Source organism: Spermophilus citellus (assembly GCF_964194105.1).
Source record: "Spermophilus citellus genome assembly, chromosome: 15".
Classification (NCBI taxonomy): domain Eukaryota; kingdom Metazoa; phylum Chordata; class Mammalia; order Rodentia; family Sciuridae; genus Spermophilus; species Spermophilus citellus.
Window position 1 is genome coordinate 17,381,119 of NC_138195.1, and position 144,179 is coordinate 17,525,297.

The 144,179-nt window shown below is 41.4% G+C and overlaps 1 pseudogene across 1 annotated transcript; it reads right to left on the reverse strand.

Annotated features, from left to right (window-relative positions):
* Positions 1–12,845: 12,845 nt before the first annotated feature.
* On the reverse strand, positions 12,846–75,698 carry LOC308634078 (signal peptidase complex subunit 2-like; annotated as a pseudogene). Its single transcript has 3 exons — positions 75,477–75,698; positions 13,516–13,788; positions 12,846–13,323 (listed from the first exon to the last, which is right to left on the reverse strand). The product of its transcript is annotated as a signal peptidase complex subunit 2-like (transcript).
* Between the last annotated feature and the right edge of the window lie 68,481 nt (positions 75,699–144,179).

Below are 144,179 nucleotides of genomic sequence, written 5' to 3' on the forward strand. Positions count from 1 at the left end.
GTCCCCACTCATCTTACAGGAAATGTAAGAGACAATTAGCTTCCAATATCACAAAAAGCACAATCTGTGAGACGGTACAGCTGGGTCCTAGGTTTAGCAGTGAGAAAGCAGTCACTAGCCCTGGAGCTCTTAGCCAGGAATGTTGTCCCTGGGCTCCAAGCCTGTGCCTTCTTGCTTAGGGAGGCTGGGGACATGGAGCTTTTGCCAACCTTTGAGCCTGTTGTGAATGATAGAGTTTAATATTCTGCCTGATTAATACCCTGCTTCTCCCTTGCACTTCCTCTAAAGCAGTCTAGAGGTCTTCCTACTTCATAAGTGGATATGTAGGACTCCTCAGGGATGCTGTTCTGGCCTTATTTGACCTTCCCCAAAGAAAATGCCCACCCATGGCTGACCTTTCCTTCTGTCTCACCCAGTGAGCATGCAAACAGTCCTTGGTGAAGGGTGCAGATATGTGCAAATGTGGGTAGTGACCTTGGCTATCTCCTGATGGCTCTCTCTCTTCTTTCTTCTCCCAAAGGTAGGATCACAGAGAACAGGAAGGGAAGAAGGACACCTTAGCAGAGCTAAGGCAGATCTTCTGTTTTCAGTCTTGAAGAAGAAATCCCCTGACATCTCTTTAGGTAGCACATGGATAATGAGGACATTATCCATGTACTTCTATGGGAATGGGATTCAAACTAAGGACATAAGAGATCCCCTCTTCCACCCTGACCCCCTCGCCTTTGGCAACTCAGCCCCAAACCAAATGAGCTTTGAGACAGGGCCATTTTCATAAAAATCGTGGCTTTTCTGTACTTAGAGAATTCAGCCCATGTCTGGGGATACAGAGCTGGCTGGTGCTGGGTGAGTAGGTCATTACTCTGGGGGGCTCTGGGAGGGCTGGAGCAAGGCCTAGAAAGAGGGCCTTTTTTATTAACTTGTCTGTGAACAACTTTATCTTGACCATGAGTTCTCCACTCTAAGTGAGCATCTCCACTCCAAGAAGGGCAGCCCTCCTCATGGAGTGTTCCCATGGTACCTAGCTGGGGGACTTCATGGCAGAAAAAAGGCCCACCCACCCATCAATAGTAATAGTGTTTGTGGTGCAATGATGTGGGCCCTGGGGAAAATGAGACAGAGAATGAGTTAAAGTCAGGTGGTAGAAAAGAGGGAAGAGGCACCAGCAGATGAGAAGAAATGGGATAACCCCATCATTACATGCAACCTCCTCCACACCTCTGTTAGTCCAAGGTAGGTGGCTGCTTACCAAGAAGGTACTACAGAAGTTGGAGCCACTAAAAAATGAGTCAAAGGTGCATGTGAGAGGGGGAGAGAAGATGGCGGCGATGGGAGTGCATCACCCCAGTGCACCGTGTCACTGTGCGGGAGAAAGACGAGGTGAAACGGCTGAAGGCTACCTTGTTGGGAATTTCCAGTGAAATCGAGGTGCTCCAGAATCTAAAGGATGGATTTCCAGTGTGCGGGATTCGACTGCGGGGGCTCGGTTGCAGGCAATTTCTCCGCACGGAGGGTAGCAGAACCTGCTCGGTGGACCGCCCTGCGGATGGAGTCTGGGGCGCACGCTGAGTAGCGGCGAGGTACCGAAGCGGGAGTACAGCGAAGCGGATTCTGGGGGCTCCTGCCAGCGGTGCACTGGCCGTGCTTAGTGCTGAGTTCCGGCTTTGAGACAGAGGAGAGAAGCGGTCCAGTTCGATTCTCGACACTATTGGACCACGGAGGAGGTCAGCAGCCGCCATCTTGGAGAGCTGATGTAATGATCCCTGTTTTCTACTGATCTCAGCTCATTCAACTACGGAACAGGTGATTCCAGGCTGGTATTTGCCTGCGTCTTGCAGACAGATCGCGCAGGCTCAGGACAGGACCCTGAGGAGAATACTCTTCGGGGCTCGCTCTTGGCAAGGCGGGCACCAGACTTTGAGCGGCCGGATTCTGGTTCCCTGGGCTGCTTTAGCCCAGGGCGGGGGAACCTGCAGGGACTGCGTGCTGACGCCAGCTCCAAGTGGAACATGCGCTGAGGGGTGGCGGGGCTCTGACTCCCGGAACAGTTTTGGCCCGGGGCTGGGGAGCCCGCGGGAACTGCATCTTTGACCCTGCTCCTAGCGGAGTGTGCACCGAGCTGGGAGAGTTTGGAGTGGCCAGGCTCGGTCTCCCGGGTCTGCTTTGGCCTGGGGCTTGGGAATCCGCGGCGGTTGCTCTGTGGAGCCTATTCCTAGCAGAGCATGGCTGGGGTCGGAGAGGCCGGGTTCTGGCTCCCGAAGCTGCTTTGGCCCAGGGCTGGGGAACCTACAGGGTCTGCTTCTCGGTCCGGGTCCTGCTGGGTGCTGTGGGGGCCTGGGGGGCAGTGTGGAACTGCCACCTGTGCCCAGAGCAGAACAAGTGACCCGCCGGCGTGGTATCATGACACCCCAACTGCAGCTGGGGCCGAGGAGAGTAGCCGCCCACGCCTGGAACAGGACCAGCGACCCGACTGCGCGGTAGCCAAGTCACCCCATTTGGAGTGGGGGCTGTGAAGAGCCACCATCTGAGCCTGCAAGGTAAGCAGACCTGCGACCCACTGGCAGGACAGGCCCGGCAGCCTGCCAGTGTGGTGGACAAGTAGCATCGAGGCAGTCACGTCACACTGGTTGGAGTGGGAGTTGAGCAGAGCCGCCGCCCGTATCCGGAAAAGGCCCAGCGACCCGTTGGAGAGGCAGTTAGGTACCCCCACTGGCAGTGGGGGTTGAGCAGAACTGCTGCCCAAGCCCGCAAGGTAGGCAGATCTGCGACCCACTGGCAGAACAGGCTTAGAGGCCAACCAGCGTGGTAGACACGTCACACCAATTGGAGTAGGGGCGGAGCAGAGCTGCCGCCCACATCCGGATCAGGTCCAACGACCCGAGGGCGTAGTAGTTACGTCACCACAATTGGAGTGGGGGCAGAGCAGAGCCGCCACCCGCGCCCGCAGGGTGGGCAGACCTGCGACCATCCAGCGTGGTAGATAGATCACCCTAATTAGAGGAGGAGCATAGCCACTACCCGCCCTGCAAGAGAGATCTCCCAACTATACAAGAGCAATATAAATAGGGGGAAAATTTCAAAAACACAACAGTTTCACCAAGCAGAAAGAAACGCGAGCAGTATGAAACGACAAGGAAAGAAAGGACCACAAGCAATGCAGGTCAACTCAACTCTAGAAGAGGTAATAGCTGCAACAGATGTAATGTCTGATAAAGAGTTCAGGATATACATGCTTCAGATGATCTGGAGTCTCAAGGAAGACATGAGACAGCAAAACCAGACAATGAAAGATCACTTTGACAAGGAACTACATAAACAAATCCAGGAAGTGAAAGACCAATTTCACAGGGAGATAGAGGTAATAAAAAACAAACAAATAGAAATCCTAGAAATGCAGGAAGCAATAAACCAACTTAAAACCTCAATTGACAATACTACCAGCAGAGTAGATCACTTAGAAGATAGAACATCAGACAATGAAGACAAAGTATTTCAACTTGAAAAGAACATAGACAGCTCAGCAAGTCTGCTAAGAAACCATGAACAGAACATCCAAGAAATATGGGATAACATTAAAAGACCAAACTTAAGAGTCATTGGGATTCAGGAAGGCACAGAGCTCCAAACCAAAGGAATAAACAATCTATTCAATGAAATAATATGAGAAAACTTCCCAGACTTGAAGAATGAAACAGAATCCCAAATCCTAGAAGCCTACAGGACGCCGAATGTGCATAATCATAAGAGATCCACACCTAGACACATTATAATGAAGATGCCCAACATACAGAATAAGCAGAGAATTTTAAAAGCTACAAGAGAAAGAAAGCAGATTACATTTAGGGGTAAACCAATCAGGATAACAGCTGATCTCTCAACACAGACTCTGAAAGCTAGAAGACCCTGGAATAACATATTTCAAACACTGAAAGAAAATGGGTTCCAACCAAGAATCGTGTATCCGGTGAAATTAAGCTTCAGGATGGAAGATGAAATTAAAACCTTCCACGATAATCAAAAGTTAAAAGAATTCGCAGCTAGAAAACCATCTCTTCAAAAATCCTTGGCAAAACATTACAGGAAGAGGAAATCGAAAACAACATTGAAAACCATCAGTGGGAAGTAGGACAGTAAAGGGGGGAAAGTAATCAAAGAGGAAAACAAATCAGGTTTAGTAACATTAATAAACAAATATGGCTGGAGGAACAAACCGTATCTCAATAATAACCCTAAATATTAATGGCTTAAACTCACCAATTAAGAGACACAGGCTAGTAGAATGGATCACAAAACAAGACCCAACAATATGTTGCCTACAGGAGACACATTTGATAGGAAAAGATATACATAGACTGAAGGTGAAAGGCTGGGAAAAATCATTCCACTCATATGGACTGCGGAAACAAGCAGGAGTGTCCATACTCATATCAAACAAAATAGATTTCAAGCCAAAGTTAATCAAAAGGGATAAAGAAGGACACTGCATACTGCTCAAGGGAACCATACACCAACAAGACATAACAATCATAAATATATATGCCCCAAACAATGGTGCAGCTATGTTCATCAAGCAAACTCTTCTCAAGTTCAAGAGTCTAATAGACCACCATACAATAATCATGGGAGACTTCAATACACCTCTCTCACCACTGGACAGATCTTCCAAACAAAAGTTAAATAAGGAAACTATAGAACTCAATAACACAATTAACAACCTAGACTTAATTGACATATATAGAATATACCACTCAACATCAAGTAGTTACACTTTTTTCTCAGCAGCACATGGATCCTTCTCAAAAATAGATCATATATTATGTCACAGGGCAACTCTTAGACAATATAAAGGAGTAGAGATAATACCATGCATCTTATCTGATCATAATGGAATGAAACTGAAAATCAACGATAAAAGAAGGAAGGAAAAATCATGCATCACTTGGAGAATGAACAATAGGTTACTGAATGATCAATGGGTTATAGAAGACATTAAGGAGGAAATTAAAAACTTCTTAGAGTTAAATGAAAACACAGACACAACATATCGGAATCTATGGGACACATTGAAAGCAGTTCTAAGAGGAAAATTCATTGCTTGGAACTCATTCCTTAAAAAAAGAAAAAACCAACAAATAAATGATCTCATATTTCATCTCAAAATCCTAGAAAAAGAAGAGCAAAACAATAGCAAAAGAAGTAGAAAGCAAGAAATAATTAAAATCAGAGCGGAAATTAATGAAATCAAAACAAAAGAAACAATTGAAAAAATTGACAAAACCAAAAGTTGGTTCTTTGAAAAAATAAATAAAATCGACAGACCCTTAGCCATGCTAACGAAGAGAAGAAGAGAGAGAACCCAAATTACTAGCATACGGGATGAAAAAGGCAATATAACAACAGACACTTCAGAAATACAGAAGATAATAAGAAATTATTTTGAATCCTTATACTCCAATAAAATAGAAGATAGTGAAGGCATCGACAAATTTCTTAAGTCATATGATCTGCCCAGATTGAGTCAGGAAGATATAGATGACCTAAACAGACCAATAACAATAGAGGAAATAGAAGAAACCATCAAAAGACTACCAACTAAGAAAAGCCCAGGACCAGATAGGTATACAGCAGAGTTTTACAAAACCTTAAAAGAGGAACTAACACCAATACTTTTCAAGCTATTCCAGGAAGTAGAAAAAGAGGGAGAACTTCCAAATACATTCTACAAGGCCAACATCACCCTGATGCCTAAACCAGACAGAGACACTTCAAAGAAAGAGAACTACAGACCAATATCTCTAATGAACCTAGATGCAAAAATCCTCAATAAAATTCTGGCGAATCGGATTCAAAATCATATCAAAAAAATTATACATCATGATCAAGTAGGATTCATCCCTGGGATGCAAGGCTGGTTCAATATACGGAAATCAATAAATGTTATTCACCACATCATTAGACTTAAAAATAAGAACCATATGATCATCTCGATAGATGCAGAAAAAGCATTTGACAAAGTACAGCGTCCCTTTATGTTCAAAACTCTAGAAAAATTAGGGATAACAGGATCATACCTCAACATTGTAAAAGCAATCTATGATAAGCCACAGGCCAGCATCATTCTGAGTGGAGAAAAATTGAAGGCATTCCCTCTAAGATCTGGTACAAGACAGGGATGCCCTCTCTCACCACTTCTGTTCAACATAGTCCTCGAAATACTGGCCAGAGCAATTAGACAGATGAAAGAAATTAAAGGCATAAATATAGGAAAAGAAGAACTTAAATTATCACTATTTGTAGATGACATGATTCTATACCTAACAGACCCAAAAGGGTCTACAAAGAAACTATTAGAGCTAGTAAATGAATTCAGCAAAGTGGCAGGATATAAAATCAACACGCATAAATCAAATGCATTCTTGTATATCAGTGACAAATCCTCTGAAACGGAAATGAGGACAACTACTCCATTCACAGTATCCCCCCAAAAAATAAAATACTTGGGAATTAACCTAACAAAAGTGGTGAAAACCCTATACAATGAAAACTACAGAACCCTAAAGAGAGATATAGAAGAAGACCTCAGAAGATGGAAAAATATACCCTGCTCGTGGATAGGCAGAACTAACATCATCAAAATGGCGATATTACCAAAAGGTCTCTATAAGTTCAATGCTATCCCAATCAAAATCCCAACAGCATTTCTTGTAGAAATAGATAAAACAATCATGAAATTCATATGGAATAATAAAAGACCCAGAATAGCAAAAACAATGCTAAGCAGGAAGTGTGAATCAGGCGGTATAGCGATACCAGACTTCAAACTATACTACAGAGCAATAGTAACAAAAACAGCATGGTACTGGTACCAAAACAGGCGGGTGGACCAGTGGTAGAGAATAGAGGACACAGTAACCAATCCACAAAACTACAACTATCTTATATTTGATAAAGGGGCTAAAAGCATGCAATGGAGGAAGGATAGCATCTTCAACAAATGGTGCTGGGAAAACTGGAAATCCATTTGCATCAAAATGAAACTGAATCCCTTTCTCTCGCCATGCACAAAAGTTAACTCAAAATGGATTAAGGAGCTCGATATTAAATCAGAGACACGGCGTCTGATAGAAGAAAAAGTTGGCTATGATCTACATACTGTGGGGTCGGGCCCCAAATTCCTCAATAGGACACCCATAGCGCAAGAGTTAACAACTAGAATCAACAAATGGGACTTACTCAAACTAAAAAGTTTTTTCTCAGCAAAAGAAACAATAAGAGAGATAAACAGGGATCCTACATCCTGGGAACAAATCTTTACTCCACACACTTCAGATAGAGCCCTAATATCCAGAGTATACAAGGAACTCAAAAAATTAGATAATAAGATATCAAACAACCCAATCAACAAATGGGCCAAGGACCTGAACAGACACTTCTCAGAGGAGGACATACAATCAATTAACAAGTACATGAAAAAAATGCTCAGCATTGCTAGCAGTCAGAGAAATGCAAATCAAAACCACCCTAAGATACCATCTCACTCCAGTAAGATTGGCAGCCATTAGGCAGTCCAACAACAACAAGTGCTGGTGAGGATGCGGGGAAAAGGGTACACTTGTTCATTGTTGGTGGGACTGCAAATTGGTGCAGCCAATTTGGAAAGCAGTATGGAGATTTCTTGGAAAGCTGGGAATGGAACTACCATTTGACCTAGCTATTCCCCTTCTCGGTCTATTCCCTAAAGACCTAATAAGAGCATGCTACAGGGACACTGCTACATCGATGTTCATAGCAGCACAATTCACGATAGCAAGATTGTGGAACCAACCTAGATGCCCTTCAATAGATGAATGGATAAAAAATGTGGCATTTATACACAATGGAGTATTACTCTGCAATAAGAAATGACAAAATCATAGAATTTGGAGGGAAATGGATGGCATTAGAGCAGATTATGCTAAGTGAAGCTAGCCAATCCTTAAAAAACAAATGCCAAATGACTGCTTTGATATAAGGGGAGTAACCAAGGACAGGGTAGGGACGAAGAGCTTGAGAAGAAGATTAACATTAAACAGGGATGATAGGTGGGAGGGAAAGGGAGAGAGAAGGGAAATCGCATGGAATTGGAAGGTGAGCCTCAGGGTCATACTCAATTACATATAAGAGGAAAGGAGGGGTAAGAGAAAAATAATACAAGTGAAGAAATGATTTACAGTAGAGGGGGTAGAGAGAGAAAAGGGGAGGGGAGGGGAGGGGAGGGGAAGGGGGATAGTAGAGAATAGGATAAACAGCAGAATACATCAGTCACTAGAATGGCAATATGTAAATCAATGGAAGTGTAACTGATGTGATACAGCAATCGGTATACGGGGTAAAAATGGGAGTTCATAACCCACTTGAATCAAATTGTGAAATATGATATATTAAGAACTTTGTAATGTTTTGAACGACCAACAATAAATTAAAAAAAAAAAGAAAGAAACTACTCTAAATCCATATAAAAAAAAAAGGTGCATGTGAATTCCTCTGATGGGAACACAACCCTTGAACTGAATGCATTCATCCTCTTCTACTTGGTTCAAGGCAGTCAGTAGCTCTGCCAGAGTCAGGTGGGCTGATACAGTGAGAAAAACCTGCAGTTCACAGAAGGAGTTCTGTTCTTCATCATCTAATCCTACGACACATCCATGTATAACATAAGTTGTGTTTTCCCAAAATGAAGTTTAGAGGAATCTAGTCAATCAGTAGGTTAAAAAAAAAATCAGGGTTTGAGATGTTGGAAGATGCAATTCTCAGAATTCATCAATTCTCAGTGATGTTTTCTTCTGAGACTCAAGACTTCACATTATGAATAGATGATGGCTGCAAAGGGTGGAGGGGCTTGAGTCACAGAAAAAAGTCATTCCTGGATTTTAGGTTTTGCTTATTTCCAGAGACCTAGAGCCTGAGGCAATGAAACAGGATTAACACACAAGGGCAATATTAAGGGTGACATTGAATCCTCCCTCCAAATTTATGTCAAATTCTAATCCCCACTACTTCAGAAGACAGGGTCTTTACAGAAGCAATTAAGTCAAAATGAGGTAATTAGGGTGTACCCTAATTCAATATGACTCTTCATAAACAGGTGAGCTGTGGACATAGAGAAAGATGTACACAGAGGGAAGACATCTCCAGTTCTTAAATGGCTTTTAGCAAATAGCCTTTATTATTGTTATTTGAATCCCCCTCTCGTAGAACTGAGTAGTTCACAAGGTTCAGGACAATATGCGTAGAGTCCATCAGAATGATCTGGAAAACAGCTCTCTCTGCCACGCTGGATCATATCCTTCCTCCAAGTTGTCATGGTCCACTCACCATTCACATGAAATGGAAATAAACCTGCAGATGCAGTCATTTAAGGGTGAATCAAAAAACGTTTTAAACAGGCTTAGCCTACCAAGTTGGAGCTATTATTATTATCTCTATTGCAAAAATGGAATTCAATACCCACAATAAGAAGAAACAAAAAAAAATGTTGTTAGAAGTAGAATGTGTAGAGATGATAGGACTCAGTGCCCTTGGATAAGGAAAAAAGTGAAGGCTGAAGGTAAGACAAAGCAATTCCCAAACCTTGTGCATTTGTTTATTTCTTTGCACAAAAATAACCTTGTTTGGACTTTATGCAAAGTATACATGAATTGAAACATCACGTGTACCCCATAAATATGTATAATTTTTATGTATCAATTTTTTAAAAAAGTAACCACATAAAGAGATGGATGTGTTAATTAGCTCAATTTTGGTAATCACTTTCCAGTGTATGCATGTATCAAAATATCATGCTATATGCTGTAAACATGTACAATATTTATTTGTCCATTATACATTAATAAAGTCAGAAAATAAAATTTTAAAAATAGCAGTAACCATTTATTAGTTCTCATCCATGTGCCAGGCTCTCTCTTAGGAATTCCTCCATAGTTTATACTTAACCTTTATGTGATGCCAGAAGGAAAACGTTATTATTAACATCTTGCAAGTGAAGAAAAGCACAGCTTACAGAAGTCACAAGGTTTGTCCAAAGCCACAATTAGTAAGTTGTGGATCCTGGATTACTGTGGCCCTAAAACACATCTGTTTTTCTTCACACGCTTCAATAAATGCTTGCAGAACAAGTTCCCCTAATTCCAGATGGCAGAGTGAGAAACAATGGCCACTCTTGCTAGAATCTAAGAACTGCTACACAGGAGTTTTAGCTTGAGGAATCTGCAATTCAAGCAGAACCTGTGACCCTGTGGATTGTGACAGTGAAGACAGTTCAGCATAAAGTCAGGCAGAGAGCACAGAATTTACAGAAGAGGGTCACTGAAGCTCAAACAACACAAGACTTTGGGAGACTGCCACTTTGCTCAGAAACCTATCATGGTACCACTGCCTGAATTGCACAGAGCCAACAGGGACATCAGAAGGAGCCTGGCCAGCATAAGCAGCTCTTATTTCTCTAGTAGCTAATGTTTCAGTGGGTCTCAACAAATGTGATGAGCCTTGTGTGCAGTCCATACCTCTGTCCCTATATTTAAAGTGCTAGGTACTAGCCGGGTGCAGTGGTGCACATCTGTAATCCTAGCAGCTCGGGAGCCTAAGGAAGGAGGATTGTGACTTCAAAATTGGCCTCAGCAAAAGCCAGACACTAAGAAAATCAGTGAGACCCTGTCTCTAAATAAAATACAAAACAGGGCTGGGATGTGGCTCAGAGATCGGGTGCTCCTGAGTTCAATCTCAGGTACCCGGCCCAAAATAAAAATAAATAAATAAATAATAAAGTGCTAGGTACTTTAAAATATGGGAGGGAGAAAAGTTTGGGAGCCTGGAGTACTCAGGTCCCTGAAAAGATTTAATGCTGATACTGGAAAATTCAAAAAGGGTGCAGTTGGTGCTCTACAGTTAAAAAGAAAATCTCATGTCACATATTTCAGCACATAGCATCTTCAATCCCTGTTGAAATGCTGTATCACAAGCTGGAAGCTGAGACTCAGAGAGATTTCAGTAGTTCGCTCAAAGTTCCATGGGCTGTCCATGCCTGGTAGAGAATAGCGGTTTCTCAAAGATGATATCAAACTGTAAACTGGACACAGCTAAGGAATTTCTCCTGCCACTGGGGGGGGGGGTACCCCTCAGAACAAAACTAGCTATTGGAATGAACCAGTTAAGCTTGCTTTTTCTTACTTTGATTCATAAAAGGTGTAGTTAATCTGGGGTAGAAGACAGGACAAGCCCTGTGTCTGGGGCTCGGCATCAAAGATAATGGAGTCCTGTGAAACTCTGTGAAGAAGACTAGCAAACTGTGAGCCCGGGGTTGTTGTGAGGAGAGTAGGGCTTCTGCGATGGGCCAAAGGTGGGAATGTCAGCTCTGCAGTGTTCAGGCTGCAGGGGTAATAAAAGCAAATGCATGACCTCCAGCAAATTCTTAAACCTCTTTATGCTTCCATTTTCTTCTTGTAATTGAGAATTATTATTTATTCCTGATTTGTGTATGGGAAGATTTAAATGAATTACCTTATACTAATATAAGTATACTAATACAGTAACATGTATGTTTATATATGAGCTGACAACCCTAACTTTTAGGCCCTGCAGTGGTGAGAGGTGGTGGAGATGGGACTCGAACCCTGGAAGTTCAACTCCATAATCTGTGCTCTTTGCTTCTATTAGTTCTGCCCTAGGCCCAGGCTTTCCCTTTCTGTGTCAGAATGAGCCAAAGATGGGCAGAAGAAAGTGTCCCAGAGGCTTGCATTGCAGCTGACCATTGACCACAGATGGCATAGTTGAGGAATTGGGCAGTGTGGAATGGGGAAGGGAAGTTCATGTCCCTTGACCTACGTATGCAGCTAGAATTCTCATCTGCTGCTACCTAGCATAGAACTTGAGTGAGGGTGGAGTATCTCTGCAACTCAGTCTGCACCTGTCAAGCATGCTGATATCCAACCTAAAAGGTCCCTGATAAGATGAAGGGAATGTGTGTACAAAGTAGTAGTTACTCCTGACATGTGACAGGTGCTTGGTGAATTCCTAAGGAGCTAGCTGCCTCACTTCTTTTTTTTTCTTCCACATCTTTTTTCCTTTTATTTAAAAACAAAATTTTAGAAAATGGCAGTTAATAAAGGGTACAAACAAATCAACAGAGATATAGTAGTGGAAAATAGACAATATAAAACTCAAAATGCCACTGACTTCTTCAATTGGTTAAGAACCAAAAGTGTAACAGGCAGGTCTGCTTTAAACAAAGTTAAAAGCCATATATATATATATATATATATATATATATATATATATATATATATATATATATATTTGTGCGTGTGTGTGTGTATAACAGGAAGGTCTGATTTAAACAAATTTAAAAGCTGTATTGTGTGTGTGTGTGTGTGTGTGTGTGTGTGTATGTGTATGATTTCACCCAAGTCAGATATACACAAACCCACAACAATGGTGTGTGAAGGAAAGCTCTCATACACAAGAAGTTGTATCCTAAATTCTTCAGGGAAACAATTGTTGAAACATAAATTAACATAAAGTCAGCAACAGGTTACACAATTTTAAAAACTGAATTTTCAAATGCTGCATGGCACAAAGCTATACGACAGAAAGTACTACTAAGTACAAAAGAAAAAAAATCTTGTATAGCTTTAGCAAGAATGCTTTTCCAAAGCATGTTAAAACAACACAATCTGCAGACCAAGGAAGCTATAGCTAGACGAAAGAACTAGAATGTCTCATATCTGTGCTAGAAAATTCTATTTTTCCAGAATAGATGACAATTTCAGGCCATAAAAGGGAAATTTTAAACATTTCTTATTTTATTCATTTTAAGTTCTGTTTCTTTCCCCACCCATACAGTAATTCAGCATGATCCAGAAGAAAGAGACTACTTTTAGAATTGGCTGCTTTATTTTTCTTTCTGTGGCAAGACTGTCACGGAGCCTGGGTATTTTAGGCTTGTATGCATTCATGAACAGTGTCCCGCTGTGGTCAAAAAACTTAGCAGTGAACTTGGTGAATTCAGCTTCCTGCTGCTGCTTTGTTCTCCCACTGATGAAGGTCAGCTTCAGGGTATATCTGTCATCAAACCCTTTGAGACTGGAGCATAGTAGCCAAATATCATCAGGATCCATCCTAGTAGGATCTTTCCTGTGAGCCACAAGAAAAGTACTCTTCTCCTTATATGAGGTATAAATGGTCAGAATCCCCATTATCGCAAAATAGGATATGATTGCATAGAGCCAAACTGGCTTAGACTCAGAAAAGGGGTGCATATAATCTCCAGTCAAAACCACTATGGCAGGGCTGGGGATGTGGCTCAAGCGGTAGCGCGCTTGCCTGGCATGCGTGCGGCCCGGGTTCGATCCTCAGCACCACATACAAACAAAGATGTTGTGTCCGCCGAGAACTAAAAAATAAATATTAAAAAATTCTCTCTCTCTCTCTCTCTCTCTCTCTCTCTCTCTCTCTCTCTCTCTCTCTTTTAAAAAAAAAAACACTATGGCAAAGAAACAGGAGATGGTACAGATGACGAGGCCACTGTCAGTTAGCCCAAAATTCTCCATATACTTGTACCTTTTTGTAGAATCATCCAAAGAGTTTTCACAGCTGATGTACCCATTCGTCAAGTTTTTCAGGCTTATCATCAATCTTCCACTTATCTAACAAGCTGCTGCGGCTGCTGCCTGTTCTGCAGCTGGGGCCACCACCAGCCACACTACTATCTTCGCCACCACCCCTTCTCCCACCCTGTGCAGCCACCACCCCCTCCTATCTTCTGCATCTCCCTCCCTGCCTCACCGCTTCCCAGCATCCCTGCTCCCTATTCACTAGGAGCATGGGGTTTTCTGCCAATTATCTTTGCTCACTTCTGCCCAGGAAATTTCCTCAGTGTTCCCACCCCCTCATTTGCTCTCCTCATCCGCTCGCTTCTCTCATCTCTTTCTCAAGTGATGTTTGCAGGCTCTTTCTCTTCTGTTCATTCTGAACACTGGGGTTTCTCTGTGTTCCACCGTTGGCCATCTTCTCTAGTCCTGCCCTAAACACATTATGAGGGGTCACAATCTGCACATCAGTATCCTGGCGGCTCCTAATCCTACACGCTCAGCCTGATTGTCTTCCTGAATGCCTTACCCATATTTCCCATGGCCATTGCTACTCTGATATCCTCTTTGTTATGTCGGAATGGAGACCCTCTTTTTAAACCCCTGTATTAGCAAAGGTTCTCCAGGGATAGAACCATAAGAGGGGACAGACAGATGTATCAGGAGATAGATGGAAAATGAAAGGATATTTGTTAAAGGAATTGGTTCACTTGGTTAGGGAAGCTGGGGAATCTCACAGTACGTCACCTGAAAGCTGGAGAAACAGGGAAGGTGGTAGCCTGGCTCCATAATGGGAAGCAGACTGTAGAACTTTCAGGTCCAAACTGATGGCCTGAGAACCAAGACAGTGGTGCATGTCTCTGGTCTAAAGGTCAGAGAATCTGCAGTTCTTGTGTCTAAGAAAGGGAAGGCTCCAAGAGATAGCAGGCAGTGTGCACTGTGGGCCTGCTGGCCAGGCAGCTGGGGCCTCTGGAGGGCAGAGAAGCTCTGCACCAGGCAGAGTCTGGAGGCTTCCCTGGGCATTTCACTCTCTGATGAGATATTATCTCTATTACCTTATTACATTTTATGAGTAATAAAATGCTTTAAAGGAAAGTCTTTATAGAGTTTTGTTTTTTAACTGCATATCTTTTCCTGGTTTTTGGATAAGGGAGCCCTCCTTTTCATGTTGCTCTTGGCCCCACAAATAATGTAGATAACCTTACTGTCTAGACTTGAGAGAGTAATTTAAATTTAAAACAATTTTTAAAAAACCAGCAAAGAATTATAAAATAATATGAAAATGTGGAGTGACTTTGCAAAGGTTGAATAGAATAAAGGAAAATAAGTAAAAATTATACTGTGTGAGAAAGATAGGCTGTATCCATAAAATGGTTATTGATGAAATTTTAGCAGTAGTGATAAAGAAAGAGACAGTTTTTAGAACTGCAAGATCAGCAAAGAGCCTATGAAATAATAGAAGATACTGAGTTTAAAAACAGCCTAGTGTGTGACCTTGGATGTTGGAAAATAAATTTCTTAGTTGATTTCACCAAACTGAATGATACCTAAGAGATAGGAAGAATGAGTTGTTAATAGATTATTTCAAAAAGAGAGAAACTTGGGGAAGGAAGAAGTAAGGGGAGATACACACACACACACACACACACACATACACACATACACACACACACACACATACACACTGTACTCTGTACTGTATATACTGTATCAATCTGTACTCTGATTGCTTAAAAAGGGAAAAAGAAAAAGAAACTAGTATTTACTGCATAGTCAATATTTGATTGTGTATTTACTTAAGGCATTTAAATATATCTGTAAGGATTCAGATAGAAAAGATGCAAAAGATATTTATAAACATAAAGATATTTATGTGTGTGTGTGTGTGTGTGTGTATATATATATATATATCTTTATAAAGATCTTTATATATATAATGCATACTCATTTGTCCATGCACATACATGAATATATGACTCAAGATTAAATAAATAAGATATATTTAAAATTATAAAATTGAGAAATAAATGTGTGATCTATATATAAGCTCTATGAATCTATTTGAGAAATCTATGTAAATTTACCCATGTATAAATAATAAAATGGAACAAAAATTTATTATTTAATAAATTGCCCTATATGACCCATAGAACCTGAAGTTGAACTCATGATTCTCTGGTTCAGAATTCTGCAATTTCTGGTAATCTAGCTCCTTTGACTCTGCCACAGGAACTTGATAGTTTGACTTCATTGTTTTATTTTTTGTGTTCAAATAAAACTTTATTCTATCAATACTGAGCTCATATATTTTTTAGAAGAGATGATTTTAATATTTTGGAAAGTTTCAATAAACAGACGATTTTAAAAATCACCTAATTTACCTCAAGTAACCTGGAATATTAAAATACAATGCAATTTAGAATTTAAAACTGAGAACCCGAAAACAAAGATAATACTAGTTATACCTCCAGGCACAAGAAAAGGAGAGGAACTGCATGAATGAACAGCCAAAGGAAGGGCTCAGGGGAAAAGATGAAGCAAAGACACACTGTGACTGAGCCTGGGAGAGCTGGATGGTTAATGAACTGGAAAGGCCCAGGCCTCCAGAAGCACTCTGCTGAGACTTCCTAAGCACAGTCCCACTTCCTGCCCTCTCCACATGACTAAACTTGAAAAAGATTTCCGTCTTTCTTTTTTTTCTACTCTTCAGTTCCCCATTATTGGCCACACAAACCTGCTGAAACTGTCCTTGTCAATGGTTCCAGTGGTTTTCATATTCCCAAATCCAATGGTGAAGTTTTTTCACCCTCATCTTATTCTACGGCATAGCAGTATTTGACAGAGCTGGCTACCTCCACGTTCCAGAAATGCTCTCCTTTCACAGACTGTGTGATGCCACAGTACACATTTTTTCACCTGTTCTTGTTTGGAATCTTTTCTACTTAATCCCGTTTTCATAAAGGTTGCTATCCATTCCACCCATTTGCATGACCTTAACCAGTATGTGTATGTCAATTTTATAGCTGTAATTCCTTCATATTAATAATCATATTTTGTAGAATCACATTGGTTATGCAGTCACATGTACAATCAGAAAAATGAGAAATTATACCCCATCTATGTATGATATATCAAGTGCATAAATGCCATGTATAACTAATTAAAACAAATTTAAAATTTTTTTAAAAATCATATTTTCTAATTTGTTTGTTTATTCTTATGACTTAGCTTTTTCTCCATGAAAATATCAGCTCCAACAAAAATTTGACTGTAAACTTGGTCACTCAGAGGTAAAATAAACAGGTTCAAGTTCTTAAAATTAGTAAGTGGCTGAGCCAGAAATGGATCACAAATCTTCTTAATTCTAGGGTTTTTGCTGTATTTTACTCTGCCACTCATAAAACAAAAATTAGAGGGGATTTCTGTGTTTGACCATACAGAGTAGCTTAAAGTAGACCACTACTTCTGCCAAGAAAAATTTAAAAATCCAGATACAATGCAAAATAAGCAGCTGTTGAATGCATTGAAGGGATGCCAACATAGCAAAGAATTAAGTGGGAAAAATCCCTGAGAGAAGGAAACCACATAAAATAAGCTCAACACTTGGTGGTTTTCCCCTTAAGGTATCTGCTGAAATCTTAAGCTGTACAAGTCAAGAGAGTATGAAGCAAAGCAGAAACAATTGGATAACAGAGAAAAAAATGAGCACTGATATTGGACTAAGGAAACAAAAAAATGTAGTTCAGTACTCACTAAAGATGAGGAGCTCTGGAAACACCTAGTCTCTTTCTTGAGACAAATGGAAGGCTACCAAGGAGAGGTGGGAAAACAAATAGATTTGACAATGACTGCAACCCTGTCTCATGATAGCCACTCTATGGTTGAACTAAATTATTGTATCCTCCTCTAGTTGCCTGTCTGAGGAAAGGGTGATTCATTATCTCTGGGAGAAAATGGCACCATTCAGAATATCTTTAGTGTTTTATATTAAATTTTTTTTATTTAACCAGATTGTCAGAGATATCAAGAAATAAGACCAATGAAAAACACAATTAATACATTGGAGTTAACACAGATTTTAACATACTTGTGATTAGTACATTCTAAATAAATAGATAATAAGTTGGGAAATGCCATTAGACAACTGAAAGTTGTACTTAAAATGTGAAATGCATGTCAAAACAAGATAAAATTAAACACTTCATGGGATAAAAGCAGCTTTGACACAATTGAAGAAAATATTAGTGAACTGGAAGATAGATCAACAGAAAAATGCTGGTAGAGAGATCCTAAATTTAATAGAAGAAAAAAGTAGGCCCTAATCTCCATCATGTGGGATTAGGCTTAAACTTCCTTAAGAAGACTCTGTGGTGCAAGAATGAAAATAAAGAATCAATAAATGGGATGGACTCAAACTAAAAAGTTTCTTCTCAGCAAAAGAAAAAATCTGTGAGGTGAATAGAGAGCCTACATCTTGGAAGCACTATTTACCCCTCACACATAATCTCTAGGGTATATAAAGAACTAAAAAATCTAAGTACCCAAAAACCAAAAAACCCAATCAATAAATGGGCCAAGGACTTGAACAGACACCTCTCAAAAGATGATATACAATCAATCAACAAATATTTTTTAAAAATGTTCATCATTACTAGCAATTAGAGAAATGCAAATCAAAACTACTCTAAGATTTCATCTCACTCCAGTCAGAATGGCAGCTATCAAGAATACAAACAACAATAAATGTTGGCGAGGATGTGGAGAAAAAGACACACTCATACACTTCTGGTGGGGCTGCAAATTGGTGCAGCCGATAGGAAAGCAGTATGAAGAGATTTCTTGGAAAATTGAGAATGGCATCACCATTTGACTCAACTATCCTTCTCCTCTGTCTATACCTAAAGGACTTCAAAACAGCATACTACAGGGACAAAGCCACATTAATGTTTATAGGAGCACAACTCACAATAGCTAACCTGTGGAACCAAACTAGATGCCCTTCAAAAGATGAATAGATAAAAAAATTGGAAGGTGAGCCTCAGGGTTATACACAATTACATATAAGAGGAAAGGAGGGGTAGGAGAAAAATTATATAAGTGGAAGAAACGATTTATAGTAGAGGGGGTGGAGAGAGAGAAGGGGAGGGGAGGGGAGGGGAGGGGAGGGGGGATAGTGGAGAATGGGATAGATAGCAGAATACATCAGTCACTAGAAAGGCAATTTGTAAATCAATGGAAATGTAACTGATGTGACACAGCAATCTGTATACGGGGTAAAAATGGGAGTTCATAACCCACTTGAATCAATCTGTGAAATATGGTATATTAAGAACTATGTAATGTTTTGAACAACCAACAATAAAATAAAATAAAATAAAAATCAAAAAAATGTGGCATATATACACAATAGAATATTACTCAGCAATAAAAGAGAATAAAATTATGGCATTTGCAGGTAAATGGATGGAGTTAGAGAAGATAATGCTAAGTGAAGTTAGCCAAACCCCAAATGCCAAATGTTTTCTCTGATATAAGGAGGCTGATTCATATTGGAGTAGGGAGGGCAAGTGTGGGAGGAATAGATGAACTCTAAATAGGGCAAAGGGGTGGGAGGGGAAGGGAAGAGGTATGGGGTTAGAAATGATGGTTGAATGTAATAGACATTTTTATCCAAAGTACATGTATAAAGACACGAATTGGTGTGAATATACTTTATATACAATTAGAGATATGAAAAATTATGCTCTATATGTTTAATAAGAACTGTAATGCATTCTGTTACCATATATAACTTTAAAAAATAATTAAAAAGAGGAAAAAGTGCCTGTAGTACAAAGAAAAAACTAGATGTAAAACACAGAAAGACTCAAAATATACATGTGGACTCAATATAAAATTTGGACCAGTGGTGTGTTCACTGGCCCATACAAGCTGGTGAAAACCAACTAGTGATTTTTATGAATTTGGTGAGTATCTTATTAAATTGTTGATATCTTGAAATCAGAATGGAGTATATGTAGCCAATGTAACTAATTATAATCTTTTTTTTTTCTTTCAGAAAATCATCTGGGAATATTGCTTATTGGTAAAGCACTTGGCTAACATTCCAAGGTCCTCTAGCACTCCCCCCACCAAAAATGTAATGCCAAAAGCAGAAATAAAGTAAAATTATTTCATATGAAAACATATAAATAGAGGAAGGTATGAAAAGTAATGTAAGGGGTAGATGGATATATGGGCAAACACAAATGAAAATTGACTATATAAGACAACAAAATAAATAATGAAAACACAAAAAAGCAAGTAGAGTGCAAATGAAAAAAAGTGATATAAATTCTAGCATTGTTGGCAAGTGAAAAAATTTTGTTACATATATGAGAATCATGTTAAAGGTGTATGTGTTTTAATTTGTAGAATAATCACTAAAAATAATGAAAGAATGCATAGCAACAAAATTAATAGAAGGAAAAATATCCTGAGCATAAACTAAGTAGAATAAATAAAAATAGAAATAGACAATTGACACAAACCCAAATGTATTAGTAATGATGATTAATGTTAATAGTTTCAATAGTACATTTAAAAGACAAAGATTCACCCTGGTGTCATGCCATACACCTGTAATGCCAGCTATTTGGAAGGCTGAGGAAGGAGGATCAGAATTTTGAAGCCAGCCTGGGCAATTTAGTGAGATCCTGTCTCAAAATAAAATCACAAAGGACTAAGGTTGTATATCAGAGGCAGGGCACTTGCCTAGCATGTGCAAGGCTGACAGATGATAGGTTTAAAAAAAGCTGTGTGCTACAAAATTGAGATATATCATATAAAATAAAAAGAAAGTTTTAATCTTATTTTATGTATAGGAAGTCCATCAATGTTAGATTAGGTTGTAACTCTAAATCATTATAACTTCTAGAAGAAAATTAAATAAACTCTTCATAAAACTGGATTGAGAAGCATGTCCTAAAACAGTATACACTGGTGACCAAAAAAGTAAAAGTAAATTCTGAATTGATTTGTGAAATATGATTAAGAATTTATGACTAGAATATACCATTAGCCATGGGTATTTCTTTTTAGTTGGTTTGTTTGCCTGTTTTTGTGCTGGGGATTGAACCCAGAGTCTTGTGCATGTGAGGCAAGCACTCTACCAACTGAGCTATATCCCCAGCCCAAAGCCACAGTTTTAAGAACATTTTCACTATCTATATATGTATCTGACAAAACTCTCATATACAAAAATATATAAAGAACTCATATTTAAGTAAGAAAAAAGAATCTAAAATTTATAAAATTGTTTAAAGTCTTAAAAAGAAGAGCTTCACACACAACAATTAAATGGCCAAAAGACATATAAAAATGCACTTAGCTTTATTAAAATAATAATATCACTTCTAGGTGTAGCAGAATTACATATGCATGCATATATATCTTAAGGATATTTATTGCAACATAATTTGCAATAGTATGAAACTATAAACAAAACTAAAAACTAAAAAACTATAAAATAAACCATCAGTAGCAGAATAGATAAATAAAATGTGATAAAATCATACAAAGAAATACTAGGTAGCAATAAGAAAGACTGAAATATTGCTACATGCACCAATATGCTTGCATCTCAAAGACATAATGTTTAAGTGAAGCCAGCCATACCCCAAACAATATAACCAGTATGATTTCATTTTACATAGTGGAGAAGACAGTAACTGGAACTCACCCCAGGGCTTTTAGGGTCCTGGAAATGTTTTTTTTTATTTTTCCCTTTATCTTGGTAGTGGTTATATAAATGCATTCATTTTGTGAAAATTCAATGAGTTGAACATCTATGATTTATACATTTGTAATTGTGATATTCTTCAATGAAAATTATTTCTATAAGTTTAGAAAGAATTAGAAAAAATATGGAGTCACAACATTTTTTCCAAAATCTGGAATCCCGGTGGTAAAAGGTAAAATAATTCCATACAGATGCATACATTCAGCATATGCATTTCTCCATTTATAGAAGCAAAGACATAAATGATGAGCATCTCTGAAAACATGAGTTGAATTCTGCAAATGAGCATTTTGATCTTTAAGTTTTAGCTCTGCTGCATATTTCATATATGCCATGCCTTTGTCAGAGCAGGAAAAAACTCAGGCTTCATCAGGTAATCTTTTTTTCTTATCAACATCACAGAGAAGAACTGGTGCTCAATTACTTACTTGTCTTTTTTCTCCTCTTGAGATACACAGAGGGAGGGCAGGCTTTCTCCCTTTGGAGGCTATACTACCATTAACACCCACTAACACTACCAAGTGTGCAAATGAAAATGCTTATCTCACGTCAATTTTCTCAAAGTCTAAGTTAAAAACAATCTTTCTGGTAAGAAGTATTGGGGCTGAAAAGGTGAGAGGAAAAAGTTGGATAGAGGATGGTTAACAGGTAGGGGAGATGCAGTTATATTGAAGGAATAAACTCTAAGTTTCATAGTACAGTAACTCCGATTGACAACTTTTAATTATGTAATTCAAAATAGCTAGTTGTTATGGTTTGGATGTGAAGTATCCCCCCACACACACACCGAAAGACTCATGTGTAGAAGGCTTAGTCTCCAATGAGCAAAGTCCAGAGGTCAAGTTTTTGGGAAGTCATTAGATCAATAGGTCTCATCCACAGCCTTATCAGTGGATTAATGCATATAGCTGACTGCTGGGGGATGGTGGAGGCTGTGGGAGATGGAACCTGGCTGAGTCGGTCACTGGGGGGCATGCCCTGGAAAGGTATTTCTTGTCCCTGACCTCTTTATTTCTCTGCTTCGAGGTTGCCAGGAGAGAGTTTTCCTACATCATGCCTTTCCACCAAGATAGTCTGCCTCACCTTAGGTCCAAAGCAGTGGAGCCAGCCAAACATGGACTGAAACCTTTGAAACTGAGCCAAATAAATCTTTTCTTCTCTAAGTTGTTTTTCTCAGGTGTTTGTCACAGTGACAAACAGCTCACCAACACATGAATAAAAAGGAGTTTGAATGTCTCCAATATAAAGAAATGATACGTGTTTTGAGGTGACAGGAGTACCATTACCATAATGAGCTGATCATTGCACATTTCATACATGTATTAAAATATCACACCATACCACATCATGTACATGTTATGTAATTGCACATAATGTGTAATTGTTATATGTTAATTTTTAAAAAATTAAAAGAAAAAAAAAAACTTTTCCACCATTTGTTCTCATGGCCAGGGCCTTTGAGACAATCAGGTTAAACTACATGTCAAAATTCATGTGGGTTTTTGGGAGTTGGGGACAGTGCCAGACAAGAGGTCCTGCTGTCACTCAAGTGTTGGGTATTTGGCAGGACAGACCAAAGTTGAAGCTTTTGAGCCTCAAAAATGGTGAGGATGACCCTGGGGGGCGGGGGTGGGCATCTTTCACTCAGCTATTTCTCACGACATGTTGTAATAGTTCACGTGTTCAGGTCTGAAACCACCTGCAGTCCCGACTGTTTTGGACTGAGCAACTTTAGTTGGTCTGGTTAATGTGATGATCCATGTTTGGTCTGGTTTTGCTTGTGTGACTTCTATGTCATGTCTGAAACTTGCCGTCAAAAAAGGTCCTGGTATGACCCAGGTTGCTCTCAGATCTATTGTCAATGAAACTTTATCCTAATGTCTACTCCCCAGTTTGTATCTGGGTTCTTAACTGAAACTCATTGTCCTTATCCCAACTGGTAGATTTGGGTGCTCTTAATCTGGCAAGTTTAAATAATAGACTTTATGAAGGGGAAGAACTGGGGAGATCATCTATCTACCATATGCTGGGCGCTTTGTATAGGGATTGGCTATTTCAACAATTAGCATTTTCTGTATATAATACATGTTATTAGCCCCAAATTACAAAGAAGGAAAAACTTTACAGTGGATGAGTAGAATAGCTAGGAGGTGCTAGCTGGGATTTGAGCCCAGACCTGGGTAAATCTAAAGCCAGTTTCTCTACTGTACTGCCTTGCTAGGCCACTAAGAGGAAAATCTGCTGATAGTTGAGACCTTAGCTGAGGCTTCCTCTCCCTCCTTCCCATCATATTTTCTGCATTCCTTAGAAAGACTGCTCTGTGAAGAGAATTAAACTATCATGAAGATCTCATCTTTGCCTGACAAAACCTGTGGTGCTGCTTGGAAGATTCATAATGTTGCTGAGGTTTGAGAGTGGCCTCTCCTACGGCCGATAGGTAACTCTTAGGTCTGGCGTTAATAAGTACTGGGATTTAAAACACATGGTGAATGGGGTCAAGGCCACACCATCATCCCAGCCAGAAACATTGCAAAATGTTCTTCCAACAATCATGCTGACTCTGAGAAGTTGACAGCAAAATAGCTCTGGGAGTCTGCTCTACTTGGGGTGGTCAGTACCATCACTTTCGTGCTGTAAAAGCAAGCACAGCCTCGTTGCAGGACTTTCTCACCAGGACTAGGCAGAGAAGGATTGAGTCCCAGAGGAGGTTTGCCTGCCTCTATCCCAGATGATGACCCTGGGGAATCCACTCTGACAGTTGGGGGAATGCATCTCAGCCCAGATTCCTAACATCTGTCCAGCTGTGTGATCACAAGGGCCTTGAGCTGCCAGTCACATGGGAACTTCAAAGCCTGCGTGACCCTCAGATAAACAAAGCAAGAGTTGAGGTAAGAACAAAAATCAGGCAAATATTTGCCATAGGAACTGCTTCTGAACTTTGCCCTGTTGTGTAGGTCCTAGTTTGCCAGCACAACCTGACCTCAGCAACCTCGCTCTCTGCTCCGTATTTTGAGATAATTCCTATTATTGCAGAGGTTTTCCACAGGCTTAGTCTGAATCAACAAGTGATGTTTTGACCCTAAAACATGCCATTTGGAGATCCTCTACAGGGAGTACAGTAGCTCCTGAGCAGATTGGTAATTGTTTTGTCTTTTTTGCTAAAACTTGAGCTCTTATATGTTATGAAGGTTGTAATAAACTAGAAAATGCCCCAAGGAATTTTTTGAATGATAAAGTGGCTCAAATGAATAAACTAATATAAAATACAACCTATCTTCATTAATTCTTGGTTCTTACACTGTAGTTCTTAATTAATTAATGTCCTTGATTAATCAATTAGTTGATTAATGTCTAATAGAAAAGAACCTTGATCCTTAAAAGGTGTGAGTTTATTATGAATATTATCATTAAGAAGAAAGAGGGCTGGGAATGTAGCTCAGTGGTAGAGCACTTACTTAGTATGTGTGAGACCCTGGGTTCCATCCCCAGCACTGAAAAACCAAACCAAACCAAACAACAACAACAACAAACTAAAAGCAAAACAAATCTCAGAAGAAGAAGATTGGGAAGATGAAGAAAGAAGGGTGAGGAGGAGAGAAGGACATGAAAAAGGAGTAGGAGATGAAGACAGGAGGAAGGAAGTGGAAGAGGAGAATGGGAAGAAGACAACAGAAAGAGGAGGAGCAAGAGGAGGAGAGTTAGAAGAGGAAGGTGGGGAAGAAGAGAACAATTATTTACTGAGTGCTCAATCATCAAAACAATCTTATGAGTTAACACTAGTATTTCAGTTTTTCAAATGAGAAATTCTGTCCTAGAGAGGTTTGACAACTTCCCCAGGCCAGGCATGCAGGAGTGCTGGGTCCGGAGATGCAACAACAGGATGCTGTGACTCCAGAGCTGCACCCCTGCCCTGTGCTTTTCCTGGCATCTCCCTCTACACAGGATCGCACTGTAGGGGCAAGATTACCCTGAGAGGGAGAAATTAATAAAGGGGCACACAGATCCCCATAATTATTAGCTGGGTAAAAATGAAAAGTAGACCCACCAAGAGATGGAGGGGACCCACAGAGAAGTGGAAGGATGAGGAGATTGTGTTATTGCAGAGATAAGAAAGGATATTTCCCAAAGGCTGAAGGCAGGAGGGACATTTTACTAATCTAGGAACCAACAGCTATGAGGACCTCTCTCTCACATCCTTTCTCCTGAGTAAGGCCTACTGAGCTCTCAGTGACAAAGTTTGAATAGTTTCATTGAAATGGATCTGAAAAATACTATAAGAAATTGTTATGTGTGTTGAAACTACTCACCAGAGCCTTAGAGCCGGTTCTAGCATAAGTTTCTCTGCAGCCAGATAAGGTCTTCCAAGGCAGGCAGGGACTCCTTTTAGGTAGGAGGCTTTGGGGACCTTGGACTCCTGCTCTGTCCTCTACCTTGAGTATCCTTGAGGTCACCAGCTCTGACTTCCTGAAGGACCAGGGTTGCTGAACTTTAAGAAAAATTGAGGAAATAGAACAAAACAAAACAATGGATAAGAAGCCTTGTGAGATCATCAGGTTTATGATGACAATTACTTGTTGGCCATCCGTTTGGCACACTTTAGGTGCATAAGGTGGAGATTTCTACTTTTCAAAGGCAAGAACCCAAGTGATGGTGCTTGTGAGTGAAGTTAGAATCCAGGTGAAGTTGTCTGTATAATGGGCCCACCCTTCTGATCTACCATGCTGTGACTCAGAAGTGAATAAGCTGTGCTGAAAATCAAGCTGTGGTTCCTAAGTGATAGGTAAAGATATTGAGGTATGCCTAGGTCAAATCATTTCTAAAACCATGCCTTGAGCCCCTCTAGCCAGGCATGTTGACATATGATCAGCAATATGGACACAGAGGATAACTCAGGTGAGTCACCTTCCGGATGACAAAGACAGTAAGTTAATGGGCACATAATTTCAGAATGTGATAAGTGCTATGAAACAAATAAAGTGAGGTAATGCAAAGTGACCAGATCGAAGGGCTATTAAAGACTGAGCTGTTTAAGAAAGTCTCTTCTTGGACCTTAGCCAGAACAAGACATAAAAAATTTACCTGAAAGATAACCTTTTAGACTAAAGAGGCCCAAGTTCTAGGAATCGACCCTGATGCTCTAGCATCTTGGAGCTTCCTCCGGGCTGTTGACTTGTTCTGATTCATTAATGCCGCATTCTGATGCTAAGCCCTAGCAGGAGTGTTAATGCCTGGCCAGGGACCTGGGGTCTTCTCACCTGTAATGTTTACCACAGGGACTAAATGGATTTCATTTCTAAATCAAGGTAAATACTGCAACAGTCAAACAGAGCTGACCTATAATAAAGAAGAGGTAAATTTATAATAAAAACAATAGAATGTGTTGGCTTATCCTTAATGATTTCCAAGCTCTTTACACCAAGAGAACTTTCAAAAACATCTTACATCTAAGATATTGACTAGAACAAGACATTACACTTTTACTTTAAAGATAGTCTTGGAGACTAAAGAGACCCAGTGGCTATACAGTGCCTTTTAAGCAGAGATGGTACCTGTGAGAGAAACCGTTTCTCTGACAAAAATCCATATGCAGGGGCCAAAGCTGAGATGGTACCTCAGCTAAATCAAGAAAGCACAGTGGATTGGAGTCTCATGGGGTAGGAATGATGTGTAAGGAAAGAGGGGAGATAATGATTTCAGATAGCAGATCCTTCTGCAGAGCTCAGTGCAAATAGAGTATTTTCCCTCCTGAGTTTCATGGGGAAGAAAATATAAAGAAGGGAGATGAGAAGAGAGGAGATTAGAGGAGAGGAGAAGAGAGGAGAGGAGAGGTGAATGAATTCTCAGCAGGTCAGAGATGGCAGAATGGGGAAAATTCTGACTTTAATGGAATGAGCTCAGAGAACTGCAGTGATTACTGGGAGAGGCAGGGATTTGTGGGAAAGCCTTGTGCTTGCTGATGAGGAAATCGGGACTCACACACACTTGGCCCTTGAAGGAAGCTCAGCAGGTATCTCCTCTGTGGATGAGTCTCCTAGGCACTCAAGTCCCGGGAAAGAGCCTTCATTTCTTTGGGATTGGAGATGTCCTGGCAGGACTCAGGCCTGAGGTAGTGGGGCGGGAACTCTTGGTCCAGCCTGGCCAAGGGCAAGGGTCATCTGTGTGGAGGTGGAAGACACTGGATAGGCAGGATTTGAAGACCCAAGTTCAGGTCTCCTTATCCCCCTAAGAAAATCCCCTTCTAAAAGAATTGTCTCTCCTGAAGTGGAATTCTAGTCTTTCTTCAGATAGCATGTATCTGTCCTGGTAGAGGTGGAGAGATGTTTCCCAGGACTTGAGGGTGTAAGTCATTGCAGCTCGAGGAAGTGAACGGAGTGAGCAGGCTCTCAGTGCTGTGGGAATGCATGGAAAGATGATGTCCACTCTTCCCTTCCAGGCCTGGCAGGTTTCCTGGAAGAGGGGCAGGTAAAAACAGTGACAGGGACCCTGGACACTGCTCTTAGATCTGCTTTTCTGGGGACTGTATCTGGGGACTGTATCCACCTGTTGAGGGAGCACCTGGAAGGAACAGGTCCCACTGCCTCATGTGGACATTTCAGGCCTGGCACAGAGAGGTATGTTAAAGCAATCACAGGCTCAGAAAGTCCAGGGATGTCCTGATTCAGCCCCACGGGCTCAAGCAAGGTCTCACCTCGATCTCTCCATCTAGAGTTGGACTCATGGTTTTGTCATGGAGATAATTCATTGCTAAATGGACCTACCTATGCCTGACCCAGGAAGTGCTCACAAATGCAACATGTATAGCTGCATCCTCCCTGTCCCCACCTGGAAGTTTGGATGGAAAGTTGCGTGTTTCTCTGTGTCATCTGACTAGTGGTCTTGCTCACCTTTCCTCTCCCACGCTTTCTCCCTGACTCCTCAGACCCTTGTTCTCTAACCTCACTAACCTTGCAGGGGCCGCTCAGGTGTTCCACTGATGCCTCACAGCCTCCCAAGTATGCTCTTGGGTGTCAGCCAGTCTCCAATTTCTGAGGTCCTGACCACCATCTCTAGCTTTTTACCTCACAGTCCGCTTGCATTGGAAAAGGTCTTTTCCCCAATCGTGGTGGGTAACTGAATGTGCCCCTGCTGGCCTTCCTCCTGGTCGACTTCCCCCTGAGATCTTTCCTTGAAGTCTTACAGTTGGTTCTACTGGGTTATTAATTTAACACTTAACCGACACTGTCTTTTCTCCTTCCTTAAATAGAACCCTCTTGAGATTAGGGTCAATGATCTCATCTTTAAGTCATCAGCTGATTGCCCACAAGACACATCTATGGCATTATGTCAAGAGAAGGATCCCAATGAATGTGACAATCCCCAGGAGAAAGAAAACAATGTGTTCTAGAAAGTTTTAAGTTAACAAATGAAGATTCATATTAAGAAGTTAGGAATATTTGCAGAACAGAAGTTAATGAAATAGAAAAATATACCCTAGAGAAGATAAGTAGAACCAAGGTTGTTTTGAGAATACTAAGAAAAATGATGCATGCCCGCAAGATTGACCAAGGGATCAGTGAGCATCTATTGATGGTTCTTCAACCAAATGCCATCCAGATGCTGGGCTTAATTTGTCAAAACAAGTCTGAAATCCCTGAAAGACCTTCCAATGGGAACCTTCTGGTTCATTAACATTTACTTGGCACTCCTCTCCAAGCATCATCCTAGTGCCCCAGGGTCTCAGGCTCACAAATCCAGTGTGCTGAGGAGAAGGAGGGGTAGGAAAAGGAGGGGGGAGGAAGAGGAGAAGAAAGAAGGGGATGAGGAGGAGGGGAAGAAGAGGAACAACAGGCTGAGCTCTGGAGCCTATTAAGCTCTAGCCTTTCCTGGTTTCAGAGATCTTAAGCAACTTGGAAGATAGAAATCCATCTCCAAGTCCCTGAATGACTACAGGTCATGAGAGATCAGAGAGGAGCCAAACAACTTTCAAACAGAGAATGTAACTCAACCCCACACTTGAACACAAATGCATGCAGGCAGGCACATGAGGAGGTGATATGCTGAAATGCTCCTAGAAGACAACACTTCCTTGGAAAGAGGAAACCAAGATCAGAGTTCCAGCCTGAATAATGAGCTCCCACTGGCTGAGCTATGGAAGCAAAATTTCAAAGCTCTTCGTTCTAAACAGATAACTTGCATTAGAGAGACATTTGCAAATTTTGCTAAACATTTATTGACATACTGTGAGCATCTACTCCAGGACTAATGGAGATGTTTCTTAATTGGTTAAAAGTAAAATAAAGACTATCATCTGGAAAGAAAAACTCTAGTAAGCTTCTTGGAAATAGGTAATGTGAGAGTTAAACTTCAAATGGGGCCCTTCCCTTCCACTTGGGAAACTGTCTACCCAGTCAAAGAGACCTTGAAGTCCCTCTTCTCCCTACCATACACAGAAAGCACAGAGGAAAGGACTTTCTGAGTGTTCAACACTAATTCCTGACTTTCAGCTGAAACTAGAACACCTTGCAGTTCAGCTGGGGGCTGGGGACACGAGATGAAGCAGGTATAAGTCTTGCCCTTGAGCAACTATGGTCCATCTGGGAAAATAGTCATCTTAACACAAATGTAAGGGCTCAGGGTAGAAGAACACAGGTGTCCTTTATAAGTGAGTAAATGAAGGAATAAGTGGATGGATGAAGATTCTGGCACAATGTGCTTTTCAGTGCCAGAAGACAGGTTCTCTTCATGTCTTCTCCTACCAAGGCATATCGGATAAAGTGAGCATAAAAAATTAACTCCCACAACACTCTTAAGAGCAAATGGAGACCTGTAAATTATTTCCGAGGACAACAGGAGTGAAAGTGGAAATACAGAAATACAGGAGAGCATAACATAGAAAGATTCTCTCTCTCACTCTCTTTCTCTCTTCCCCACCCTGTCCCCTCTCTTTGAAGTGCTGAGGATCTAACCCAGGGCCTAAAGCATTCTAGGCAAGCATTTATACCACAGAGCTATACTTTTTTGAAAGTTTTAATTGGTAAAACATATATAATATAAAATTTACCAACATAACCATTGTTAAATGCATTCATTGTTCAGTTGTGCTAGGTACATTCACATTGTTGTACGTCCAGCCTCCAACTTGCAAAACTACACCTCTATATCCCCATTTCCTCCTCCTCCCAGACCCTGGCATTCACCATTCTATTTTGTTTCTATGACTTTGACTACTGTAGAAATCTCATGCCAATGTAATCATACAGTATTTTTGTGTGTATGTGTGTGTGTGTCTGGTTTATTTCACTTAGAGTCATGTCCTCAAGGTACTTCTACTGATTCTTGATAAGTATTAGCACAGCATCAAGTTCACAAATGCCATGACATCACTGAGAAATAAATACTGAAAGTCATTGCATCATTGTTATTCTCAACTGATTAGATTTGGTTTGGGCTTTCTTTACTTTTATTTGTTTCCAGTGGGCTATCTATGTTTCAGGAATTCCTAGACTCTTAGGGTACAAGTTCCATTATGGAAAAATTCAAGTTGTACAAAGCTCTAAATATCTCATTGTCTAGGAACTACTTAAAGAAAGACCAATCAATGTACTAGGCCTGACATGCTGGACCCATGGACATGCTCTGGTTTTGATGATAATTAGTATGTGGGAGATTTTGTTTGTTCTGAGACTCCTAAAATTTAGGGCTCATGGCTATTTTTATAAGTTTATGTAATCCTTTACTTTACTATGGATTGTATGACTCTGTTTTATTTGAAAGTATAATGTTTCAAAGAGCAAGTTACATAAATAGTATATAAAACATGTAGATAGATAAATAGTATGATTGAATATATATTTATAGGTCTGTAAAGTTACAATCTAAGCTATAATAGTACCTAACTCTAGGGAGTTGATGATTTTTTTTGAACTCCATATCATTTTATACTGTTTTATGAATAACTATATATTTTAAATGGAAAAGACTATACAAGGCAGTCATTTGGAACCCAGGATGCACTTACACTTGAAACCATTCACTCACTCATCCAATCAGCCAACAAATGCTATGTGCCAAAGTCTACTCCAGATATCAAAATGTGACAGCAGAAAAATAAACAAACAAACTTGCTATGGAAGAACTGACATTTAAAGGGTGGGATTAGATATAACATTTTCTTAAAAATCAATAATATTTTTTACTTAAAAAAAGTTTTTCACTTAAAAATAATAGCCAATGTTTTCTTCCAGAATATTGAAAAAATAAAATTAATTGGTAAGGATCCTTCATTAGAATTTTTATTACAAAAATAATAAAGTTTCAAAATCTGAATAGAAGAATAGTAAGTTAAATCTTTTGAGAAAATGGAGAAGATTTTTGAATTTATATTCTGTTGAGTAAATTGTAGTTAAGACCTGTACTTTTAACAAGTATTATATAGCAAATTTTAAAAAACAGAGCTGTCTTAATTTTGATAATAGTATTTAAAATTTCCTACCCCAATCAGTATAAAAAAGATTTCATAGTAAATTAATTCTGCACAGAATTATTAAGAAGAACTATATAATTATTGAAAAAAATCTTAATGAATACTGATTCATTCATGAACTGGTAAGTATTAATTGCCACACTTAGAAAAATTCTCATTAGCCACTATGTAATATTTTTATCAATCAGCATTTATTACACATTCCAAATTTTTATATATAACTAGTTTGTTTGAAGTAACACAGGGGATAGGTAATAAAGTAAAGCTACTTAAAAATATGTTTTAAAATTTAACTTATGAGAGTGATAAATGCTATTCAGACAATAAAACAATTTAATGTGGTGCAAAGTAGCTGGGAGTCGAATACAGGGAAAGAATCCTTTGGAGAGTGTTAGAAAAGAATTTTCTGAAGATGTGAATGCAGAAGAAGTTAGTATATATCATCATTATACAAAATACATGGAGATGTGAATTTGGTGTCAACATACTTTATATATAATCAGAGATATGATGAATTGTGGTATATGGTGTATTAAGAATTGTAATGCAAAAATAAATAAATAGAAGTTGGTATATATGAAGACCTAGATGAAGAACATTACAGGTAGGCAAAATGGTGTGCCTAATGTCGAAGTTAGAAAAAATTGGCCTGGGCTAGAACAAGTAGGGGAGAATCTGGTGAGTAATGAGTGGGTCCCTGAGGGAGATGGAGTTTGTCTGAGGGATTCTTAAGGAGGACAAGGACTAGGGATCGCAGAGAAGTGGTGGTTTAAGGATCCAAGTCAGTGGTGTCGTGGATGGTGCCTGAAATGGGATGGGGAGGCAAGAGCAGGACAACTTCATGGTCCTCCAGTAGCCAACACTGGAAACATCAGCAGTTTGTGCACTTTTCGTTTCCATGAGTATTTAGTTTCCAAGCTTGCTCTGTTGCTCTGTTATCTAGTTTTTTCTTTAACTTGAAGGTGCCCGTACATGAAGCACACCAGCTGCCCAGTCCTGGAAGGCATCCTGATTCCATTGAGCTGAGGATGTGATCTCCTGAGAGCTTGGGGCTTGGGAGGGGAGGTGGAAAGTGGATGTAATGGGAAGAATACTGGGCATGGGTTTGAATCCTGGCTTTGGGAAGTCACCAGTCATATCTGTTTTCTCATTTATGAAATGAGAGTGATCATTATGTACAATTTACAGGGTGATGGTGAGTTTTAAGTGAGCCAATGTGTCTGCAGTGCTCAGATCACACACTCAGCAACTAATTTCTGATGCTAAGGCTTATTTCTCAGGAGAATAACTGAGCTGTAGGTTCAGAGTGATGGTCAAACTGAGGAAGTTTGCTGAACAAATGTGAGGAGACTAAGCTGTTCTGTTCTGTTCATGTTGCTCTGTTCATATTTGTAAAACTTCAACAGGACTTCCCTGCCCTGGGAAATAAAACCAAATAGCCATATAGAGGTCACTAGAAACCTGGTACTGGAGAAATCTGGCTTGTAGCCATGAGTATTGCAGATTAACTAAAGTGATGGATTTGACTTCAAACTTCTATATTAATTTTGTTTTCTTAACATACATTCACCCTGGCTCCTATGTTGCCTCAGTATCTCTATATTCTGTCTGCATTTGGGATTATGAGAAAGCTGTCTGCTAAGAGAAAAAGAGACAGGGGTTCTGGTTGTCTTCTGTGTGCACGGAAAATAGGGGCAGGCAAAGGAAAAGTCCATGGATGAGTGAATATTCATAGAAGAGATGTGTTCATAGAGAGGTGACTGTCCACAGGAAAACATAACTAGGAATAAATTCAGTGCAGAAATTACATTCATAAGAACAATTATTTTGGCTCTTCTAACTTATTGGTTTGTGTCTTAATTGAGTTAATTAACAGCATGGGCCTTGGTTTCCGAATCTTTAAATGGATAGCACCTTAATATACTGTCATTGCGAGAGTTCCTGGATAATTATCTCACAGTTCTTATCAGAGTGCTGGCACTCCAGTAAAGTCTTGTTATCCATAACTCTGCCCATTTCATACCGCGGTTACATGGGCACTCTTATCTTTGCTCTAGATCGAGCAAAGAGAGGTAAGCGTAAGTAACTTTCTAGCATAGAAAGCTGCCAGGTGGCAGAAGAAGGTCTTTAGCCAGAACTGTCCCCAGTCCTATGTTCTTTATGTGGGTCATGTCTCTCAAACTTGAATTTAAGCACTAAAAGAGAGGGGAAAAAATGTGTTTTAAGGTTATATGAGTGAAAGTGCTTCAGATGTTGTGAAGCCCTATGCATAAGTAGGAGGTAGGCATTGCTTCTAATCCCTACCAGTACAAGGTTCTTCCTGCAAACAGAAGGACCTCCTGTTGATAGACGGACATGAAGTTTACATACAATCTCTAATGCTGCTTCATTGTGAAAAATACCAAGTGGGGAATTTTTCTCCGATCAGGTTGTCCTGACCTCACCAGTTTCCAGGACTGTGTGGATCAGGGGCTTGCTCTCTATATGGGTAACTATATGGGTTACTCTAATAGCCTCTGCTTCTCTATGACCTGACCCTGAAATCTTAATGCTGCTAACACAACTCAGTGTCTAACTCAGTAGCCAGCCATAGCTGATGGAACTTTGCTCTCCCCCAGGACCACCTCCCCAACCAGCACCCTCCCAACTGTCTAGCACACACATTCAATACTTCTTGTTCTCAGAGTGACTTGATTTTCCTACTTGTACTCTTTTAAAGCTAGACCTCAGTGCTTAAAAAGTTCTTCCCATCCAGTGGGTATGGGCTCTGTGGTTGGTTTGTTAATCAAATAATCAATTAAGAAAAAAAACCACAAAAATAGTATTTGGGTATCATAAATGTTTTATTTTACTTGAAAATATATACATGAACTTTTGTTCGGTGTTCCTTCGACATCAAGCCAAAGCCTCTTCTTAGTCTATGGTCCCTGGTGAGGATCCCAGGGTGTCCTTCTCACATAAATCGTATCTCTAATGTATCCTGTGCAAATTCTATTGTTGATTTCTTTAGAAAAGGCTTAGAGATTTAAAACTGGTGCAACATATTCTGATGTGGAATCTTAGAGGCTTTTTACTACTTTATTTTCTTAATAGTTTATAACCACTCCGAAACCATTCAATTCAGTAGCATTATTTTTTCACTGGTTCAACTTCAGTATCTCTTTGCAAAACTGACAAATGAATTTTCACAGAAATATCAACTCTTTTTGTGTCCATGATTCATCAGTTTGAATAAATCCACTTAAATAACTTTAATAACCAATATGACAGTTATAAACAGATTTGAGGAAATTGTAAGACTGGTCCTTGACAAGCATCCCGCTTAGATTAGGGAAGATGGGGTGAGTACTGCCTATGAGCAGTGGCTCTCCATATGCCTTCTTCATGTTTGCAGTGGGAGTGGGAGGGTGTCCATGAATCCACAGAACTGCTCAAGGGACAGGTAAGAAAAAAGCTACTAGTGTCCATGTTGATCCTTTTCTTAGAATATACCCCACATTGATGTTCTAATCTATTGTTCATTCTTTGGTTTATACAACATCTCCTCTGTTAAATATTTCCTCCTCTTCTGCAAGAACTGTTTGTTCTCGATACATCAATTGCACCCAGAACTTTCCATTATCATACAACTTAAGACACCATTTACAATTGTTTTTCCATTTGCTATCCCCACTACTAAATTAGAATTTTCTTCAAGTCATGCACTTAGAATATTTTTTATCATTTTTTTTACATGGAGTCTAGCACAGTGTCAATTTCCAGCAAATATAAAGGTTAATTGAAAGAATACACAAATCTAAAATAGTGGGGTCTTATTCAGCTCTGGGAACACACACACACACACACACACACACACACACACACACACACACCTTAGACTAAGCTCAAAAGATTGGTACATATGACTTGCCCAAATACATGTACTCTATATTCAATACAAGAAATGCTGCTTCACATTTTCAGAATCTTCTCACTGGAATCCAAAATAATTCCATCCAGTGAGTTTTCTCTTGACTGAAAGTCTTGGCTGCAAGTTGTGTTAATGAGCCCACCAGACCCTACCCTTTGACTGGTGCTGGGGTCTGCTGTGCCTGAGTGTCTGGATTGAATCTATGCTTCTGTATCTTCCCACTTGGGGAAGATTTAGGCAGGAGAGTGTCTGGCCTTGACCTCCTGACTCAAGCCCCACTTGTAGCTGACCCAGCTGATGTGGGTCTATGTGAAGACTGATGAAGGAAGGCTGGAGAGGTATTTCTGGTGATCTTACACAAGTATCCCTGAAGCAAGCCCATGTTTTGTGATATCTTTCCAAGGTGGGGCTGCTTAATAGAAGTTTCTCTTAATTCTGAAAACCAAAGTCCTAGAGGACCAAATAGGAGTTTCAAAATTTCCTATATCGAGTCTACAAAAAGATTGAAGAACTTGTTTGCTAAAAAGTCTTATCTCCTATCCTGTTATTTCAGGGTTCTTATGATGGAATTTCAGATCCTCATCGTAAGTGGACACTGCAGTTAATATTTTCCACAAATGGATCAATCAGGTAACTATGAATATATTGTGATCAGGTTATGCAGAAATAATTCCTTGTAGCAAATATCAAAGCCTAGGCAATCACATTGTGTACAATCCAGGTGTTTAAATTTGATGAACATAAACCACAATCTAATACCCCTCATATTCCCAATAGGCAACTTTCCTTCTAATTACCCACAGGCTTGTGTGTATTATTGAGTTCTCCATGTCCATCACATAGCATGTCTAATTTGTGTTACTCTTGATTTCTTAGATTGGTTGCTTTTGGTTAGGATGTTGGCCTTGAGGCAGTTACAAATGTCTTGTAATATAATCAGGTGTGAACATCTGGAAAATATTTTCCGTTTTTAATTGTCAGTGGTTATGCAAATAATTCTTGGTGAAAACACTCAAGCCAAGATTCCCATTCTCATTTGCATTCTGTTTATATTTCATAGCAACCTAGTAACACTCAATCTGAGAAGTCTTGCCCTGAGCAAGGGAGAAAGGACAACCCTCAGCAAAGGAATTAAGCCTGGGTACCTCTCCAAAAAGGAAAGCGTGTCTGATCTTCCAGATTTCTGCTTGACACATTTGTAATCCCAAACAAAAACAGAATGAAAATGAGCAACACACATGCGCACACACACAGAGACAACTGTAACAATAGCCTCCACGAGGGAAAGCCGTGCCTCAGTGAGCAGGTTTGTGAACCTTAGACTAGACAGAAGCCTGGTCTTCAGTCAATCATTGTCTCTCTTGTACCCTCAAGATAGCTGTGAGCAGAAAATTTCACTCACATGGCATCCACAGGCCCAGCACAGCTCCACTGTAACAATAAGGGCCCTGACACATGTGCACAACTACAGACCAATGACACCCGGGGAAGAACAGGTTTCCTTGAGTAGTGGAGAACTGGGGGTAACAGAGGGACTGGCACAGAGGCAGAAGCACCACTATGATCTACCCCTTCTGGAGATGTTGACTGGCCTAGGTCCATGAGCATCTCCTAGAGACCATGAGATCTGCTTCAAATTATTATACTGATAAAACAGGAATAAGGGTTAACAAGATAGGCCACAGACTTGCCTTAAAAGAGGAAAGATCGATTTTTAATTTTTTAAGTCTATAATAGAAAAAAAGCTTCCACATCAATAAACAGAAGATTTTTAATTTTTTTTAATTGCTTATATTATTTACTCATCTCTTCATGTTCCTGTCCATTATGAGAAGCAGTTACACTGGTTAAAGTCTACGCTACTTTTCCCTGTTGCTAGCTGGACAGATGGGTGTGGCCCTGGTCTACATCATCTCCCTCTGTGGGGCTGGAGCCAGGCCTCCTGCCCTGTGTGGATATTCCTCAGCCTCTGGAGAGCTGCTCCTGCAGATTTGGTCTCACTCCTCACTTTCCCAGCTCCCCCTCAGTAAACAATTCTCTTTTAAGACCCCCCAGCAATGTCAAGCCCAGCCCCTCCCCAGGTTTCCTGTGTTGAAATGCTAGACTCAGCATTCACCTGTGGCCACATGTGCTCATTGTTCACAGTTGGCCTCTCTCCTGGTCCCATAGAAGGAGGCTGGGTCTCAGCTCTGCAGCATGGAGTATTGAGAAGAAGGGCAGACAGGTAGGTTTAAATCCTGAGACCCCAGGATGGGACAGAGTGGAGATGAAAGAAGCTCTCATTTCCTGGGCTTCAGCTGCTCATTTATTAAATTAACTTAAATCAAGCACACTTCATACTGTAACACTTTTTAAACTTTTAATGTATTTGTAGGTTTACATGCAATCGTAAAAAATACAGAGAGATCCCTAATCACCCAAATGCTAACATCTTTCATAAGAATAGCGCACTGTTGCAACCAGAAAATTTACATTGATGTAATAATCATGGACCTTATTCTGATTTTACTATATTTCAGGGTGCGTGTGTGTGGTGTGTCTGTATGTGTGTGTTTATGCACTTCTTTTACATATGTTTTTTTTCTGTGACTACTACAAGTGGAGATGCAGAGCAGTTCCATTGCCACAAGGGCTCTTTGTGTCACTGTTTAAATAGGGCTTTTTTTCAGCCAGACACGGGTGGTGAGACCTGAGAAGTGCTGTGTGTCACAGTGTCATGGTAAAATGTCAGCTAATACATGGACCAAAAGTTTATGTCTCCTCAAAATTCATAGGTCCAAATTCTCACTTCCCCAAGGAGATGGTGTTAGGAAGTAGGGTCTTTGGTAAGTGATTAGGTCATGAGAATGGAGTCCTCGTGGATGGAATTAGTGTCCTTATAGAAAGAAACCCAGGTGAGAACACAGAGAAAATATACCATCTGTGAATCAGGAAGCAGGCCCTTGACAGCAAGTCTGCCAGTGCCTTTACCTTGGGCTTTCTAGCCTCCAGAATTGTGAAAAATAAGTGCCGGTTGTTTGTAAGCCACCCAATTTACTTTCTGTTACCACAGTCCAAGTGGACCAAGATAGCACATGATATTTCCTCTCTTCCTCTGAAGGAGCTTCCTCAGGGGCTGAGGAAGAAATCAAACAGTAACCCTTCCTTTCAATATTAGCCTACAAGAGGGCACAGTTGAAAGGCAAAATTGGCTGTCAGGATGTCAATTAGAGTCTTCCCTTTGCCACAATATGTCATTTGCTTATGGAAAGTCACAGAACTTCCCAGACTGTTTCCATACCTCTAAAACGGGCATAAGACCATACCCTATTGCAGAACATGGAGCTTCTGGGGATAGCTGGCACCGTGGGGCAAGCAGGGGAACTCATTCTACGTTCCAGAATGACCCATCCAGCCTCCCGAGAGGCCTCCTGTAGGTTCCCGGTTGCCTCTGCTTTCTTTCTGTGTCCTGATTGAGAACCAGAGTGCCTCAACCAGTCTGTAACCCAGTTATATGCAGATTTTTCCTTCAGGCTTGAGCTCAAACTAGGACCTTGAACACTCCTGAGGACTGATTAAAGTATTTAGATTGTTAATGAAAACACTGAAAGAAAACTGGAACCATCCCTAAGCCCCAATTCCACAAATCTTCCTATAAATTCCATACCCAAACCTCACTGGGGACATGCCTAGGTAGAACATCATTGTGAGGACGAGCTGCAGCACTCTATAGCTTCCTCTAATAAATTTCTTGGCATTTAGTGTTTCTTTGGAATCCCACCCAGCCCCGGCCTGAGACAGTTTGGGGTGTGCCCTTGTGGGAAGCCCCTGCTACCATTTTTTAGTTGATTGTAGCTCCAGTTTTGGCAGGATGAACCACATCTCTAGCAGATAGGCTTTGAGCCTCCAATCCATCACCACCATGCACTGGAGCATATTCACTTGGTAACAACCATGTACCATCCAACATGGAGACAGAGGGCTTTTCATGGAGGTTTTTTTATGTTAACCCAAGGCTTCCCCAAGACTTTCTGAGACCAGTTCTCAGAGACCTTGGAGAAGGAGGTGAGTGGGGCAGGTAGCCAGAAGGTTTTTCCCAAATGCAGGACCTCCCTAATATGAATTTTGTAGGAACTATTCTAAGAGGTCCCAGCCCATGATGCTGAGTGAGCTCCTGCTCACTGGTATATTGTGATCCCCACAATGACTGCATTACCATACCACAGGCTCAATGCTCTTTACAGCTGGAAGCAAGCAAACACCACCCCCTGGCATAAAGAGGTCAGATATTTAGTTTTTACAAATGCCTTACAAGGTTTGATCTTTCTAAACTTTGGGAAGGTGCCAAAAAGTGACATGGCTATCCACACTACAGGCTCAGATGGAAGTTATTTCAAAAACACACTGACTCCTGGTAAAGTAACCATGATTGTTCTTCACCTGGGCAAGTCCTTGCCAAGTCCCCAAACACTTTCCCATGGGGTATTTAATTGAGTCCAAGTTACATATTTTAGAGATGTTCATTCCTTTCTCAGAATTGTCTTTTAAAAAATCAGGTGCTTGGTTATACCCTTGAAGCTCTTTGGGGGAACAAACAAACCCAAACCTCTTTGGAGCCTGAGTCACACTCTTATGGGACCCCAAGAAGTTTTGGGTAGAGAAGATGCCATTAGCTCACATAGTTAAACAGTGGCAACCATCTCTTAATTCTGCCACCCATTCCCTCACAGCTTCTGTAGTTTTGCTCTGGCCACTTCTCTTAGTATTATATTCTGTTCACCCAGAATATCAGTAGCCTTCTGACACCCAAACTACACCTCGGGGTATTACCTATCTGAGCCTGCACAATGAGGATAATGCAGAGCTAGCTGTCTTCTTGCTTTGCTGGGATATAAAAATGTTGGGGAGCTGCCATGAGACCCAAGGTTCTTTTCCTTGTTATATTTTCGGGAGATAAGCTATCGCTATTTGAGGTACAGTATCCCACAAAGGTTCCTTGGATTACATTTCCTTTCTGTGTTGACTAATTTCCATACACAGCCTTTACATCCATTCTCTTCTGATATATTTATCTTTGTTAGATTTATTTGTGTGCTGGCCCAAAAGAAAAATACATGGTCAGAACAGCAGCCAAGGATGGTGTGAATGATCCCAACAAGGCAAGAAGCTGCCCAGACACCAGCTCTGAGCACATATGTGTTCATCCACTGGTATGTTCCACGTGTAGGTATATGAATGCACACATATGTGTGCACATACATCTTTGCATGTAGATGCAGGACTCAGTCATAATCAGTGTTAATTCTAAATCCAATCTGTAATCCACATTCCTCTAGAACTCCACTGTCCAATATGGTAGCTACATGTGACTACAAACATTTAACCCTGAACTAGTTAACAACAAAATTAAAAAATTTGGCTATACTATGAGAATTTCTAATCTTCTAGTCACACGTGGCTAGTGGCTATACATCAGGTACTGCAGGTTGAGAACAATACATCACTAAAGAAAGTGGTTTTTTGTATAGCGTTTTTTTGTGACCTTCTTGCCTTTAAACATTTTCATCTAAGGTCCATGAGAGAAAATTTGTGTGCTTATTGGCTTTTGAGTCTTGCTTTTTCTCTTAGTGTCTTTATTGTCAGTTTTCACTAATCCTTGAATCTATACTGTATAGTCTATGGTGTTGACATCCACTCACCTTGGTCACTCAGGTGATATTACAATTGCAGATGCTTAAGTTTATCCCTACCAAGCTGCATCTTTTAAGGAACTTTAGGGTATGAAGTGGCCAGCAGTGAACCCAGCTCTTGATTCAACATTAGGCTATGTAATCCCAAGAATAAAAAAAGAACAGACGGGAAATACATTTAGGCTTTAGGACAGCCTAAGTCCAAGTACAAAGTAAGCATCTCCTCTAGAAAAACCACTCCTAATTCTTGATGTTACTGCAGAGAACACCCTGTGGAGCCCCAGACCCCTGAGAATTTGGCCTCCTGAAATACTTGCAGCTGAGCTATGGGGGCCCAAAGAGCACCTCACCTTTTCTTTTCATATGGTTCCCAATCCTCTTTCTCAGTCTGGGGCTCACAGTGCCTTTGTGTGGCCTTGTCTCTGTAGTTTCTCCCTGTGACCACAATGCCAGAGTGGCTGGAGCATCTATTGACCCTCAGGCTGGGACCCGCAGAATGTTGCTGGCTCCGTGCTCTTTCGCCATCATTCCCTCCCCTGCCTTCGCCTAAGCCCAGAACCCCCAAGGCCAGCACTGCTCTTTTTTCTTGAAAACAATTCTGCTAGTTGGCACTATCTCCTGTTCTGGCATTTTAAATAATTGTCCTTCATCTCTGATTCAGCTCCATATAACCTGCCTCCTAGATTATTTATGTAGAACCAGACTGCCTTCTAAGCTGTGTCTGTGTATTCTCTCAAATCCTAACGAGTAGATGCTTTCATTATCCACATTGTGCAGATAGGGAACACTTAGGCACAGAGAAGTGAAGCAAGTGATCCTAATTATAGAACTAATTGTGAGTGGAGCCAGGATTCAAACCCAAAGAGTTTGACCCAAATTGTGTTGATCAGTTATGTTACAGCAATGGTTATTAGTTGCTTCAGATTCTCATTTAAAACTATGTGTAAGATACATGCTTTTTTCTTTCGCCCACTGACAACATCTTAGCCTATGTGTCACAATTTTGAGAGAAAACTAAATGAGCCAAAGGATTCTATCACCCTCCAACTGCACATCTCAGTACAGGGCAAGGCCCTGGAGGGCAGCCCCACACAGAATTCAGTGAAGAATCCTAAATGAGCATTCAGATTGCCCCCCGGAGTGTGTGTACTTAGCCCAGAAGCAAACAGACACGTGTTCTCATTGGAATTTCTGTACCTCCTTCCTAAAAACCCAAGCCAGGACTTGTAGCCTGCCCAGAGCCAAGCCTGCTCAAGCTGAGCTCTGAGATGGGTAGGGTTCTGCAGCTGCCTGAAGAGGAAGTACATGTTCATGTGAGACCTCAATCTGCTGCCCTGTAGCCAGGAGGTCTGCTCTGATTTTGCTCCTAACAGGGTATCTATCCATGCCCTGAGGAAAAGGCTCCCTGCTGCTGACAAGATGACTCAAAACCTCAAAACTGACACATCCAATAACACTGAGATGTGCTCAGAGGGGGGCTTCCATGGCCAGAGCTGATGAGCTCAGGTGGGTTGAATGGAGCAGTAATAGTCTGGGCTAAAAGTAGCCCTGAAGCAGGCAGACAGCCTTCAGGGGCAGAAGGAAGGTCATGGGGTAAGTTTGTGACTCTCTAAACAGGTCCAGAGTGTGTACACTGGTCAGAGAAAATTAAATGCGGGTGGGGAAAAAGTGGGGTGGCTCAAGCAGGGTCTCAGGTCTCTCCTAGTGACCTCTGTCAGTCTGCTTCCCTCTTTCTAGATGCCACAGAGGACTCCCGTTCTGCCTCAGAAATGTGGGAAGCAGCAGCTGTGTTGACTGTGCCTTGGAGCCTTCATCCTCTCACCCTCTTGGTGGGGTATTTTACCCCTCTCAGCACTCCACTTCTGCACCAGGGATGAGGTGAGTAATGAGTAGGGAAGTGCCTCATGAGCTGGAGAATCTGATTTCTGAGTTGTTCCCACAGACCCCAATAGGCACCAGGGAACACATGCATCTTGCTTGCCACACACCTGGGAGGGTAGGAAGAATAAGATCCCCAGCTACAAGGTTCAGACAATTTCAGAGCCTTCTTCTTTTAAGTGCTAGAACCTACGCAGAATTCCATTGGCTGAACCAAGTAATTGAGTTCAGGATAGATTAAATCCAGACACATGTCGTGTTTAGTGCCAATTATTCACCCAGGCAGGGGCGGGTCAGGGGTCTGGACTATGTCACATCATGCCTTCTAGCGACTGACAGGTCCTTTGAGCTCAAGGTGAGCTGACCTAAAATAATAATAGTCATGGTCTTAGCTTTGTTTCCCCTGGAGCTGGCACTTAGCTTGGATCTGCTACCGCTCAGGAGGACAGCTTCTCCTTACCTTGTTTACAATGGATGACAGAACATGCAGGACCATTTGTCCCTGCTTCTGTGCTCTGGTTCAGCAAGAGAAGTGGGAAGTAGGGAGTGGAGGAACTCTACCCCGTCCACCTCCTTCACCCAGGCACACAGCACAGGCTGGGTGTCTGGCCTCCTGTGTGCCCTTGGGATTCCCCATCACTGTCACTGTCTGGAGATGGCTGTGTGGATGTAAGCTTGGGAGGGCGGGAGGATGCAAAGATGCTGTGATTTGTCATCTAGTGCTGAGTTCAGAGCTTGGGAAGACAACAACCCAGGCTTAAAACCCTGCTTCCCACTGTGAAATGACTTAAATTAAGCCATGGCTTTCAGCCCAGGGCTGGGAAGCCCCAGCTGCACCCTCCTCAGGACCACCTGGCCTTAGTCTTCATATCAACCTCAATTCACATTCTTCACTCAAAAGCACAAGAAGGAACAAGGCCAGTGAGAAAAAAAGCAAGGAGTCCAGAAAGGAGCACTTGGGGTGGTGAGCTCGGTACTCAGAGTGGATCAAAACCCGAGTCAGAACCTGGAAAGGCATTGGGGAGAACCTCAGAATGAACCGGGAAGTGGAAGAGCCCCAGGCAATGAATCTGGCTGTTTGGAAACATGGCTTGTCACCCACAGAGAGGGAACAGATTCATTGGTGACCACAGGATAATTGAGACTGTGACAACGGACCAGATGAGAACCCCATCTTTGAGTACAGACAGGCAGGATAGCACTTTGGCTGGAATTTTTCTTCTGTTTCAATGCAGCATTTTCTTACTGTTATTAATTATTCTCTTAGCAAATAAGGGCTATGCGTTAATTATTTATTGCTGTATAACCAATTGCTGTAAACTAACTCAAACATCAATCAACAGACATTTATTGTATCACATAGATTTCCAGGGTTAGGGATCTGAAAGTAGCTTGGTTGTGTGGTGGTGGCTCAGGTTGGTGGAGAAGTTACAGAAAGAGGATGAAACCAGGGCTGCAGCGTCATTGGAAAGCTTGACTGGAACTAAAGGTCTTGCTCTCAGGAGGTTGTCTGCTTGGAAGCCTTGGGTCCTGGCTGACTGCTGACAAGAGACCTCATTACCACCCACGAGGACTTCCCCACAAGACTCCTTGAATGTTCTTGTTTTATGGGAACTGGCTTTCTCCAGAGTAGGAAGTCTTGATGACCAGGGTGATAAAAATTCTGAGATGATCTCCTTGATCCTAAGAGAGAGAGTATCCTTCTTGGTCCGCCCTATTCAGGTGATCTCTTAATATAGACTAGAGATATTTGAAACCATGAATGTTTTTGTTGGTCTTTAAGGAGAAAAGTACCATATTGTGGATGAAGCCCAGGTGTCAGACCCCAAGTACAGCCTCTTTGGTGGAGTTCAGATGACAGCCTCTAAAAGTTAAGAGTATCCACAGTCAACAGGCTAAAAGATCTCATCCCTATAACACTAGGACTTCAATTCTACCAAGAACCTGCATGACTTTGGAAGAGGACACCAAACTTCAGTTGAGATCTCAGTCCTGGCCAGTGCCTGCATTTCAGCCTTATGAGACTCTGAGAAGAAGACTCAGTCACACAATGCTTAGACTTCTGGCCCACAGAACCATGAGATAATCAATTTGTGTAATTTAGGATAAGTTCATGGTAATTCGTTATGCAGCAATAGAAAATTAATATGCTCAATTTCTGAAGTTGCACCCATCACTAATGCCTTTATTCTATTTGTCCAATGAGTCATTATGTTCACCCATACTTAAGGGGAGGGGTTCACTTTTAAAGGGAGTGTTTAAGAATTTTCAGACTTATTTTGACCTGGCACAGACTAGTAATGTGTGCCACAGGGCCATGTCAATACACCCATCACAGAGAAGAAGCCTATGCTTCTAACATCCAAAGCGAATTCACACAAATTGACTTAACAGGCTTAGGTAAGGCAAGGGAGAGTTTTCTTTAAGGGAGTGACAATCCCAGCTAAAGTGTGGGAGGTTGGTGCTCATTTCCCCCCTTTTTGATGTTCCCTTGTGAGCAATCTACAGAGTAATTGTGTAGAAGCAGGATGAGGATGAAGCATTCCTGTCTTTAATTTGAAAGTTACAACGTGTTAATCAGCCCCAGTCTGAACCTTGCAGGAGTGCTAAATTTGGGAATTATTAGTATCTTCCAGATGGGATGGTGTAAGGGGGGACTAGGGTGGAGTTCAGATGACAGGCCACAGACAAAATATTTTAGGACATTTTTAGCAGGACAAAGCTCACTGTCCTCAAAGCTACATTCTATTTCTTTGCTCTAAAACAACTTTTGTCTTTTTGACAACCCAATCTCTAATGGTTGTTATCAAGTCAGTCCTTGAAGCAACTGGGTGTTTTCTGAATCAGCATGGACCACGAGAGATCATCCTGGAAAAGCACAAATGCTACTAGGAAATTCCTTTAATTTCCACAAAATTTTCTATTTTATAGCTACACTCTGCTCTGTTTTCTGTGCTCCTACAGGCTAAATACGTCTGAGGGCTGAATTGAGATGTTCACTGTGGTGAGTGATAGTGGCCTAGAAAAGCCATTACCTTGTGAACAGACAGGGTCCACAAGCCTGAGGCTTTATCTTCCCAAGCAGCAGAGAAGGAAAGCAAAACTGAATAATTTAAGAATGTGTCAGCAATTTGGCAAGTCAGAGAAGTCAAAAAGCCATATGAGTTCATAAATAAGCCACAGACCCTGGCTGGAGTTAGTCAAAATCCCCAAAGTCTTTGCCTATTGACACCAGTTTAGTTTGGTTTTATTTCATTTTTAGCTGTGGCTGGCAGCCTGCATAGAACTGTGGGGGTAGAAGGGTGAATTCATGCAGACTGCTGTAGGCAGGGGGTAAGAATGGAGACCCCCAAATGGCCTCAGATCTGTAGGTGGGAGTCAAGAGGAACTAGACCACCTCTTGGGGCTGGGCCTGGCCTGGAGTCTTAATGAGGCTGCATTATTGTTGATGGTGATGGTGATGGAGCAAAACAAAGAGGCCCAGGGGCCAGGGCATGGGCTTTATTTAATTATTTGATCCAAGCCCCACAAAAAGCCATTCCTACTGGTATACCTATCCTTCAGATCTTGGTACAGAACAGAGTGCTGATGCCCCCACAGTGCCCTGCTCTGGTCTATTCTTGCACATGTCTTAGTATCTTCGTTGATTACAGATACAGGAAACATGGAGAGGAAATCATCTTGCACCATAAGGCATCTATCTATCTGTCAGAGGCAAGTTTCTTGATATCAGCATAGAGAGACCTCTGATTTTTGCCACTTTCTCAAATTGGGCAGGGGAAGGTAGGTGGTGCCAGTTGAGTTGTCCCCAGAACTTCCTGAACCAAGTTGGAAAACAGTGGAGAGCTGAGGCTTGACCTAGACTACTCTATTGACAGTAGGTGTCAGGATAACCAGCAGCCTGTCCTTCTCCTGTACCCTGACCTGAGCCATTAATTCTCAGCCAGGGCTGGTGTACTAAAAAGTCGAGGTATTACATACATGCATTTTATTGTTTAATCCTTGAAACAATCTCACAAGCTAAAGGTTCTTCTGTCCCCTTAGCAGGTTAGAATTCCAAGCAGTGAAAGTCTTGTCCAAGGAAGGAGGTCTAATAAATAGCTGAAGCAGGACTTGAGCCAACCACATCTCACACAATAGCACCTTCATATCTATCCACTTTCCACAATAGGAGTATAGACCATTGCCTGTGGAATCTCTGGGATGAAACCTGGCACACAGATTTCAAATTGGTCTAGCAGGCACCTATAGGAGCCAGAGCAGCATGGAAGAATTGAGTCTATGTGACAGAGAAATAGCTAATCTAGCTGCTGGTTCACTGCTGGACTTGCTTATCTTTAGAGAATTTGTATAGGTTGTATTTCTGCCCCCACCCTTTTTGAGCTACACCCCAGCCTGTGGATTGTATTTTTGACACCCTTTCAAAACTTGATATTTAACACTTGTCCTTCACTACATCAATACCATATGTGGTGCAGTGGGGCAAACAGAACTCCCCTCCAAAGATATATCTGTGTCTAATTCCCCAAAACCTGTGAATATCGCATTATATGGCTAAAGACAAGATTATATTAAGGACCTTGTGATGAGGAGCCTGTTCTGGGTCATCCAGGTGCCTAATGCTATCACGGGTGTTCTTGGAAGAGAGAAGCAGAGGAAGTTTTGTCTCAGGTCTACACAGGGAGAAACCCTTATGAAGATGGAGGAAGAACATTGGTGTGATGGGGCCACAGCCCAGGAATGCTACAGCAGCTGCTGAACATGGAAGAGGAAGGATTCTTCCCAAGAGTCTCCTGAGGGAGTATGGCCTTGCTAACACCTTGAGAGAATAAATGTCTGCTGTCCAAAGCTTCTGAGCTTGTGGTCATTTATTATAGCTATTCATAGAGCTGGCAAAACCCACTTATCTACTGAACACCCACCTGCTTTTAACTTGACCCAAGAAGGGAGATATGCTGGCTGACTACTGCTTGCTGGCACGTGAGTGGAGAAGTGAGTGGAAAGAAGCAGAAGTGGTTCTCTAGGCCAGCTCTGAAGACTGCCAATCCCAGCCCAGAGTCAGAGCAAACTGCCCTGATAGACAGCTGCAGAAAATTCATGGAGGTGCTACCAGGACCTTGTTCCCAGTGTTTAGGAACCAAGATGCCCAGAAGTGGGGTTTGGGTGGAAACTATGAAATAGAATCCTTCTAAATATGCTGTCTTGCAACTCTGTTTTAAGATTAACATTATATGTGGGACCATTTCCCACTCTAGAGCAGGATATGCTCTCATTCCTTGCACCAGCTGTATAGTATCTCATTGCAGGAAATCACAAGGAAGAAGAGAGGGAAGGTTCTGTTAAAGCTGATGTTAAAGTTAAAATTCAGATTCAAAGCTAGTGTTGACATGCGGAAATAGGCCTAAAATAATCTGAATGACAGCCTTTGCCCAAGAAGAGGGTGTATCTCATGAAAACTGGAGAGAACACATTCTGCCCAGAGAAATGCTAATTTAATCAATATGATATTGACCTGAATTTTTTTTAAAAAAAAAGGTGCACAAGAAGCCAAAGCCCCAGACCACACATGAAAAGGAGTTACTCAGGAGGGTATGGAGTTACTCTGGAGGGTATCAGGTGATGTGCCTAACTAAGAATGGCAGGAAAGGAATGTTTGCAAATTCACAAGGGATAAAAATGATTAGGATGTGAATTTGAAATAATCCTCACCCCTCAGGTGCATAAGTGCCTGTACATGAAACCAGAAAGGGAATGGGAGGCTTGAGACCATCAATGGGAATAAAGGTAAGCTCAAATCTTGCTGAGACTGGTGGAGTGGGGGTGTCAATGCAGGGGCATTGGCAGGGCTGAGAATCAGAACCTGCACGTTGTTGAAAGGTGGGGTTTTGTGGGTGAAAAGCCTGCATGAAGGAGTTGCCTCAAGGGCCCCTGGCAAACTTGTTCTACCTGCTGTGCTCTCTGAGCCCTACCAGACCCCCAAGATCCTCACCTCTGGCTGGAGTCCTGCACTTGTGCCTGCAAAGAGCCAGCAGTTTCTACAGCAGAGGAGGGAGGCAGGGGGCTGTTCCCAGGTTCTGTGAGGTTTACTAAATCCTGTCAGGTTTACTTTCTGACAGGGCTTCTGATGGACCCAGCCATTATGGGCCCCTCCCAGTCCTTCCTGTGTAAAAAGTCCGCTTTGGTCTCTTGCCCTTGTATCATTGGTCCTTGAGGCTGGTCATGACCTATCTCTTGTTTGTAACTGTTGAAATGGACTTCTCAATGTTGTCTAGGAGGAAATTAGAGCTGTTTCTCAGTATCCATGAGGGATTAACTCCATGATCCCAAACAGGTACCAAAATCTCACGATGCTCAAGTCCCTCGTATAAAATGGCAAGATATTTACAAATCACCTACCCACATCCTCCTGTATACTTAAAACATTTCTAGATTATTTATAATATTTACCACAACGTAAATGCTATGTAAACAATTGCCATACTATATTGTGTAGGAAACAATAACAAGGAGAAATTCTATACATATTTATATACACATGATATTTTTTAATATTTTTGGTTCATGGTTAATTTAACCTGTGGATTCAGAAGCCAAGGATATGGAGAGTGGGTTGTAAAACAGGGTTTCTCTGGACTCCTGGGCTGCCCTTCCTCCTTAGAGGCAGAGACAAGAGAACCCTCAGAACCTGCATGTATGATTAGTAAAACAATTATTCTGTACCCCCATTGTCCCGTGTGTTTGAACTGTGGTAATAAATCTTATAAAACTAATCAAAACATTATAAACACAAATTGAATGTTTAGTCCAATTGCTTATCTTCCTTTTGTTAATTCATTACCTTCTCTCTCAGTTTTAGCCTTTCCCCATTCAAGCATATTTATTTTATCAAGAAAGGGATGTGATAAGGCAGGTACAAAAGAAAGCAGATTTTTTTTTTCTGGACTTGGTCACAGTCCCAAAGAAGGCAGCTGAGCAGAGCTGAATGGAAAGGCCTTGATGAATGATATAGTTGCAATGAGAGTTAGACACACCCCTTTAGAATGCACGAGGAAGGTGAAAATACCCTGTAATCTCATGTAAATTTTCCTAATTCCCAGAACCACCATTAGCATTTGGAACATGTTCTTTGAGACTGCATCTATGCAAATGCTATGTTTTCTGAAGAAATATGTGTGGTACTGAAATTTAGTTTTCATTTAAGATGTCAGTGATATTTTATCATGGCAATCCATATAATTCAATCCATTTTAGTGTTTTCAATGGCAAACAAATTGTATGATATATCTCCTGTACAGAGCATCTTCCACGTACAATTATTTGTGATTTTTCAATTTTACCATTGTGCAAAAAATGCAGTGTTCAATATATTACATGAGATATTATAAAATCGGCTTTGTGTTAGATGATTTTGCCCAACTGTGGGCTAATGTAAGCATTCTGGGCACCATTAAGGTAGGTGAGGCCAAGCTATACTGTTCAGTAAGTAAAGTGTAGTAAATGCATTTTGACTTTAGATGTTTTCAACTTAAAATGGATTTATCAGGTCATAACCTTATCATAAGTTAAGGAACATCTGTATATATATTTAAGTACCTGAGAACATGTTTCTATATTATAAATTCATAAGGTAGAACCTTAGTCACAGTATATTTTATTTTAATAGATTGATGACATTTCCCTCCATTAAGTTTGCATCAGTTTATAGCCCCCCTCAGTGTATGTAAGAGTTTCAGACTGACCTTTTCAGAAGTTCAGAAAACCAAAACCAAGACTTAGGAACTTGCCCAATGCAGATGAAGCCATCAAAATTCTTAGATGACCCATGTGTGAGGGGATTTTCCTAAGGGGATTGTAAGATTTCAGGACTAAATAGAGACTGAGAAGAGTAAAGGGTATAAGGATTGAGTGGCTCAGGCAAGAAACCTTTAGTTAGCTACCATGACAGAAGGAAAACACGCATATGCGACTAAGTTAATTAAACCAAGCTGTATTATTTTTCTTGGCATTCTTTGCTTCCCCTTTATAACTAGTCTTTCTGGAAGGCAGCCTGTGCTCTGTCCCTTGTAAGAAGCTGATATGTCACCCAGGAAGGGGGCACAGGCTCCCCCTTTTCCCCTTGATGGCGGATTCACCCACCAGATTCCTTGATATTTTTGTAACTGGTTTTTAAATTTCATTTCACACATGCTACAGAGGGTTTTACTTTTTCATATGTCTTTTATTAAAACGATTTCTGGAAAACATGCTGAGCTGTGGCTTTTGGAAACAACAGGGGTGGAATGCCGCCTGCCTCATAAAAAACATAACCAAAAGCATGTTGATGAGTAAAAGGCTGAGCTTCCAGGGCTGGCCAAGTGCATCTTTGGAGCGGGTCCTTCAGAGCAACTGCAGGATCACTGTTATTGGCCAATGTGGTGTTGATGAAGCAACAGCAAAACATGCATTTTTTTTTTCACGCCTGACAGAACCAACTATTTGACAATCATCTTTTATAAACCTGTGACCACATCAAGAACCCACTGGCAGAATTCATAATGTCTTGAAGGTTGTGCATTGTGCATGATACCTGGACTTGGTAAGCACTTTCTATTCTATTTTCTTCCATGAAATATGTTGGTGATCAATAGACACAGCTAAATGCATCACAGAAACCCAGTCCAGGAGGGCCGTGGGCCCTGGACTCTCCTTCACTGCTGGATACACAATACCTTGGATAAGGCCAAAACACATTGCCAAGGTTCCTGCTTGGCAGAGCCAAGAGAACCCTTAGATGATTTTCTGGACCTATGTTAAATAATCTAAAACATAGCAGGAGTGCCTGTCAGAGCTGCATTTCTGCAGGCTAAAGGAGAGGCCACTGGGTGGTGTCACAATAAAATGGAGAACCATTGGCAGAGCGGAGCTAAAAATCTACAAAGGAGGCAAAAGCCAGGTGGGATGATGAGAGTGGGAAGAAGAGAGTAGGGAGAGAAGGAAGGAAGTACTACATGCTGCCAATGGCAGAGATGAGAAGAAAGGAAAAGGTTTCCTCTGTGGTTAGCAATTAGGAGGTTACTCGGATGTTGCCAGGAGTGACCTCAGTGGATGGTTATGGCAGCAGCTCTCTGCTACAGCTTGCTCCTGTATGTTTTTTGTGCCTTCTCCTGTCCCCCACAGAGGCCTCCTGGAAATGATGCTGGTCTCTGGAAGAGCTTGGTTCATCAGCATGTGCCATAATGAGCTACTGAGGACACAGTTGCAGGGACCCCATACCTTCCCTTTGCAGCTGACTGGGATGGTTATGGGGAAATAAGTGCTTTAGTATCTTGCCTTGGGACCCTCTGTGCATAACAGGACTCTGATGGGGACCAGTGAGTTTGGAACTTCAGGCAGGGATGGCTATCCACTGCCCAGTTGTAACACACTGTTTCTCTCTCTCTTTTCTAGAGTGTGGGGACCAATCCTCTATCCCCTTCTCTCTCACTTCTTTTCTCCACTTCCCTCTGGTCTTCCTGCCACAGAGAAGCATTTAGAGGAAGCTCCCCTTCCTTATCAAGTTTTAAACTCAGTCCAGAGACCTAGTTAAAGGACAACAGGCTCCCAGAAACCAGGATGGTGCTCTGAGGATGCTGCAGGGATGTGGAGGCAGGCCTTGCCTGTCAACACTCAGACCACATTCTGAGGCTCTGAGGGCCTCTGGAAGCCAGATCGGAAGCTGAGGACATTTGAGTTCATTGTCTGAGGGTCTTAGAGAGGAAACTACAGATCGTCTCTGCTTATGGTTCAACTTAGGATGTTTCAACTTTATGACAGTGCAAAAGTGATAGGTATTTGACAGAAACGGCACTTTGAATTTTGATCTTTGCTTGGGAGTAGTGATGTGCAGTACAATATTCTCTCAAGATCTGGGCTAATGTAAGTGTTCTGAGCATGTGTAAGGTAGGCTAGGCTAAGCTGTGATGTTTGGTAGGTTAGTGTATTAAATGCATTTTGAACTTGAGGTATTTTCAACTTATGCTGAGATTATCAGGATGCAAACTCATCATAAGTGGAAAAGCTTCCATGTGAATAATCGCTAAACTGATGCAGCACTTACTATGTACATGGTTCTAACTATGTATGCATTCTTAAGTTAAACCTCACAAAGGATAGAGATTTATCTACTTTTGCCCACTTTAGTGATGAAGAAATTGAGGCACAAGTGTAAAATTGACTTGCCTGAGACCTTTAGCCAGTCAGAGGCTGGGCTGTATTCTTAAGTATTTCAGTCTGTGAAAGATCATGGAGATAGTAAAGTCTTTAAAGTTAAACAGAAATGGGTCTCTGCCTGGCCCCCACGACTGACAAATGAGTTATAATATGTACGGGAAAGCCTTGTGTGATTGCACTTCACTTACTGCACTTCGAACATACTTTGATAGTATTAGTCAGCATTTCGTCACTTTAACCAAAATAATCAATAATTTAGCAGAAGAAAAATTTATTTTGAGATCACAGTTTCAGAGGATCCAGTCCATAGTTGGACAACTCTATCTCTCTGGATCTGAGGTGAGGCAGAGCATCATGGCAGAAAGGCATGGAGGAGAAGAGCTACTCAGCTCATGGCAGCCAGGAAGTAGAGAAAGAAGGAGGAGTCAGGGTGGCAAGATTTAATTCCCTAGGGCACATCCCCAGTGACTTACTCCCTCCAGTCATGCCCCCACCAGCCTAGAGTTACCACAGAGTACAATAGTCCTTTCAAATTATTAATCCCTCAAATGAATCCATCAATTGGTTTATAGGTCTTTTACCTCCTTCATTAACATAGGAATTTGGGGGGACTCCTCATATTCAAACCATAAAGGTGATTTTTTTTTTCCAAATTGAATGTTTCTGGAAACCATGTTGATTGTTTATTAATGCCATTTTCTAACAGATAATCATTAGCATTTTTCATAATGAATTAATGTTTTTCAGTACTGGGGGTTGAATCCATGGCCTGCACAAGCTAGACTAATAATGCTCTACCACTAAGCTACATCTCAGGTCTAATGAACTATTTTTTAATTAGGTCATGAACATATTTTTAGACATAATCCTATTGAACACTTAGTATACTATAATACAGTGTAAACATAACTTTTGCTGCGCAGGGAAAGAAAAAAATATTTGTGTGACTCGCTTTATTTGATAATCACTTTATTTTGGTGGTCTGGAATCATATCTGTAGTGTGTCTGAAGTGTGCCAGTATACACCTACACTATGTATATTATAACATGTTTGTTACAACATAAAGTTTATTGTATATGTGCTTAAGCATATAAACATTTCCACATATGAATATCACATTTTAAATCTTTCTCATCTCCCTTAACTTGGTACTGTAGTGAGACCTTTCAGGCGTATGTATATGCATGCACACGTATGCCAAGGACAGGGGAAAGCACAAAGCCCAGCTTCCCCATTCTATACCATTCTGTGTTGCTGAGAGTGAGTACATCATACCCTCAAAGACAGCCTTTACGGAAAAAGCATCTGCAGGCCTCACATGCACCTCAGACACAGGTGACACAGAACTTGGCTTTGACTCCCAGTTTTCCTCTGTCCTTCCCAAAAGGGAGAAGCAGATGAGAGACATTAGACATGTTGATATAATCAAGTGATTTTCCATGCAAAACCAACTACTTTTCACTTTGTGGTTTGTGTCTTGGAGAAGCTAACTCCTCAGGGCAAATAAAATAAACTCTGGACCATAGGCAGCCAGGAAGTCTACAAATGCCATCCCACTGGGCCAACTTCCTTTCTCAGAGCTATGTCATGTCCTCTGGGGAACCCAGCCCTGCACACTGTCCAGCCTTTTGCCTTAAACACAGATCTCCTGGCCTGGTTGTGACTCCCATAACCTCCCGTGGAGATTTGCTTCCTGGCGTCTTTGACTCTGGTAGCTTTGACTTTGCAAAGTTGCTGTGATGGTGATGATGCAGTGTCACAAAAAAAAAAAAAAAAAAAAAAAAACAAAGGAAGCAGAAGATTCCAAAGACCATTGCCAGCTGCTAGGGGAGCCTTTGTGTCCCTGGGCCACAATCTCATCCAGGCCCAGAGAACAGGCAGGTTAGCAGGAGACCCCTTCCTCCCTGCCTTAGCTCTGCCTGCAGTGTGTTCTGTGACTTGACAAAAGTAGTTTTTCTTCCAGACATGAGTTTCCCGTCTGTAAAAGTGGAAACACAGGCTGCAACATTCCTGTCCTGAATGCTGATGTTCTAGAACTTTGAGAGCCAGCGCCCGGGGGCAATATTACACACTTATGGCAAACAAAAACTTTTCTGTATGAATTCTAAATTAAAGGATGAAATCCTTGCTTAAATTTTACCAGTTTTATATAGATTTTCCATGTAATAATGTAAAATATAAAGGAAGTGGCTTCATGCCTTCTGAGAATACATGTCTTTTCTTCATCTTCAGAAGCAGCTACAAATTGACTCATATTAATTAGATTTGCAGCTGTATGTTAGCAAAGGATGGTCAGTGGTGGTTATCTTATCTCTTTACCCTGGGACCAGTTTTTAAAACAAAAATTATAAAGTGGATATAGGAAGAAATTGGAGTTTTATAATTCTTTATTATCACTTTTTATCAAAGCAAATCATGAGTAGATCTAGATTGTGAATAATCTTTGTAATCTGGAAACATACTCGAGATTTTCTATGCATTTAATCTCATTTGTTCTTTATGCTTACCCTGTGAGGAAAACTTTATTATTCTAGTTTATTGGTATCCTCAGTTAAGTAAACTGAGGCATGACCAGGTTTGGGACCCTGCTCAAGATCACTCAGTTAAGAAGTGATGAAAATGTGCAGAAGTAGAGAGTAGATAGAGGGCACCAGAGGGTAGGGAGGGTAAGGGAAAGTGAGGATGGAGAGAGATTGGTTAAATGTACAAAAACATAACTAGATAGGAGGAATGAGTTCTGGTGTTTTATTACAAAGAGCAGTGTGATTAACCGCATTATATTATATAATACAATATAATTAATAATATTGTATTGTATAAATTAAATTAGCTAGAATATTTAAAATAAAGATATAAATGTTCAAGATAACAAATCCAGAGTCAATTACTACATAAAATACACCTGTATCAAAATGTCCTACTGTACCCCATAAACATGTATATATGTCCATTAAAATAGATTAATTTTTTAAAAAGAAGTAATGGAGATGGACATCAATTCCAAGTCAGCTTGACTTCAGCTCAGTGTTTTTCACAGTGCATCCCCAATCAGCAGGGATAGCATCACCTGGGTATTTGTTAGAAATGTACATTTGTAAGACCCACCCAGATCCCATGGAATCAGGAATGTTGCAGGGAACCAGCAGCCTATTTCAACAAGTTCTCCAGGTGATTTGGGAGCATGCTGAAGTTTGAGAAATGCTGCTCTAGAATCAAGGCTTTTGCCATTAAACAAGTCACTTTCCCAGACAGATACTCTGTGCAAATCAAATCATGCTTAGTTGTACTTAGTGAGTCACTAAGCTTCTGCATCTCTGAGCAGATCGATGAGCTCATCATCCTGGGTGTGGGCTTCTTGTATCCAGATGCTTTGGTTTGGATATGGTTTGTCTCCCTAGGGTTCACTGCTGGACACTTGTACCCATTGTGGATCATGTGGAGCATGATTAAGTCATGGGTACATCACCCTGAGAGGAGATTAATAGAGTTCTCACGAGGTAAATTTTCACAGGAGTGGATTGTTATAAAGAGAAGCCACTTCACACTAGGTCCCTTATGCAAGCAGTTGTTTCTTTACCTACTATGTTGTGATAGCCAGCAGCCCTTTTCAGAATGCTGGTGCTATATTGTTTGAAACCTCCAGCTACCAGGATCATGAGCTAACAAATCTCTTTGTTTTATGTTAACCAGCCTCAGGTATTTTGTTATACTTACACTAAATGATCTAAGACACTAACCAAACAGGAAAATGAAACATTCTTCCCCTGCCATTTGCCAATTACATTGACTTTCCTCAATTTTAGCCATTTTCATTTGGCCAAATTTCATGGGTAATTATGTGAATTCTACCTGACTTTGTCTGTGTATATAAGATCCATATCCTTAAATCTAATTAGTAAATAGTTAAGAACCAGTCTCTAACTTAATGTGGCTGTCACACAGAACAAGCAACCTGAGAGCAAAGGAAGATTAGAAACAAATACTTATTGCTAACTGAAAATTTTCAGTGAAGGTAACCTGCTGTATCCATAAAGCAATTAATCCACTATAGAAAAAATTCAGTGGCCCTAAGAAATTAATATGAAACACATCTTAAAGCAACAAACAGGAGAGAAAATAGATAAAGATGGTACGGTGCAAAGCCTTTTGCTTCCATTCCAAATCCTGAAAAATTCCAAAGTAAGCATTTTATAAAATCAATAATTCAGCTAGGAAAAAAAAGCACAACAATAAAATAGACTAAAAACGATGAAGAATCCTTAAAAGATGGAAAATAGATAGGATCAATTTGATGAAGGAAACTATCAGCCAAATTAACCTAGGAAAAGACTTTTGCAAAAGGTGGGTACAATACACCAGGTGTTGGAGCCCAAAAGGTAGCAAATGAGGAAGCAGGAAGGGATCCTGGGGACATAGGCAGGGAGATATATTGGGGCAGCAAGTAGGGCAGCTGGGAGGACAGACCTGACTCCTGCCCTATTGCTGTAATTGGGTGGAGATAGTCAGTTGGGTATTTGGGCCCAAGATTTAGGTAGTGACCTAGCATCTGAATACCCCCAGAAGGAGCTAGATTGCCTCTCCCACAGGAGCATAGTGTGTGAGCACCTGGCCATTGACCCATCTCAGACATCTGCTATATCATAGCAAATAGGTCTTACCATACAGTGAACACAGAATTCAAAGGTGAGCTGATACCAAGAATCACCAAGCACTGAGGAATTCAGTACCAGTAACAGAGGAGCCAAGGTCAACAAGTAGGATGTTCAGGGCATTGTACCACAATAATTCACATTCCTCAGGGATCTGAGATAATATTGATCTCCATGAAGCAAGTACAGGCTACTATGAAAAAGAAATGATTACAGTTCTTCGAACCATGTATGTATGTAAGTACATGTAAATACGAACACACACCCATTATCATAATATACTGATATACTAAGTATACCACATTGTAAATGAGACTAAAAACATTTCTCCTGAAAAGACAAGAAAGAAAAGAAATGGGCATAATAATTTGAAAGTTAAGGAATGTAAATAGATGTCTAAGTTCTCAAATATGTCCAGAAGTTCAAAACATGGAAAATAAAGAGCAGAGAATATGCAGATAAATAATTGAAGAATATTCTCCAAAGTTAGAGAGGAAAGATCACTTATGTTAAAAGATTTCAGTAACTGTCCAGCTATAAAGAAAAAGTTGCTAACTTTAATAACATCAAATTTATAATTTTAATATGACAAAAGCAATAAGAAAGCAAATCATAAACTGGGCAAAAGATAGGGCAGACTACATGAAGAAAGGAAAGCCAGATTGGTAAGAAATACAAAAGAAAATTCAGCCTCTTCCACAACCAAGGAAAGGCAAATTGTAACAGCAGCAGCAGAACATTGTTGTGCCCATAAGATTTATAAAAATTAAAATAAAGTTGGCATTAGAAAGGATGCAATTGGTGGTAGTAACAAATGGCCTTTGAAGAGAAATTTGACATTATCTGTTAAATTTTAAATTTATTTTGCCATTTTAAATTTTGGTTGACATTTTAAATTTTAGCTAGAAACTTTGGAGAAAGTTAACATGTACACAAAGAGACATTCATAAAGATGTTCATTGCAGTATTGTTTAAAATAAGAATAAAAGAAAAAAGTAGTTATCCTAGAATGAATTGGAGTTCTGTAGATACCCAAATCCATGGATGCTCAATCCCTTCTATATAAAAAGATGTCATATTTTCATATGCCCTATGCACATTCTCCTGTACTTTTAACTATTTCTAGATTACATATGATACACAATACAATGAAAATGCTGAGTAGCTGTTATACTATATTGTTCAGGAAATCATAACAAAAGGTCTGAATATATTCAATACAGAAGCAACTATATTTCTTTGAATATTTCTGAATGGCAGTTGTTTGAATTTGTGGATGCACAACCTGTGGCTGTAGAGGCCTGACTATATTCAAATATTCACCAACAAAACAGTATCACATGGAATTAAAATGTACCTGCACCATGAAATGCAATACAACAGTTTAGTTAAGCACCTCTTATTTACTGACCTGGAACTATTTCTATGGCACAGGTAAAAAAAAGAAATTTGGAGATGTTGTATGATATGATATTAAAAAAGCTAAATGTTTGGTGTGTGAAGATGTATATAAAATGATAAACATCTAATTGATAATCCTTGAGGATGGAGACAAAGAATTAAAAGTGGAAACTTTTATTTTATGGGTAATTAAGAGTATTTCAGATATAACATATTGAAAACAGCATATTTCTGTATTCATGTGATTAACAAGATAGAAATCATAACAGGCAGAGTCAGAGGCAGTAGAACAGGTCTAGGAGAGCTGCTGTATTTGTTTGTAGGAGCAAAGCTGAGCCCAGGCCTTCAAGGCTACACTAGAGTGGGCAGTGCCTCCTGTCTCCTAGGAGGTCCATCTCAGGTAGGCTCAGGTGTCCTCTATACAGCCTTGCTGCTGCAGAAATGGAGTGTGGGGTTGCCAGCATTTACCTCTGTGCCCCCTTGAAAGAATGCAGCCCCCTGTAGCTGGCCTTGGAGAAATGTGAGGCAGCCAGAGGCTTCCCTACCTTTTCACTTTGTCCCTTAAATGGACACACTAGACTTACCTAGTGCCACTGGGCCCAGTGAAGGCCAGATTCCTAATGGCTTGAGATTCATGAGAGAGAAGACGACAGAACAAACACACAAACCAAGTGACACTGAGGATATAGAATCTACAGTGACATGCTTCCATCTGAGACTGCTATAGTTTAAATTTGTCCCTCAAAATTGGTATGTTGTAAACTTAGTGCCCAGTGCAACAGTGTTGAGAGATAAGACCTACATGATGTGATTGTATCATGAATTAATGCTGTTATTATGGGGGTGGATTTATCATGGCAGTGGATTTATTAGAAAAGCAAGTTTGGCCTTCTCTTGTTCTCTCTCTCTCTCTCTCTCTCTCTCTCTCTCTCTCTCTCTCTCTTTCTCTCTCATATGTACTCTCTTGACCTTCAGCCTTCTGCCATGGGATGATGTAGCTCAGAGGCCCTCACCAAATATGAACTCCTGGAACTTATGCTTCTAGCCTCCAGAAGTATAAGGAAAATAATCTTTGTTCTTTACAAGTTACCCAGTCTCAGGTATTTTTTTAGTAGAACCTCAAAATGGACCAAGATACTTGACTTACCCTGGTCAACTTTTGCTCTCCCATCACCCAGGGAGAAGGTGAGTCATTGGATACCTCCCTCCTACAGTGTCTCCAGTCCCACACAGCTGTTCTTAGGCCTGTGCCCTAAAGCCCCCTCTGTATCTTGCATCTATCATCTTTGCAGTCATTATAGGAGAAAATCCAACAATTATTAGTAAATAAGTGAATCCTCCTTTCACCCATTAAACCTGGATATTGGACTCCAGTCAGCCCCTGGGTAACTAACTCATCAAAAGGCCATGGCTATTCACACCTGAGGGGTTTGTTTGCTCTGAAGAGTGCCTTCTGTGTGTACTGGAAGAAGTGGAAGCTGGCTGGATTCCAGTAGTACCTTCCAAGTAAGCTGTGAAAATGTATCTTGTTATTCTTCCTACTGGCTCCTGGTGTGCAATGCCATGACACACATGTAACACATGCGCACACACAGGCACACACACATACACACATACACACACTGCATCATGCATGGATATACTACACAATTATGTACCATCCATACCGTGCTCACACTGAGTATATCACACACTTACACAGGCCATACATACATACAATATTATATGTAGTATGCACACCAGACACACCAGACACATCACACATCTTATCATACCAGACACACACAACATAAAAACATAGCATATCATATATACCACACATATTAATGCCATACCAGATACACTCACCATATGAACATACATGCCAAACACATCACAGCATACACCCACAAGTATAACTAAACATGCCACAAATCATGCCATATCACATATGCTATTGTATGTTATACCATATACACTTACCAGGCATACCACACCCACCATAACACACCCTGCTCCCCACACAAACCACCTCAACATACCACACCATATACGCACATCATATATATATATATATATATATATATATATATATGCACTTTACATGTATGCATGGCATATCACTTACAAACACATATCACAAACATTCTCATGTCTAACTCACCACACTAGAAACACCACACACATATCAGAGGCACACATACTACCTACCACATCATACATCCACACACCACATATAACTGCACACAACTTACACATTCTCTGTACCCATCACAGACATACGCACACATATATACATAGACACATACATTACAAATGCACCCCACAGCTCCACACACTCACCACAGACACATACCACATACATAGACACAAACCACAGAATGCCACAAAGAACATATTCCAAATACCTAATGTGTATCATCTATACCACAAACACATACTCACAACCACATCACACAAAATTTTAAAAACAAATATCTTTCCTAATCTAAACTTACATCAGTTAAAAGAACAAATTAATTCTAAAAGAAATGACATTGAAATATGTTCACTTTTCCTCTCCACCAAATAACTGCCTTTTATGTTATCATGTGCTTAGTTTCTCATTTTTCTTTCTTAAATGGGGTCTTGGAAGCCCAGACAAAGCCACACTGAATAAATTTCTCCACACACACACACACACACAAAAAAAAAAAAAAAAAGAGCTAATTTAATCTTCTCCCTGGCCATTTCTATGACTGTGGGCTATCCAGATCGGATATGGAAAGGTAGGTGGAGGGAAGGAAATCCAAGATCTGTCTTTCTCTTCAAATACTTGTTGTATGGACACCACTTCAGTTTTTACAAATAAAGCAAAATATAAGGCCAAGGTTGTTTTATTTTGTGTTTTGTTTTTAAAAATAGAAATGTTACCACTGGAAAATATAAATTAGATGTATACCTTGCCAAATTCTGAACACACAAAAATGTACAGATGTTACTGGATCAACCCACTGGAGGAAACAGATAAAACAGGAAATATCAGATATATGATAAAAGTAAAAGATAAGATAGCAAGATATGACTGAAAATATCAGTTACCAGGATATAGCCAGCAAATAGGTGGAATAAATATTCTTATCCAAATACAAATTATCATACAGTGCTTTAAAAGGCAAAACCCAGACATATCCAAAATAAATTGAAGCAGAAAGTTTGAGGCTTTGACACCTAAGAGATGGGCAAAGATCTAGCAGATAAATTCAAATATAGAGAGGTAAGGAATACTAATGTCAAATGTAGAAAAAGGCTAAGCATAGTAAGTGGGGCTGTTTTTATTAATAACATGCAATCTACAATGATGGTGATACAGTCAGAAATATTTTTATTTCAAATACCAATCTCAGATGAAATTATGCAAAATATAAAACATTTAAGACAATTAGAAAAATTATTTAGTTTTGAAGAGTTTAGCACATTGCACAGGATTTTGCAGATCAAAAAACAAACAAACAAGAGGGGGGTGGGAATATGGCTCAAGCAGTAGCGCGCTAGCCTGGCATGCGTGCAGCCAGGGTTCGATCCTTGGCACCACATACAAAGATGTTGTGTCCGCCAAGAACTAAAATACAAATATTAAAGTTCTCTCTCTCTCTCTCTCTCTCTCTCTCTCTCTCTCTCTCTCTCTCTCTCTTTCTCTCTCTCTCTCCTTTAAAAAAACAAGAGGACTTGAATAACATAATTAACAAATATGAAAACCTTAATAATACAATTAATGGGTTTAACATACCAGCTGCAAGAAACATGTTGTAATTCATAAAGTAAATCACATTCTTTTAAAATATTACTCTATGAATACAATCTTTGTAAATGTTGATCTTGAACCAATCTTTATAAGCTCTATTCAATCTTCATAAGCTCTATTTTAAATAAAGCAGTCATTTGCAAGCTTTTTTCTCTGATCATATGTGACAAAATTAGGAAATAATAAAAAAGAATAGCAAAAAAAATTAAACACATGGGGTTATAAATCTATTCTTTCTGTCAAAGAGCCCCGATTTCAGGGAGGATGAACTTTTTAAAAATGCAAATTACTGGCCACCCTCCTCCAGATCCCTTATAAATAATCTAGGTCAGGCATAATTTTATCAGACATTGATGAAATAATTAAGGCTATTTTAAAGGTCACAAAACATAGAAATCTTAACTATTGTCTTACACTGATTAGATAAGGCTAACTTCATATTTAAACTAAAACTCAGCAAAAATAAAAGCATCTGTAGAGCTTCTTTATGAATGTAGGTGTACTTGGCAATACTATACTTTCACATCAAACCCAGGAAAATTTCAGAGAATAATATAACATCAGCTACCCAAGATTTAGTCCCAGGAATATGGATATGTTGTTAGTATGAAATATATTAATATAATTTTAAGTTATATTAACATAAACTAAATTAATATAATTAATATAAATTAATATGATTGAGTTACTAAATTTATAGTAATATAATTTTTAATATGTTAATGTGATTAAAGGAGAAAATCTAGGTGATTATCTCATCAGTTGCTTAAGTGGCAGATAACAAAATTCAAAAGAGGCTCCGTGTTGTCTTTCTCTCACATTATGGAAAATTTTAGAGAATATTCATCAGAAATACTCGTTGATCATTACCACAAAGTGAAACATATTAGGGAACATGGGAAAGACGGGAAGGAAATAAGGATGTCCACACTCTGTATTGCATCTCAGCCATGGTTTAGCAACTTCAAGAAGGAAAAAGTGGATTAGAGATGTAGCTCAGTGGTAGAGCAATTGCCTGAAATGCATGAGACCCTGAGTTTAATTCCCAGTACTACAGGAAATAAATCATATAAATATGGAAAGGAAGAAACAAATTGTTTACTGTATTTAGATAATGCTACTATTATAATACTCTGCAAGATAACCCACAAATTTAACAAAATGCCAGTTGCATCTCAACAATATATATTTCAAATTTCATCTGGAGGAATGGTTTTCTAAATCAGCATGTGACTGCTGAGGCAAGTACAAGAGGCACAGAAGGTTGCCTGAGCAGCTTCACAATCTCTCACCATGCTGTGATGTGTTAAGGAACCATCAGGAATACCACAGAGACACACATGAGCTTATATACATGCAAACATGTCTCTTTAAATCTATGGGAAAGGGACTGATCAGCCAGGGAATGTGTTGTGTCAACCTCCTATCCATCTTAGGGGAAAATAGTGTTACATTCCTACCTTATACCAAAATGAATTCCAGATGGGCTAAATATTTTAATGGTAAAAAGAAATAAATCATAAAGGCAATAGAAGAAAACAGCTAGTGAAAAGTTGTATGAAGATATAGTTATGAAAGTTCTTTCTGAGCACACAACCAAAATTTGAAGGAATATAAAGAGAAGATTTTTTTTCAAAGAGAGAGTGAGAGAGGATAGAGAGAGAGAGAATTTTTAATATTTATTTATTTATTTTTTTTTAGTTCTTGGCGGACACAACATCTTTGTTGGTATGTGGTGCTGAGGATCGAACCCGGGCCGCACGCATGCCAGGCGAGTGCGCTACTGCTTGAGCAACATCCCCAGCCCAAGAGAAGATTAATAGATGTTAATACATAAAATTTAAAGTATGCTTTGCAATAAAACAAAAACCTGCCATGTGCAAGATTAAGAGATAAAGAATATTGGAAGAAAGAATGGGCTGGGAATTGGAAATATAGAAATAAGGGAATTGGAAATATATACAAAAGGATTAATATTGCTGTTACATAAAAAGATCTTATAAAACACTGTTAAACATGCTTGTTTTTAAAACCAAGAAGAGAATATAAACAGGGGATTCAAATAAAACAAAATGTAAATGATCAATAAATATGAAAAAGCATCAATGAGATATAATTCATGGCTCTGAATGAACTTCAATTAAAAAGAATGATAAATGTTTTCAAGGATTATGTATATTGTTGCTCATTAACTGCTGATGGGAATAAATATTAAGACTGATGTGCAGGCAATGGGTATGAATTCAAATTTCAAAGCAAGCACTCTGCTGATTATAGGAACCCCAGCCTCAGAAACCAGTTCTTGTTTTGCTTTTGTTTTTGTTTATTTAATTTTGAAATGGAGTCTCCCTACATGGTCCATATTGGCCTCAAACTTCTGGGCTTAAGTGATCCTCTCACTTCAGCCTCCAAAGTAGCTGGGACTACAGGTGCAGTCACTATAGCATGCTCCCAGGCACCTGTTCCAAGAAAGAATTCTACTCTGCACAGCTACACATTCAGGTAAATGTCATGTGCTTTTATTTCCCCTTTTTTCTTCTTAACTAAAAAAGAAAGAAAATATTTAAATGGTCATTCGCTTAGGATTAAGGGGAACTTGTAACTTCTGTTCTATAAAATATTATACCAAATTTACATATGAATACAATTCTATGCTTACTGACATGAAAGCTCTCTGTAATGACTATTAAAGAAAGGCATCTAGTTAGGGGCTGGGATTGTGGCTCAGCAGTAGAGCACTCACCTAGCATGTGCAGGGACCTGGGTTCCATCCTCAGCACCACATAAAAATAAATGAATGGAATAAAGGTATTGTGTCCAACTACAACTAAAAAAATATTTTTTTTTAAAAAAGAAAGGCATCTAGTTAAAGAACAGTATGTATAAGTAAACAGTAGTGTGAGCATGTTTAGAAAAGTGTGACCCTAAGTATTAGCAATGTTTAAATTATGACACGGCACAATGCTAAAAGCGTTGTTAGCCTATCGCTTTAAGGAAATGTTCATTAATGTAATGTAAAGCAGCAAGTCAGTCATAGAATGTGATTTATTTCTAGTCTATGTCATCCTCAATTTCTCTCTATACACAATATGGATTTAAAATGTTAATAGAAATTTTCTTTGGATTGAGATATTTAGAAACATTATTTCTCTTTTTCAATTTGTATTTCTTCAATTTTCCATGGTAGGTACAGTAGTCATCTAGGACTACCATAATTAAATAGCACAGTCTGGGCAGTTAGAAAACAGAAATTTATGTTCTCACAGTTCTGGAGGTTGCAAGTCTAAGATCCAGGTATCAGCAAGGTTGGTTTCTCCTGAGGCCTCTCTCCTTAGCTTGCAACTGGCATCTACCCTATGTCTTCACATTGTCCTTCACATGGTCTTTTCATGTACATACTCATTCCTGGTGTTTCTCTGTGTTCAAATTTCCTCTTTTTATAAGGACATGGGTCATATTGGATTAGGGCCCACCATACGTACCTCATTTTAACTTAATTTCCTCTTTAAGACTCCTGTCTTTCTTCTTTAAAGACTATGCTTCCAAACATAGTTTCATCATCATGACTTTGAAGAGAGGGTACAATTCATCACAGTGGGCATATGTCAATTCCATACAGCAGTCCTCTGTTCTCCTCAATTTTACTTTGTGGTTTTGTTACCTGCTATCATTGAAGAGCCAAAAATATTAAATGAAAATTCTGAGAAATAATTTATACATTTAAAAAACTTTTACTACAGTATATTGCTATAATTTGTTCTATTTTAGGCATTGTTAATCTCTTACTGTGTCTTTGTCATAGATACACATGTACAGGGAAAAAAAAACAGTACATAGAGGGTTCAGTACTATCTGTAGATTCAGGAATCCACTGGGGGTCTTGGAACATACACTGTGGATAAGTCAGATTACTGTAATCTGAAAAAAAAAATGTTCAAAACGAAAGAAGAAGAAAGAGAACAGGGGATCAGGTTGGAGCCTTCCTGATATCAGCACCCATGCCCTTCTCCCATTGCAGAACTGCAGGCCCTGGAGTCAGGAATGCTAATCATGGCACATGCTGTGCCTGAGCAATGGAAGCAGGTGCATGGCTCATGCCATGCTGTGGTGTGCAGCAGCCATTGCTAACACCCCTATGCACCACTGGCATGAGTCTGGTAGCCTGTGCCAGGAAGGCATCTGTCCAGAGTTCTGACCATGCTTTGAACCTTTTCCCAGAGAAGCCTTGGCATCTCAGAGAATTCCTGAGGCATTCTTCAGAGCAATCCAATTCTGAGAGGTCCAGTTCTTTAGAAATGTATGTATTCACAAGGCTGTGGTCCTAATTAGAATAACATTTCATGCTTATATGATTATGTCAAAATGGACTCTACTATCATGTATAACTTAAAAGAACCAATAATAAATGTATATATTCAGGTAAAATCCTCCAGATGAGGCAAATGTGCTTTTAGTTCATCCCAAATAGCTCTTTTATTTCTGTGCCACATTACACACGTATGCAGTAAGATTCCTTACTGAAATGTTCTGGACATGGGCTCTGCTAATATTGTAAGTTTTGCTAAAGCAGTTTATCTCCCTTGGAGTCATTATGAAGTCCATCAGCTCTGGGGATGCTCTGGGCCTGGAGGGATAGTGGGAGGCCACTCTATGATGTTCACACCACAACCTGACTTTTGGTCAGGAAAGAAAGCCAGGGCTCTGCATCTTTCTGGGGTTCTTTTGGGATTTCTGATGCTGGATAAAAACAAGGCCACTCAGCTGTACTGGAAATAAAAAGAATAAGTGATGCAGAGATCAGGATTAACATGAAGGAACATATCCAGAAGCATTATTCTTGAGCTTCTCAGTGGCATGGTGGTGTTTGCATAGCCCCTGATGTAATAAATAGAATCATGACATTTTGACCATATGCTATGGGTCACTGTGTTTATATCATGGCCCAAGAGACTCTGAGTTCCTGATGTGGAGGACAATCTGTGTAGCACAGGACCCAGCATAGTGCTTCCCTCATGTTTTGAGCTCAGAAAAGTCCATTGGATGAAAAAAAATGAGCCCATGCATAACAACATAAATAAATAAATAGAGGTATTTTAAAATGCAAATCAATTATTATCATTCATGTTATTATTTGAGCTTACCTCACCCTGTATTCATCTGGCTACTTTTTTCTTCAGCAGAAGATGCCTAATTGCTGGAAACTATGTTACTCAGCACCTTGCCAGCCATAGTGACAGACATACCCTCAGGCTGGGGCCCTGGCTCTGTTCCCTGGAATTGTGTGGGCTCAGTAGTTCTGATTCACCAGAGCTGGTTCATTGACTTGTCCTTCTTGACTTGAAATTGTGCCTGACCTAATAATGGACCTAACAGCCCATTATTCTTAGAGTTAAGACCCTGTGGGTATGATCTGAGGAGCTGTGGTGTTCATCATGATTCTAGGAATCTGTTACTATGTGCTCATTTACATTTGATCAAAAAGAATAGCCCATAGATCCCTCACAGCCACCTGCTTCCCACTGCCCTGGACCTAATTAATCTCCCTGAGTCAGAAATCTGTTGGTTCTGAGCCAATTGCAGAGGAGAGTGATGCCAAGTCATTCAACCATACAGAACTGAGAGCTAGCGGCCAGCATAAAGGTATCCAGGCTTGGACAATGAAAAGAGGAAGAAAAGCAGAGTACCTGGAATGTTCCTAGACTCTGGGGTAAATTAGCAAGTATCAAATGGGTGATCCTGGAGAGAAGAACCAACCTAAGATTTTTAATTGCCCAAATAAGGAAATAAAAATGTCTACACCAAAGGTGGCCAAGACAATGTCAATGTTTAAGGCAGGATTTCAGAGCAATATTTGGAGATGCTACAAAGTGGGGACATGTTGCTATAGTGGTGCTCAGAGTTCTTATCTGAAGGCACATGGATCCTTCCAGATCACAGAAATATGCCTATACTGTAGTCACTTAAAAATCCTTGCTAACACAGCACATCAAGAGGAACATGGCATTAGAAAATGTACCAGGACAAACCATCTATTGTGTGACACACATGCTACTTGGCATATCTCCAGCTTTCTACATCTACCATCAAATGAATTGAAAATTGAGACATAGAGGTGTTTCAAATAACCCACATTTCTCTTTTCTGCTCCACCCCCACCTCCCGACTCCTGTAAAAGCCATAGCCCAGGTGCCCCTGTGCTGTGAGGGCAGGGGTATTTCTGAGGAGGTGGTAGAAGGGAACTAATAGGATTATGCGCCAGAATGGTTGTCTGCCAAGAGCAATTCACTGTGAGAGAAGTGCTCCCACCGCCCTCACCATTTGCACAAGCGTTTTCCAAAGGTGGTGAAATGGTTTTAATAAGTTATGTGTAATCAAGTATGATTAAATAAGTTATGCCAATCAGGGGCTCTGCTTGGGTGGGCCTCAAATCAGCCCCATTTGGGGGTTCAGCCTAGGCAATGTTAAGATGCATCCCATCAGAAATATCATGTGCCCTTTGGCACTGTCTTCACCCCAGGTTGTTGAATCTTCATGAGTCTTGGTTCCTCATATGTGAAATGAGAATAACAGAGTAATTGTCCGAGGAGCTAACAGGTGCAAGTCCCTCGTCTTGTCATATACAGGGCACCAGCTCAGGTTAGCTGTTACTGTCATTGCTATTATTGCTGTCATTAGGTTGTCACTTTTTGAACAGGGTAATAATCCAAAGTATCACATGCCTAAGTTAAATATATTGAGTGATGAATATTTGGAATAAAACAAAAACAAGTATAACAGTTCTCCAATTAGTAGGATTTCAGTCCCCAAAAAGAGAAAATGAATCCTAGTGGGAAATAAAAAAATAAAGAAAGGAGTGCTGAATGCTGAATATAAAGAGACCCAGGTCTAAAATAATCTTTTCTAAACTTCGTCAGTGTAAATCCAGTCCATATATAATTGTATTTCTGGGTTAGTCAAGGTTTTACTGCAAATCCAGTAAAGGGATTCAAAAGCAACCGCCAAGAATATTAAGAAAAAGAACATATTGCATTTTATTATCAGTAAATGAGAACATTTTACTTCAGGGAGTTAGTAATGATGAAATTTCTCCCTTTGCCCATTTAAAGTAACTTAAGTTCAAATACACACATCAAAGAAGCATGAGAAAGAGATAATGCTTATGAGAGTTGTGTGATGGGATGTGACATGAAAGGTACCTGCACGGGTCATTTCTTCCCCAGCAGCAGTGCCCACAGGACCTCGCTCTATAAGATGCCAGGAGGAAGGTCACTCTTGAGGAGTTGCTATGCCTCTGGGAGGACAGAGCAGAACAGTCACCCTCCTTCCCTGTGGACAGAAGCATGGGGTATAAATATGTTTCACCCACGTGGTCTCAGTCCATCCTACTTCACCTCATTTTACACCAAAGAAGGAAGTTGCATGAGGCAGCCTTGGCTTCATGAGATCAGGCAACTTGTGCAGGAAGGCAGAGAAGTCACCAGTGGAAGTTGGCCTTGGTACCTTCTGGTCTGTCCAACGGACACATCGACATTGGATTTGCACTACTAGCAAGAGGTATGAGCTAGGTTGTATTCATCAGCACTAGTAAAGAGGCCAGCAAGAGGTGGGATGGCAGGGGAAAGTTGAAGAATGGAAGAAGAAAAGTAAATGGAAGTGCCAAGAAACTAATAATGTCACTTTACCAAGTGCAGTGTTAAGAGCAAGTTAATGGAACAAAAATAAAAGAATGAGCATATTATTTAAAATTACATTGTTACCAACAGAGGGGCTAGAAATAATCTAATTCTCAAACATTTCAAAGTACAGAGAAAGAGTTTTGGTTGTAAGGAATCAAATCTCCTACCTCAGTGACAGCGTGTAAATAAATGGATCTGTAGAGATAAAACATATTATCGGTTATGAAAGTATCCTTCAGAAAGAGTGAAAAATCTCTGTACAGATGCTCTTTGACCTCTGATGGGATTCTCCAAAATAAATCCTTGTAAACTTAAAGTATCATAAATTAAAAATGCATTTAATGTTTCTACTTATAGAACACCCCAGTTTAGCAACCCAACAGTGTTGGATGTTCATCCCAGGATTATGTGGCTGTTGGGAGATGTGGTCACTGCTGCCACCCACTATTGAGAGAAGATTGTATCACATATTACTGGCCTGCAAAAAGAGAGACATTCAATTATTGAAGTACAGTTTCTACTAAATGTGTATCACTTTCACACCATGGTGCAGTTGAAAAATCCTTGAGCCAAACCAGATTAAAACAGGGCCCAACTATAGTGTGGTTATGGGCTATGGGAGCATCTAGGAATATGCATTCTAAGCCTGTCTTAATATTTGATTTGTTATAATGACCGTGCTTTATGTTATTTTACAAAAGGGACATAGGACCAAATTGCTGTGTTTTTAGTCCAGAGGTACTTGCTGTCTTCTCATGAAGAACATTTAAAAGAGAAATACCCACAAAAATTATAAATAGCATGCTTGTCATTCTGAATGTCAATTGTTTGTGGACTTTGGTTTTAAAATACAGTCTTCGTTATTATTTAGGCTTGGAGGAGGCAAGGGATCAGGACACAACTGCCATTGGAAAGTCAATTTGTGGTTCAGAGATCCCAAGAGGAGAGGGCCCACGATGCCAAGGGGGGCTGCATGAGGAAGACTCAGGGTTAGATAGAAGGCAAGGAAGGAAACTAAGAGCATTTTCTGTGCTTTCTTTGGAAAAGAATAGAAAAGGCAGAGTAGGCAGGTTCAGGATTGGCTAGTTTGATGATTTCGGAGGACTCTGTGGCACAGGCTGTTCCAGCTGGTTTGTCTGCACTTCAAAGGTGCATTGGCAGGTGAGTGGTTCTAACAGTGGGAAGCGCAGTCCCTCCAAGATCAGCAAGACCTCAGGATATCAGAGCATCAGAACACAGAAAAGTAAACACATATTTAAAAACACCTTTGGAAATAGTTTGTCCTGTTAAAACACACCCAGTGTCCGTTGCCTAACATCAGCAAAATAACATTAAAAAGAAAGAAGTGATTGCTAGATACTGTCAACCCGAGCAGTGGTCATGGACCATTAGCCCATTTGTTGTCAGCTGAGCATTTCCTGTCATCCCCTCATCTGCCTCTGAGCTAGAAGAACATGTCTGGCCCATCCATGAGTAGCCCATCCTCCAGAGTGTAACTCTGCTGGTCCTAAAGCCTTGCACAGATAGCAACCATCTGGCTTGGATTCGGCCAGCCTAGACAAGAGAAATGCCAATCCTGTCCACAGGAGCATGAGACATCTCAGATCACATTAACAATTAATGCTTTCTCTTTTCTCTTTCTTTTGTTTTTCTTTTTTCTTTTCTTTTTCTTTCTTTTTTTTTTTTTTGTGTGAGTGTTGGGTATGGAACCTAAAGCCTTGCACAAGCTAAGCACATACTCTACCACTAAGTTACAACCTAAATCCCAATTTTTTTGTATTTTTTATTACCATACTCTAACTTCCATTCCAGAGCCATCTCCTAGCTCTGTCACAAATGGGGGATATCATCTGTATCTCTGAGCAGTTGTCCCCACTAAGCTTCTGTAGTCTGTCTGAACTTTGATCGCTGTCACTTCAATGTTAATAATAGTTTCCATCAAACTCCTGTCCATATGGTAATTAGAAAAAGCTTGAAGACTGGATATAGAGAGCAAAGGTCTCAACACCAGCAAAGGGAAACTAAGTGACAGCCTTTGTTTGGGACCTAGCTAGCTTAGTTAAATTTTCATAACAAAAATAATATGCTGTTGAAAAAAAAAATCTGGGACATATCAGCCTTTTTCACTTTTCCCAGTGAATGGTTGGCAAAAATCTTGCAAGTTGTTTACTTAATAATTTATTTAAAAGTATAGTTTTGCAACTGTGTGATTTGTTTGCTTTTTCCCCCCACTCTGAGAATCAAGTGTTATAATCAAGCATTGCTTGTTATGATGGAAGCCGTGTGGACGATTTGGACTTTGAGTGATGTCCACCCCCTGGCCTGCAGACAATTGCCTTGCAGGACTGCTCTGGCTCCCTTCTTTACCCTGCCTCTCGCCTTTGGCCTACTCTCTGGTTTACACAGCTCTGCCAGCGGGAAGGGGAACCACTGGACATAAACAATCGCACTAATCCAGGTACAAATGAGTTTTGTGTTGCTGCTCATTTGGGGGCTGCTGGCTTCCTAGGAAAAGTGAAATAAAGTGAGTTTATAACAAGCAGTCTTATGAACCGTGTTCTCTTTTAATCATAAACAGACAATTTATCCACTGGGAACATCACATGACTCAAAGAATCAGAGCCTTTAGAAGAGTGATTCATCTGGTTTCATATTAGAGAAAGAGAGGGAGAGAGGAGGGGAGGTAATGGGAGGGGGTCCAGAAAATAAAAATACTAGAGTTCTCCAGAGAATCAAAATCAGCAGTGTGTGTGTGTGTGTGTGTGTGTGTGTGTGTGTGTGTGTGTGTGTTTGTGTATGATTATATATAGATATAGATAGATATATAAGAGGAAATTTATTATGGCAATCGGTTTTCTTGATTATGGAGACTGAACAAATTTAGGACATGCTAGCTTGCAAGCTAGAGAACCAGGAGAGTGGGAAGTGTAATTCAGTCCAAGTCCAAAGAACAGAAAAACAGTGTTGGGTTGGGGGGATCAACTGGCATATGTCCAAGATTCTGAAAGTCCTTGAACCAGGAACTCTGATGTTTGAAGACATAGATGCCCTAGCTCCAAAATGGAGAGAGATTTTGTCTTTCTTCTTCCATTATGTTCTACCTGGGCCTTTAGTGTATTGGAAGATGCTCACCGTGATGGTGGGGTCCTGACTTCTTTACTCAGTCCACTGATTCAAATGCCAATTTCTTCTGGAAACACCTCATAGGCAAACTCAAATAATGTTTTACCAGCAATATGGTTATTGCTTAACTCAGTCAATTTGACATCTAAATTAATCAGAGTCAAATATCTATCTATTGAGAGGTGGAGAGAAAGAGAGTGCCCCCAAGACGCCCTAAGCAGGTAATAATGCACTTAGGGGATTTTCATGTGTTCTACCTTCCCATCAGCTCCTGATCCCAGGAGAAGCCACCTGGACTGGCTTTGCTTGTGTGAACTAATCACTGATGATTCTGAACAACAGAGAAAACTCCCCTGGTTACTCCATCCACAGATGTAAGCCTGGAGCTGGCTGTGCACTTTCATAAGCTGGATCTCTCACAGATTGGCAGGTCACAGAAATGCTGTCATTGCTGATCAGTGGGGATATGATGGAGGAGGGTGAATAGAGAGACAGAGGGGGAATGTCCAGGTTTCAAAATTCTGAACCATGCCCAGACATCTCTGTAAAAGGCTGGCTGCCTCCTGTGACAGAGAGAGAGAGAGCAGAGACTTGGCCCTTTGGCTGTGGGCATCAGTTTGTCTTATCCCTCTTTCTCCTGAGGGGAAGGCAGTTGAGATTGTTGAATTTGCTAGGCTGGTAGGGAGCAGCCTAACAGAGCAACCCATTTGTAATGCAACAGAGCTTACCCTACGGAAACCTGTAGGGAAATTTCCACCTTATTATGTAAAAAGGTAAAAAGCCATTATAGGTATGGAGATTTGGCATGAAAAATAGGACTTTTTGTGTTTGTTTTGTTTTATATCCAGGGCTGGTTGGGTTTCATATCATCACCAGCTGAAGCACACAGAGCCCTTGGATGGCTCATTTCTGAGCAGCTGATCCCCAAGGGTCAGGCAGAAAAAGGGCCCTCTGCTCTGTCTATCTCTTGGCTTCACATTGGTAGTCTCTTGTAAGATGAGAAGTGAGCAGATGTGCACAGACCCCAAACAAGAGGTCAGGAGAACAGGTTTGGTCGAGGGAGGAACCATCATGAAGGTGTCAGGGAAAACTCTAAGCACCAAGTGGGAATGTGAGAAATGCCAGCGCTGTGGTCTAGCCAGTGTTCCTGACAGAGGAAGGGGCAGGGATGGGCTGCATTTGAATGGCCATTGTGCCCTCTGTAGGGGACCCTTCCCTAGGTAAAGTCCACAGCCTCTCTCATCCGGCCTGCCTCACTCGGCTCCACTGCCAGCCACCTGCAAGGCTTTGCATTTGTACTGATAACCTATGGTTCTCAGTTCAGGCAAACATCTTGCTTCTCCCCACACCTTGCCCGCTTTCTCAGGTTTCTATCAGGCCCCACCACCAAGCCCGTGCCATCTGCTTCGACTGCAAGTCCTCTGCCAGCACTAGCAAGTCGCCCAGGCAGGCGCCGGCGCCCATCGGTGAGAGCGCCCTCTGCTGGATCTATTAGGACTGGCAGGATAGCCGCGTCTCTAGGCTCAACCCGTGGCAGGATGCTACCAGCGAAACCGCCCACCCACTCATGAATCATCTTATGCCATCCGTGGAAAGTAGCTATTCAGGCTCTGCTGGAATATTTGCAGTGACGGAGCTTATTAGCAGTCCATTCCGTTGTTGTCAACACTTAACACTAAAAATGGCTTTCTTATGCAGGTTCTTGGTCTCCTACTCCACATCTCCTATCTCTGCCCTTTCAGATCACCCTGAGCAAGGACTGCTCTACTTTTCGTGACAACCCTCTGCTATTTGTTTGTGGCATCATCTTCCCACTTCTTATGCACTCTGAGTTTATGTTCAAATTTAATCCCCTTTATATATACTACTAATTAGTCCCGTCAATTCATACAGTCAGCAAACATTTAATTCTCACTATGTGCCAGGCACGTGCTATTACTGTTTGTTCAATAAGAGTATATCTTCATGATTTGTGCATTAAATTTTATCCTGTTTTATTAATTCCATAATTTTATCATGTCCATAATTCTTATCCACATTCCTAATCCAAAAATCCTAAATCCCAAATGCTCCAAGATTCAAACTTAATTTTGTAGCAGTTTGGATTTTTGGACTTTGGAATATTTTGGATTTCAGACTGTCAGAGAAGAGATGTTCAACCTGTAAAGTCTCTTTAGATATTCAAAAATCTGAAACACTTCTTGTCCCCAGCATTTGGATAAGGATCATTGTACGTAGATTATTTGTAGATCAAATGTGTTGATCTCAATTCGTAGGTAAATCAAAATCATGTTTTTATATAACCAATATATCTCCAAGAGCTTGCAGATCAATTTAACTGTAGTGTTGTTTTGCAAAAAAAATTATATCCTATTGCTTCTGAACACCACAGCCCATCTTAACATTCATTTAAAGAAGTGGAGGAGAACCTATAGAGCTCCCTGGGGTCTCTTCTTTGTGAAAGATTGTTCAACCAACTGCTAAGTCTTTTAGAAATTACCCAAGAGGATTTTGCCCCATCATCTTTAGATTGATCAAAAAGCTTTCACCTTGTCACATGTGAAGAAATCCAAAAACACCGAGGCCATCATATTCCCCTGATGTGCAGACTGGTAAGTCCGTTAGCATTCTCCTTGCCTTGCTGTGTGGTTTTGACATGACACCCTTCATTGCTCCTTGTAGTCTCTAAACCTGTTGCTGGCTGGGCTGGACATTGAGGTCCCATTGCTACACGCAGAGTCATTCTCCATTCTAGCTCAAAAAGTCTGTTCCACACTCCTGATTCAGGCAGGAGATTGGGGCTCCAGCATTGTCCTTGAGCATCCCCCTGGGAGGTGGACACTTTGTTTCTCTCCTGGGCTCAGCAGTGCCTTGTCTTGGCTGAAATGCCTCAAGTCATGGGATTTCCCCTGTGTCCCTGGGGAAGCTACTTTAGTCTAATAATAGATGGCATTCTTAACAAGGAACTTCCTATTAATTAATCATAAATTATCTTGCACTGATTTTACGCTCTTGTTCTTGCACCTTTTGTTTTTCATATAACTAATCCCCAGTTCTTCAGGCTGTGCCTGAACATGTGTGTTATGTGAACAATATGTAGAACAAGGGTCCTGTGCAAATATATGTTATGTCCATGTGGAAGTCATAGCAATTTCATCACACTTTAAAATATACTAAAGTGATGACTGAGGCCTAGATGTATCCTTGGGGAGGTGGAGGAGTGTGTGGGAGCGAGAGGTTGGAGAGATGTGTCTACTCCCTCCTGCTCTCTGGGCCTCCTTATGTAATGACACTGGGACGGTATTTATCCAACTCTTCCCCAACATACGGGGCTCATCACTCACACCAGAGACACATTTCCTCTGAGACCTGGAGTGGATGTTTATAGTAATATTTCAGGTTGAGTATCCTTTATTTAAAATGCTTGAGATCAGAAGTGTTTCAGATTTGGGACTTTTTCAGCTTTTAGAATACATGGGGATGGGACTCAAGTCTAAGGTAATTTTACACAATACTTTTAGTGCATCTGTATTTTTAACTATGACCTATCACGTGAGGTCAGGTATGGAATTTTCCATTTGTGGTGACAAAAAAAGAAATTTGGATTTTATAGCATTTAAGAGATCAGATCTTTGGATTAGAGATGCTGACCTGTACTATTCTACTGCTAATAACAGTAATTAATATTTGTTGAATATGCATCTGTGACTTTGGATTTGGCAGTTTGCTTAATTCTTCAAAACAAACCTATGAGGTAGATACATAATTCTCATTTAGTGCTGAGGAAGATTGAAGCCTGGTGTGCTTAAGTCACTTTCTCACATGAACAGTCCATTATGTGGCAGCCAGAAAGCCAGGTCTCTCTGAATCTATTATATTCTCCTGCCAGGGGCTGCCACATGGGGTGTCCACCTGAGTGGACAAATGGAACCTAGGACTGTGCAGTCCAGTGTCCAATATGGGAGCCACTAACCATATGTGCCTGCTAAGCACTTGTAATTGGTCAGTGTGAATTTAGAGGTGTTGTGTGAAATAGACACTGAATTTTACATAAATGTAAAATACCTCATTAATAATTTTTTTATATTTATACCATGTTGAAATGACATTTTTGATATGTCAAACTGAGTTGTATATATTTTGAACATTAATTTTGCCTTTAAAAAATTCTTCTTGATGTGTTTACTAGAAAACAGAAGTGGCTCTCATTTATGGCACAGGCTCTATGTCCATCAGACTGTGCTAATTGAGAGCATGCATTTAGATGTGATCTCCATATTGTTGTTTAGCTTTTCAAAGAAGGAAAAGAGGGCAGAAATACCAAAAGAAAAGAAAAATTTCCATCTGTGATAAATCAGAAGGGAACATTATCTAGGTAACTTAGTTTCTCAAACCCTTGAATAGGGTGATTTTGCAAGCTACATTGCAGAGAAATGTGGGGGAAAATATGTGTTTTATTAACAGTAAAGGAGAGAGGGCTAGTAGTGTAGCTTACTGGTATAGTACTTACCTAGCATGCATGAAGCCTAGGGTTAACCTAGGCTTAACACACACACACACACACACACACACACACACACACGCATGCACATGCACATGCATACACACACACAATGAAGATGGGGGAAGAAGAAAAATCTTAAATTCATGCTAGCAAGATAGGAAAATTAAATAATTTAAAAACACAGCTCTGAGAACTGTTTCACATTTACTTTAGGAGTACACAGACTCTCATCCAGGGGACAGGAATTCTTCCTTCACATAGCTCTGAGCTACCTGGTTCCTGTAACCTCATCTAACACCAGGAGCCAAGCCCTTGGTCTGCAGGTTGACCTCCCACCTGAACTTTTCTACTAGGCAGCTAGTGGCTGCTTCATGACAACTCCACACTTCAACAACTTCCAAAGAACCCAAACATCATTAAGCCATTTAATAGCAATCAGGGCTTGCTGGTTGCTCAGATGTGGTCCCAGAATTTCCTGTCTAGCCAATAATGAAAAAGGAGTCAAGGTCTCTGAGGGGCCCGGCACAGGGCTGAGGGCACCAGCACAGTTCTATAACCCAGCACAGTTCCTGCTGAAGCCTTGGCAATGATCCCAGTACAGTGTCTGGAGAAAGCTATGAATGTTCTAGAAGTGGGAAGTCTATTAGAGAGACTGCCTGCTACTGTGTTTGCACAAAGCACCCTCTGGGCTGCTACACGAAATTCAATGAGTAGAACCACAGAGAATGGTCCTCACCTCGTGAAAACCACAGGGAGATAATCCTGGGGTGGGGGAATCCGGAGAAGCAGTGGGAAGTTTCCTGATTAATAATAATACTGAGGTGTGCGTGACTACAAGGAAATAGTATTTGTGGAAATAGCGCCCCATATAGAAAGGATGACAGGACAATCCAGAACAACTTGGCTTGGTTAGGGACCAACAAGGAAAATCATGAGTTTCCCAGAGCAATGCAGGGACCAGCTAAAGGAGGAACAGAGATATCCCTCTCAAGGTTGTATAGCTTTGAGAATGGATGTGAAGAGCAAGTGCTTTCTAGGTGTTGGCCCTGAGAGGGTGGCACTCAGCTGGCTTCCTTTAGTCTAAGCTCTAAACAGGAGGCTTATCAAGAATTACTTACATTCAGTTGTTTAATCCATAGAAAAACCTTGTGGTTCAAAATCATTATCCCATTTTCTAGATAGGAGAAATTGAGGCTCAGGTTCAAAGTCACACAGCAAGTAAGCACACACACTTAGCCTTATTCTACTCAGCCCCTAAACTCTGCTAAAAACAATTTCAAAATTTTTCAACATTAAAACAACTCTGGAAGTAGATGGATGAATCTGGTCAGAGTCTTGGCGCGGCCACTTATTAGCTGTTTGACTTGAAGCCAAGTACTTAATTTCTCTAGCTCTCAAGTTTCTTGGTTTTAAATTGGGGGCAATAATAGGACATATACATTTCTTATAAGGATGAAATGAGAAAATGCACATAAAATGTGCAGTAAAGTGCCTGACACAGGGTGAAGACAGTAAACACTGACAAATGCCTATGTGCACACGCTTGTGGGCCCGTGAGCAAGAACAACGAAGAGTCACTCATTTGACAAAACACTTCCATCCCCAGGTGCCTCCAGCAGACAGCTCTCCTCAAGGAGCTCATAATCTTAAAGGCAAGACAGAAAAAATAAAGTGCAGGGTGTAAATGGCATGAACAGAGGCCTGCCTAAGCAGGAAGAGGAAGTTTTGGACATAAGGGCTCCCTGGGAAGGTGACCAGTGGAGAGGAGTCTCCAGGAGTCAGTCTAAGTTTTTAGGCAGGAAATGCACCCCAGGAGCTACATGTCAGCCTGTGACCCCATTTGGGAAGTGTGAGCCATTCTCAGGATGCCTGGTGTGGAAGGAGGTTGTACAGTTTTGAGAGTACAGTACAGGGAAGAGCTGGGAGAGAACAGAGAAGGAGCAGAACAGCAGTAAGGAAGACAGTCATTTTCAAGCTGTGAAATGAGCAACAAAGAAGGTTTTGAATGGAAGGCTGACCGGGTTACATTTGGTCAGGAAAAATGTGATTTTTGCAATGAGGATTCACCCGGCCCACACGTGGGGTCCGTGTATACTCTGATTTTAGTTTTTTTCAATCATGGCACCCAAAAACCAGGGAGAGGTAACAAAGGGTCTATCTCTGAACGTCCTTTCACTAGAACCAGAGCATCATGGTGCCTTGCTGTCTTTTTCCCCCCACAAAGATGGGGCTCTTTTACCTCCCCCTACCCATCTACTTCTTATGTTTCCAAACACATTGCTGTAACCAATGGGGACCATTCCCTGTTGGTACTGGAATCCATCATGGATTCACTTCTGAGCACTACTCTGGAGATCTGTGTGGTGTTAGAGGGAGAGAGGAGAGTGAGCTCACACTGCTGGAAAAGAGGATCCCAGGAAGCCATGAGTTGAGAGGGATGCTGTTAGCTTTCCAAGGAAGCACCAGTTCAGGAAACAAGGATTACAGAGGCACCCAAGAGGCTCTCAGACAGGTTCCTCCCTGATTTAGATCCCCTGGATCCCTTAATGTCTGTGCTGGCCATAATGAACTGGGAGGTGACTTCTTCTTAGGAGTGGAAGAAGGACATGACTACTAGCAGGCTCTTTGCTTTCACTTCCATTTCTCAGTTGAAGAGACTTGGGCTCAAGGAAGTTCTGTTTTGCTCAAGATGACCCAGTTTACAAGGGACACAAGTAGGGTTCATATTCAATTTTTGCTGCCTTAGAGTCACAGCAAAATTCAGCATTTCTTTCATAAAACATTCATCCATAAAACAATCAGTATCAGTTTTCCAAGCTTCCTCAACTTATTTTGAATCACTTCTCTATCCACACTGCTTTGGGATGCAAAAGAAAGGAGATAGGTTTCACCTGTTCCTCACACTGCCTCCCCATTACCTTCCTCCTATAAAGAGATAATTGTCTTAAACCTGCTCCTAGCCAGTCACTTGGCAGCTGCTCTTGCTACAGCCCTAGCCCCAGCCACCACCAGCACTGGCTCCTCCCACCATCCTTGGCCCCTCCCACCAGCACTGGCTCCTCCCACCATCCTTGGCCCCTCCCACCAGCACTGGCTCCTCCCACCATCCTTGGCCCCTCCCACCAGCACTGGCTCCTCCCACCATCCTTGGCCCCTCCCACCAGCACTGGCTCCTCCCACCATCCTTGGCCCCTCCCACCAGCACTGGCTCCTCCTATCAGCATCAGCTTCTCCCACAAGGGCCAACCCTTCTTACCTGCCTTGTTCCTTATCAGTATGGTCTCTGCTCAGTGGCATTAGACCCTTCCACAAGCATTGTCATCACCCACTGGCACTGCCCCTCCTGCTTGCCCTGACCGTGTGTACCAGTACTGGCCCTTCCCATCAGCCCTGGCTCCTCTATGGACTTCCATGGCCTCTGACCTCTTCTTTGAACGTTGTTCTCTGAAACCATGACCATAAATGTGGGGGAGGTGGACACCTTCCCTCCCTTTGCTGTCTGACATCTGTGTCTGAGTACCACCTCAGACTACCACTCTAAAGGAAGCAGAGGTCTAGAAGGTTTAAAGGCTTGAAAGGATGGGCAGGAAAAAATGCCAGCAGCATATAGGAAACAATAACATTGAATGTTTGCCAACATGTTTTTCAAATAATTCAGCCACCCTGGGAGTTTCTCACTAAACACATTTAGATGGACCATGTAACTGTCCCTCCCTCCCTCCCTCCCTCTGGAACATACCATTTCATGCCTTCTCTGACCCCACATTCCTTTTTATTTATTAGATAACATGTTTTCACTATGTCTTCAGTTGTGTCTTTCCAAATATCATTTTGGGAGCTCCATTTTCCACAGTATAATGGCATAGATCACCCAAGTAACTCAGATGCCAGTCAACAAAATGAATTTGGAGTCGTTTTGTTGTTTTTACTCAATTATACACTCATAAAAACAAAACACTGCTTTACTGTCTCTGAGAAGGTGTAGAGTGAGAACACCATCCACAACCTGACCCATCATACATCCCTCTGGTGCCCTGGTCCCTAACTCTGACCTGAGGGGCATCATTGGCCCCTTCTTGGTGCCACCTGAAATAGCCAGAGAAAGCAAACTTTTCTATTCTCTGAAGTTTGGGGCTGTTACTTCGCCAAGATCTGTGGACACTGTACTTGTGGTCATTGGTTTAAGAAGTCCTCTGGCTCCATCTTTTAAATGAGGCAGCTGCAAGTGTTGTAATTACTGTGACATGCTCCAACAACTTCCAGATTTCCTCTTTAAAATATTTTTTCAATTATAACTTGAGTTTATCATTTCATCATCAAATCACTTAATAGAAAATGCTACATTTGGGTCCCATCATGGATAATCGCCCCCCCCCCCAGAAAGGGTTTTATTCCAGTAAAGACTGAGTTCAAGAAAGTCTCTGGCAAACTTAAGGCTCTTGAAATCCAACTGTCTTGGCAGGCAGAGCTGCATGAAGTCAACCTGGCCAGGAGGGAGTAGGCACCGGCTTTCCCTACTTCTCTATCCCTGTACCCTAAGCCAGGAGCCCTGTCACCCTGTGGAGAGGAAGAGCGCTTCCATTTTCAACCTGTGGCTTCACTGCACACTGCAGCAGACCATGCTGCACCTAGCCCTGGAATGGTAGGATCACAGGCTCTTTGTGGCTGCAGTTTGTATTGGCTTCCTCCCTGCAGCTGTGAAGGGAAGCAAACCTGTGGAGCCCTCTCCTCTATTTTTCCTATTGTTGTCTTATCATTATAATCACTTCTGCCCAGAGAACATAGCCCATTTTAGGCACACATTCTCTGATCTGATACCCTATTTCAGTTCATGGAGACATTGACACACATGCATTTTGTACCCAGAATATGAACATCAGAGACCTAGAGCACAGTTCTAGCTCCTTGTGCCATGCTGCAGAAGGCAAAATTGGCCCCTATGTGTTCGACATGGTGCATCTTTATCATGAACCACATCATCTGCAGATATGCACAGCACTCTAAAAGTTACCAACCATTTTCACATCTATTCTTTTTCTTTGCTATCCACATAACCTGTAAGCAGATGCAGTTTTCTTGTGTCCCAGAGGGGGGAAATGAATTCTAAAGCAGATAAAATGCCTTTTTCATAGAAAGAAAGTGCTGGGTTTTCTGACTTCTGGTATAAACTGTTTTAGCTATAACAGAATGTATCAAAGAGAATATATGTACATATTATTCCATTAAATCACAGGATATCATTAGTTAGGCTTAAATATATCATACATAATGGGGAAAGTTGTTGTCTGGAACTTTGATTATACCAACATAGCTTTGAACAGAGTTTGAGGTGTGAGAGGTCTAGCAAATAAAACTAACTGGTACTGAGAACCACACAAAGAGTTTATGCAACTCGATAAGAGGCATCTACAAAAGACTCACAGGATAATCATACTGGATGTGTTTTCGCTATAATCAGTTACAATGCCAGGATGTCTGCACTCATCATTCCTATTCCCTAGAGATTCTATCAGGGTGGCAATTTAGCAATAATAGTTTCTTTTAACAAAAAGGACTCCACTCAGGTTGGAAAGGAGAATTAAAATTATATGTGTTTATATATATCATGATTATGTATTTAAAAAATACTGAGGAGCTTGCTAAAAATCTATTAAGACAATTATAAATGAATTGAGCAAGTTTTCTAGATATTAGTGTATACTAACTAGAATATCCACCATTACATTATAGTAAATAATTTCACTAAATCCTCTAAATCCTCTGTCCTCCTCTCTACTATCCCTAAGACCCCACTAATCTTCCCCCTGTTTCCATACTTTTGTCCTTAGGCTGTCATCTAGTTGTTCATCAAATCATATGCATTTATATCACCTCCTTGTCTTTTCATATTTGATGGCCATTGTCTGGATGTACCACAGTCACTTACTGAAGGTATCTTGATTGCTACCAAACAAGACAATTGCTATGCAACTATAAATGAAAGTTAATTTTTAATGGAAAAGTTTCAAGTTCATTTCCAATACTATGCCTCTCATTCCCTGCCATCTCTCGACAGGGCAGGGAGTAGAGGCAGCACCAGAGTTCTGAATACCCATGAGTTAGTCTGCTATCTGCTAAATAGGCCATGATTGCAAAATGTTAAAAAAATTAGCTATGGACAACAGACTCATTCTTCATAATCCTATGAATTTCCATTGACATAAGGGTCAATGAAACCCCTAACAAAATGAGAGACATGCATTTTAGGAGAATCTAGGGAATGTGTATCTATGAGAGTTCCCAGGTTGGAAGTTTGGGTGTGTCTGGCTGGTTGTGATATGGATCTGTGTGGCTTGTGAACACAGTTTCAGTTGCACTCCTAGGTAACAGTTGACCATCACCATCCTGGCTCTTATCTGCTCCCGAGATTTCTACACTACTAGGCATGTACATTAGCCCAACATCATGACCTCCAAGGTCTGTCCTGGCTCACCCTTCAGACTTTCCTCTGCAGTATCCTGGAAGGTAACTTCATACTGACCCCTATTGCTGGGCATCTAGAATGGGAGGAACGAAAGAAGTGAGAGAGGGCAAGGATTCCAAACCAAAATCTCTAGGCATCTGGAGACCAGCTTCCCATTCACCAGCTGTCACGTTTTGTGAACCAATTAGTTTACTTGCTGGTAAAATTGGAATAATTTTAATATACTTGTTCTTCTGTGTTTTTTGGGATTAATTTCAGAATCTCCTGTGCCTGCCCAAATCCATAGATACTCAAGTTCCTAATATAAAATGTAGAAGTAATTTCATATAACCTACCCCTGATATGCTTTAAATAATAATATTATTTATACTATAATAATTATAATATTATATTTAAAATTAATATTATATTTTGTACAATGTAAATAGTTGTCAGACTGTATTTAATGGCCTAAAATAACAAGAAAAAGTCTATACATGTTCAGAACAGAGATAGTTTTTTTCTGATATTTTGATTTGTGGTGAGTAGAATCCACAGATGCTAATACCATGGATATAAAGTATCAACTGAACTTACTAGGAAAATTGTTTTAAAGATTAAAAAAATATGTGCACAAAGGACACAGAAATGTGCCAAGTGCAAAGTCGTCTTTAAGATAATCTCTAAATAAGATTCAAGAAATGCTTTCTCCTCTAAATGTTCAAAGCTTGGTTCACTGGGTAATGTCTGCTCTGATCCCTGAGAAAGGAACAGTCCATTGGGAACAGTTGTATTCTTTGAGGAAATGTTTTGAGGGAGAAAATAGGACATTGTTCCTCTTTTTATGAACGGCTTTTAAAAATAACGTGGGCAATCTCTCCAAACTAGTCTTTTCTACATCCTCTGAAACCAACCAGGTTTTATCTTTAAATATTTATGGATATTTACTACATTTTCTGGAATCTTTATTTTAGAGATAAAATGAGTGGAGGTCTAATTGTGTATATTTATAAAGTATTTTCCATACATTTTTAAAGAAATTAAGGCAGTTTACAGTAAAAGCCACATTTATAATTTCAATTTGTGATACAGAGAGGATGGATTTTTACATACACTGAACATTTTATAAAATGTATATTGTTCTCTTGTATATTAATGATGCATCCACAGCTACTATTTTAGTGAGCTGTACTGCAAAATTCATTTTTTCAGCAAGACTGAAAACTGGTTCCAATTTGGCCTCAGTCTTTAAGTAGCTGTGTGACTTTAGCTTTACTTGTTCTGAAGTTCAATTTTGTTTTTAAAACTTAGCCCCAGAGAAAGCTCCATGATATCAGTTATCCTCCAAAATATAAGAAGGAAGGTCATTAGTTCAGATTATTGCAACAATTTCAAATTGCTAAATTCACTGTCTTCTTAAGACAGATTTTTAATCTCTTTGATTTATACATAAATATTTATGTATTGTGAGTTTGTGTGCACACACACATATATATATAGAAAGACTGGTCAGGAGTCCAATTCCAGGGTTCTGTGGTCTATGTATCTCTGGTTTTGCTATCAAAATAAATTATTTAATTACTGGCTGTGTGTCATTAAGCAAATGACTTAGCCACTCTCAGTCCATAATGTAAGTGGTCTTTCTGTACCCTTATCCATATTTGTGTTCCATTCAACATTTTCTTCAAAGCCTGGTCACCAAAAATTGTTCATTTTGATTTTTACCAAAGCTGAACAAAGCCAGCCCAACACATAGTTGTTTTCTGGTGGCAAGGGATTTTACTTTCTTTTCTTGTCATTTGTTTTCTTTTCTTTTTATTTACTGCTTGCATTAAATGATAGGATCATATGGCTTTTCCTCTTTAGTCTGCTGTTATGTTGGATTCCACTGATTGATTTTTAAATGTTTAGCCAGCCTTGTATACCTGCAATAAATCTAACTTAGTTATGATTTATAATTCTTTTTATACATTACTGGATTTACTTTGTGGATATTTTGTTGAGGAATTTTGAATCAAAGTTCATGAGAGATATCCGTCTGTTGGGTATTATTTTTATACAGACCAAACTTTGGTATTACAAACAAAACTAATTTTTTTTTTTTTTTTTTTTTACAAACCAGTATAATGCTACCCTCATAAAATGAATTGTGGTACGATCTTTCCTCTGGAAGAATTGTGTAAAATTGATATTAATTTTTCTTTAAATCTTGGGTGGAAGTCTCCAGAGAATTCATCTGGTTCTGGATTTTTTGTGTGGGGAGACTCTTAATTTGCAAATGCGATTACTTTCCTGAGTACAGGACTATCAGTGTTGTTTGTCTGTTTCATCTTCATTAAATTTTGGTAGTTTGTGGTTTTTGAGGAGTAGGTCCTTTTCTTCTAACTTATTGAATTAACCAAGGTAAAGTTGTTTATGATATTTTTTATTATTCTGTTCAATGACTTCAGAATTAATAGTTCTGTCCCTTGTTTTATTTCTGATATGTGTGCTTTGCATCTTAACTATCCTTTGTCAGCTTTCTTAGATGTCTGTCCTATTGGTTTTAATAAATTATTTTAAACCACTTATTTTTTTTTCCTATTATTTTCTTGTTTTCAACTTTGTGAATCTGTGTTCATCATGTTTTCCTTTTCTCCACTTGTTTTGGGTTTATTTTGAGCTTTTCCCCCTCTAGTTTCTTGAGATAGATACCTTAAGGATTGAGATTGTTCTGCTTTTTTAAACAATTTAGGGCTAAAAATCCACTCTAGCACTACATTACTTCACCCCACATATTTTAATGTGTTGGCTTTTATTTTAATTTAATTATGTATTTTTTTATGTTTCCTTTGAGACTTTCTTTTTGTCCCAAGAGTTATTTACAACTAAATATGTGGTTTCATTTCCATGTAGTTGGAGATTTTCCTGTTGCCTTTCTGTTACTGATGGCTAGTTTGATTCCATGATGGTTAGAGAATATACTTTGTATTAATCTGGTTATCTTAAAAATCTTAAGGTTTATTTTATGATGAAAGAGTATTCCATCTTGGTCAATGTTCCATGGACACTTAGAACGTTTGTTCTGTTCTTATTGAGTAGAGTGGTCTATAAACAGCCATCAGTTCCTGTTGCCGATGGTATTATTCAGTGTTTCTATGTCACTGAGATTTTCTGTCTAGGAGTTCTGTTCATTGCTGAGGGTAGGGTATTGAAGTTTGTAACCATAATTGCAGATATATCTATTTCTTCTTTTAGTTCCGTAAGCTTCTTATGTGTTATTTGAGGCTTTATATTTTGGTACATGCATAGGTAGGATCTTTATTTCTTCCTAGTGGATTAACGTTTTTATCATCATACAATTTTCAATTTTGTCTCTAGTTACCTTTTTTCTTTCCTCCAAAGCCTATTTTATCTGTCATTTATATAACTACTACTACTTTTTAAAAAATAATATTTTCATAATATAACTTCTTCTATCCTTTTACATTCAATCTATCAAGGTCACTGTATATTAGATTCATATGTCATTGTACTTTTTACATACTTTTATTTTGAAGACAACATGTTTTTGAACATGTATTTTTAAACAATGAGATATATAAAGCTTTAGTTAATAATTTGTGAATAGTCACACTCTAGCAGAGTGCATTCTTTAACTCAGTAGAAAGCCCACAATGTATCTAGAAAACTCTTTCCCAAAGATTCAGAATCATGTAATATTTTTTTTTGTTTTGTTTTTTGGTGGTTGTGGTGCTGGGAATTGAACCCAGGGTCTTGTGCCTTGTGCACTTGAGAGAAGCACTCTACCAATTAAGCTATATTCCTAGTCCAGAACCATGTAATCCTAAGCTTATATCTCCATATTCCCATTCGCTGGGCTCTTGCTTTGACAGTTGGTCTTCATGGTTCTTTCATCTTCCTCCCAGTGATACTTTCTGGGTGAGAAATCCCTCATGTAACAGTAAACAGGAAGCCAAAAACAACTTACCTGAACAGGAGAGCCTATTATGTTAGTGGCTGTTCTTCTCTTCCCTCCCATTTTCTCACCATCTCCATAAACTTCAGGCCATACCTATCCCTTATGGAGGGACTGAAGGATGGAGAACACTCTCCATCATGGGCTCGGGAGGCACTTTGTGCAGATAAGTGGTACCAGACACTGTAGTGACACCAGTTTTTATTTGCTGAGCAGAGATCTGGCATTTTGCTCTCCACTCTCCTTTTGCTGGGAGCCCAATAGTGAAGCCATACTCACTCCTTGGAAAAAAAATCCATATTGTGTCAGAATCTCATTGATCATGGGTCTCTAACAGAATACATCCTTCCCTTTTATTTATAGAAATGTATGTGCAAATTGATTTAGACAGAAGAGGTAGCTGGCAACCCTGCCTGGCCCTCTATATAGAAGATACCGTTTCATTATTGGTCACAAGCAAGCAACCAACCAACCAAAGAGTAATTATGATCTTCTATGTTTCTTATAGATTCCCCTTCCTGAAATTTCTCTGAAAAAGTCTTATTGAGCAATTTGTAACCAAAAGAGATAACAGTGGCCTACTCAACCTGGAAATGTGTTCTGTACATTTCCCTTAAAAATTCCAATGAGAATACAAAGAAATTCCTATTTTGTTGTTTGAAGGAGCACTTCCAGAAGGCATGTATAAAATGACAGAACTGTGTACACACAAACAGAGACACATATGCTTGCACACACATGAAGTTGAGACCAAAGAATCTTATTAGATACATACTTAGAGTGCAGGAAAAAAAATTGGTGTGAGAAGGCATAGAGATCAGATCATCCAAAGATGTTAGAATGTTAAAGTAATGGCATGGGAGTAATTTTGGGTACATACAGAAAAAAAGAGTTGGAGGGGCATTGATGGGTAGAAAGAAGGTTAAATCTAGAATGCTTGAGAGAGGCTCAGTGACTGTGCATGTGTTAAAAATAATGGAGGATAGTTTATGGGATAAAGTTATATTATGGAGGGTGGAATTTCAAGATCCAGGGAAAAAGCATCTCCTTAGCAGGGCAGCTCCATGGTTTGGAATTGGCCCAGAGCATCAAGGGACTCACAAGATTATTGAGTTTCATCTTAACAATTGCTGGTGACAGACTGTATGAAGGAAATTTCTCCAAAGCCAGCGATACTTAATTAAGGTAGAGTGAATTCAACATAGAGTGAACTGAGTTATGCTGGCAGATAGATGGTAAACAGCTGATTCCCTGCAGAAAGGATCAGGAAGATTCCCAGTCTGAACTCTGTGTTCAGTCCCTCACAGTCCACCATTAGTAGTTAAGTTGTTTCTATAGATTTTGGACAATAATTATAATCAATCATAGCCTCAACTGCAGGTAAATTTCCCCTACTATCAGTAAAGAGAACACTTCCATATTTTCAATCAGATATTATGTTGGCCCTGTATAGATTTTTCAATCTCTAGGCCTGTGAGTTTATTGTAGGAACCCAGGAAGAGCCATAGATTTTTTTGGTTGATATTTTGTGCAATACACAGACTGTAAGTATAAATCAGGTCCAGGTTGGCCTGCAATTCTTCCTATTCAAAGTAATGAGCCAAAATAATATTCACAACATTGGTTGTCAAGCCTGGGAGTTTGGAAACTGCCCAGTCAATCCAACCTTTAGCACAAGGGTCAATGTTAATGAGCACAAGCCCTTCCACAAGCTCTGGATGACTGAATGCAAATCTGCTAAGGCTGTAAGCTCCAGTTCCAACTGTAATCCTAATAAAAGCAGGAGGCAGCATCTTGGCCAGTTCATCCATCACAGGATAAGGTATCCTGTTGAGAAGGAAGGTTCATCTTTCTGCAGGGAAGGGGTAGTTGCAAAAGTGCTAGGGAATCTCTTGCATATCCTTAATGCAATCCTTTAAAGAAGGCATTGAAACAGGATTTGTGATTAAGGTCAATGGCATGCTATATCACCATAACTGGTCTGTTTCCCACAAGCAAGCCTCCTATAGCTATGAGACCATCATGGATTTTTTTCTGTGTCTTGTTCCTGATAGTCCAAATTTCCTGGAAGTTTCATGTGTCATTCTGAGGCACAGATACCTGCCTTTCGTGCACTGGCAGTGGTGGCAGCAGTAATAGCAGCCATGGTAGTCTTGACTGTGTGTTTAATCTATCTTGTCCATTCCTAACTTTCAACTGGTATACTTAGATCATTTACCTTTAAGGCAGTTGTTGACATGTTATGGCTTAAGTCTGTTGTTGCCTTTTGTCTCTTGTTATTTTATTTCTATGTGAAAGGCTAATTTCAGTCATTCCCTAGGATGAAGGCAAAAGCCATAGCACCCAGGACCCAGGCTTCCTTCAGAGTAGAGCTCCCATATTCCCGTGCAAGACTCTTTCCACTTTTCAGTGAGGAACATTTTATAGAATTTAGTACCTGCAGCCGTGGAGCCTTGGGTTACAGAAATCATCAAGACCAACCATCTGGGGCTGGAAACAACTTCTCAAATTTATCATGGGAGGATTACCTAAGAGAAAATACACTGTGGTGGCTTCATCTTATACCTGCTGCTAGTTAAAATATATATCCCAGAGACATCATCTCTATCTCTTCCTTACTCAGAATTATCTACTTGAAACCTTCCCCATCGTGACCTGTTGAACTAAGATGGTATGCAAGTATTTTACATGGTGAAAAAGAGTGGAGGCAACTTTCTTGGCCCTTATGTGCTTCAAGTGAAATGGCAGTACATAGTCATGAGCAAGTATTTTTCTTAAGATGTTTAGAGCTCTCAAAAATATGATCTCATTAATCCTTGAGGTAGACATCAAAGTCTTTATGGCTCTGCCATGAGTAGGAAGATTAAACAATGGAAACTTGCTCAAAGTCCCATGTAAGCCAGTACTAGTTGAATGAGAAAACTCCATTCTTAGATATATGAGATAATTGGATATGCTACTTGATGTCTGCAACACTAATTATATCTGATGCTTAGTTTATAATCCAACTGGACTTCTGCCTTCTCAGAAAGATGTGTGCAGCCTGGTTTGGGGAGAGCTGGCTCAGTCAGGGTTTATTTAGCATGATATATAATAATGTATGTGTCATACAAGGATGGTATAGACTTTTGCAGCGGTCTTTCACTGGATTTGATCACTCATTACTTCCTGCATTCATTGAACACTTTTTGTCAAAAGCCACTAGAGCTGAGCATTGCTTGAGTAAGGAGGCGCAGAGGTAAAAGTACAGCTGGTTGAGAAAGGCAGCCAGGCAAGCAGAGACTTGGGGAGAAGGGCTAAGGAAAATAGAAGGATGAGAAACCAGGAGATTAAAAAAAAAGTGATCTAGATAAAACTTTTAAGAAGTGGCTGTCCTTTATTTAGAATTGGGAAGGCAGCCAAGAGGTCAACAGCTATTCTAAGTAGAGAATGTTCCAGATTGCAGGGAGGGACAGCCAATACAAAGACATTGACTTAGTTCTAATAGTACATCCATGAAAGGCAAGGAATTCAGTGTGGCTGGAGACCTGGATGGCAAGTGTAGATTTATGGAAAAGCAGATCAAGGGGAGAATCTCGGAGGAGACTGAGAGGCCTTGAGTATCTGCCACCTCCAGGATAGTGCATTGCAATAGAAAGAGCACATTCATCAGGATCAGAGGATCTAGTTTCAGTGCCCACTCTTACTTGTTTATGGAATTCCTGTCTTTCCCCTCCTCCCAGCCACCCAACCAGTTGTCCAAGATGTTCAAGGCATTAAGCAAAGAATGGATTTACAAACTCATAAAAATACCAATGCAATGTCTCCTAATAGTTTGTGTGTGTGTCTGGATTTAAAATCAGCCAAGTGGAGCTTGAAGCCACTTTGCTCTGGTTATAGGATCTGGTGAAGCTTAAGAAACTGGCTGGGGACCAGGCCATGCAGAGTAATTGTTTGCCAACATCTGCTTCCAAGGTACCTGGAGCCACTGCCTTCAGCAACCACTTCCCGCTGTTTGCTTACAACGTGTCTTGGGAACACGTTCCCCAGGGACACAGCTCAGCGTTGGGGAAATTGACAAATAAATCTGAGGATAGGTTAACTGTATCTACTAATAGCACTTTTCTTCACACACTCTCCCTGAACTCCTCCCTGGGAAAGAAGCTTCTGGGATCATTATCAGTTAAGATTGATGTCTTTTCTCTTCTTCCTTTCCTTTTTTATTCCTTTTTTATTTCCTCCAGGGAAAATGATTTATTGAGTTCAGTAGCCAAAACTGGAATACATCTAATACCATGTCTATTAAGCCAGAACCAATGCACTTACCACTCCGTTTAGAAAGCTGTCTACACCTAGACCCAGTAACAGCTGTGTTGACAGTCCCAGGATAAATGAGGAAAATGTTAGAGAGATTTAAAATGTGTGACTAAGTGACTTAATTCTTTGATGCTTCACTCTCAAGAGTGCTTGAAAAGCTTTGATACTGCTGGAGTTAAATTCAATGACTGCCAAGGGTGATCACGATTTTCCAGGTTTATCTAAGGATAACTATTTGATGTACACACTTCACCAAGAAAAGTACATGCACTGGTACATACCCCTATGCCATAAAACATGTGCATGCACCTTCAGAGAGACATTGTGGGTGTTACAGTTATGCACTTCCACGTGAGAAGAGAGTGGGAGTAAATTTACATTATAACAGCTATGACCATAGATACATTCTCAAGGAAAGTAACTTCTCAAGGAAAGCATTGTCTTTTCACTCACAGGTGAAGAAACAAAGTCTCAGTGAGGCTGGGTCACTGGCTCAAAGACACTCGGTAACTGATACAAGATTTGTCTATGCCAACCCAGATCATCTTCTACAAATAGGAGGTCTTTTACTCACAGAGAAATATAATCATTTCCTTTGCCTTCCATACTCTTCATTCATAAATATATTTATTCATTCAACCTGTTTATATATGCAGGATCTACTACACACCAGGCAGCACTCATTTTGAGAAGCCTGCCACAGCTTAGAGTAAACACAATGAGAAGCAGCTCCATCTAGCTCCAAGTTTTGTTTGATCTCACATGCAGAGAAACAGACCATTGTACAAGTCAGATAATCAAAATAATAGAAATTATCAATATCTATGAATGTCATTTCAATAATTTCAACAGGGACTTTCTTGGTCCTAAGGAGGAGCATTCATTTCTCAGGGCTGTTTTAACAAATTGTCATAAACCAAGTAGCTTAAAACATAGAATTTTGGGGTTTTTTTTTCATAGTTTTTGAGGCCAGAAGTCAGAAATCAAGGTGTTGGCAGAGTCAGACTTGCTCCAAAGCCTCCAAGGGCGGATCCTTTCTTCTTCTTCCAGCTTCTAGCCATTGCTGGCAATCCTTGGCATTCCTTGACTTGTGACAGCATAATCTCGACTCTGTTATTACGTGGCTTTCTTCCACGTGTCTGTCTCTGAGTCCGCTCCTTTTAAGGACAACAGTTATTGGATTTAGTAAGGGACACCTGTGTTAATTAGCTTTATGTTACTATAAAAAAATACCTGAGTCAATTGATTTACACAAGAGGAAAGATTTACTTTGGTTTATAGCTCTGGAAATTCCAGTTCAAGATTAGATGGCTCCATTGCCTTTCATAAAGGTGCTAGATGGCAATGGTGAGGAATGTCTATTATAATAGATACTTAAATCTCATAAGGCAGAAAACAAAGAGGGAGACTGGCTAGGGTAACACAATACCTTTGAGGGCATACCTGCAATGACCCAAGGACTTCCCATCAGGCCCATCTTCCTAAAGATTCTACTAGCTCCCAATAGCACTACACTGGGAACCTAGCCTTTAACATATGAGCCTTTGAGGGACATTCAACAACCAAACCATAGCAATTCCTAATCCAGTATGACCTCATTATAACTTCAGTACATCTGCAAAGATTCTATTTCCAAGTAATGTTGCATTCCAATGCTCCAGCTACACATAAATTTTGAGGGGATACTGTTCAACCTGCTAAAATAGGAATGCAATCAGGAAACATCTGGTTTGGCTTCTTATCCACTTATTTGCTACCAACACCACTGTTTCCCAAGGTTGTGCCCTGCTGCCCACCATCTCACCCTATTCCCCTAACAAAAATCTTGGTCAGAAAGTCTCTTGAGAGATGCTCTTGCTCAGTGAGTCTTTTTTTTTCTTCAGACCTGGATGTTCAGAACAATGGATCAGTATTCTAAAATTCTTAGCTAAGAGAAAAGAAATACCAGTGGAGCATGAGATCCAGATCAGACCAGCCTGGGTTGATGATCTTGGAAAAGTTCTGTAAACCTGTTTCCTCATCTGTGTAAGAATTGGAATGTGTAACTCATGGGGCTCTTTAAAAGATTAAATTAGATAACAATTCAATGGTATCAAATGGTAGCTAGTAGTAATAGTAGAAAATAGAAAGAAATGCAAACTCTGGGGGAGTTACAGTAAGCTCTACTGCCTGGTCCATTATGACTTGGATGAATGAAAGTGGGAATTTCCTTCCCATTCAGTTTACTCCAAAAACTGGTATAATCTTCTAATCACTGGATCAAGGAGACCCACTTTGCTTTGAGACAGAGATATGAAGAGATCAGATTTCCTAATAGCTCTGTCCCTGTCCATGAGCAACACTGCCTTGACGTTTTATGGCTTGGCTTCCAACAATCCATAAAGTTTTCTTTCCCTATCTGTTTTGTTTCCTGGTGGAAGAGTAAAGTTAAATGGGTAGTTAGGAGAGTTCCAAAACAGAAAAATGAAGGGAGACATATTATAAAATAATAATAATTAAAATAATGTACTTGAAACAATAAAAAAAGATGAAAATAACCACTGTATTCTATTTATGCCAAAAGATGAAGTTGGAAAGTTAGATATAAAATGATGCCATTTAGAATAAGGTCAATACAAACCACAGATCTAGTAATAAATCTAATGAAAATGTATAAGATGTTTATTCAGAAAACTCTAAACATTATTGAGAGAATTTTTTGTGCATGAAAATTCACAAGTTAAGAAGAAAGTTTACATATAAAAGGCCAAGAGTAGAAGATCAAAGTGTGAGGAGTTGTTTTGTTGAGTATCATGTTTTACAAAGCTTTGGTAATGAAGACTTTGTGATATTAAGAAAGAGCACACAAATAGATAAATGACAAAAAAATTCAAACAAACCCAGAAATAGACTTGCTCACATGTAGATATTTGATTTATGATAAAGTATTAGGGCAATAGTAAACTAAGTATGTTCATAAAATGGTGCTAGGTCACCTCAGATTTTTATGGGAGAAATTAATGCAAAAAGTACATTGCAGATGAATTATGAATCTCAATGTAAAAAGTAAACTAATAGTTTTGATAATATAATAAAAAGGAATATTAAATGATTTGGCAGATGTAAACATCAGTTAAGTGGGAAATAAAAAGCACAAATTACAAAAATAACTTGGTTAAATTTAGGATTTTTTTTTCATTTAAATATTTAACTAACAAAATCATAAGGCAATTTATAAATTGGGAAACTAGTTGATACACAGAAAACAAAACAAAATAAATATAGCTTGTATCCAGAGTATACAAACAATTTCTACAAATTAGTGAGAAAAGACATATAATACAATCAACAAAACAACTGGCAAAAGATTCAAACACAAAATAGAATATCAGTATAGTAAACAAACATAAAAATTTTCAACAGCATTAGTAAGCAGGGAAATGCAAATAAAAACCACACATCAAAATGGCCAAGAAAAGGAAAAGATCAAGTGTTAACTAGAAAGTGGAGTAACCTGACATCTTAAAATTGTGTATAATGTGTGTGTAATTTTGTATAAAAGAATCTAGTCACAGCAATTAAATGAAATGAGCTATATCATATATGCTGACATGAGTGAATCCCCAAAACATTATTGGTACAAAAATATGAAAAATAAAGCATATGAAAAAACGTTATTTATATAAATTTAAAAATCACCCATAGATAGAGAAGTCAATATTATATATTGGTTATAGAGATATATGTTTGTAAAAATATAAAAGCAATGACTGGTGTTATGATTTGGGTCTCAAATGTCCCCCCAAAACTCATATGCCAATGTCTTCCACTAGCCTGTGGTGCTAGTGGAAAGTGGTAGAACCTCTAGGAGGTAGGTCCCAGCAGAAGGCAGTTAGGTCATTAGGGCCATGTCCTTGAAGGTGATATTGGGATCTAGTCCCTTTGTTCACTCTCTCTGCTTCCCAGGTACCAGGAGGTGAGTTGCTTTGCTCCTCCATGAGTTCCCTGCCATTATGCTCTGCCTTACAACAGGCCCCAGAGCAATGAAACCAATTGGCTATGGACTGAAACCTCTAGAACCTTGAGCCAAAATGAATCTTTCTTCTGTTTAAGTTGATTATATCAGGTATTTTGTTATAATGACACAAAGCTGATGAACACAACTGGAAAACATGTGTCATGCTAATAGTAGTTGCCACAGAGAAGGGAGGTCAGAAATGAGAACGAATCTGGTTGTTGGAGATTTTTGTTCATTTGGCAATGTTTGCTCTCTTTAAAAAGGAAAGATTATAAAGTATATCCCTTTAGACTAGGGTGGTGGAAATATGTTTACATTTTGAGTTTTAGGACTCTTCTAAACTTTGAACTTTTTTTTTCACAAAATATATCAATGAGCAATACCTAGCTCCAGTTCCCCTGACATTTACAGAGTACCTTTCTTCCGTCTCTCCCTCCATAGTGACCGTCATCACATTCCTATTTGAAAATTCTATTCTTGTCTTTTCATTCCATGTGTCCCCTTATGTATCATAGTGGGGTTCTCTCCTTCTTTGTCCAGACCTGTGATGAACACTTGGTTGGATGGTCCAGATAGTCTCCCCTACCTGGCCTGACCTGGGCTTTTGTGACATCTTGTCTTGCTCAGACCCTGACTTTACTCTTTCACTAGATGATATGTCCCCAAGGCTCCAACTTTCTGGAAAAGATATCACTTTGACCAAGTGATACCATCCATAAATCAGACACAAGAGAGCCCAAGGGGGTGAGGGCCAACTACAGATCAGTGCTGTCATTTTCATTAGAAACCAGTTCAGATTGAACAAAATTGACATTTCGGGTTACCCAGATCCAAATCCTGTTTGGTTGAATGCCCAGTTCATGTACTTCTCAACTGTGTTGAGGAATATTTCCATTAGAAATGAGTGAAGTTTTCTGTTTGCCTATTTCATCTCTGGGTGAAGAAACCAAGGTTGGGTTGGACTAACAGATCCCACCCTATCCCTTTCTTATTGGGCACCATGACAGCCCACCACTCTTTTGTCTTCATATCCACTAACCAGGGGCATGGTGTGCATTCTATTTCTGACTTTACTCTTTCACTAGATGATATTAGATTTATTGGGGGTGAAATTTTGGTGCTCATTCAATCCATTGACTCTTGATATGACAGAGGACCCAAGTGAGACCCCTGAATCTCAGATTTAGAGAATTCAGTAGGATTTCTGCAAGCTATGAGAAAAAGAAACCCTTTTCTGCTCAAGGAGTTCTGGAGGTAGGAATTTTTCCTAGCAAACTTCTAAAAGGAGAAATTTGAGAGCATCTTTGGATCAGAAAGGGATTTCTCTCTTAGTTGAAATCTGAAACTTATGTAAGTGGATAAATGGAAAACATGACCAGAAAGATACGCTGGGAGCCTGTTGTGGAGGCTTAAGATTATTAGTCTGTCGAATTGACACTTCTATCAGTTAAGAGTGCAAAACACACATTTTTATAGCAAAGGAGAAACACCATGTGGATTGACTAACATCCTTGCTTATTGAACTGTCCTTCAGGCTACCAGGGGACAGGGACTGTCTTCTGCTTTACAAAGTCACTCTATCCATTGCATGAATGTCCCTACAGAGCTTCAGGGTATCTATGCTTTGGGGAAAAGAGCTAATGATGAGCAGTGTTCATTGTTCTTAAACCAAACTCCTTATGGTCTGCATGTCACCTCTGTCTATCTCACACTCCATGCCTTTGTGCCACCTTCTCCTATCGATTTAAAAATGATTATTAGGCACGGATTGCTGAGTAACCACAGAACTTGACATTTCTGAAGCATGCTGTGGGTTGTGAGCAAGTCACAACGACCTATCTGCACCATCCTTCAAGTGATCCTTGGTGTAATGAGAATCGAGCCCTGTTCCTCTCACTCACTGCCAAAGAACGAGCCTAAAGAATCTCAAGAAGATAGCATGGCTAAGGTATGATGTATTTACAGCAATGTTTATAAGAAGAAATGGGTTAGATAAATTGCAAGCAATCCTACCAGGCTCAAAGATGTGCTTTTTTTTTCTGAGAAACTTTAATAATATAGAGAAAATATTTCTGTTAAAATAAGTTTAAAAAATTACATACAAATGAGGGTATCTATCTATCTTTCTATCTATCAATCATCTGTGACATAATAGTTTTCATCCTTATCCCCGGAGGTTAAGTTCCAGTATCCACAATGGACACCTGAAACCATGGATAGTACTGAACCCTATATATACTATATTTTTCTTGCATATACCTATGATAAGGTTTAATTTATAAATTAGGCACAATGAGAGATCAATAATAACACAACTAATAAATAGAACGATCATAGTACTATGCTATGATAAAAGTTATGTTAATGCTGTCCCTCTCTTTTTTTATTCTCTCTCTCTCCCAAAATATCTTATTTCTGTTCTCCCCTTTTTCCTATGGTGATGTGAGATGATACAATGACTATATGATGATATCAAGCGAGATGAAAGATATAGGCATTGGGATATAGCAAGAAGCTTTTATCTAAGGTTTTCCTGAGCACAAGCACTACAATACCAAGACAGTCAATCTAATAACTGAGATGGCAGCTACTAACTGACTTTTGGAAGGTTGTGTATGAAAAAAGGGATGAGTCACATCCCAAGTGGAATGGAATGCAATGGTGTGAGGTCTCATCACATTCCTCAGAATGATACACAATTTAAAACTTACAAATTGTGTGTTTCTGGAATTTTCCACTAAATATTTTCAGACTGTGGTTGATTATGGGTGACCCAAACTGTGGAAAGTGAAACTAAAGATAATGAGAGGTTACTAAAGAAATCATGGCCCAATTCTATTAACTATATATGTGAACATATTTATCTATGAAGGGCTGGGAGAAGATATACTTAAGTGTTAGTACACGTTTGTCTGCATTGTGGACATTTAAATATTTTTATTTGTCCCTAACACTTTTCATTGTGGACATTTAAATATTTTTATTTGTCCCTAACACTTTTCCTCATTTTCAAGACTTCTTACAGTTGAACTGATATTAATTCCCTATTAATAATAAATATACTACTTTCCCATCAATAACAAAATGCATTATTGATGGGAAAGTAGTATATTTAACAATGATTTATCGTGTACTTAATATCTGCTTGAGGTTGACCTATTCAAATGGAGAAATAGAGAAAGAGAAAGGAAAACAAAGTTTGCTGTTCTCCAGAATGCAAAAATACTGTCTTCTTTAGCCCTGGCTGTGCAGTTGAACCACGAGGGTGACAGAAAGATGAGAGACAATTTGGCTGCTCAGGCCAAGTCAACCTCACAGCCCAGAGTATCTGAGGGAGTCCCCCAAGGCACCAAGGTAGGAGGCAGGCCTCCAGATTGTGTGTCCAGCCCTGCCTCTGCCTGTGGGTGACAAGGAGTTGTCTTTCCCTAAGCCTCAGACTCTCCTCTGTCCCTTCCATGATCTGTGACTTCACACACTTGAACTGTTCTGAAATCTCACAGCCATGAGATCCTCCTATGTAGGAGAGATTTGCATCGTGCCTTTTAGTAAGAATGTCTTTCTTCAAGATCTCACTGTCCAATTCAGATGTCACCACAGCCACAGTTTACAGGATATGGATTCAGTCAAGAAGGCCAAATGTCATAAAGGGTGACCCACTCATTGGAGCATGGATTTTCTCTCTTCTGACTTGCTCAGCTATAAATGTCACTGTTCTGAATAATAAGCTGGGAATAATTACTTTCAAACCCCATCACCGCCCACAGCACCACCACCTGCTTGATTTCCCCTGGGTGTAAGGTGATCCCGAAGGCTCCAATCACTTGCACATGTCTGTGAGCCATGCCACTTCCCTTCTGCTCTGTGTTTTGTCTTTTTACTCTTTGTATCTTTTTCGGGGACCATATTCTGTCCCTTTTGCAATTACCCACATTGCAGGGCAACATCTGTTCCCTGTGTGTTCTCTGTGTAAGTCCAAATAGAGACAGAGCTCTGCTCAGATTCTGCAAGCTCCATCCCGTGCTGCAGGTCCTCAGGTTTCCAGACACGGGGCTAAAGAGACACCACCTTCTGTCCCTTTGCCTGGCCCTTAGATTACCTAGAAACCAGGACTTGTCACAATCACCTGCTTTCCAGATCAGGTGATGAGAAGGATCAAATTGAACTCTTCCAGGTCAAGGAACTCTGTGATTGCAAGGTCTTGCACACAGGTGAACTGTGATTATTATTAGCTAGGAGATACCTATGATTCGCAGGATACAATTAGACTAGTCCTTTTCTAAATCCATGGTCCCTACAGCTTCAGTGAAAGATCCAGATAATCAGGCCACAGAGGAGAGACAGTGACATGGGACAGAATGGTCAACATTCCATCTGTGTGCACTCCTGGCTGAGCAGGCACATTCTCTCTTCTGGACAAGCTTGGGCAGTGCAATCTGGCAGGTGTGCATGTTTGTAAACTCTCATCATGAAACTTTCCGTTTAAATTCCAGTCTAGAATGGAGCATAACTTGAAGGGCATTATAGGAGGTTGTCAGAGCACCAAAGAGACAATATGGGTGTGAATCCTAGTCCACCACTGCCTGATGTGTGTTCTGAAGGGAAAATCTAATCTTTCAAGCCTCAGTTTCTTCATCTGCAGTGTAACAAGAGAAACAGCCTCCTGGGTTGTATTAAGTGTAATTGGGTTAATACATGGGAACCCCTTTGCACAGTGTCTGGGAGTGAATAAGTGTTAGCTGTTAATACTATAATGAATGTAAATTTAGACCCACCCATAACAGTCTTCAGTTACAGATCAAGAGCCCTCAACACTCTAAACATTCTAAAATGAACACAGCTTCTCCTAGACCACGGATGGGTGCAGAAAAGGTCACCAAAAATCAGTCAGGAAATTCTTGGGACTTGTCTTATGGAGACTGTACCCGAACCATGGTCAGTTTACAGAAGAGCTGGAGACCTCCACCCTTTGAATCTAAGAAAGTGAGAGATTCAAATGATGTCTGGGCAGAAAAATGTAAGGCAGGATAGGGCAGGTGGGATCCAGACATGAGCAGGCTCTGTGTCCAGGAAGAGTCTAGCAGCTGGTGGCAGATTTGCAAACTGAAGAAGGACCTCTCAGCCCTACTGTCTCCCCTTACTGCTATGTGACCTGCTCAGGTCCTTCTTCTTCTCTGGGCTTCACTTCCTCTTCTGCTCTGATTTCCTCCTCAGGTTCTAAAGGACAGAGAGCAATCCAGGAGGCAGGTGACCTTTATGACCTGCTGTTGCTCTGACTGAAAGTGGTTATTGTAATGGTGGGATGAACATGGTTCTTGATGTCCAGTCTTTGGAGAGGATGAGACACAAGAATGGCCAGTCTCTTTCTCATGTGGTCAGCCCTTCAACATAACTAAACCAAAGGCAGAGGACAGAAGATAGTAGGGCTCTTTGCCCAGAGGATGGAGAAACCATTTTAGTCAGCTCTGATAGAAGAATCTGGAATGTTTTTCTACACTAGATGTGGGTCTTTATCTTAGATCTTCTATAAAAAGGGAGTTAAAATGGGAAGGGGGAAAGACATCCTAAGAAGAGGCATGAGGAGACAAAGGATCAGGAACACACTAGAAAGCATTTATTAGTTTTTTGCACATATGAACACCTACTATATTCCAGGAGTTGGGTACAAATTTGAGGAAGAAACAGCACTAAGCTCAAGATGTTCCTGGGGGCAGACAGGGACTCAGATGAGCCAGAGAGATGAAAACCATGATAGGGAAGCTGAGAACACACCAAACATACCGAGGCCTGCAGGGACAGGGACAGGCCAACCAAATGCCCCAGTTTGTTCAGGACCACCCAAGTTTAGCAGTCTCATGTTCCGTCAAACTGGATCAGTTTGTCCTCCCAACTTGGGGCTTTGCATTATGGACTATAGAGTGCCCAGTAAAAATTTATATGCTAAAGCCCTACAATATGACTGTATTAGGAGATGGGATCTGTAAATAGGAGATAAGGTTCAAATGAGGTCATTAGGTTGGATCTGACCTGATGTGACCAGTACCCTTATAATATGACATCAGGACACAGACACCCAGAGAGAAGACCTTGTAAAGACACAAGGAGAGGACTCCATTTGAAAACTCAGGAGAGAGCCTTCATGAGAAACTAGCCCTGCCAACACCTTGATCTTGGGTGTCTAGCCTCAAAGAACTCTGAGAAAATACATTTCTGTTGTTTAAGCTACCAGATTGCTGGTGGTTTATTATGGGAGCTCAAATAGTCTAGAGCCTTTGGTAAGAGCTAGACTTGAAACAAGATGGGGTAGTCATTCACCCAAGGTGTACAACATGTGCATAAATACAGAAATAGATTTGTGGTCTAGTAAAATTCTGGTACAAGTGGTTATGTTGGAGATATAGGCAGGTCTTTCATAATAAAGGCCTCATATGCTAAACTGGAGAGTTTGGAAATTGTCTACAAGGACAAGGGGAAACTGGAATGTTAAGTGGACTTGAGATATATGATCAGGTTTGAATTTTAGCCAATTACTATGCTAAGTACAGCAGTGGCCTGTGGGCCCAAAGAGACTAGATGCTGACAGAGAGCTCCCGGGTGTTTTCAGCTCAGGATCCTGTCTTGGAGGGAACCAGCTGCAGAGAGCCATTTGCTTTCACCTTTGTTCTTGAAGACATGTGTCTAAGGCAAGTTCCTTTGGCCTATTGCTCTCAGTTTTCCCAAAGGTAAACTAAAATCATAAGTCAATACCTTCTCAGCCCACCCACATTGGCAAGGCTGGGTCCTCCCCTGGAGCTCCGAGTAAAGATTGTGAGGACAGGACCCAGCAGGCAACCTTTTGAGACCCTCCTGCTCCGGCTCTTCCTTCTCCTCTGCTCTTCCTCCCCATACAGGAGTGAGAGGGGCGAGTGTGACATTTTCAAGCCCACCCACTGTGCATCCACCAGGACCTCCAGGCCACCTCTATGCTGGGTGCTGCCTCCTTATTCCTAGGGGAGAAATGCCACAGCAGTAAGCACATGCATGCACAGTGAATCTGCAGCTGACATGTCACACAGTGCAAGCCCCCGAGCAGCTAACATAAGCACAGGTGCAAAGCAGAAAAAAGTGAGGGGCGAAGGTCAGCTGTGCATCTGTGCTGAGCCCAGGCTGAAAGCTGAGCGTTCACAGAGGACATTCGCTAATGGGGAAAGTTCTCCAACACTCATCCCAGCTGGGAAAAGCAAACATTCTTGAAACAGGTGGGGAGAGGCTTAGCTTTGGGGAAGGTTCAGAAAGGAAAAATATTAGAGATGCTATTCCAAACATTCACAGGCTGGACACTTATAGGTGGTGCTGAATCCCACATTCAGGAATGGAGAGGGGCCCCTTCCCTTTCACTTTCAAGGACTCTGCTGGGACGTTGGTAAGTTTGCTGAGCTACAGGTTCGTGTCAAAGGGCAGGTGACTGTCAGAGACCACATTAATCCTAATGCAGTTAGAACCAGTGCTTGACCACATGTGCTCATAGCGGGTAGAAATCCATCTGGAAAGGGCCCTCTGAGCCTCAAGTCTCTAAAGGCCAGTGGACTTCACACTCATCAGTGAATTTTATTCAATGCTGAATGGCTAATTTGTTCAATGACCTGTTTGAAGATTTACCAAAAACATATAAAAATATATGTAGTAAAGTCTTCATCAATTTACATGGATGGATTGGCAGTCCCTTATAGTCTGTAAGATCGGGGCTCATTCTCCCAGATCAGGGCTCAATCTCCTCTCCCTAACTCCAAGTTAGATGTCCAGGCAGAGCTATGTGCTGACCATCTTGTACTTTTCCTCAGTCAGAGAATTCCTCTGTGCTCTGGAATCCTCTGGGATCCCTATAACAGCGCAAAATGAACATTCCTTAAATATTGATAAGCTGATGAAATCATACATCAGTAAGAACTCTCAAATTCTGTATAAAGAGTCAAAAGAATCAAGTTGTTGACAAATCTGTTTATTTGATATGTTCACTGAACTGGCCATTTGGGAAATTGATTCTTTTTTTTTTTTGTCTTTTATTGAACCAGAAGAGCAGCTAGGAACAAGCCAGCAGGAGAAAATGAAATGGCAGTATGGTGGGAAAATGGGCCTAGAGAGGGGAAGGAGAGAGTGCTCCATGGACTAGACCAAGCACAGGAGGTGGAGGGAAGTGGCAAAGAGAGAAAGAAGGAGGGAGGAGAATGAATCTGCTTCCCATGCTGAGGATGGAGAGCCTTTGCCATTCTCAAAATGCCTTCCCTTCCTTTTTCTCATTTGATCCTCACACAATCTTGTGATGTGCAAGGCAAATTTTAGATCCCATCTGCAGATGAATCAACATGCCGAGAGATGTGATTCTCCAAGATTAGAGTTAGTACTTTACAGAACTTAGAGCTCAAACCCAGTTCTTGAGACTCTGAGATCTGCGTTCTTGTCCATCTCACAGATGGACTGACAATGAAGAAGGAGGGAGAAACCCAAAGGAAGGGCCATGAGTATTTAATTCACTACTGTGTTCTCAGTGCTTTGCACAAAGCAGGTGCATAGAAAATATTAAATGAATGCATGAATTGACAAAAACAAGAGAGATACTAATTGACTATTGACTGTGCCAAAAATTATCTCATTTAATTTTCAAGCATCTGTGGTAAGTCCTAGTATTAAACCTAGCCTTGCTTGCTCTTGGAATGGTTGAAGAAATCAATGGGCTTCATAACAATGCAACAAGTCTTGCAATGAAGCATGCAAGTCTCAGAGAAAATGCTTGACCAAGCAACGTTTTGCCAAAGGCAAAGTGCAGAGTAGCTTGATCGTGTAACAGGAAACACAGTCTGTAACTGAATCCTTGAGTCCTGTTTATACTCAGATTCCTGGGCCATTTGCTTCAAATATTTAGGGAAATTCTAAATAGGTGACTGTGCTCAGTGAGCAGAAGCTGTGAGGGAGGGCTCACACTCCTTAGGATCAACAAGTCTAAGGGCCTCGGGCATCATTCCTGCCAGCACTCCTGCCCTCTGTCCTTTCTGTTGTGCTAGTTCAGCCATGCATTGACTCTACATTGCCCTCCCTTGGAGACAGACTCTGCTCTCTCATTGCAGCCTACTTGATAACCACAACCAGGTGATATGACCCTTCACATTACCTGGGAGCGGAGGGTCTCAAACCTAAGCCTGCAGGGTTTATTGAAACACAGGTTGCTGGGCTCCTCTCTAGAGCTTCTGATTTGTTAAGTCTAGGGTAGAGCGAAGAATTTTCTTTCCTTGCAAATTCCCAGGTGATGCTGATGTTGCTGATCCAGGGAACATACTTAAAGAAGTAGAGCTTTAAGTGAAAATAAAAGTCTTGACCAGGAATTTGCATATTTAGGGATCAAGTGGCAATCTGTGCTGCCTATGTTTTCTCCACAAATCTCCTTAGCACACTCAGCTATTACTTATGAAGGTTATGTGTGTGTTACTGCCTCCACATATCCTAGACTCTGCTTTGAATGCCTACCTCCTTTCCCCTCCCCACAGTGTCTTTGCCCATGTTATCTTATACAGACCCTTCCCTACTCTGCTCCAGGAAGCCTTTTCTGGCCTTTTGTAGCAGGACATGTTCATTCCATATTTGCTCTTGGAATGGTTTCTTTATTAGTTTCTACCTTCTGGCTTTGGGGCTCAGATTCTGTTCTTGCTACATTTGTGTCTTATATGCCCTGTTAAGATGTGGGCTTGCTGATGGGCAGTGTAGCACAGTGGTTTAGTGCATTGACTTTGGACTCTGACTGAGCTGGTTTCAAGTCTCATTTCCCCCTGATTAGCTGTGTGCACACTCATGGTCAATTCAGTCTCTTGAGGTCATGGTTTTCTCATCTGTAAAAGAGAGAAATTTAAACTGCTTGAGATGGTTTAAACCTATTTTCAAATTCTTTGCTACTTCTCCCTTGAATGTGGACTGGCCTTTGTGACTTGTAACCAACAGAATGTTTGGAAGTGATGCTATAAGATTCTGAAGTGAGTCATAAGGGGGTGATAGAGTTTCTGTCCAGTTCCCTGGAGATGCTCTTGCTTAGAACCCAGTCTTTACACGTGAAAGAACCAAGCAAACACCTAGAGATCCTGTGCAGCTTTTCAGCAAATAACTCCAGCTGAAGTCCCAGTGGATGGCCATAGTGAGTGAAACTCATCAAGATCTGTCTTAGTTTGTTCTATATTGCTATAACAAAATACCTGACTGAATACATTATAAAATATATATATATATATATATATATATATATATATATATATATATATCACAGTTTTGTTGGACTAAGCATGTGGCGTTAACATCTGTTTGGAGCTGGTAAAGACCCTCACTATATTATGACATGGTGGATGACATAATGGCAAGAGTACATGCAATAGGGAAAGATCTTATGGCAGGATAGAAAGGAAAAAAGAGCTGAGACAGCCAAACTTGCTTTATAACACCCCATTTCACAAGAACTAATCTACTCCACTAGAATAGCATTAATCTTTTCTCAGGGTGGAGCCTGCTACCATGACCTAATTATCATCCATTAGACCCTGCCTTTTAAAGGTTCTGCTTCCTCAATACCACCGCATTGGGTAACCAAGCTTATAGCACATGAACCTTTGAGAAACACATGCAAACCATATCCAAACTACAGCACCACACCTCATGAGACACACTGAGTTTGAGCCACCATGGCTGAGCCTAGTAAGCTCTAGAACCAATATGATATATATATATATATATATATATATATATATATATATATATATATATATGTGTGTGTGTGTGTGTGTGTGTGTGTGTGTGTGTGTAAAAAAATGGTACTGGGGATTGAACTCAGGGCGATTTGGAAAGAATATACAATCAAAACCCAAATTGCTATAACAAAATACCCAAGGCTGAATACATGCTTGTATATTCTTTCCAAGTTGCCCTGAGTTCAATCCCCAGTACCAAACTTTTTACACACACACACACACACACACACACGCATGCACACACACACACACACACACACACACACACACACACACACACATATATATATATATATATATATATATATATATATATATATATTCATCCTTGTTCAGACACTGAGCCACATCCCCAGCCCTTTTTTTTTGCATTTTATTTATAGACAGAGTCTCATTGAGTTGCTTAGGGCTTTGCTAAGTTGCAGAAGCTGGCTTTGAACTCATGATCTTCCTGCCTCAGCCTCCTGAGCTGCTGGGATTACAGGCATGAGCCACCATGCCCTGCAAATCAAGATGAGGAAATAATCATTACTATTTTACCATCACTGGACTTTACAATGACTTGTTCTGCAACAGTAAATTACAGAGACACTACTTTACATGCTTTTTTTTAAAGTTAGATGAGACAATGAAAGAATTTAGTACACAAGCACAGAGCAAGCACACAGAAAAAAGTCACCTTTATGTCCATGTACTCTACTGTCCCACCTACCTAACACACAAAATTTGGGTTTTGCTTGTATCTTTTTTCCAAGTTGCCTATTCTGTCATCCAGGCATTTAGATACTATAGTCCATATACCATGGGTTTCTTCCAAAGCTCAGAGACAATAGGTCACCTGATGACTTGGTTCTACAGGAGACCTAAAACAAATGTGACTGTGACTGTCCCTTCTTTCACCTCTAGTGGGAGATGCACTTACAACCTGTGCAATGGAGCTGAATTCTTAGCATTGATATGTTCTTTGACTCTTCTATTCCTCAAATTTCCAGATAACTACTAGGAATCTCTGTCCTTTGTATGATCCTAGTTGCCAAAGGGGCATTGTAATTTTACCTCTGCTGAGGGCCATTGCCAAGTAGAAATTAGTTTTACAAGCTTTTGTGATGTTCAAAGATTCTGTATTTAATTTATTTTCTGATAGTCAGTATATAGTTAATGCTATTATATCCCTTGAAGATGCTGGTAGGATTTCCCCTTCTTCTACTGTTTTCTCTTTGTTTTCCACTATACAAAGTCTAATCTGGGACAGAAAAGATCCATTCTTTATAGGACATATTAGGGCGCATACAGGATTGCCTGGAGCCCTTAGTTTGGGCAATGATTTAGCAGATAAAACTACACATGACATACATATTTTTTCTACTGTAGAAGAAGCTACAAATTTTCATAAAAGGTTTCATGTTAATGCTAATACTTTACAAAAGTGTTTTAAAATAACTAAGGAACAAGCCAGGCATATAATAAAACAATGTCAAAATTGTGTGACCGTTTTACCACAAGTTAATCTTGGAGTCAATCCTAGAGGACTGATACCTAACCATATTTGGCAGATGGACGTCACACACTTGCCAGAATTTGGAAAATTAAAATATTTACATGTTACAGTTGATACTTCTTCTGGATTTTTGATGGGCTCCTTTCATGCCGGAGAAAAAACTAAAGATGTTATAGCTCATTGCTTACAAAATTTTGCCACTGTGGGTGTTCCTAAACAGTTAAAAACTGATAAAGGTCCTGGTTATACTTCTACCTCTTTTAAACAATTTTGCTCATCATTTGGTATTACTCATATAACAGGAATCCCATACAATCCACAGGGCCAAGGCATAGTTGGAAGAGCTCATCAAACTATTAAAACATACCAATTAAAGCAAAAAGAGGGAATTGGAAAGAGGTATATATCCCCCAAAGATAAACTTAAAATAACCCTTTTTACTCTAAACTTTCTAAATTTGGATTCATCAGGACTTAGTGCTGTGGAAAGACATATGTATCCAAAAAATGTACATAAGCCCAAGGTACTTTGGAAAGATATTCTAACAGGACAATGGAAAGGTCCTGATCCAGTTATTGTCTGGAGTCGGGGTTCCGTTTGTGTTTTTCCACAGGGAGAACAGCAGCCGATTTGGATTCCAGAGAGATTAACTAAAGCAATTTCTACAAAAAAAGAAGATGATTTGACTCAAATCCATAACAGCTGATATCCAGAGCTCCAGCTTGGCTATTCTACATCTGCGACAGTGATTAACCAGGGTGCTTTTTTCAATATCTATTTTATTATTGCATTTTTCCCACATCATAAAGTTCTATTTTATTTTTTTGAGCTCATACAAACCTAGGTTAATGTTTTTCTGATCAGTTTTATTTTTTGACTGTGTTTTATTTTTTGACTGTGGAGTTTTAAACATTGCAATGGAGATTTCACCTAGGTAAAACTACAAGGCCTTTATCATTGTCTTATGTGTTGTACGTTTGTGTGCACATTTGTGTTTTGTGTTGTATGTTTCTATGTGTGTATGTCCATATTTCATATATGAGGAGCGCTCATGTAAAAATGGATCCGAATTTTTTTTTATTCACGTGATTTAAATGGTTTAATTTAATTTAGGTAAACAGCTGTTAAGGATTGTTTTTAAAGGTGGTTAACAGATCTGTTTGTTTACTAATTTAAATTAGGTAAACAGCTGTTAAGGATTGTTTTTAAAGGAGGTTAACAGATCTGTTTGTTTACTTTCACCTTTCCTTTTCATTATATTTAATAATTCTGTTCAGGATAATGTCTCTTTAGCGTCATTGCCAGAATTTCCATCTCCATCCCAGTGCTGGTGAAGACTAAGATAAAACCAAACTACAGCTTCTATGATAGCCATCACAGTAAACTGTATAAACTGATGCATCAATGAATATAACTCAACAAGTAATGCTCAATCAAGGACTCGATTTACTTTGGGAGGAAATGGACATATTGATAGACTCCTCCGATTTGAACTGCTTGCAGAACTTGCCTGGACTATATATCAGTTGCATGCATTGTGAACTATCGTCTGATGCAGCGAATTGTGGTACTGCTGGCATATCTTTGCTGATGGTGTCACCAGTGATGCAATTTCCTTGCCAGCGCACCCCATGTTAATTGTGGTAGTGCTGGCATATCTTTGCTGATGGTGTCTCCAGTGACGCAATTTTTCCAAAGGAGCTGTCAATTGGCTTGGTGTCGTGGCATTTCTGTATCTTCCTCCCTTCTACTAGTGATGGTCTAAAATTTGGGGGCCAACAGAGGTGAGGCAAAGAACCTCACCCCCCCACTGGCACCAAGGCTAAATTTGGGGGCCAACAGAGGTGAGGCAAGAACCTCACCCTCCCACTGGTGCATAGGCCTATCCACAAGCATGGCTGAATGCTGGACCGGTAGTCAGTGACGGGTTGATCTGATTGCAGTGGTATCAACCTAAGACAGGAAGCTGACGCCTAAAGGTCAGTTTTCCCATGACGGGTAAGAACCATATGTTGAATTGGACAACCTACCAGGCACGGTCCTTAAGCCACATTGCTTGTTGTTTAATTAATCAGAAGGGGGGAGATGCTGAGGGCCATTGCCAAGTAGGAATGACGCATCGAAATTTCCTTGCCAGCGTACCCCATGTTAAATGGACTTGCGTTGGAATTTCGCTGTTGACATTGCATGTAAGGTGACCTTGCTCAAGGACCAGGGCGGATCCGGGTTTAGAGCTGATCAGGTTTGAGGAAGTATCCTGGTCCTTGGGTTTAGGGCGTTCCCAATTTAAGACAAGTTTAAGGCGTTCCCGGTTTAAGACAATATGGGTTTTAGGGAAGTTGGAGGTTGAAGATTATTGCTGCTGGAAATAGGGCGTTCCTGCTGCCTGAGCTCCCATTGAGTTCTCGGGAGATTCAGAAAGTATTTTTTGGAAGAAAGCCTCGTGGAGTAGGTGAATTGGGCGGCGGCAGAACTTGGATTTCCCCAGAACGTGTGTAGAGGCCGGTGTGAGTTCGGGAATAAAGAATTGCTGTTTGAATCTACAAGGTGTGTGGTGGCTCGTGATTCTGTACCCAGCCAAGACATTGGCATACCTCCATGAATCCAGGTTTCACCAATGGCATGTCAGGGAGTGATCTCTTTGATTTCTGGGGCTGAGCCAAAGGAGGCCTGGATACTTCAGCCTTCCACTCTTGGGACTGTCCCTTTCAGGACCCCAAGTATTAATCAGCATTCTCTAGACAAACAGAGCTAATAGGATGTGTGCATGTATATACATGGAGAGATCCACTTTAATATACTAGCTTCTCTGATTGTGGATGTCGGCTAGTCTAAAATCTGTTGAGCAGGCTGGCAGGTTGGAGCTCCAAGGAAGAGCTGGTGCTGCAGTTAGAGTCAGACACAGTCTGGAGGCAGAACTCTGTTTTCCTTAGGGAACATTTCCCCATAAAGTTCTTCAACTGACTAGATAAGGCCCACTATATTATGAAAAGCAATATGCTGATTTAGATGTTAATTTCATTTTAAAAATACCTTTATAGTGATATGTAGCCTGATTTTTGACCAAATATCTGAATGCTATGACTCAGACAAACTGACAAGTGTTCTCTCTCTCTCTCTCTCTCTCTCTCTCTCTCTCTCTCAGAATCTAGCTGCTGTGTCATGAGTAATTTAAGCCACATGGAAAGGCAAGAAGCAGGCACTATGGTCAGCAGTTCCACAGGAACCCAGGCTACCAGCTGTCCAGCCCAGACACTGAGTGCAGGTGCCTGCAGAAGATGGGTCCAGGCCCCAGCTGTGTGTCACTCTCTACATTCAAGTGTTTCCAGCAGAGGCCCTAGAGATCACAGCAAGAGACAAGCCACTCCCATTCATCCTTGTTCAGACACAGGACACTACAGAACCCGTGAGCACAGAGATACAGTGGTGACTTCATGACCCTATACATTTGGATGGATTTCCACACAGTAATATATAACTGGGATACTAAATCTTTAGGAGAAAAAGCTCAGATGTAGTCCTCAGATTCAGTAGAGGGAGAATTTTGCTGGCACAGCTTCAAGGCACATCTTGCAAAAAATGATTCTCATTAAACCATATCACAGGACCTCTCACCTCTTCCTGTCTCATCTTTCTTATTTTCCTTCTCCAGAAATAAAGCCTTCTCTGAACCAGTCCCAAGAAGTCTCCATTTTGAAGCATAAATTCACTGATGTCCTTCATTTCATTTTCTCCTATGTAAATGAGTTCTCATACACCAGGTCCACAGAACAGACAGATCAAAACTTACAAAGAAATCCAATTATGCCTAGGCCACAAAATTCTTATTTGATAAGAAACAGCATAGCTGAGGACATATTGAGGACTACTCTCCTAGGGGGAAAAAAATGTCATAATCAGTAGAGATATTGAGTGATTCTATTAATCTAAAAGACCTCTCTTGTGAAATTGTTTGGGGTGCTAAGGATTAAAATCAAGGCATTGCACATGCTAAGCACATTCTCTACCACTGAACTTCACCCCCCACCCTTTCTTGTGAGTTTTTATGGATTGCGCTTGAGCTGGCTTGGAGCTACCTGACACAAAGGACAGAAGAAACATACACAAATGATGAGGTTGCTTTTGAGGGAAACACATTTCTTTAGGAATAAAAGAGAAACTGATTATTTACTTCCCAATCTATAGTGCCTAGCCTGGGAAGGGAGGATAGATCTAGAAAACCTGGCTCTGTTTTCATATCCTGATTGCAGAAAGACTATGGTTTCATCATTTCTCTTCCTGTTGAACTTTTCTGGGAAATAATGAGAGACTGGCATTTAATCCTTGGCATATCCTTAACACCTGAAAGTGTTGATGGGGTTGCAAGGATGCAGTATGCAAAGTGGTCTTTCACTTCCACGTGGAACATAAATGATCCTCAATCAAGTGGAGAGAACCAGGGATGACTGTCCGATAGATGAGGTGAAGGAGAATCCTAATTCCATCTGTGTCTCTAGGAGAATCTTACAGCCCTCTGTTCTTTGTTCAAACTCAATCAGAAGAGCCATTCATTAAAAGGGACCAAAAACCAACCTGGAATAGTACAAAAGGAAGCCAAGGCAGAGGCTGAGAAATTAAAAGACACATCCAAAGAGAAAGTAGGGGATGGAATGCAGTTAGTCCATAGGTCTGTTTATCTTCTCTGGATGAGGAAATGATCTTGTGAAAGGGCCTTTGAGATGCTGGCCAATTCAGACTCTGATAAAGACAATGAATAAAACAAGCTGGGATTAGTTTCAAAGACTTCTGGATGACAGAACCGAGATCCAAAATTAACCAACCTAGAAAAATGGACAAAATTTAACACAATGAAGATCCAAAGATGAAATCTTTGATCCTGAATGTGTCTCCCAAACCCTGCTGCAGAGGAAGGCAGGTGAGAACTTGATAACCTTAGGCATCCCAGCCACCGGATTAGCATGGAGTTAATGAGACCCTGGGGTGCATAAATAGCTTCAGTTCTTAGAATATGTAGGGATTTTCTGCTCTGCTTGGGACACAGCCCTTCCACCCCCATGTTTCAGGGGCTACTGGTCTAAAAGGGCAGAATATCCCAGTGTCAGAGGACAAGGCAGCCCTAAGCCCAAGGGCAGTTAAGGATTCTTCCACCACCCTGAGGGCAGGCGGGGGCTGAGGAACAGGTAGGATACCAACCATGTCAAAGACCCCAGCTAACTCTCTCTCTTTAGTTACCAGCATGGTGCAGGGGAGTAAACATCACTAGGTTTATGGATGAGGCCCTGTACAAAAGAAAGGCTCATAAAAGAAAAGCATAGACATTTATTTAGTAAGTTTTATGTGCCACCAAAGGAACATGTTTAAGCCTATGTATTTTCATGTGTAATTTTGATGGAAAGTAGACGGCCATGAAGAGGTATGTTTGAAGTTCAGAGGGTCTGATCTCATGGTAATAGACTGGGGGAAGCTTGGCAAGGCCCATTTGCTCAAGTTCTCTGTGACCTGTGGCTTCAGAGAGGAGGATGTTCCTTGGCTACATAGCACCTTGTGAACTAGGGTTGGATGATTTCCTTCATGGGAGAAAGGTGAGGGGAAGGTGAGAGTGATTTCTATGATTTGTGTAAGTGGCCCCCAAAGGCTCATGTGTTCAGGTCTTTGTTTTCAGACAGTGGTACCATTGAGAGCTGGTGGAACTTTCAAGAGGTAAGTAAGACCTAATTATAAGGAAATCAGGTCACTGCAGATGTTCTCTTGAAGGGGACATTGGGATCCCAGCTCCTCTTCTTTCTCTCCTTTTCTTCTGAGCTTCCATGAGGTAAGCAGCTTCCTCTGCCCCAAGCTCCAGTCATGACACATTGCTGCCATCACAAGCCCTAAAACAACATGGCCCAATGAAGATGGACTGAAACCTCTGAAACAGCTCAAATAAACCTTTCCTCTTTTTAAGTTGATTTTCTCAGGTATTTTGGTACAAGGACAGATGTGTTGTGTTTTAGAACAGCATATCCTCAATGCCATCAATAACTCCAGGGCACAGGTTTGGGGTTTTTTTGCATTTACATTTCTGTTCTTTCTTCTAAGTTAGGGCTTAGAAACCTCGAACTAACACAGATTCTTTTGACTATTTTGCACATTATTAAGTTCCCTTGAAACTCTTCTGGGGAAGAATCTCAAAGATTTGGACAGGGTGTGGAAGATAAAAGGAAGAGGGAACTTCCTATGGTTAAATGTAGATATAAGTGCTATAATTTAAAGCACTGATTAATCTTTCTTGTAATCCACTCAGTACAAGCCTAAAAAAATGGCTTTTTAAAACAAGGTCACCTTAAACCCTCATGTACACCAATACAAGATAATATGCTTCCAAATGTCAGTCAACTGAGGAAAGAGAGATTTGAATTTTAGGAACTTAAAGGAAATAGAAGGATCTTGCCTGGGAAATTATAATTATTATATTCAATATTATAGCTCACAATTATCTTTTAATGATCTGGAATAATCAATTCAAAGTTTTAAAGGGCCAAAGTTGTTTAACTGTGAAGAGGGTCATAATGCATATTGGAAGAGTGATTCAGTATTTCTGTTGTGGGATTCTTAGGAAGTGTGGACATTCTGACCTCAAGTTTAGGCTGGAGCGATACAGCTGCCCCCACTGAGGATGAGGAAGGAAGTTGACCTCTCTTTAAAGATGGTTCATCGTGGACTCTAAGTAATGGCTTCCCTTTTAGTCATTTGCCAATGAAAATGTACAGGAACAGTGGGCGGGGGACCCCTGCAGCCTGAGATCATGAGAGTGCACATTCCTCCTCACTCTGGAGCCTGGTGCTGCTGGATGCAAGACCATAGCCTTCTCAGGAGTCTATGGTCAACACATGAATGCCAAGTACTGGCACATTTAAGAGTGACCTGGAACTATTTTCAAAAAGAGAAACCTGACCTTATCCCTCAACAATGGATAGGATTTAAACCTGCCAAGAAATGACAGCTTAAGCATGGAGATAGCAAATGTCAGAGTTGGTAGAAGATGACTGTGCAGGCTGACTGAGAGCTAAGGGGAAGATTCTTCTGGAAAGAGGTTGGGAACAGATGAGGACATCCTGGAATGCCAGATTTAAGAGCCTACCATTCTTTTTTCTCTAGGCTTTAGGTAGTTAAAAACATTGCATGAGAGCCTGTTTTATATTCTTTCATGAGATAGCTAGATCTAATAACAAGAGGAGACACAGGAAAGGATCAAAAAAAAAAAAAAGGTTATTACACTTACAGGTCCTAGAGAAAAGAGTTGTGACGTGGTCCACATGGGCAAGCACCCGAGTGGTCAGGAGGTCAACGGGACTCTTAGGCCATGGCCTTTATTGGGGTTTCTGTGGGAATGGTAAAATAAGGCAGGGTGAACAGCTTGGGATTGGCTAGTTTGAATAGTTTTGGTAGGCTTCGGGCTATAGGGACAGCCTCTATACCTGGCTATCTTAGCTCATCTGAGCTGCTATAACTAAATAACATATGTTGGGTGGCGAAAAAGAGAACAAATTTATTTTGGGGCTGGGGCTGGGGCGCCCAAGACCAAGGCACCAGCAGATTCAGTGTCTTGTGAGGGCTTAGTCCCTGGTTCATAGACGGATGGTACCTTCTGTCTTCGTCTTTACCTGGTGGAATGGACAAGTGATTTCCTTTGGTCCTCTTTTCTAAGGGCACTAATCCCATTCGTAGGGTCTCTGTCCTCAAGATCTAATCACCTCCAGAAGGCTTCATTCACCTAATACTGAGAGTTAGGGTATCATCATATAAACTTGGGGGCATAAAAACCCAGACCCTAACTCTGGCCCTGGGATGATTAAAATAGATGGATATTGCCTCTTTGGGTGCATGAAACAGACAGAAGAAGTAGAGTTCTATGTTTGTCAGATTTCCATCACTGTAACAAAATACCAGAGCTAATCAAATTATAAAGAGCGAAGGTTTGTTTGGGCTCACACTCTTGGAGATCTCAGCACATGTCTGATGGGCCTCTTTGCTTTGGACTTGTGTCAAGTCAACTCATCAGGTGACGAGCAAAACAAATCACCTTAAGGCCAGAAAACAAACCAACAAAACAACAACAACAATAGCTAAAAGGTAAGGAGGGGGGAAGGGTCCCATAATCTCTTCAAAGGCATGCCTCAATGACCTCCTAGAGATTCCATCACTTCTTAATAGTGCCCTGGTGGTCAAGGCTTTAACACAGGGTCTTTGGGTGACATTCCAGATCTATGCTACAGTAGGCTCTGAATGGTTTGTTTGCATGTCAAAGGCAAGCTCCCTGCTGGGCACTTTGCTCCCTCCAAGAATTGTCTTTTAAGATATCAAAAGGTCACGGTGTACATAAAATTTAACAATATAAATAGCACAAGAGAACAGTGCAGTCATCAGGAGCCAGTTAGGTCTTGCTTAGTTGCCATCAAGCTTTGCCACGCTGAAACTCATGCTGAGTCAGAGAACTTCTGTCATACAAGGTAAAGCTTGGAGATGGTAAGGATCTAAATCAGGGCTTTGCAGAAAGAACAGGGAGGATAGCAGGGGAGAAGAGCAGGGACTTGCTGAGTTTCTCAATGAAGTGATTTCCAGGGAGCAGATGGATATGTCCTCCATCAGTTCATTCACTTAGTGAACAGCTGTTGAGCACCTACTGCCTACCAAGTACCAAGAGAGATAGGGGACCACTATAGAAATAAGAAAGCAACTTTCTTCTTTTTTAAAAAAAATTTTACTATATTCCCTTTTATTGCTGTACATCATTTGGTTCTCAAACGTCAAATTTTAGTAAGTCTGAGGTGTCTGAAATGCATCAAGTTGGCATTAGCAATAAAAAATGTGAGACTGAATTTTGGAAGTGAACATGGCAACAGGGTATGGGAGATCTTGGAGCGACAGACAAGGATCAGTTGAAAATGATGAACCCTGCAACAGGGGTAATATAGGGAGGAGGGAGAAGAGGTTGGAGAGAGTCTGTAAAGGTGGAGCTAACCCCTTTCTTTCTCCTTCCTAGCTGTACATGAAGTCCTCAGGGGATAGAGAGCTTATGTTTTGTTTCCTGCAGAGACCAATGCTAGATTGCATCAGTGGACAAAGTGGGACCCTCTGTCTCAAAAGCTTAAACTTCTCATCCTGCCATGGGCCACACACGTGTCTCTGCTCAGTAACTACCAAATTTCTTATTTTTAGTTTTTAAACCAAACATATCTATGATTAAAATGGATGTAGGCATCTGGTCCTAGAAATTGGTTGATTTAGAACTTCCTGTTAGCATCCACAGTTGAAGTCATGCAGGTCTGAGACACCAACTAGAAATGCGTATCTCCACTCCCATCACCTCCTTCCCACTCAGGCAGCAGGATGTTCACTAGAACATCTTTCTAGATGGAAAGAACCCTGGAGAATGAGATTCTGAATCAGAAAAACAGGCAGGATGAGAGAGAAGCAGGGTTGCCACAGGTTGGGGAATGGGGATCAGAGCCCCATTCTTCCCTCTCAGACACCAGCTCCAGAAGGAACACAATCCAGATACTTTTTCTGTTCTTGCCACTTTGCACTTGAGGGTCACATCTCCTGCAGAATGGCCCTGGGCCTGGCTTGGAAGGCAAAAACACAGTGAGTGGGAACAGTAATGGGGAGAGAAGATTCTATAAAATGGAGAGGCTGTGCTGTTTGGGAGTGGGAATAGGTGCCGGAAATCAGAAAGCTATCGTGTTAACTACAGATGTGAGGAAGTCTGGAATAGGCACTCAGGGCCCTGCATGTACCCAAGGACCAGATGGCTTCAGTGTCTCACAGAACTTTAGGGAGGTCTGAAGTTTTCACAGCTTTTAGAGAAGCAGCACGTGAGCGTCATGGGGAGCCAAGCAGAAAACTGCACTTTCCTTAGGGAAGAATGTCTAAATTGTCTTTGAGAGGTCCCAGTAATTATTGAGCAGACACCACAGCCTCATTAACTGGGTTCTCTCTAACTCCCTTCTCATGGAGCCTCTGCTCAACAAAAGCACTGTCCCTTCTGCAAGGACTCAGTCAAGAATGGAAACACAACTTAGAGCTCACTATTGTCCCAGGTAGGCAGCTTGGTTCTGGGCCTCACCTGTATTCCCTGGGAACTCCACACTCTGAAGAGAGGCCCCTGATGGGTTAGGGAAGGAAACAGACCCTGAACACAGGCCCCAGCCCCTGGGCCTGAGTGGTGAAGGTGTTCTGTGGTTCTCCCCAGGAACCTTCTTGACTGTGAGGTGATTACCCAGTCCTGGATCCCTCACCTGAGAGCTGTGAACTGCTGTTGGGTGAGGATCAGCCCTCAACCCACCAGAGGAAGAAGCTTCTGGGCTATCTTTCTTACTTAGAGCAAACATGATCAGCTTTCCTAAAAGGACCTGCAGAGGGGCTGGGGTTGTGGCTCAGTGGTAGAGTGCTTGCCTAGCACATTTGAGGCTCTGGGTTTGATCCTCAGCACCCTATATACATAAAATAAATAAATAAATAAATAGAGGTATTATGTCCAACTATAACTAAAAAATAAATATTAAAAGCGGGGTGGGGGGGGGGGCTGCAGAAAGGGCAGAGCTCAGGTGTTCTGTTCCTTAGCTCCATTTGACAAGACTTTCTTTTAGGGAGAAGCAAATGTTGATACATGATATGAATCTGCTTTGTTCAGATCGTGCTGGAAATTTTTCACTTTCCTTTGTTTTAAATAAATTTAATGCTAACCTTGATCCCCCACTTTTCAAGAAAGTCAAGATATCCAGACTCAGCCTCAGGGTTCAGCCTCAGGGTTCAGGGCTGACCCAGGACTCACAGTGACTGCGCTGGACCTCCACACGATCTGCCGGGCAGTTACCCTATTCCTCTTACCAGTCACCTTGTTCAGTCAAGAAGATTGTGGTCAAGAGGGCAGAGGACTCCATTGTACTTAGATACCCAGAATGTTCTTTAAGTTCAACATTGTGAGTTGAGAAAAGAGTCACTCCCTGGTCTCCATTGAACACTAGCTCTTATCATTTCTCGATATTATGATTTTCTCTCCAACCTCACTACTCAAATACAGTTAACCCTCAGTATCCACAGCTTCCACATCTGTAGATTGAAGCAAAAAAGGATCAAAAATATTTTTAAAAGAAATTGCTTCAGTACTGAACACATACACCTTTTCTTGTCTTTATTCCCTAAACAATACAGCATCACATCTATTTACACACCACTTTTATTGCATTATGTTCGTAATTAATCTAGAGATGACTTGAAGTGTACAGGAGAATATATGTAGGTTTTATACAAAATAACACCATTTTCTATAAGGGACTGAACATCCATGAGTTGATGTCTGCAGGGATTCTAGAACCAATCCCCTGAAGACACGCTATTGCCCCTGGTATATGGGCCCTCACCTGTACTTCCTAAGACTAGTAGAAGGATGGCTGCATATGCTTCATGACGTCTGGCCCACCATAGTTCATAGGACATGAATTCTAACACCTCCCAAGTTGGTCTTTTTACTTTATTTTATAATGCTTTCAATCCAGTTCTGCATTTTGATCAGATACATTTTCTCAAGCAAAATTTGGATGCTGTTGTTCTTCTGCTTATAAAAGTGTCGAACTTCCCTGTAAGACATAGTAAATTTTTTTTGGAATGATAATCCTGGGGATTCAGAGACAAGAGTCATAATTCCACTCACAAGGAGCTCCTCGTCTAGTGATATCAGATATTATGCACAATGCATTTGTTCCATGCTATGGGGACAGATAAGCATGTAGGGGTCCAGGGACCCAAGAAAGGCACCTAACTGTCCCCATGATGTAATTCCTTCCTTAGTCAGCTGAAAGGGGAAAGAAATATGTAAGTTTGGCATAGCCATCATCCACTCCTGCTAATAGAACCCCCCTTTACCTCTGGACAACTGCCCTTTCCCCATTTGCATGATCTTCGGGACATTAGCACTCAAGATGCCAGCAACTCCCACCATCCAGGACTGAGTACATATCCCTGTATGGCTGGTCATATTGTCTGCCTTCCTCACCCCCAAAATTAAATGTTCCTGGCATGGATTATTATGCACTATGGTCCCATTACTTCCCCACTCCTACAGCTCTCATATGCATGATATCTTGCTCATTTTTATGTCTGTTTTCTTCCTCAAAGTTAGAGGCGTCATATTCTTATTCTGCAGCAGCCCAATGCATTGTCTATGAGCAAAGGCTTAGGAGTCAGCAGATGTTAAAAGGCTCTACCATGTAATGATTGAATGGTCTTTGGACTTGGCTCCACCTAACCAAGCCTCAGGTTTTCAGTCTGTAAAATGGGAATAAGACTCACCATACAGGACTATGAAAGAGTAGAGGAGGTAGAGTTATAAAGCAGTCATTCAGTAATGGATGAGACCCAAAGAATTCCTGACATAGCATCAGACCCATCATGCAGCATGAGCCCAGTTCAACAAATTAGTCTTGAAAGCCTAGGAAATACACTTTTGTTCTGAGCTGGGTACTTGAAACAGGTGTAAAGTTTTCCTTCTCCCAGGGAGCTTTTTCTTGGGTCCACTGAACATATGACCTGCCCACATGTCCACTTGAGAACTCTACTAAGATGGGTGTGCATCACCTACAGACAACTTTGTTGCCTGATTTGTGGAGTGTTCCAATTACAGATACTCTGGTCTTCCCTTATTCCTTCTGAGTTCTGACAATAAACTTGAAAGGTTGATATCCTCACTCTGTGTTTTACTGAAGTTCACAATGGTGAAGGACTCTCTGAAGGTCATGTAGCTAGCTGCTACTGGTGTGGCTTGACCTGCAAAAAATGTTTCTTTCACCTTTCAGCAAGGCCTTTTTCATTTGAAAATTCTAGCATGCCCAACCCTGGCATAGCAGAAACTCACTAGGTGGGCCTCCGTGTTTTGAGAGGTCACCAGACTAGAGAGCAACAAGGAGGCTGCTGGGTGGTGATTTTTAAGGGAACAGCCATCTTCTTTGGAGAGAAAAGCCCAGGTGAGGATATGGAAGTTCTGATATCCATTTCTTAAAGGATGGTGCTCCCAACTTGGTGTTTTGCAGGCAGAGAGCCAATACAAGAGGAGGTCTGAAATGTGGTAGGCCTTTAGCTTTTGAAAGTTCCATTTGGTTTAGTTGGTTTATATTAGGGAAATTACACCACAACTTCAGCACTCCTCTCTTCCTCTATATCACACCCTCTCCCTTCCTCTCCTCTTCTTATTTCCTTTCCTTGCTAAATCCTTTTCTTCCTAGAATTCCTCTCCTCTCTGTTCCTTGCCTTTCCTTTCTCTCTCTACCTCTGCCTCTGTCTCTCTCTGCCTCAGTTGCATGGTGATTGAGTTAGGAAGACATGGAATCCATTCTCCTGCCCCAGAATTGTGGTTTCAGACCGACAGAGAAACTTTGGGGGAAAGAGACCCAGAAGAGTTTAGCACTTATCAAAAGCACATCAGAGTCTGCAAAATAGACTTCCTGTTTATACAGTCCTTCTCCTCCCTGGAGGCTCAGCTGAGCCTGACCAGCTGTGGCCTGGGCAAGCCGCCTCACTCCAACAGCCCAGGATCTCACTGAATCTGTGTCAGGCCCCTGCCTTTTACCCTTGGCCACAGGCTGTCTAGGAACCCCGAGTGGTGCATCCCCAGGGTTCCCCACACCTGCATGCCGGCTTCTTCTGTGCACTTACTCCTTGTACCTCTCCAGTCTTTCTCCATTAGAGGAGTCCTGTGGGCATGTTTTTCTGGAGAAAGGTGCTGGGACATCTCATAGTCCCCCCTGTTGTGCAGCTAGTAACAGAGAGGCATAGCTGACTGGGAGTCCCGATCCCCTGTCCTTGAGGCAGGACTCTTTGTCTCTGACCTGGGACAGCACTTGAATTCACGCACCCACTAGCTCCCATGCATTTATTAAATACCTACTATGTTCTCTATGCCATTCCAGGGATCTAGTGACACAAATGGAAAACAACAAGGATTCCTTCCTTTCCAACCTTATGAAACTCACAGGCTAAATGTGACTGTGGGCATGAAAACAAACTGTGAAGAAACTGTCACTTCATGGTCAATTGTGAAGGGGTGAGAGATCTGGGGCAGAGGCAGGCTGAGTACCAGTTGCTATCTGCCCAGGGCGACCAGGGCCTCTTGGAGGGGTGTCATTGAGTGGAGACCTCACAGAGTGAGGAAGAGACAGTAATGGCAGATGTAGGGAGCTCTGGGAGGGAATTTGGAACTTATTCTAATGGTGTGAAAAGCCATTAGAGATTTTCTCTCAGGGGAAAGGAGAGGAACAAATTTATTTTTTTAAAGACAAAATAAACTGTCAGAAGCTGTTAGATTCCTGGTAGAGTCCAGCACCACAAAAGACCCTGTTGCATGGCACGTATCATGCGGCTGGGAGCCCAGCTGTGTCACTGATGACCTTGGACCAAGCCCCAAGCTACTGGGAGTCACACAAGTGAGCTCTTTGGTCCTCCCAGGGATGGGGCCATTGTTGAGTTGAAAAGAGAGACTGTAGCACAGCTGTTTGAAAAAGGAAGCAGCTTTGGTCTCTCAGCCTGGAGGCACAACTTGCTTCAGACTGGCACTCTGTACCCTGCCTCATGACTCCCTTATCATGGCATCAAATGTGCTGTGTTGACCCACAAAGGAGGCAAAGCCCTCCATAGTGGTCACAGAAGAGTTAGATGAAAATAGGGTGGGCAGCAAGGAAAGGGTACCATCATAGAGGAATTGTGGCTGAGTCCAACTCAGGGACTTCTGGGGGACTCAGTCTGACTTTCATTTAGGAAAAGACCCTTCCTGGGCAACAACAAATATTCGAAACAGCTCCATGTTTAATGAACCCAATCATGGGGCCCTCAGGTAATCCACAGAAGATGCTCATCTCACACCAAGCACCTGGGATGGCAGTCAGCATTCTGGGGACCTTACTAGAGGAAACTTTCCTCCTTGGATATCAGGCAATAGAGCCTCAGTGCACTAAGTGAACTGTGAATGATTGCAAATGCAAGACTGTGGACATTCTGTCACCCGTGATACAGATGTCGATAAGTGGACTTTTCTACCCTAACAGGAACCAACGTGAACCTTGGAGTCTTATAGCAGAGGACAAACAGAATACAATCTGAAAACAATGAAAGAAGTCCAGGCTAGGATGAACTGAAAAGCAAACACCTTTTGCTGTCCTTGCTCCATTAAAAAGAAATTACAAGTTAATAGAAATAGAGTAGTCCCTCCTTATCCCAGGTTTCTCTTCCCATGGTTTCAGTTACCCACAGTCAACCATGGTTTGAAAACATTGAATGGAAAATTCCAGGAATAATTTACAAAATTTAAATTGTATTGGTAGTAATGGGATGAATTCTTGCACTGTCCTATTCCATCACTCCTGGAACGTGAATCATTCCTTTGTCCAGTGTATTCTCACTGTATATGCTACACACCTATTACTACCACATCTTGGTTATCAGTTTGATTGGTCACAGTATTGTAGTACTTATGTTCAAGTAACCCTTACATAATATCCTAATGCTACATCAAAATGCCTATGTCAGTCACCTCACTTCATCTTATCACACAGACATTACATCATTCTTACAGCATTCTAAAAAGGATGGTAAATACCATCCTGGGTTTGAAGCTCCCACTGTAGACTGTGAATTGAGTTGGTCTCAGCAAATTCTTTAGGTATCCTTACAACTCACAGATTTAAATTGAGCCCCTAGGAATTTTTTATACACAGATGCTAGAGCTGGGAGAGCTTATGTCCCTGTCAGGGTTGAAACCTGAATTCAGAGTGAACCAAGTGAACTCTGAAGGGGAGCGCTGAATGCCGCTATTCTATATCTCTGCTATTTATTTACTACAAGGATAGCACATACTTGGTACAAGAAATGCTAACATTGTGGAAAAATGTAATTTGAAAGTGGGACAGTCAATATCAATCAGGATCCCAACAGAAAACAGATGGAACACTCAAAAGTATCTTCTCAGAAAAGACTAGAAAGGTACTCAGTGCAAGCAGATGCCAGGAGGGTAAGGGTAGCCCAGTACAAAGTCAGTGTGTGCTGTGCCCAGGGCACCCCTGGATAGAGCTCCAACCTTCAACCATCAGAGACCTGAGTGACCTGGTCAGGAGGTTCCAGGAATAGATCTCCTAACCTCATCTCTTCCCACTGTGCCCATCATCTGCTGATAATACAGAGAACAGTGCCTGAGGGGTGGGGTTCCAGACAGAGGCCAGGACCAAGAGAGTGGGGGTTAGGTCCAAAGGGGACATCAGGTTTCCACACAGCCTCCTAGAATTCCATTCCATAAAGCAACCTCTGTTCACTGCAATGTCTCTAACACATGTGACCTGACCAGGTCACTCAGGTCTCTGATGGTTGAAGGTTGGAGCTCTTTCTAGGGGTGCGCTGGGCCCAGCACTCACTGACTTTGTACTGGGCTACCCTTACCCTCCTGGCATCTGCTTGCACTGAGTACCTTTATTAGTCTTTTCTGAGAAGATACTTTTGAGTGTGCCATCTGTTTTCTGTTGGGACCCTGATTGATATCGACTGTCCCACTTTCAAATTACATTTTTTTCCACGATGTTAGCATTTCTTATAACAAGTATGTGCTACTCTTATAGTAAATAGCAGAGATATACAATAGCAGAGAGAGAGAGATTCTTGGATCACTCACCAAAGCTAGATTTTCCTCTCACCAAAGTTCCTGTGGCCAGCCTGCTGCCCATGACTTGTGCAGAGAATTGCTTGAGTAGAATGAAGTCTGCTGCATACACAGACTAATTGAGAGCCATGCAGACATAAAAGTGGGACTGAAAAGAGGCAGCAGCACAGAGGCTGGGCCTGAAGTAACAGCTGAGAGGTAGAAGGGAGGATGGGGCAGGCATGTTCACCCGGCTGCCAGGTGTGGCCCCCACACTCTGCCCCCCGAAACTCTCCCCTCCACTTGCTGCCTCTCCCAGCTGAGCCTCCCCCTGTCATGCCCTGCAACCTCCTCTCCCCAGTACATGCACACACACACACACACACACACACATACACAAACACAAACACATTGAAAGTTCCTTCTCAGGAGAGTGCTCCTTTGTCCAGTGCAAAGACAGGTCAGAGAGAAGAAAAAATGGGAAGAGAAAAAGGCTGGCATGATCAAGTGTGGAGGCCCTGAGGGCTCTGAGCAGCTATGAGTTTCACTTCATTTTTAAAAGGTCGTGTGGCTTTGCTGCTGCTGCTACTGGTGTGTGTGTGTGTGTGTGTGTGTGTGTGTGTATGTGTGCGTGTGTGTGCCCTTGTGTGCACGTGTTAGATGGAATAGTTGAGGAATTGTAAGTGACTCTCGGTTTGGGGGCTTGAACTGAATGGTACGTGAGACTCAGAGGCTGGGACATGAACATGCTTACATGGAGTAAGGCCCATGCCAGTCATGATTTCAGTTTGTCTGTGTGAAGTTTGAGATGCCCTGACCTACAATCAGGTGATTGGATCTATGCATTTGCAGCTTAGGTGAAAAGTCAGGAAGAACGATACAAATGTGGGAATCTCCAGGAGCTGAACTCCAGCAGATGCTGACCCTGAGGTGTTTAATGGGTTTGGGTAGGAACCTTAAGCACTGGGTGGGGATCTCTCCCTCTCTCGTTCCTTTTTTTTTTTTTTTTTTTTGTCTCTCTTCCTTTCTGTTTCTATCTCTATCTCTTGCACCCCTCCTCTCTGTATCTCTGTTCCCCCCCCCACACACATACTTTCAATCTGTCTTTCTGACTTTCTCTTTCTCTGACACCTTCTCTCTCACCAGCCCTGGACAAGTGGGATGGGAAGTCAGAAGAGAAGGACACACAGAATGACCCAGGGTGCCTTGTCTCTAGGACTGAGGGAGAATGAAGAAAATGGAAGAATCAGAGAAACAAGGCCAGCAGCAGCTTCAGGGCTGAGGGCTGAGGCTGGTTCAGCACTCCCCACCCAACTCTAGGTCAGAGGAGACTGACTGGGGCCACTCTCCAGGACCTCTATGGCTTCCAAGAAATATGGGCTTAGCTCCACCTGTCCCCAGGCCTCTTCATGAGAAAATGCTTCAAGGAGCCAACTAGTCTGCGATCGTGGGAACAGCAGCAGGAAGTTTCCATCCAGGATGAAGGTGCTGGCCTAGAAACCAGCCAGAGAGAAAGGCTGTTGGAGGTCACTGGGCTCAGAGACAGAGTCTTTTGGGATTTCTAGAGACAGAAACAGGACCAAATCTTGCATGTCCTCTGGTGCCCGACTTCATATGGCCTCCCCCTACCATGCTGGCCACATCTTATTTGTTTATGTGGAGGGCTAGTTGGGAATGGGCACAGGACAGGGTCTTCCCCCTTACAGGATGAAAGCAGAGTTTGAGGAGACACCTGAACACAGGCAGCTGAGGACAGGCCTGGCTTGTCTGTGTGGCAGGAATCAGGGAACAGCTTTGGGGGGCTTTCCCAGAGGCACTTGGGAGATGTTTGCATAAGAAACGAAGACAATAACTCCCCTAGACCTTGTCACCTGTATAATACAAACATTACTGCCAGGGCACTGAGGCCAAGGAAGAGACAATAGGGCAGGGCAAACTCAACTCCATATAAGGGCGAATTTCAGAGTAGAGTGGTCACCCTTTATCCTTAGGGGCTACCTTCTAAGACCCCAGTGGATTCCTGAAACTGTGGGTAGTACCAAACCCTATGTATGCCAGTTTTGTTTTTTTTCTGTACATGTATACTTATGTTGCAGTCAAGAATTTTTATCTTGTCATTCAAAGGAAGCGATTAATTTCTCTTGGGCAAATTTGAATTGTCAGCATCACTTTTCTTGTGCCTTGGGGACATTATTAAGTAAAATAAGGGTTATTGGAACACAAGCTTTGCAACTGTCACAGCTGATTTGATAACTGAGATGGCTGCTAAGTAACTTCTGTGTGGGCAGCTTATATGGTGTGGATATGCTAACAAAGGGATGATTCCTTTAAGCAGCATGGAGAGAAGTGAGAGATATCACAATGGCACACAGTTTAAAACTTATGAATTGTTCTGGAATTTTCCATCTGATATCTTCAGACCTTGGTTGAAAAGAGATAACTGAGACGACATAAAGCAAAACTGATAATAAGAGAGGACTTATGTTATTAAACCTGGAAGAAGGGTTCCCTACTCCTCTAGAAGGAAGGGCTACATATGGAAGGGGTGACCAAGAGGCAGATTAATACCCCAGAGGTCCAGCAGTCTCATGGTTCTGTGGCTATATGGCCTCAGAATCCTATATGGCTCCCACCAACACAGTCCCATACCTCAGAAGAAGGCAGATGCCCAGGGTCCAGAGCACATGCTGTCTCCCTGTGGTATGAATCTGCAGCATCATGTCACCTGTGACCTGATAGAAACATGCATGCTGAGGTCCCACCCAGACACCGTGGAATCAGAAAATGTCGGGTATAAACAACAAACTATGCTTTCAAAAGCCTCTGGATAAATTCTGATGTTCCCTCAAGTTTATGAACCATTGACCCAGAGCAGTGATTTCCCACCTGGCTGAGCATTGACATTGTTACAGAGTTTTAAAAAGTCCTACTTTTCCATGTCTGACTCGTTTCCATTGGTCTTATGGTATTCCAGTCTGAATCTTAAATATCCCCCAGAGGCTTAGGTCTTAAGACCTAGAGAGGCGCTACTGGGAGGTGGTGGGACCTTCCGGAGCCAGGGCTTCGTGGGGGGTCATGAGGTCATTAGAATCATGCCTTCAGAGGAGACTGTGGCTCATCTCTCTCTCTCTCCCCCCCCCCCCCCCCCCCCCCCCGCTTTTTGCCTCCTGGCCATGAGTTGAGCAATTTGGTTCCACCATGATGGCTGCCCTGCCCCTGGCCCAAAGCAATGGTGCCAATGGAGCATGACTGAACTCTACAAAACTGTGAGTCAAATGATCCTTTAGTTGCCTCAGATATTTTGCTATTTTTATATTTGTTAAGTTTTGTTATGGGGAATAACACACAGGGCCTGGAATTCTGGATCCTGATGCCAGCCCAGGCTGAAAGCGCTGGTTGTGACCTATCTCGCCATCCCACCAGGAGGGCCGTGTTATTTCTAGACACATCGAGTTGCTTTTCTGTATTTCTTTACTAAGCCTTCCTCTTGGATTTTCCTTTTTCTCTTTTCATACACTGAAAGTAGGTTAAGGGAGTAATTCTCCTTTTTAAAGATCTGAGCGGTGAAAGTGAGCAAAGTAAGAAACTGTTGAGTACGTCTTTTGTCTGGAAATTCTGCACATGTATAGTGAAGATAGGGTAGTCTATTTTTACCAGTGTCACCGTCTATCATGCTGGGAGTTATAGTGTTCTATATTAAACTGGCTAAACTGTATTATTTTAAAATAAATATTTACTTTATGTATGTATGACTATAGTTTGTGTCAATGAAATTTTTTCCTTGCCAATGTACCCATGAAAGTCTTCAGAGAAATATTAGCTTGCTATGTTAATCACATCATTTGATTTTACCAATAAAAAATCTTCAGGGCATAGGAATGACACCAGCAAAAGCAGGACACCATTTGTAAAGATCCAACATACGAGGATTTTGCTGCCTGCCTTCTTAGCGATTCAGGCTTCGGCCAATGAGAAGGCCAACAAATTGAGAGTTGCCTGAGATGTGGAAGACTTCCAGGAGGTGAGGCTGTGTAAATGACAGCTGGCCTCAGGTGGCCTCCTGGGAGGATTGTCTGCGGGTGTAACATGTAGAAAGGTGTTTACCTGATATAGCTCACATCCAGGAGGGGGACAAACCATAGCTACACAATCAAATAGAAATGAAGCAGAGACCTGGGGTGGTGAAGGGAGTGGAATGCAGGAGAAAACATAGCCTCTTATTACAGGGGAGGGTCCAGCTGCAGGACAAGCCAGGCTGAAAAGAGGTCTTGGGTAGAGGAAGAATGCATGAGAGGACCCTGGGGAAGGCAGGAATGAGAGGTGTGATTGAGGACGAGGAGCTGTGGACAGGCTGGAGATGAGTACTGTGGGATGTTCAAATAAAGTTCTCATGTTCTGTGGCAGAGCAAAGTGGGTATAGTTAATAATGATAATATTTAAAATAGTTACAAGAAAGGATTTTGAATATATGCATCATAAAGAAATTATACAAGTTTAAGATTATGAATATGTTAATGACCCAAAATAGATCATTACCCTATGCATGCAGGAAATAGAACATCATATTATACTTCATAAATACATGCAAACATTCTGTGTCAACCAAAAATTTAAATAAATAAACAATGTAGAACATTTTCTTAATTTAATGCTTACAATGAGTATCTACTGTATTGGACACCAGTGGAGAACCCAAAAGCAGAATAGATATATCTTTTTGCTCCAGAATCTAACATGTGACTACCTTTGAGGGGATTTTCAATCTTCCCGAAGAAAGAAATGATCAGATCCAAACTTTTAAATAGTGCAAGACGGTTATTAAGACCTACCTCATATTGTTTAAAATTAAATGTTTAATATCATTTAATAAGTTCTATTTTCCATCCTTTTGGAACATTTCCATGTTTGGCTTTTCCCCCTCCAGACTCTTCTCAAATCTCTGCATATTTTTCACACTATAGATGACCTCTAAAAGATATGTTGAGGGAATCGGACAGCTTGTGCTTCTGTTTCTGGTTGCTGCAAAATGCAAAGTCCCTGAACCTGCTTTCATTACACTGAGCATCAGGAACAAACCCAAAGAATTGTCATTCAAAGTCAAAGCTCTCCCTCAGGCTCTTCTGAGGGTTTGGATTTAGCTGTGCCCTTGAGATGGAGTCTCTCATAGCGTCTTTAGATTTTTGCCTCGATTCCTAGCCTAAACCTAACAAAGAGGCTGTTTCCTGTTGCCATGGTTTGAATGTAGTTTGTCCTCTCCAAAACTTAGGTGAAAATTTGATTGTCATGTGGCAGTTTTCAGAGGTGGGGGCCTTTAAGAGGTGACTGTGTCATTAGAAGAGAGAATGCCTTTCTCACAGGACTGGCTTAGTTACCTTGAGGGTAGGTCTTTACAACAGGAGCCCAACCCTTCTTGCTTTCTCTCTTCTGTGTATACCCACCTGCCTTTCCACTTTTCTGCCATGTTATGACAAAGCACAAAGGCCTCCCTGGACGTCACTGCTAATCATGGACTTTTAGCCTCCAGAACTGTGAGGTCCATCAATTTGTTTTTCCTTTACAAATTATCCAGTCTCAGGTATTCTATTACAGCAACGGAAAACAGATGAAAACATCTGTCCCATTTTTGCTTATATTTGATGCTAAATGGTGGGAGTATGTGAACAGAAATAATAGGGTAGAAATATTTTAGTGCTGGGAACTTCTAAACTTTACTCCACTTGAATCTGATTCCTATAAAACAGCTCATGGTGTGTGTTGGGGGAAAAGGCAATTAATTTCAAATTGCATGAAATATTTTTCCTTATCATTCTAAGCAAATTCTGAGTGGCAGTCAGGTTGAGAGGTGAATGGGGAGGGACTCTGGTGGAGAGGTCTGTCTGTCATTTTACTTAGGATCTTTTTGTTTTCATGGTTGGGAGACCATCTGGCTCTGCTGTCATTGTACGCTTGGCATGAGGTGGTGTGGGGCCCCCTGACAGGACAGCTGTGGAATGAACTTGCTGAGTCTGGAACAACTGGGAGTGAAGAATGGAATATGGAAATCTAAACTCCCAAGAACACATATGTTCAAAACAGTGGAGATTTGTGGTTTGTGATTTTGTCAGCAAAATGAAGAAAGGGTAAAATGCACAGGAAAGATTTTCTGTTCACAGGTGAAAGAACAAAAATGATTTCCAACCACATCTTTGGCAACAGACTTCTAATTAGGCATGCTTTCCCCTTTAGATTGCTATAGAGACATATGGCTGTAAGGATCCCTGGGATCTGAGAGCAGAAGTGTGACCACCCCAGCCTTTCTTAAGCTATAGCTCAGAGGGCTGCAGTGGGTGGCGATTTACATGACCTCAGGCTGTTTGTTTAAACATTTTGTTCAACAAGTAATTAAAATGTCTTGTAGTGCATTTATGGTGGTTTAGGACTGAGTCTTAGGGTCTGGAAATTTCCATGAAATTTGAAAGAATTGATGGGTTAAAAGGAATGGGGCCCAAAGACCAGCTCATGTAGGGCATCTTGGGGGAGGCAGAGAAAGGAATTAGCTGGACCCCTCTATACAAATCCAAGACCCCTGAGCATAAGAAATTGAGATGATTCCGGAAACTTACTTCCTAATAATATCCTACCCTTGAGTACTTCAATAATCTCTGGCCATTCTGCCAGAGTACACTGGGATAAGGGCTTCAGGAAATAGACCAAGTGAGGGATCTTTAGTTCCCCTGACCAGATTCCAGTGAAGGATAATCCTCCATACAGACAGCTGAAGGGACATCACTGAGAATACCTGTCACTTCACCAAGATATGGATCCGTTTACAGGTAGAGGCAGAAGGAGAGCCTGAGGAATGAGGGAAGGATATTCCCACTTGCAGGCTTTCAGGGAAGAGCCAGGAGAGGGATCCCAAGCTTGCTCTCAAGGCAGCACCATTCAGAGACAAAGGGGAGCCACGTAGTGTGACTGATGATTGATCTAGATCTGCTCTTGGTCCTGCATGGCTCTGTCTGTGAGAAGTATGATAAGTTAAATGATGTCCTGTGTCTAGAGCGGCTAGCCCTAACTTTGGTACATAATTAGCACATGGCAAACATTAGCTGGTATTTCTCTTATTTTTTATCATCCTCTGCCCTGACTCCTTTATTTGTGCCAAAAAGATCTAACTCTTCGTTTTCCAATTCTGGGATGCACTTCGGCCACCCACCCCTGTGAACCCAAGGCTTCTCATGATTTATGGCTAGGGCAGTGTGTCAATCAATATCAACACATTGAGCACATGCCTGTGTGTGCCAGGTCCTAAAGTTTGACTCATGGCACCCTGTGCCCCAGGAGAGCCTATAACCATGCATAAAGCAAAGATATGTCAGATGCCCTTTGGGCTGAAGGTGAACCCACTTCCCCTTGTCACCACCACCCCTTTTACTCCCTGACATCTTTACCAGGTCTCAGACACAGAGGAAGGAGGAACTAACTGGTTTCACATAGTTTAGTAAAAATACTGTATGTATATATGTGACTACATGACCAAAATGATTCTGCAACATGTACTCTCAGAAAAATGAAATTATATCCTGTGTATGATATATCAAAGTGCATAAATGCATCTTACTGTCATGTATAATTAATTAAAACAGATAAAAAAATTTTTTAAAAAGAAAAATAAAACATGGACCCTAGCTGGATGTGGTTACATTTGGAATCTCAGTGACTAAGGAGGCTGAGGGAGGAGGATCATAAATTTGAGGTCAGCCTCAGAAACTTAGTGACACCTGCCCTCAAATATAAAATGGGCTGAGTATGTAGCTTAATGACAGAGTGCCCCTGGGTTCAATCCCCAGTACTGCAACAAATCAGATCAGCTTAACTTGCCTGTTTTCTCATCTGCAAAACAGGAATGCCATCTCCTTTGCAGGAACCAGGGAACATTAATCAGTATGTGTTAAGCAGCTGGCACATAAAAGGGTCAATGAATGCTGGCTTTGGTGACCTTACATGTGCTCAGGCTCCTTCCTTGCTCCATCTCTGGGGCAGTCAAGGAAACTGAGACCCCGTGCAGCATGCTATGGATGAAGAGCCAAAGAAAAGGAGACCAGTGTTCAGAACTCGGAATCTCAGAGACTCTGCAGAGCTCCAGCATGGATTGTGATGAATAGGTATTGGTCACATGCCCGAGGATTCCGATCTCTCTTCTTCCTAGCTCTTTGCCTTATGCCTGGCTCCCAGGGAGAATGAGAAGCCCAGGGCCAGCCTGAGGATCCAGATGCCCCTGGAAAGCAGCAGGTTTGAGGGGAGAGAGGAGATGGGGCTCAGGGGAGGAAGTGAAGCAAGGATCTATGACTTTTTCTGGAAAAAGAGGAGAGCAGGGAGATGGGAAAGAACTGGGAAGAGGTGGACCCTCTGCCTTTCTATCCATAAGCTTAGTAAGTCTCCCAAATTCATCCATTCTTTGTGCTGCCATACATTTTATCATTCAAATTAGGAATTTGGAAGTGGAAAGAGGACAACAGCAGTTATTTTGCTGGGACAGGAGGCAGAATGGGGCCATCCCAGGCATCTCAGGCTACTTGATCACTCCATGCTTTGAGAACTTTGAAAAGATACCTGAACAGCACCAGGGATCCCTTGATTCTTGATTCCCTCCTTTGGGAATCTTGGAGTTCTGGTCTTCCCCTTTCTAGAACTCCCTGTTCCAGGAGCTATTCCTTGCAGCTCTCTGAGTGCAGCACAGTGAGCAGGCTTAAGAAGTCAGCAGGGTCTCAGTGAACCCACTCCATTGGCATAGGCTCCCCTACAGGTTCCTTGGTGGGGTAAGGCCCCAGTCTTCCTCCTATCTGAGAACAAGGACTGTGGTAGCTGCAGGGAGACAAGGTTTCTTTATTCTAGAAAAGTACAGAGTGAGGACTGCACTCTTCCTATAATGGTTCAGACTTTTCCAGCAAAGGTACAGATAAGCTTGGGAGTCAGAGATAAATGGATTTGGGATCAAGAGCTGCAGCTTCTTGTGCTCAACTGGACCCATCTGAGCCTGAGCATCTTTGTCTCTGTATGTGGTCAGTAGCCTCTTGATAACATGCATTAGACACATGATTTATTATGGAAGACTGAATGAGATACTGATACAAGAGCACAGAGGCTTAATCATTTGCAATTACTACCATATGTTTTGATTCTGAGATATCACCATTTAATCATAAAGCCTACAGCTCTTTAAGAGAGAAAAAAGTCGACATCAGATGTATACCTTAACAATAAAGGGTCTTCTGATTTTAGAAAGATTTTTTTGAAGTGCTTCTCAAATTAAGTAAATTTTCTTTGCTTTTTCATTTTTTTCTTTTCCATTTTTAACATGACTTCCCTGGGCTCATCGTTGGGTCTTTGTACATTAGCATTTTTTTGACAACCTACAATAAAATTTGTGTTTTACATTATGATGTGTGCACGCGCGCGCGCGCGCGCGCGCGCACACACACACACACACACACACACACACACAGGACTGACCTTCCACTTAGTAGGTATGATGTATGCCAACATGCTCCGTTTTATTTTCTTCTTTCTTTTCTATTTTAGATTTTAGAATTGCTGCTTCTGACAAGCTACTTGGATGCTACAGCCTGCGTTTGCCTCGTATTTCCTCATTCAAACCTTGGATATATCCTTGGGCCCTGGAGCCTACAAACTCAGTCCCCTTCCCCACACCTCTACCTGGGATGATGCTTCCAGGCAAAGTGCAAGGAAAGCTTTTTGGTGCCTTGCTGTCAGACAGACCTCAGGTGAACCCCTGCCTCCCCACCTCTGAGCTCTGAGATGTGGAGCCGCTTCCACCGCTGCTCTGAAGCTCAGGCATTGGGTCCATCTCATGGGAAGGTGCTGGTATCTGTGGGATTGTCTGGATGACTAAAGCCTGAGCTACAAGTACCCTAGACACAAGCTTTCCCTGGAAATGTCAGCCAGACAGAAAGCACCTGACCAGTCTGTACCTTTTTCCTTATGGGAACTTACTCCTGCTGACTTAAGGGGACACGCATGGAATGCGTTAGCCTCCAGTTTCCCCTTGGCCTCCTGAGCAGGGGCAGCCCACACAACCTGCTGTGCTTGTGCTCCCTCAGTGGAAGAACTGGAAAGAGCTGGTCCATGGTGGACCTCATTCCCCTGTGCCCAGGCTCCTTCATACTAGCTGGTAAGAGAGCCTCAGCCCTGAGGCTCAGGAATGTCCAGAATGGTTGTTCACTCACGGTCTACAAGCCCATGTGACCAGGCCAATGGTCCCATGTTCAGGGAAATGCCTGGGAAGAGGGAAGAACAAGGTCATCCTGTTGCTGCTTCTAGGGCCTTCCAGACTGACCGAGTCTAGCCATTCCTCCTGCTGAGTCACTTCTCTGACTGTGGCTCAGAGATTGGGTGCTACAGGGGAACCCTGGGCACAGCGAACACTGCCAGCAACCTTTTCTGAACTATGAGCCCTCTCCCTCTTCTCCTTCCCAGGGGTTGGCCTTCCCTCCCAGATTGGCTGTGAGCAGCTGTTTTTAGGCCACAGCAGCAGCAGCCTGGTGGACGGAGGCCTGCACCATGCAGAGCAGTTTAAAAAAAAGCACAGAGAATGATAGAAGAGCAGAAAAACAGCATGGCTATGGGCTCATACTTCAAGCCAAGCAGGCCTTGATCTGAATCCTCTCTCTGTCACCTCCTGGCTGTGTTCATTGGTGGAAGGACAATGCCTTGGCTTCTAGTAGCTGATTAAATATAGTACTCCCTATTGATTGCTTTATTCCACCTAATAGTGTCTCTGAATTACACTTCTTCAGGGCCCTGGCTATGTCCAGCCTTGCATTGCCCCATGTCAGACCTGTGCCAAAACAGACATCTGGCCCAGAGACCTACACTGGCTCTGGCTATCCACCCTTCCCATTCAGTTTCCAGCTACAATGTTCAGATGGGTTGAGTCCCAGCCCAGTACCAATCACCCTCGCAGTCTACTCAGTTCATGTGCACAGGGCCCCTGGACAAGGAAGAGCCCTGGGTAGGAGATCTTTTGGGGAAAGGAATGATTTTTAAAAATCTATACTTACAGGAATTGAACCAGTGTAGTGTATGGTGGTCTGGGACTCTAGAGGAAGGGTCAGACACAAGGGATTGCAGAGAAAGGGCAATAGGTGACTGCTGATAAATGAAATGGAGTGAGCTGAATTTGAGTCTAGAGACTGACTAACATTGTGAACCCTGAGTGTGCAAAGGAATGCACAACCCTGGGAGGCAGGTATTGCTGCCTGTATTATAGACTGAAGCAAAGAAAGCATCCAACATGTGAGCATCCTGTTGATTTATCATGCAATCATTCAAAAGTTATTTCTTTAGTGCATTCCAAGTGCCAACCAGAAACATAATTAGTGAAAAACATTGGCCACACCCTTCCCTTGTGGCCTAGCCTGGGGAAGCAGATAATAAGTAAGTGGACATGGTCAGGGGTACTATGGAGATGAACAGCAGAAAGCAGGCCATGCCAACAGGGAGAAGCAAGGCCATGATGGGCGAGGACTGTGGGAAGGGAATGGGTGAGCCATGTGGAATATGGGCAAAGGGACCACCTTGTGCAAAACTGTCTGCCAAGGCTGAGGTCCTACCACATTTAAGGAGAGAAGGAGCTCAGTGTGGCTGAAGCAAAGAGAGGTCAGAAGAGTGACAGGGGCAGTGTTTTATAGGCTATTATTCTTCATGAAGTGTTTGAGTTCAGGTGCCATCTCCTGCCATTGTCATAAGACACTCTGGTGGCAGTTGAAAGAGTCATGCTGAGAGGGCATGAAGATAGACCAGTTGGGAGGCTACTGACACGTGTCTTGAACCGGGATGATAGCAATGAGAAGTGAATGGATTCTGGACGTATTTGGAAAGTAACTCATTGAGTTTGTTAATGAGTTAGCTCAGGGTTGGAGGAGATTATACAATAAATCTAGGATTTATGTAAGGTCTTTGGCCTGATCCTCCAAAAGTATGAAGTTCCTATTTGTAAAAATGAAAATGAGAAGATTGAGGGAGAGAAGGATTTTTGTTTCATTTTGCATATGATACATTTCAGAAGAAGAGCTGGGTGTGCATGTCTAGAGCCCAAGAGTGGGGTCTGGGCTGGAGACAGCACTATGGGATGGATATCTTCACAAAAGCATGGTATTCAAGGGCAAGAAAGCAAGTTAAGTTCACCTGATGCTAAACAAGAGTGACCAAGGACTGAACCCTAGGTTTTCTTGTGCTTAGATGTCTGGAGGAGGAAAAGGAAAGAGCATAGGGCATTGAGAAAGAGTGAAGCTGAAGACACAGTCAAAGGGGGATCTCCTAAAAGCCACTCACAAATGTGTTTCCAGGAAGGTGATCAACAGGGTCAAATGATGTTGATGGACTGAATAGACTAAGAAGTGATAAATGACTTTTGGATTTGACAAGATGGGGCTTCTTGATGATCTTGACAAGGAGCAGTTCTAGTGTAAGCACAGGGTTGAAACTCTAACTGGGATAGAGTCAAGAATAACAAAAATAGGGAGGAGAGATAGTGGACATAGGAAATATAGACGACTCTGTTGAGGACTTTTGTGAGTTGAGAAGCAAAGAACTATTGCAGAAGCTGTAGAGAAACATCAGTGTAGAGGGACATAGAGACTGTTTTCACATTTTGTTTTTTATCAGACATTATAGCATGTGGTATGTTGAGTAGATGGAAAATTTTACGGTGTGGAGATGAGGAAGGAGTCAGGAGAGATGTTTTCTGCCGTTGAGCAGTACTATACTCCGTATCCCAGGTGCAGGGTGGCTAATCAACATAGGTCTTCACACAGGTGACAACAATGACAACAAATTGGACAGGAAGGTGCACAAAAGATGAAGCCTGAGCAAGTCTCCTTATTCTTCCCTTGTATTCCATGACATGGGAAGCCAGATTGTTAGCCGAGAGTGAGGAGGAAGAGGATGAAAGTTTAAAGAGACAGACAAATGTGTGGAACAAGCACCTAGGAGAAGGGAGAGAGAATGGGACAGGGAAGTGTGGTAGGGTCACCTGCAGCAGTGAGGATCCTCTGGAAGTGGGTGTCGTCACGAATTGAAAGAGACTAGGCAACAGGAATGTGTTTTTTTTTTTCTTTAGCTCCAATCAACTTGGAAGTGCAGTGCAACATGGATTGAGTTTAACTGAAGATAGTTTGTCAAGAAATCAATAGCTACCAACATTTGTTAAAAGTCCAAGGCTCCTCGCACACTCAGTCATTCATTCCCTTTTTAAGAATCTCTTACAATCCCTCCAACACCCTTCCATTTGCAGCAATTATAGAAGGGCTGGGTTTCTTGTTGCTTTGCTTCTGTTTGGCCTCATGGGTCAATAAGTAGAAGCAATGCTATTTGCTCCAAAAATTAGCAGAACATGGTCCCTGAAAATTAAGAGCAGCTCCTGACCCAGGTAAGAGCACCAAAGCTTGGATGGGGCTTGTCCACAGACTGCCACCCACAGGCTTGTCCTTGGCTGACATCAGCTCTCAGCTGGTGTTTGTTAAACATCACTGTGACCAGGCATTAGGAATAAAGCCTCATGCAGGGCATCTGGAGCTTACAGGATAATAGGATGACTTAGGAATGGACTCCACCTGAGAACACATTGCCTCCAGAGTATGTCTTCCTTACTGGACACACTGGCAGTGGGGTGGACCCTAGATCCCTGCCTCATGTTGACTGGACTCAACAAACACAGGTCTGCACAGGTTGATGTGCTCAGTCAACATTTGTTTTGTGCTCAGTCAACATGTGTGCTAAGTCAAGTGGTGCCTTCAGCCAGGGAGGCGTGTCCTAATCCTAAAGGGATTCTTTCACCTTTCATGTAGAGAGGGATCTAGGGGATGCCCTAGGTCTTTCTTTGATCCATCCTAATATTGTAGCAGGCAGCAGGCACAGGCTAGTTCATCCCCGAGGATGACCTTTCCTTGGAGTTCAAGTTGAATCCAGGTAGAGGGCTCAGGGCTAGCCCAGGGGACACTTGACAAAAGGGCTAGGAGGTTGACAACACCCCATGCAAGTGGCAGCTCATGACCCAAAGCCTCCTTGCTCACCACGTGCGTTGCCCACTTTGCTTAATAGGCCTTGTGATGGTTATTTGGATGTAACAGCCCAAATCCTCATTTCTAGCTTGAGGAGCATTTATTTGCAATGCATAAACCCAGAGCAGGGGGTATGGAGGACCTCACAAGGGACCCATGCCTCCCTAGCCTCTCCATGTGCAGCACTTTTGACCTCTCTCTTGGGCTCCTGTTCTAATGTCCCTGCCTCTCTCTATACATCTGTTTCATCAAGCTGTGTGTGGTTCCCTCCGCTTCTCTGTCTCCCTGCTGTCCACAATCCTGAACGCCAAGTCCTTAGTTGTGGGCACAAAGAAACAGAAGCAGAACTTAAGGCTCACTGAATCATGGCTCTGTATTCCTAGGACAGAAAATCCAATTGGTCCACAAGGTGCACTAGTCAGCCGTGCTGTCCAGTCAGCTGTGACAGGGAGACTCTCTTGAAGGCCAGGTACTTCCTGGCCTCAAGACCTCTTCACTGTGGGAGGTCTAGCTCATCTTAGTCGCTTTTGTTCAGTTTGTGCCTCACATGTGCATGTAGTTTGGGGATAAGGGAGAAACCCAGGTCTCTGCCCACCATGCCCTGTTCCTCAGGTGAGCTGTGTCCCTGGTAGAACAGGCCCCCATTTCTAACTCACGGGAGGATACCACATGGGCTCTCAGTGGCAGTCTTCATGGGCTCATTAAAGCACTCCTCAAAAGACTGTATTTCTCTTAAGTCTTAGCTTCAGTTATACTTTGGGAGCCTTCTCTGAGTGCTTAAATTAGGGGCATTTCTGCTCTTAAGATTTCTTGATACCTGGATGCTCCATACTTTATGAAAATGTCCACTTCCTTGCACTAGAAGAGTAGAGGGGGAAAAAAAGGTGTCGTGGTCACTGAAGTGTCCCCAACACCCAGTGTAGGACTGGCATCAGAACTGTTGCTGGTTGAGTAAATGAGTGTCATGGGCATAGGCACTTTTGATTGATTGATTGATTGATTGATTGATTGATACTACATCATTCTGAAGGGTCAGCTGGTTGTCAATTCGCGTGCAACAGTAGTGGCATGGTGTGCAAGAAACATGACCTCACAGTACTAAGGACCCTACAGGGCACCCTAACCAAGAAGCTTCTCCCCATCCATCAGCTCAGAAAGTAGGCTCAACTTTATGTCACTTCTAGCTCTACTTGGTGTCTGAGCTTTATTGAGGGGCTAAGAGCTGAGAGGTGGATGTGACTCCCATTCCAGCTGTGTGGCCTCCACCCTATCTGTGGCATCTACTCTGTGTATATGTCATGGGTAGGTTCTGAGCATAGGAATGACATGGTCATTTCTGGGTCAGAAATAATCTGGACTTAGTAGACATTTGGGGCTTTCGTGTCAGTCTCTCTTTTGCAATGTGTTTATGGATGAGAGAAAATATGGATCCCGGGGCACCAGAGGTGGAGAGAGAGCACCTTTTGTGGGTAGAGGATGAGTTTTCCTGTCCCTCCAATGCTAGCTAGTTGGTCTCATCCTCTCAGTTCTTGGTGGCACTAGGCTTCAATGTGGTAGCTAGGGAGACTGAGACTCAGAGCAAGTAATGTGCCTCAAATCACAGGGCAGACAGAAGGAAAAGAATTCAAGCTCTTCTCTACTCATCTTCATACCCATACAGGTTGTTGTGACTTATACCCCCTCTCCTGGAGCCTCCTCTAACCTTTCCTTTCTCCAGTGCATGTGCAACTGAAAGAGGACACAGTTTTTGTCCGAACTCCATTTTGCTCCGCTTGCCAGCAAATGAGTTCTTCCCAGCCTGTCTCAAATTCTAAAATCAGCAAATCCTCTAGGACTATACCTTATGATGGGAACCAGGTTGCTCCCATAGGCAGGAGCAGGCATCTCATGATGGGAACTGAATGGGCCCCACAAGCAATATTGATTCTCCAGATGCCAGCAGGATCTTTCATAAGCAGACCTGAGAGAATGATCAACCAGACTACTGTTTGGCCAGGATTGCTCGACTCTGCCCACTTCTTATCCCTGCCACCACCCCGCTTTTCTCTTCCCCTATATAATCCTGAAGCTGTTGCCAGTGCTTTGAAGACAGGGTTTAGGAAGTTGGTCACCTGTTTCTTCCCAGAGTGATCTCATGGAATAAATTCCTTTCTTACATCACCACCACTTCTCTCTCTGACTGGATTTTTGAGGTAGTGGGGCACAGAAGCCCTGAATGTATAATTCAGAAGCCCTGGTTTGTGGGGACCCCTCAAGTGTCAGGTCTCTGGTAACACAACTTAGCACCCAGTGGCATCCACCTTATAAGTAACGGAGAGTTTCTGAGCACAAGAGTGACATGGTTATTTTTAGGCCCAAACCAATCTGGACTAAAACATTTGGGGCTTTTGTGGTGGCCTTTCCTTTGCAATTGTAGCTGACTGCAGACTACAGAGTATGTGATAAAAAGTGTTAAGAGCTAAACATTAGGAGAACAAGGGTGAGGTCTACTAGATTCACACCACTGTTCCCAGGGTCCAGGACAGGGCTGGCCAGCAGCAGACAAATTAATCTGGCTTCCAGCAGGGCTCCTGTGCAGGACAGGAAATACGCCGAGTTCCAGCAACAATTGTTACCTTCTGTCAAGACTGATAAAGGCAGAGTAGAGGTTTTCCTCCCCAGAGCTGTTGGAAAAATACTTGGGATCAGAACCCACCTTGTGAAGTAAAGTACTAGTTTTGCCTTTAAGGAGAGATCCCAGCAAAACCCAGAGAAAAGGGAGTAGCTTTACTTTGCTAAGGGGTCAGGAGTGGCAATTGTGACCCCAGAATTCTTGCCTGTGATTACCTGAATGGCCTTTCCCACTCGCCACTGCAGCGAGTGGTTGAGTTTAAGGAAGAAAAACCAAGTCTGAAAAATTTTATGTGGTAACACTCATTTCAAATTCTTGGCGGCTATATTTGAATACAGATCTTTATTAGGAAAATTGTAAGTGCAGATACATTTTTTTTCATTGATATGACTTCAAAGTAGAAATTGTTGTTTCTCAGAGTTGTTACTTTAAGGAAAAAAAAAAAAAAAGCACACACTGCATACAGGAAACTGCCTTCTCCAGGACCATTTTCACATTATCTGGGAGATGCAATTTAAACAATATAAAATACAGTATTCATCACATTTAACACTGAACCCATCACTGCTCAAAGACTGAGAGCCTGGCGAGGTTGGTTTTGTCAGTGGTCTGCTTGAGGGACTTGGAGATTTCTAGGCAGCATTTCCAGGAATGGGGGTCCTTCAGAGTGGATTAGGAGAGCTGTGCAGAGGGAATGGGGCCCCCAGATTTTCATCCAGCTGGAAAAGGGTGCACTACATGAGAAAGGTGATCAACTCCCAACTGGGGAGCCCTGGGTAATAATTTCAGGGAGAAAAATCACATCATGGAAGGATCAGTGGGATGCAATGAAAAGATTTAGTTCTCTGGATATCCCCCCAGGGGAGACTGCAACCTTTTGCGATGCAGACCTTCTGCTCAAAACTGAACCAACTTTCTTAGGAGGTGATCTCTGATCTCTGGTGAACAGGTAGAGAGCAGAGGGCCCTCCTGCACCTCCTCGCTAGTGTCTCAGTGCCTTGGCCAGAGGGCGACAAACAACAGTGCAAACAACACATGGCATAGATTTGGATTCCAACATACAGCGCGTCTGTGAGCCCCCAGCCCCCCTTCCCAGTCCTGATGCAAAGGCTAGTGTCAGGGGTGAAGGATAACCCAGGAGATTGCATGGAGCCCAAGGGAATGTCAGGGTACAGGCAGCACCAGGGCTAGGAGGAACAGCTGGGTGTCCCTAGTCAACAGCTCCATGATGCATTTGACTGGTATTTTGAAAGCAAATTGGGATTAGGATGGGGGGAGACTTT